The sequence below is a fragment of the Bos taurus genome, chromosome 2 (assembly GCF_002263795.3).
Source record: "Bos taurus isolate L1 Dominette 01449 registration number 42190680 breed Hereford chromosome 2, ARS-UCD2.0, whole genome shotgun sequence".
NCBI classification, from domain to species: Eukaryota; Metazoa; Chordata; class Mammalia; order Artiodactyla; family Bovidae; genus Bos; species Bos taurus.
Window position 1 is genome coordinate 4,296,161 of NC_037329.1, and position 144,179 is coordinate 4,440,339.

General features: G+C 39.4%; 1 protein-coding gene across 2 annotated transcripts; it reads right to left on the reverse strand.

Moving 5' to 3' along the window:
• Positions 1-1,311: 1,311 nt before the first annotated feature.
• Positions 1,312-112,303, reverse strand: UGGT1 (UDP-glucose glycoprotein glucosyltransferase 1). 2 transcript variants are annotated; one of them, XM_002685231.6, is made up of 41 exons: positions 112,060-112,303; positions 107,296-107,431; positions 102,752-102,834; positions 99,921-100,051; positions 95,913-96,025; positions 94,119-94,293; positions 92,680-92,776; positions 91,748-91,826; positions 89,687-89,787; positions 88,916-89,015; positions 87,570-87,630; positions 83,315-83,406; positions 81,978-82,128; positions 79,199-79,318; positions 77,881-77,966; positions 73,335-73,470; positions 70,798-70,929; positions 59,558-59,722; positions 47,513-47,633; positions 43,930-44,028; positions 42,630-42,653; positions 42,042-42,136; positions 39,830-40,036; positions 39,017-39,148; positions 38,098-38,228; positions 34,652-34,747; positions 31,745-31,847; positions 31,425-31,504; positions 30,772-30,961; positions 22,383-22,541; positions 21,768-21,853; positions 19,922-20,006; positions 18,466-18,554; positions 17,906-18,010; positions 16,588-16,672; positions 15,397-15,579; positions 13,832-13,992; positions 12,554-12,668; positions 7,882-7,998; positions 7,291-7,459; positions 1,312-5,412 (listed from the first exon to the last, which is right to left on the reverse strand). In XM_002685231.6, the coding sequence occupies exons 1-41, from the start codon at positions 112,115-112,117 to the stop codon at positions 5,387-5,389; spliced, it is 4,674 nt and encodes a 1,557-aa protein (XP_002685277.1). In that variant the 5' UTR covers positions 112,118-112,303; the 3' UTR covers positions 1,312-5,386. The 2 variants fall into 2 exon arrangements, with proteins under 2 accessions (XP_002685277.1, XP_005202291.1); XM_005202234.5 differs by lacking the exon at positions 42,630-42,653.
• Positions 112,304-144,179: the final 31,876 nt, after the last annotated feature.

The window sequence follows — 144,179 nt, forward strand, 5'->3', positions numbered from 1 at the left end:
CTTGTCCATCTGGAAGGTCTCAGTTCACATACTGTTGAAGCCTAGCTTGAAGAATTTTGAGCATTACCTTGCTAGTAATGTGAAATGAGTGCAATTGTGGGGTAGTTTAAACATTCTTTGGCATTGCCCTTCTTTGGAATTGAAATGAAAACTGACCTCTTCCAGTCCTGTGGCCACTGCTGAGTTTTCCAAATTTGCTGGCATATTGAATGCAGGACTTTCACAGCATCATCTTTTACAATTTGTGATTCCATGGACTGCAGCACGCCAGGCTTCCATGTCCTTTCCTATTTCCCAGAGTTTGCTGAAATTCACGTCCATTGAGTTGGTGATGCCATCCAACCATCACATCCTCTGTCATTGCCTTTTCCTCCTGCCTTCAATCTTTCCCAACGTCAGGCTCTTTCACCTGGTGGGACACAAATGCAAATGTTTTCCCCCCAGTACCAGACACCTGTAAGGCAAATTCAAATCTCTGTGGCTTCCTCCTTTCTGGGATTTTCCCCCTTTGAAAATCTACCAAGGTATATGTTTGTGTACTTGTACCTTCACATGCTATATACATCAGTGGTAATTTTTTTACAAGAAAAATGTGATTTCGTGTCGGCACCCAGATTTCTGATGGCCCCAGACCAACTCAGATCACCTCTCCAGCACCTCTCTCCTGTCCATGACACCAGCCACAGAGGTTCACACGTGACTCCCTAAATGAGACGACACCAGCTCTCACTCCTCCCTGTATCCCCATCTCCCTCATTCTCTGTGGGTAACGCTACTGTTCCTCAAGCTTCAGTTTAAGCGCCATCTCCTTGTATAGGCTTTTCCTGGCCACCGAACCCCTCCTCCACCTCAGGTGCTCTTCGCTGTTCTCACAGTCACAAGGGCCCCTCCCCAGCCTCCACTTCTGCAACAGCTCTCGTTACACCAGCCTGCAGTGCCCAGTGAGCACCTGAAAAGCGGGAACTGTATCTTCAACCTTAAATCCAGCCCCAGAGTAGTTCGGAGAATTTCCAAAATGAACAAAGGCCCTGACATCCTTCCTGTTATGGTTAGTGCTTCTGGGGTAGCTTGCCTGCCAGATCCTGCCTGAAGCAGTTCCCCGAAGTCTGGGACCTAGAAAAGGCCTAAACGTTCTCCTGAGAACCGAAAGAATCGGCTGCACCTGGACCCAGCTCCTCACTAGACAGGATGTTCAGGTAAAGTTCTTCCTCCTGTCCAGGCCTGCTGCATGTGTCAGATGAAGGCGTGGAACTCTGAGCTCTAACCATCTACTCTTCCTAGACCGAAGAACTGAATGACAGACCAGGGGGCTTTAAAGAAGAGAAGGAAAAGTTTATTGTGTTGACCTTATTTTCATTACAGTACCAGAAATTCATTCTCAGTTCATTTCCGGCGCAGAGGGCTCTGCAGACACTTAGCGCCCCAGTGCTTGCTCCAAAGCAAGGGGCAGCACCCAAACCTATGGTGCATTTCATAGAACATGATTACAGTAAAACACAAGAGTTGCAAAGGGTTTTTTTAAAGTACATAGTTTCTTTAAAAATTCTAATATTTTACTTTGTTTTTCCATGTTTACCTTATTATTACCAAAAACAAGTGACTGGAAAACATGGTACTTCATATTCTTGTCTCAAATTGTTGACCTTAGGTTACTGTATTTTGCTATTTTCATTTTAAAGAGGAATTATACCCATTTCTCTGAGGAAATCTAAAAGGTGACAAGTAAGGCGATGCATAAATTACAGGTGGGATGAAGGCCCTGGTTCATACCCTAACTCATGTCCTACTTAAATCTGCCACATTTGGCCTCTGTGCTGTGAGGTAACTGGAAAGGGCTCAGGAGATGGCCTCACTTCTGGACTACCTCGGAAGCTGATTTCCTGATTTGTTTTTTAAAAACTGTCAGCACTCATGACACCCTGACAGGGAGAGATCCTCCAGTCAGGGCACGGACTCATCGCCACCCAGAAAAGTCATTTCTGCATTAGGTTGAGAGCTCAAAGACCAAATAATAAAAGAGGAACTGGTATCCTCCAGATACTCTGAAATGGCAATGACAACCTGAGTTAACGATGTCTACATGTGGTGAACTCTGTCAGGTTAAAGGTCTTTCCTCACTATGTCAAGACTGAGAAAACAGAAATTTAAATTAAAAAGTTTATCCCACCAGACTAGACACTTAACAGCAATATTCAAGTTGATTAACCCACAAAAATGTCCCCATAAAATAAAGTATTTAAAAAACTATTAAAATTACACAATGGAATATAAATTTAAATAACTTTGCACACAATGCACCCTCCATTTGTTGTTACCAAGAGAAATCTTCCATTACATAGCTTTACAAAAACTTTAATAGTTCCATGAAATTTGATACTCCAGCACTAACATCATTTTATCCAGAAAAACACACTAGATGTTCCCTTGGAACTCTTGCGCTGAATCACTTCTTTTAACCATTCATGACAATCGTAGGGGGGAAAAAACTGCTTTCAAGTACCTAAATTTACTCATGAAGCAGGTGTGGGGGAAGGGGAATCGTACTCGTTTTGAGGGTGGTATCTGGCCAGCTCCAGGTCACAGTGGCAGTATGGTGTAACTCCCAGCCAAAGGGAATGGGTTTTCCTTCCTCCCAGTCTCTTCTGGAAGCTGCACTGCTGTCCCTGGCCATCAGGGACTCTGCAACCAGATAATCATTGTTTACTCCATCAGAATCTTAAGAAGGTTCGTAATAGGAAGTCGTGAGGACAGCAGAGGAAATTAAGCTCCATTCTTGGAACTGCTTCTTAATGTTTATAAAACCTTTGCTCTCTCCAGAGAGCTGAGTTCACAAAATACATGGGCTTACCAGATGCGTGTGCAATCTGAAATGCATTGTGAGAGATTCAACACTTTATCAATTGTATGGAAAACTAACACACCATCATCCTCAATGTGCTACGTACAGAGGACAATTTTAAAACAAAACACAGGCATGTCCCCACAGCCCCAACAGCAGATTGTGTTACATGCATTTTGACCTCAATCAAATATCACTGTTCACAGAACACAAAAAGTCACACTGTTGCATTTCATTCTGACATGTCACGTTATTTCATATCACTCTGGCACTGATTAAGACAAGTTTTCTATTATGGCATGATGAAAGAAAAAGATTCATTACATATACATGATGGTTAAAAACAACACACTGTGAACAGTTTCCAGAAGCTTCAACTTTTCAATGAAATCAATTCATGTTTCTTAGAAAAAAAATCTACCAATCTTTTCAGTCACAATTTGCTTTCACACAGTAGAAACAGCAGACAAAGCTGACCAAGACCAAATTTTTGTGGCAGCATCATTTCCTAGGGTGCTAGAGATTCGTTTTGGAAGATCTTATGCCACATGAACCAAGAATTCCTGGCATGAGGAGGAGGGTCTGAGGCCATCTCAGAAGCAGGCTGGGGCTTGCATATTTAGAGACTTAAATCCAGGGTGCTAAGGGGCAATGAGAATACACACTGAACAGAGAATAGATTTCACACTGCACCTTCCTCATACAGAATACGCATGAGAGACCAGGCATAAAGAGGTGGAAAGGTGCCCTATTCCATGACCCAGGGGAACCAGCATTTAGAAAGCATATCCCAGTGACTTTTTAGTTATTTCCTGCTCAATATCCCAGAAAATAAACTGGAAAAAAGCACCACTGTGCCCATGGTTTATAGACACAAGTGGTGGCGACAGCAGCTTCTCGGAAGACTTAATTAAACCTCAGATGAAGCTGAGCAAATGTCTTTCATCCTCATTGATTCTATCCCTTTAGCTGCTCTGACCAGTAGAGGAGCAGTGTTGGGGGGTGGGGGTGGGGGGATAGATCACACTACCGCCTTTGTCAACAGCAATAACTCTAAGGGACCTTTTTAAGTCTTGGATCAATTTATCTACAAGTCCCTCCTCCCCAGTTTTTACAAAAGCAAACTCAAAAGCTCCTTCAGACTTACAGACTCCTGAACTAATGCTTGCATATGAATATGGAAAAAAATTAATTATTTGATATTTGTCCTAAGACCCTGGAAGGAGTCTATGGAGTGCTCTGCAGCTGTAGCTTGCAGCCTGGGCAGACGGGGAGCAGGACCTGCAGTTTCACACAACCGGAAGACTCCTCTGGGTGCCTCCCAGCACTGCCCACCCAGTAGGAAAGGCTGCTGTGCAAGGGCTGTTCCGGGTTGCTAACGACACAAAAAGCCATGACTCATGAGTCCTTCTTACTTCAAGAAGCAACTCTGTAGAGGCAGAACGAGGGGAAGGCTGGCAACGTCTGCTGGCTTAAACTGAAAGAACTACAGAACGGTGTATTTATAAAAACATGAGTTACACAATCAAAATCTCTCCTGGTCTCAGATCTGGGAGTCTTTTGTAGAGAAAAGACAAAGCCAACTTCCCCTGGGTCTGAGAGACAAAAATTCTGCAGAGAAGCAGCGGGTAAATGATGTGGTGACCTTCCTGAGGGAGTTCTGAACCCCTCAAGGTGGATCACTAGAGAGGCTTACTATGGCTGTATCCAATAAGGAAATAACAGACTTCCTGTAAGAAAGTGGGAAGAGAAAGCAAAGACTTTTGCAAATACAAAAATTGCTTACAAAACAATTACTTAAAAAGTTCACTGGGGCTGGGTGCAGAATAAGAATAATGTCTTCATTTCATATTAGTCACAATGGTTCTGACGGTTTATAAAAGAGAAAGGCCAATTTCTGGTTTTCCTCATGACCCCTCCCCCAACATTCCAGAGCCCTCCTACTGCTGCTATTTTCCCTACCCTCACCCCAACCCACCCCCTCCTCCCCTCGTCCTCTCCCCAAATTAATTTGCCCCGAGCTTAGCCTGAAGACACATGATTGTTCATTGGGTTTCAATTTAACAATGAACCTGATGCTGGGGAAGGGCACAGGGGCCCACTGGCGCAAACCCGGAGAGGCTCGCATGGGCGCCGCCCCACCCACTATCCGCCCGGAAGGGTGGCCCCCGCTGCAAGGAGCTCCGCCGCCCCTCCCCGTGGACTGAGGTACGGAGGACCCGGCGGCTCCGGCTAGTGGCCTCTTAAGACACTGCAGCACATGTGCGCTTGTTTCTCTTCCAGTTGCTTTTGCCATCTTCTCTTCTGGTGAGAGGCCTGCTCTTCATAGAGTCCCCCAAAGATCAGTTTCTTGTCTTCCTTTGAGGTTCGAATCTAGTAGAAAGCCTTAACTCCAGAGATCCAGAGCTGCCAGCGTGCGGGAGTCAGGATGAACAGGGCGGCATGCCCAGTCGGTTCATCAGCAGTTGTATAGACAAATTGGAAAAAACTAGCATTTAATATAAAAAGTGTTTTTCAAATGGTATAATTTCCTATCCTCCGTGGAGATCATAATTCCTCATGTGTCTGAGGTCCTATGGAAAAGGAGAGCAAGTGGAGAAAAAACGGATCACTATCAAGTTATAAAGTACAGACTGGGCATATTCTGCTACTGAAACCTATTATTTGTGCCCCACCTCCACTGTATCTCTCTTTTTAAATTTTTAGGAGCTTTGGTTTAATGTGTTTGTGTCATATTTTGAAAGCAAAAACAAATAATACATTTTCATTTTCAAGAACACTGAAACTAACTGTATACCCCTACTCCCTCTAAATTGTTTTCACAAGTACAATATTTACTTCTAGTAAAAATGCACATATATTTAGTCAGGATTCTTCTTTTTTCACTTAATAACGTATACATTTTCCTCTATAGCAGTGTAATTTACCATTTTCTAGTCTTGGGTGTTTAAACTGTTTTCCAATGCCTTTAAAAAAATAAATGATATTAAATAAATTTCTCCATGTATATAACTTCTTTATTGTATTGAAGTATTTCTTCCAAGGTAAATTCTCAAGAGAGGAATTATTGAGGATATAAAATTTAAATGAATCCTGATGATTGATTTACTGCCTTTTAACAAGGATTTTTCTAATGCACACAGCTTCAACAAGATTCACCCAGTAGAGTTTCACCACCATCTTCCCCAACAAATGGAATAATCACCAAAAGTTAAAGTGTTAGTTGATCCATCATGTCCAACTCTTTATGACCCTATGGTCTGCAGCCTGCCCTGGTCCCTGGCATTCTCCAGGCAAGAACGGTGGAGTGGGCAGCCATTCCCTTCTCCAAGTTATCTTCCTGACCTAGGGATCAAACCTGGGTCTCCTACATTGCAGGTAGATTTTTTACCATCTGAGCCACCAGAGAAACCTGGCATTACAAGCATGTACACTCTTTTAGTAATGCTGCTGCTGCGTCACTTCAGTCGTGACCGACTCTGTGCGACCCCATAGACAGCAGCCCACCAGGCTCCCCCGTCCCTGGGATTCTCCAGGCAAGAACACTGGAGTGGGTTGCCATTTCCTTCTCTAATTCATGGAAGTGAAAAGTGAAAGTGAAGTCGCTCAGTTGTGTCCGACTCCTAGGGACCCCATGAACTGCAGCCCACCAGGCTCCTCCGTCCATGGGATTCTCCAGGCAAGAATACTGGAGTGGGGTGCCATTGCCTTCTCCGAATAGTAATGCTAGAGTCCTTTAATTTGATTACTGTTTCTTCAAATTCATTTATTATTTGTGTTTTCTATCTTATTTAAACAGCATGTCTACATTCTTTACACATTTATTTATGAAAATCTTTATGTTTTACTGATGAATTTAATTATTTTTATGGTGAATGTCCAACATTTCAGCTGTGATTTTAATATCATGGCATAGTCTTCAGGATATTTAGGTGAAACACTCAAGATCCATTTCTATAATTGCTTTTTTAGAATTAGTTTTGAGCTGAATAAATTAAAATCCAGAGTAAATCTTACTAAAGGTTTATATAAAGTCACTTTTTGTATTCTAACAATTTTTTAGACTGGCTACCACTCAAAATGTACACAAAGTAGAGAAACCAGTGTATGTCATGTATCACAAAACTCATAAACCTAAACAATAATAATCACAAAGCACTCTTTCTTCAAAAAAAGAAAGAAAACAAAAGAAGGAAGGATGGAAGGGAGGGAGGAAGAGAAGAAGAAGGATGGGAGAAAGAAAAAAAAAAGGAAGAAAGAAAGGCAGCAATTACATTAATAAATACTGTCTAGAAGTCCAACTGAATAAGCAAAGTGAAAAATATAGACTATCAGATGTCACGATGGAAGACTGAATAACTGATTCTTCCTGTTCTTACAAGATTCTGTTCCTGCAACAGAAATCAGACAGGCCAAGAAGCACCTACCTAAAGCCAAAGATCTGTACATACCTTCTCGGCTTGCCTCCTTTGCTGTCTTGTCTCTATACAGTGCTCCCATTTCCTTCTCCTCCTGAAAGCGGTGCTGTAGCTGTTTGATCTCCTGATCATAGTCCTGCCACTCTGGGACAATTCGAACAGCGGCCTCCAGCTTGGGCTCTTTGGTCATTGGATTATTACACTGTGAAAATCAAAATAACGTACTTCAACCGAGTTAAGGAAGGGTATACTACATAGCATTCAGAGGTGTTTCTATTCTTGGGTTGTCGGTCCTAACTGGACAAAAAGAACAATGACATGAGAAGCAATGTGGTCGGGGCTGTACAAAGCTTCTGCAAAGAAGTCGTGGAGCAGTACTGGAAGGCAGAAAGAGAAAGTCCATTCAGAAAAACAAGGCACAGAGTGATCTGGAAGACAAATGGTACCTTCATGGATTCTAAATAGTGAACACAGCCCCATTAGACAACAGAGGACTTGCCTTCCTGCTGAGGTTACTGTAAGAAGTCCTCCAACCCCTGAACTACACAATTACAGAGAAAGACCAAATTATCTAGCTATACATCAGACTGGACTGAATGCAGAAAAGAGCCACAGACAACTTACCAAATCAATTGTTTTTGCCCTTTTCTTAGAGGCATCATCACACCACGTTTCACACCAAAGCCATTCTTGAGGGAGTGATTTAATTGGCACCTGATGGATCATGTTATTGGGCAAATCCTATTCAGTAGAGAAGACAGAACACAACAATCTGAAGTTCTAGGAGAATAAACAACAAGGTCCTACTATAGAGCACAGGGAACTATATTCAATATCTTATTATAAAACATAATGGAAAAACATGAATAAGAACATATATTATATCTGAATCACCTTGCTGTATAGCAGAAATTAACACAACATTGTAAATCAACTATGCTTCAATAAAATACAAAACAGAATATTTAGAAATAAAGTGCTAGGGGAAATTTAAATGAACAGCAAATTAGCTGCTCATTACATATCACATGCCAATCACAAAATTTTAAAACAGAGAGAGTCCTTAGCAAAAACTGTAAAGTACCTACAGTATTTATTGATGGTGTTTTTAAAAACCAAAGTTTAGATGATCCATAAAACACCTACCCATAAGAAGCACCTGAAAAACTTTAGGCTAATACTCACAAATAGTCTGCTTTCTCCTTGGAAGGAAAGCTATGAAAAACCTAGACAGCAAATGAAAAAGCAGAGACACTGCTTTGCTGACAAAGAACCATATACATAGTTAAAGCTATGGTTTTTCCAGTAGTCATGTATGGATGTGAGAGTTGGACCATAAGGCTGAGCGTTGAAGAATTGATCCTTTCAAATTGTGGTACTGTAAAAGACTCCTGAGAATCCCCTGGACTGCAAGGAGATCAAACCAGTCAATCCTAAAGTAAGTCAACCCGGATTACTCATTAGAAAGACTAATGCTGAAGCTGAAGCTCCAATACTTTGGCCACCTGATTCAAAGAGCCAACTCATTAGAAAAGACCCTGATTCTGGGAAAGATTTAAAGGCAAAAGGAGAAGTGGCTGGTGGCAGATGAGATGATTAGATAACACCAACGGACATGAATTAGAGCAAACTCCAGGAGATAGTGAAGGACATAGTGAAGGACGGGGGAACCTGGCCTGCTGCAGTTGACAGGGTCAGGAGAGTTGGACATGACCTAGCAACTGAACAGCAACAACACACTTCCCTTCCTGAGGGCATTTCTAAGAAAAACAGCACTGCCTTCTAAAAGCCAATTAAGCACTGAATGTGGCTCTTGTAATGTCAAAGTTTTGCTTAAAGGAAGCTCTACATTCACCTTGTCAACTGAGGCTTGATCCCAGGGAGATGAAGCCCACATGTTTTCTGAAGCCAAAAAGGAAGCTCTACATTCACCTTGTCAACTGAGGCTTGATCCCAGGGAGATGAAGCCCACATGTTTTCTGAAGCCAACTGTACTCTATGCTTTGAAGCTTTTTTCTTAGTAAAACTTTTGAGTTTGACACATTAATAATAAAATGTTCTATTGTCCAAAGACACAAACAACCAATATGATCCAATAATTTCACTTATGGGTATACACACATAAGAACTGAAAGCAGGGACTCAAAGAGATACTTGCACACCAATGTTCATAGAGGCATTATTTACAACAGTCAAAAGATGGAAATAAGCCAAATGTCCACCAGCAGGTGAATAGCCAAACAAAATGTAGTATACACATACAATGAAATATTACTTGATCTGAACAATGGATAAACGGAGTTAATGAGGTCTAAGACAATGCTACTCAAAATGTAGTATGTGGACTTGGAGCACAGAGTTTGCTCAGAATGTAGATTCTTAGGTCCAACCCAATACCTACTAAATCAGCCTGTGGAGGATTGAGGCCCAAAGATTAGTGCTTTAGTAAGTTCTTCAGGTGATTTTTTTTTTTTATTATGCTAAAATTTGAGAAGAACTGTTCTAATGTCTTTGCACTGTCCAGTAGCTGGGTAAAACACTATTTAATATTAGCCTTTGCAAAGTCAGAAATGCATGCTGTTACCTCTAGGCTAATCATTAAAAAATTATTTAAAACTGTATAGAGGGAAATAGAATTATTAAAAACTCTCGATCATTTGGAAAGAAACTAAGGAAAAAAAAGACACACAGGACATATGGCATAAGCAAGGGGACTGTGGAAAAGCCAAACTTGTTGGTGATTACATTTACTATCAGCGTATTAATGTTCAAATTAAATGATGGTCACACCAAATGAAAAAACAAACCAATATAAGCTCTTTATAGGAAACAGAACTAAAACATAGGATTAAGAACTATTGAAAACAGAAGGATAAAAAATACACCATGAAACACTAACTAAAAGGAAAACCAGTGTAGCTATACTAATATTAGATGAAGCACGCTTCAAGCCCCTGCCCAAAAAGCGTCAACAGAAATAATAAAAAGTTAATTTGTCAGAAATATATATGACTTCTAAGTTTTTAGGCAATGAACAATATAGTCTCTAAGTACATCAAGCAAAATTTGACAAAACTAAAGATAAGATTTCACTTTATGGAAAGAGATTTTAACATAATTGCCTCTAATAGAAAAACAGACAAAACACACAGAATGTAACAGGAAAGAACAAAAGCTGACTCTGTTGGATCTGTTTCTCTACCTTATGCTTTCTGTTGCTTTTGTCATCACTAGAGGATGCTTTCTAAATCACTAAAAGGATGCTTTCTATAGTAACAAGCATACATAATGGCCTGCCTTGGGGAACCCTGTCCCTCGGCCTGAAAGGTAAACTCAAGGGGTTTTGTTCAGCTTAGAGAAACATGTTGATCTTGTCCACCTGTGAATGGCTGCAGGAAAGAAGAAATCAACACATCCCCTCCCAGAGGCTGGCCAAACCAGGAGATATTTTGCAAGACTTCCAGCCTCTTCACTTTACTTCCTCACCTCCAGCCTCTCTCTGTTTTATAAAAGAAACTAGCATCCCCAATAAGATAGTACTCTAGGACTCCTGTCCACCATCTTCTTGGACACCCAGGTCTCCAAATAAAGTTGCTATTCCTTGATTCAACACCTCATCTCTCAATTTATTGCCTTCTCATGCAGCAAGCAGACTGCGCTTGGACTCAGTAACAACATTATCACTAAACCTCACCTACTGGACATACAAAGAAAAGCATCACATCTAACATCTGCAGGGTATAAAACCAGATGAAATGTCTACCAAAACTGACCATATCTGGATCAAAAAGCAAAGCTCAACAGATTTTAAATGCCTAAAATCATACAGAATACTTTCTCAGACTAGAGCAACAGGGCTAGAACAAACAAACAAAAACCCAGAAAATCTCCACGTATACAGTGAAAGAAACAAGAGGGGAATTCAAACATCTATGAACGAAGGCAGTAATGTAGGAACTGAGAAACACAAAAGATACATAGAAAACAAGAAACTGGCAGATGTAAATCCCACCTCACTAATAATTACATTAAATATAAACAGATGAAACTCTCCAGTTGAAAGCCACATGGGATGCTAGCTCATATCTTATCAATTCGATTAACAATAAGTATTACTCAAAACACAGAGCATCAGGAATCCTTGCACTGCTGATGGGAGTATAAATCAGAACTACTTTGGAAACTGTTTGGGATTATCTAATAAAGATAAAGATCCACCCATCTGATGGTTCAGCAATTCAACTTGTAGTTGTATACACAACTGCAATATGTGTACATGTATTTGCATGTACATCAAATGTCTTGCATCAACCAAGACATGTATAACTGATCACAGCAGCAGTATCCATGGAAGACAACAATGGAAAACAATCCAAATTTATAATAAACAAAACAGTACCATTTCATACAGCAACATGGATGAATTTCATTAACATAATGTTAAGCAAAAGAAGTTAGACTCAAAAGAGTACACCTTGTATAATCCCACTGAGACAGGCAGGGGAAAAAAACAGGCAAAACTATAGTGTTTAAGGACACATGTGTAAGTAGTTACTCAACACAGAAAAGCCATGGAATGATTACCACAAAAGCTAGGATGCTGTTGCAGAAGAGGGTGGCTTTTGAGTTGGAAGAATGTTGAATTTCCTAAACTGGATGGCAGTACATGGGTGTGTGCTGTGTGGTACTTCATTGATGCATATGAATATGTATTTACATATTTTGTTTTGTACACTCTTATTTATAGGTGCTAAATATCATAATAAAGGTTGAAAAATGTTTAAAGCAGACTTAAGCAAAACAAAGTATGTGAAACTATGTACCAAAAGCACAAACTACAATCTCATCTCTAAAAAATGTTTAGCATTAATAAATAGTGATTCAGCTAAACTTCTTAAAAAAACACCATGGTTTTTGATATAGAAAAAAGAGAAATAATAATACTATATCCTGTGCTGTGATAGTTGGTTCCTAAAGAAGAGAAACAAACTGACCCTAGCAGGCAGAGAAACAAATTTATCAGCTTAGCTGGGCACAAAATGAGAAGATATGGCAGTGCCCTCCTTCCATCTCCCTCCCCAAACCGACATCAGGCCTATCATATTTTTTACCACTATGTCCTCTCTTAAGGGCAAATAAAAATCACACACCCCCCCAATAAACACAAATTCCTTTCCACAAAAAAACAAAACACTATCTCAACAGAGAGAAATGAGAAGCAAATACTATTTCATTTTCTGACACAACATTGTACACCCATCACCAAAACTGTTAACCAAAAAAAGTGGCCACTTACTTGATCAAGATTTGAAAGGCTGTTAGGATCCTGACTCAGACCTTGGTACTGGCCCCTGAGTCTGTCACCAGCTGCTATTTTCCTAAACTTCTTCAGATCCACAACATACAGTGCACTGGATAGAGAAAATCCACTTGTTATAACCATGGATTATGGCAGAAAAAGTAACCCCACTGATGAATGGAACAGATCACTAGGCTAACATTCTGGTTTCTCGTGGAAAAGGTAAGCTGAGGCTCTTCAGTAGAGCTCACAGTCAGTATGTACCACTTCAAAGATGCTCAGGAAGTGATTACAAAACCCATATTCTGGTACCACAAGCTCATTCTGTCACTGTTCCAAAGGAAATAATCTCTGGCAAAAGAAGTTTCTAGCAAATGTCAGCAGGTTTGATAATAAAAACTATAGTAATTGATAATCATTAGTCAAAGATATCCTGATGATATCTTAAATGTTACACAGGAAAAAACCAAGTGTTATAGTTCCTTCGGATCAAGGGCATACAGTACAATACTTAATCACCAACATCCCAATATTTCTCTCTATATATGTTGCTTCCCACAGGTTTCCCTACTGTCCAAATCACACTTTTCTCAGAGAAGATAATATACAGAAACAACAGATGTACAACAAATACACACACTGTTTCACCTAGGAGTTTCAGGAATCTATTCTATAGGTATATTTGAAATATAGGAAATTGTGTGTTTAACTGGTGGCTCAGTGGTAAAGAACCCGCCTGCCAACGCAGGAGATGAGCGTTCGATCCCTGGACTGGGAAGATCTGCCAGAGAAGGAAATGGCAACCCACCCCAGTATTCTGGCCTGGGAAATCCCATGGATAGAGGAGCAGGCTACAGTCCATGGGGTCTTAAGAGTCAGACACAACTTAGTGACTAAACAACAACAAATAACGTTGTGTGTCATAGCAAGACCACAGTGATACATGTACTGGAATAATATGTTGATACAAAAAGGAAAAAGGTCTCTCTCTACATGTTGATGTAAGGTCTACTAGAAACATCAAGTTAAAAAAGCAAAGCACAAACTGTAAATAAGGTAGGATATATTTTGTGTAAAAAAAGAAGTCATAGTTTTTTACCTAAAAATTAAAACACTCTAGGAGACACAGTAAGTAGACAGAATGGGGCAGCTTTTCACTATTTATTTTTTATAGTTCTTATTTTTGATCCACATTAACATATTACCTACTCACAATTTTAAATACACAAAATTAATTTTAAGGAAATGAAAATCAAACCATAACATTCTCATTACCTGATATGGTACTTTCGCCCAGCTAAGTGACTGGCCCAGTACCCTGACTTCCAGAACCTGTAGCCATCCATCTCTCTGCGGCTGTCACAGAAAGGAGTGTAACCATAAGGAGCACCATCCAAATTGAAATCTCTTAGCTCTTTCAAATCTGTTCGTACAATCTGAAGAAGAAAGGATCACAGTCACTTGCTTAACACCCATGCAGACAGCAGTTTCCTAAAAATACTGAGGGCAGCTCAGGGACTGATCAGTGGCACAGGCAGCAATCCCAGTTCAAGCCTGGCTGCTTCTTGACTGACTGTCCTCTCCAGCACGTAAGATGATTAGCCCAGTGCTTGGGACACAGTACTCTAAGTATTCAAAAAAAGGCAGGAGTAAAACAGACGCACACCGTGTTGCCTCTCTGTGACTCAGTTTCTGGGTCTAAACTGGACATCTCACAGGCTTGTTGGGAGGGTCACATGAACTCGTGTATGACAGATGGAAAACGATGCCTGGCACACAGTAAGTGCTCAGCAAGGATGAAATGTGATCCTAGAACTAGGAAAGCAGGCTTCATGTTGAGCCACCTGTGATATAAATGAGCCAGGTGGGGCAGAATTCCCAAGAGTTGGATGATTTTTGTCCAAATGACTTCTGCACACATTACATCACTTCCACTCAGATGAGGAACTCGGGTTTTAGATAGTTCAGGATAAAGGCAAAGGCTGTAGGGCAGAAGTATATTTACACTTTTTGAGTGTGTATGCTCTAAAATTTGTATGTTCCTTTTAATTAAGTCAGCTGTCTTCCTGATAGCAGGAAGACCATCTGAAGAGTTCTATATGGTCAAGGCCAGGCACCAACCCCCTCTCTTACCCACGTCAATAACTCCTAGCTTTGGGGCAAATGACTCGAGATGACAGCAAGCAGTGTTTTGTTAAACCGGCAAATTTTTCAATTTTAGCTTGTATATTACATGAGTAAAATTTAAGATACAAAACTACATAAATGATGTGATCACAACTACACAAAAGAGGCACAGGAGGAAAGATGAAAGGAGATACACTGAACGCAAACTCTAAAAGTGATCACATCTGGTGATACCTTTCCATATATTCTTTTTCTTTTTAATTGAAGGATAATTGCTTCACAATACTGCACTGGTTTCTACCAAACATCGACATAAATCAGCCATAGGTTTACCCATGTCTCCTCCTACCTGAACATCCCTCCCACCTCCCTCCCCATCCCAACCCTCTAGGTTATTATCAGCCCCAGTATGAGTTCCCTGAGTCAGACAGCAAATTCCCACAGGCTGTCTGTTTTGCATATGGTAATGTATGTTTCCCTGTTAATCTCTCCAATACCCCCCACCCTCTCCTCCCCGCTGCCCAGCCATGTCCATAAGTCTGTTCTCAGTGTCTGTGTTGCCACTGCTGTTCTACAAATAGACTCACATATTCTGAATAATGTAAAATAAGTGTGTATTTTTCCACAATTGGAAAGATAAAATCATTTAAAAAGGAAAAGGAACTCGAATGCCCTTAATTTGCACTGCTGAAACCCAGCCTTTGAGAGCTCACCTGATCCGCATCCACAAACAGGAACTTGTCAACAACCAGTGGAAACAGCACATCCAGGAAGAGGATCTTGTAACCCCAGATGATGCGCTGCTTCTCAGTCTGCTGGTGAAGCCACCGGGGCCACTTGTACTGGACAAGCTCATACTGAAAATTGTATTTGTCCGCCATATAAGGTATAAACTCCTATTTGCAGACACAGGGAACAACAAGCATTTACTTTAAGAAAAACAAGTCAGGCAACAAACCACAAATATGGCACAAATAAAACACATTTACTGTATCAGCAGTCTAATGAAGGAATGTGACCCTGACTAACTTGTGACTACGTAAAGAATACATATAAACTTTCTGTCAAATCTCCATTTTTTATGATTTCTAATCACACATGAGATGACCAGAAATCTTTAAGTGAAGGCTTTTATATAACTAATTTATGTGTGTGTGTTTAAGAGAAATGGACTTTGTCTAAACTTGATTTCAGTAAAACATTTTTTTGAGCTTGATTTTAAGCCTTTCTCACCACTAAGTCTAATCCAGGGAATGACATGGCAAACCCAAATACTCTGAACAAGTTTGCTGCCATCAAGTCTTTCAGATTCTAAATATAAGTACCCTAGGGGACCAGAAGTGAATTATTTATCTAGGAGAGATATTACTGAATATATTAAAAGTTGCTTAATAAATTCTACAGAACAACAAAGAAAAAGATGCAAATAAATCAATTTGCATGACAAATACTGATAAAAACAAAGCAGAAAACTTTCTAAACTTTCCATGTGTGTTTTTGCTTTGCACAGATGATATATTACTTCCACAGATCACTGGGTACAGTTGTTCAAAACAGAACAAACCATCCTTCTCACTGGAACCAGTACTGTGCTTTCTTATTAAATGAGGACATTCATGCTTGAGAAATGTTACTTCATCAAAACAGAAGAAACAGACTCTCCTCTTATGTTATCTAAGCTTCAACCAAGTCATAATTCTATGCTCGGTTTTATAACAACTATTCCCCCCGAACAGACAGGGGAAAGAATAATCAACATATAATTATGCAGGTGAATTACAGTAACCTAATAAAAGGAAAAAATTTTTAAATACACAGATAAAGTAGAAGTAGTAAACAGTATATTGCACTGTATATATCTCCTTAATAAGAATGTTTTCCTTTTCAAAGCCTAAGGAACAAACCTTAAACGTGGGGGACAAATAATTCTTCAAGAACCAGAATTTCACTGGAGTCTTGGTATTCTTCAGTACTGATAGCATCATTATGCTGTCAAACAAAAGCAAACAATAATAACAATCATTCAAATCTTTTTAATCTCAACAAAATCAATCACTAGACTCAATGTTCTTTATGGCAGAGCTAACTAATGGCTCAGTTAGGCAAAGAGAGACCCTGAATAGTGGAAATTGGAAACTTGCACTTATTCATTTTATAGAGTCATCACTGGATGAGAAAGAAGTACTTATCACCTATAAAAATACACCAGACTAATAAAGGCATGTGTTCTAATTACGTTACACCTTAAAATAAACTCCTTTATGAACTGACACATTAATTATGGTACAAATGAATCACGGAGGTTGTGTTTAATGACTACATCACTCTAAAAAGAAAGTCGGTGAAGCCTTAGCAGCTGTGTAATAGCACTGCCTCTCCCAGCCTACATCGGGGAGCCCAGCCAGGGAGGACACTAGGCAGAGGGAAGGGGATGGCAAATGATCATAGCTTCAGGATTCCCTACTTGGAAAACAGAAACAAATTTTGAGTCAAGGAATTTAATTAAATTCAGTGGTTGTTAACATCTGACATTACAATTCTAGGTCAGATATATTTCTTGGGAATATGACAGCTAAACATGAGTAAAATGACATCTTGATTATCTGCTATATTAGATTTGTAGTGGAAAATTACAAGTAAAAAAGAGCCTTGGCATTAGGAGAGTCACTGCCAGGCAAAGGTGCATATTCATAGCCAAGCCCCCCTGACCACTGACCACAAGGCGCCCCTGAGGGCTTTCCCCCTGGTGGCGGCTGCATTCACCAGCCAAGCCTGTGCCTCCCCTCCACTCTGGCTATGTGACCTCAGTCGAGTCCCGCTACCCTCCAAGTCTCAGCCTGTCTATAAAACACAACTAAGATCCCTCCTAGCTCTAAATTCCTACAAGTCATCAGAAGGCAGGTCCATGGCCCTGTTCCACCTCTATTCTCTATCCTTGGCAATGTTTGGTGGACAATGAAAAGCCACTCTTTATCATGTGCATACAGTAGTTTTAAAGGTTTATAACCTTATAATAGCTATACAGATTCATTTACTATATATTATATAGTCCATTTCATGAGGTTGGCCAAATCGAAACAATATATAATCATCTATACACAATCCTCAGACTGCCTCAAATCCAAAGAAGTATAATGGGCAGAATCCCATAAAACGTGTATTCCCTAATGAACAATATGACAAATTCATGCATATATACTAAAATAACCAAACATGACTAACCGAAGAAATCTTTCATAGAGATGACCAGATGCAACGGAGAAAATATTAATTATGTCATCTTTGTCTTGTTTCACTTCCTCGGTCTTCTGTCCTCCTGTAAAGCCCCTACAATAAAGAAGGTAAAAACAAGAATACTTGAAATGCTGGTACAGACATGTTGCCCTTTAAGGGGAGGGGAAGGAGATGGTACTTCCCACCAGGACAAAGAGAGGGAGGCTGCCCAGAGGGCCTTGTGGAGCTTCAGGAGAAGACTGGACTAGTCCACTAGAATGCAAAACAAACAATGGAAATTTAACTGAGCAGTTACCACTCAACTCTCCAAAGAGCAGGAAAGGTCCGACAGGAGTTAGGAAGTCAGGCACAGAAGGACTCCACTATGAGGGGACACTAACCTCTTTCAGTACTCAGTAGGGAACACTCATCTACTCTACACACAAGTGGATGCACAGAGCAGAATCTGAAAAGCCCAGACAGGATTACTATATTCAAAAGAAGGGAGGGATGGCATTTACATCTCAGTTTTTCCTTAAAAACATCACTTCTTTCTGATGCCAATTTACCATTTGAAGGAGTCCCAAAATCCAGATTCATTCTCATTAGTCCCATCGCTCAGCAAGTCCTCATTCACCATGTCTGCCTTCTTCTGAACCTGCAATCAGTCACATGTGATGAATCTCACTCTCCCTACTGGGTTGAGGAGGCACTGAACTGATCTTCACGGGATGCTCACTGAATACTGACCACACTAGAGAGTGAATTCTCCTGCGAGCAGATATAACATACTCTGAGTCCAGACACATTCAAAGGAACATGAATGCTGAATTCTGTTGAATGAGTCCAGACACATTCAACAGAACTATGCTCATCATACCACATTAAAATCTTGATGAGGAGATAGCAACCTCTTGTAACTAGATAATAACTGTCTCTAGTTTGAAAAACGGGCAAAGAACCTTACAGTTTAAGTAAAAACAGAAATGCATTCACCAAGCTAACTCTAGTTCTAGGCAAAGAGTACAGTGCGCACATGCTCCAGCTGCCAGAAGGAGTCATCTCACGTGACAGCCTTGTTTTAGGACTGACTAGTGCAAAGAGGGGTTAAAACTTCTCGAGAGCGTAGGGATCATTTTTCTGCTCAACCATGTGTGGCCTGCTTTAGATTTTAGAGTATAATGACTGTCTCATAATATCTTTTATTTGAATATAATGCACTAGGAATTTCAAAGTTCTAAGAACAGAAAGCAAAAGTGAGAAGAAATTAAATAAGGCTACCACCATTTATTATTGTTGCTGAAATTCTCATTGGCATTCTTCCCAGTTCTCAAAAAATAATGTGAACTGTGATTGTACAAACAAAGCGGTATCTATGAAAACATTTCATGTAAAATGAGACCTGCACTGCTCAATGAGATAACCCAAAAGGCGCAACCTCTCAGCTGAAGAAAGCCACAAACTTGTATTTACAAAATATGCTTTGCATTTCAAGCCGCATTGCTATAAGGCTACAGTAAAATCCCAAAGGTGAATTAGTCTTAGGTGGGTTTCTTTCCTTTCTCCTCAGCTTTACTGAGATATAACTGACAAGTAACACTGAGTAAATTCAAAGTGCAGGACATGATGGCCTGGTACAGCTCTATACTGTGAAATGATCGGGCTTCCCTAGTGGCTCAGTTGGTAAAAAATCTGCCTGCAATGCTGGATACTTGGGTTCGATCCCTGGGTCGGGAAGATCTCTTGGAGGAAATGGCAACCCACTACAGTACTCTTGCCTGGAGAATTCCATGGACAGAGGAGTGGGACAGGCTGCAGTCCATGGAATCACAAAGAGTAGGACACAGCTGTGCGACTTTTTCACCATAATAACAGCACTTTTTCTGGAGTTAACACATCCCATCACCTCATATAGTTTGGAGCTGGTTTAAAGATACATATTTTTATATAACAGCTACTAAAGACCAAGTTACTGCTGCTTTTATCAACTAAAATAGAGTGGCTGCCTTAATATACCAAACTTACCTTCACTTTAATAATTTTGCTCTTGAAGTTGTTGAGAACAACAACAACTTCATCAGCATCGGGTGGAGAATCTGTACCGTCGTGACTTAGAAAAGAAGAAAGGAAGCAGGTATCACAAATCATAATTCTCAAGTTGCAGTAAATGGACTTACATCAATCTGATGTATTTTTCCACCATCTTTCACCATAAAGGAGTTTTTTCTGAACAAATTATTTTCTCACAACCTGCAGAAAACCCCTTCAAGCAACACAGAGGCACTTGTCAAAATCTCTACCCTTACGTGTTGAACATGTGAACTGGTCACAGCCCAAATTTCCTTCTGGAGCCCCTCACTGAATGATCTTCCATACACTGAGAGGCTCCCAGTGCTGGCAAGAGTATGATGGCAACCCACTCCAATATTCTTGCCTAGGAACTCCATGGACACAGGGGCCTGGCAGGCTACAGTCCACTGGGTCGCAAAGAGTCGGACATGACTGAGTGCGGATGCACGCATTACTTTACGCATAGCAAGACACAGCTCTACTTCAGAGTTTGGTAAAGGCTTCAACTCTGTCCTTCCTGGAGGCACACAGCCAAGTCCAGGCCATGTACTCAATCTAGCGTCCATACTCTGCAGGAAGAACTAAAACAAGCTCTGTTTGCAAGCAGACAGAGCAGAGGAGAAAATTTAAAGAGAGTATTTCCTCCCTAATCAACGATAATGTCTAAAATTTCCAGTCACCAATTTTTAAGATGCTAATTATATAAAGCCATGATAAAATATGAATTCACTGAATTCACTTCCATCCAACAGAGAGCAGAGTTCATGGGCAAAGGTGAGATTCTGATAGGGAGCATGGAACATTCCAGAGCCCAGGAAGCACAGAAGGAAGAGAGCCCTCAACTGCTAGGTGGAAAGAGGCCCACACACCCTAGAGGGAAGAGTGGCTAAGAAAAGGGCATACAGATGGCACGGGGTTTAGAAAGACAACAGATAAGCTCTTAATGACAGTACTAAAATTCTTTAAAACCATATTTAGGGAAAACATTTATTGGAGAAAACCCTACCATGTACAATGAAGATATAATTATAATACAAAAATCTTCTATTTTCTTGGTAAGAAATATGCAGAAATTCACATTGCTTTCATGTGTGTCAGATCAGATTCTATGAAGCTAAGACGAGGACACAACATGATGTTGGTTTCAAATAACTAATGGAAATCATTCCCAAAATGAACTGGCATGACGTCTTCTCACATAGCTTAAGACTAATTTAAATTGTGTTAAACAGAATTTAGACCACACCTCTTTAGAAGGCAGTATAATTTTTTTAAACCAACAGTCACTTGTAGCAAACCTTAAAGCAAAACAGCAGGCTACTGACAGACATGCTGGGAGTACTTCCATGCTTTCTCAGACCTAAAAAGACAAGTGCTCCCACCAAGGTTCTAAGACCAAAGCCTACCTATGTCTGGCCAATCTGCAACCCACTCAGGGTACACAAATATACTACCCTGGGTTGAAAAGTCTGAACTGTTCTTCATTTCTTTTCTCCTTCCTAAAAATGACTCACTTTCTCATCTGCCTATGGTTTTCATCACAGCTGACAGAATGATTTGGTGCTGGGACAGTTAGCACAAAAGAGGGACTGAAGCCAGACTTGATTACATATATTGCTAATATTTATACTGCTTACTGTTCAATTATACCCCAACAGCTCTTCCACATTTCATTTTCTGGAAAAGCACATACAATTACAAATTAAATTCTAATTGCCTAACTGCCAGTGTACTATTCAATTCAAGCTGATTCATACTGCAGAATATTCTGAAAAAATGCACCTGTATCATTTAATCCTACCTGTAGATTCTGTAAATATCTTCAGAACGTCCCTTTCTTAGTCTGAGAATCCAAGCTCCTGGGTTGGCTTTTAACTGAAAATAGCCCTAGGACCAGAAGACAAGACAAATTTTAGTTCTCTTGGAAACATCAAAATGCTGTTTCTGAGGGACAGCTATTTCTTTTTTGAAATGTCAGTCAACTTTATTTTAAATAAGATGCTTAAACCAATGCAATTCTTAAAACCCACATATTAGAAACACTAGCGAAATACAGGCCTGTCAAGCCAAGAAGCCTGTCCTTTAGCTGTACTTCAGTGAAGAAGCAGTACGTAATATGTGAATATACTTCAAATTTCCAACAAAATTAAAAAAAGAAAAAGGCTATTGGCTCATAAGCAACACATTTTCAGGAGCCAGTCTGGTTAGAGCAAAATATTCTAGCATGCTTTCTTTTAAGATGCCATGTGATTCCAATCTACAAGTTTAACTAAACTGATGATTTTTAAATTGACCAAATTCAGTCCATCATGAACTTTAATCTCACTCATGTTCAGAATGCTAATCGCTCCGTCATAAAGTGTAGGGCCCAAATTAACGTGACTCAGTATCGCCACCTTGATGTACTGTTATTTACCAGGTTAGCCATAACAATGGTATCCACAATGACTGGCTTGGTTGAAGTTCCTAATGTAAACTGCAGTCCCCGGGGGGGCTGGCCGGTGGTGATGTCATAGCAGTGACCTTCTAGTAACAGGTACTCCAGCTCATACTCAGCAGCCACGACGCTATCCACCTGCAATACCAAATTAAATCACCACCTGGAGACTACTCAGCAATAAAAAGAAACGGTCTAGTGATACATGCAACAACACAGATGAATCTCAAATGCACTATGCAAAGTGAACGAAATCAGACATAAAGCTATATATCATATAATCATATTCATAAAAAATTCAAGAAAAGGTAAAACTATAGTGACGAAAAGATCAGCTGCTGCCTGTGGCCTGGGGGGAAGGAGAGGATTACCCGCAAAGGGGCATGAGAAAACTTTTTGGAGAGATGGAAATGCTCTGGTATCTTGATTGTGCTGGTAGTTAACAAGCATACACAATTTTAGAAACTCAGGTGGGTTGGAAGGAGAGGCAGGAAAAAGGACACAGAAAAACAGTAAGGAGGTTATTCCAAAAGTACAGAGGAGAGGATAAGATGTTAATCTAGGAAGGTAGTATTGGGGAAAAAATCACATAAAATAAAATTTCAGAAAAACATCTGACAAAAATGAAAATTCATCTTGGCCTTTAGAAGACAGCTGAAAATACTGCTGTTCTAAATGCAAATATCGCAGATATATTTAATGGTTCCATAGTGGCATAAAACTAACTGCCTAAATTATTGCTAATTCCTTGCAGAAAATATGGTATAATTACAAAATCTTAGGGCAGCTTGGCTTTAGCTATTAGGTTGGCACAAAAGTAATTGTAATTTTGCACTGTTGAAATCTGTTGCTTGATATTAGAATATATTCTAAATAAATGTAGTTATATTATACATTGTTTTAATGCATATTTCTCACCTTATTTTTTTGGTAATGACTTATTACTTCCTGTTTATTTTTAGATCAGGGAAATGATGTTAGACAAAAAGCAAATTCAAGCGATTTTCTTATTTGAGTTCAAAATGGGTTGTAAAGCAGTGGAGACAACTCATAACATCAACAACGCATTTGGCCCAGAACTGCTAAAGAATGTACAGTTCAGTGGTGGTTCAAGAAGTTTTACAAAGGAGACAAGAGACTTGAAGATGAGGAGCCTAGTGGCCAGCCGTTGGAAGTTGACAACGACCAACTGAGAGCCACCATAGAAGCTGATCCTCTTACAAACAATGAGAAGTTGTCAAAGAACTCAGTGTCAACTCTTCTACAGTCATTTGGCGTTTGAAGAAAATTGGAAAGGTGAAAAAGCTTAGTAAGTGGGTACCTCATGACTGCAAATCAAAAAACATCGTTTTGAAGTGTCCTCTTCTCTCACTCTACACAACAACAACAAACCATTTATCAATTGGATTGTGGCATGCAACAAAAAGTGGGCTGTATATGACAACTGGCGATGATTAGCTCAGTGAGTGGACCAAGAAGAAGCTCCAAAGTACTTCCCAAAGCCAAACTTGCACCAGAAAAGGTCATGATTACTGTTTGGTGGTCTGCTACTGGGCTGATCCACTACAGCTTCCTAAATCATGGCAAAAACAATATATCTGAGAAGTATGCACAGCAAATCAATGAGATAGACTGAAAACTGGTGTGGATGTGACTGCTGATAGAAGCAAGGTCTGATGCTGTAAAGAGCAATACTGCATAGGAACCTGGAATGTTAGGTCTATGAATCAAGGCAAATTGGAAGAGGTCAAACAGGAGATGACAAGAGTGAACGTTGACATTCTAGGAATCAGCGAACTAAGACGGACTGGAATGGGTGAATTTAACTCACATGACCATTATATCTACTACTGTGGGCAGGAATCCCTCATAAGAAATGGAGTAGCCATCATGGTCAACAAAAGAGTCCGAAATGGATGCAATCTCAAAAACGACAGAATGATCTCTGTTCATTTCCAAGGCAAATCATTGGATATCACGGTAATCCAAGTCTATGCCCTGACCAGTAACACTGAAGAGGCTGAACAGTTCTATGAAGACCTACAACACCTTTTACAACTAACGCCCAAAAAAGATGTCCTTTTCATTATAGGGGACTGGAATGCAAAAGTAGGAAGTCAAGAAACACCTGGAGTAATAGGCAAATTTGGCCTGGGAGTAAAGAATGAAGCAGGAAAAAGGCTAATAGAGTTTTGTCAAGAGAACGCACTGGTCATAGCAAATACCCTCTTTCAACAACACAAGAGAAGACTCTACACATGGACATCACCATATGGTCTACACCGAAATCAGATTGATCATATTCTTTGCAGCCAAAGATGGAGAAGCTCTATACAGTCAGCAAAAACAAGACCAGAAGCTGACTGTGGCTCAGATCATGAACTCCTATTGCCAAATTCAGACTTAAATTGAAGAAAGTGGGGAAAACCACTAGACCATTCAGGTATGACGTAAATCAAATTCCGTTATACAGTGGAAGTGAGAAATAGATTTAAGGGACTAGATTTGAGAGAGTGCCTGATGAACTATGGACAGAGGTTCATGACATTGTACAGGAGACAGGGATCAAGACCATCCTCAAGAAAAAGAAATGCAGAAAAGCAAAATGGCTGTCTGAGGAGGACTTACAAATAGCTGAGAAAAGAAGAGAAGCAAAAAGCAAAGGAGAAAAGTAAAGATATACCCAATTGAATGCAGAGTTCCAAAGAATAGCAAGTAGAGATCTTGCTATAATAGCCTTCCTCAGTGATCAATGCAAAGAAATAGAGGAAAACAACAGAATGGGAAAGACTAGAGATCTCTTCAAGAAAATCAGAGATACCAAAGGAACACTTCATGCAAAGATGGGCACAATAAAGGATAGAAATGGTAGGGACCTAACAGAAGCAGAAGAGATTAAGAAGAGGTGGCAAGAATACACAGAAGAACTGTACAAAAATGATCTTCATGACCCAGATAATCATGATGGTGTGATCACTGACCTAGAGCCAGACATCCTTGAATGTGAAGTCAAGTGGGCCTTAGGAAGCATCACTACGAACAAAGCTAGTGGAGGTGATGGAATTCCAGTTGAGCTATTTCAAATCCTGAAAGATGATGCTGTGAAAGTGCTACACTAAATATGTCAGCAAATTTGGGAAACTCATCAGTGGCCACAGGACTGGAAAAGGTCAGTTTTCATTCCAATCCCAAAGAAAGGCAATGCCAAAGAATGCTCAAACTACTGCACAATTGCACTCATCTCACACGCTAGTAAAAGTAATGCTCAAAATTCTCCAAGCCAGGCTTCAGCAGTATGTGAACCGTGAACTTCCAGATGTTCAAGCTGGTTTTAGGAAAGGCAAAGGAACCAGAGGTCAAATTGCCAACATCCGCTGGATCATTGAAAAGCAAGAGAATTCCAGAAAAAACATCTATTTCTGCTTTATTGACTATGCCAAAGCCTTTGACTCTGTGGATCACAATAAACCATGGAAAATTCTGAAAGAGATGGGAATACCAGACCACCTGACCTGCCTCTTGAAAAACCTGTATGCAGGTCAGGAAGCAACAGTTAGAACTGGACATGCAGCAACAGACTGGTTCCAAATAGGAAAAGGAGTACATCAAGGTTGTATATTGTCACCCTGCTTATTTAACATATATGCAGAGTACATCATGAGAAACGCTGGGCTGGATGAAGCTCAGGCTGGAATCAAGATTGCCGGGAGAAATATCAATAACCTCAGACATGCAGATGACACCACCCTTATCACAGAAAGTGAAGAAAAACTAAAGAGCCTCTTGATGAAAGTGAAAGAGGAGAGTTGAAAGAGAAAGAGAGAAAAAGTTGGCTTAAAGCTCAACATTCAGAAAACGAAGATCATGGCATCCAGTCCCATCACTTCATGGTAAACAGATGGGGAAACAGTGGAAACAGTGTCAGACTTTATTTTTTTGGGCTCCAAAATCACTGCAGATGGTGACTACAGCCATGAAATTAAAAGATGCTTACTCCTTGGAAGGAAACTTATGACCAACCTAGACAGCATATTAAAACGCAGAGACATTACTTTGTCAACAAAGGTTCGTCTAGTCAAAGCTATGGTTTCTCCAATAGTCATGTATGGATGTGAGAGTTGGACCATAAAGAAGCTGAGTGCCAAAGAATTGATGCTTTTGAACTGTGGTGTTGGAGAAGACTCTTGAGAGTCCCTTGGACTGCAAGGAGATCCAACCATTCTATCCGAAAGGAGATCAGTCCTGGGTGTTCATTGGAAGGACTGATGTTGAAGCTGAAACTCCAATACTTTGTCCACCTGATGCAAAGAGCTGCCTCATTTGAAAAGACCCTGCCTGATGCTGGGAAAGATTGAGGGCGGGAGGAGAAGGACGACAGAGGATGATATCGTTGGATGGCATCACAGACTCGATGGATATGAGTTTGGGTATACTCCGGCAGTTGGTGATGGACAGGGAGGCATGCTGCAGTTCATGGGGTCGCAAAGAGTCAGACACAACTGAGCAACTGAACTGAACACTGAAAACTACAATGTCTGCAGCCAGCACCGGTCAACAGAAAGGGCCTAATTCTTCTTTACAACAACACCCAACAATGTTTCAAGAGTTGAACAAATTGGGTTATAAGGTTTTGCCTCATCTATCAAATTCACTAGATCTCTTGCCAACCAACTACCACTTCTGCAAACATACTGACAACTTCATGCCTGGAAAAAGCTTCCACACCAGCAGGAGGCAGAAAACGCTTTCCACGAGTTCATCAAATCTCAAATCATGAATTTGTATGCTACAAGATTAAACAAACTTATTTCTCATTGGCAAAAGCATGTTAATTGTAATGGTTCTTACTCTGATTAATAAAGATGTGTTTGAGCCTCGTTATAATGATTTAAAATTCATGGCCCCAAATCATAATTACGCTTGCACCAAACTAACAATTAAAGAGTTTCTATCCCAGGCTAGTTCAGGCTTGGTTTTATAGCCTTATCTAATGCTGATAATGGAACTATTTGGAGCTTAACATGTTACTGCAATACTAAATTCCAAAAGTATAATATTAAGAGCTAAGAGGGAAACCCCCACATGCTCACAAGTCTCAGGCTCTATATTTTCAGTGGAATGTAGAGAAACTGGAGGAAGCCTAAAAAAGAGCAGCAAAAACCCTGGGAAATATGAAAGAAACTTGCTTTGCATTTGATTCTATACTTCTGTGCAATATTCCTTAGTGCTTTTTTGTGGCCATTCTATAATTTCTTCAACAAAAGTTAGTTCCTCAAGGGCAAGAACTGTATTCTTTATTTTTTAAAAATATGGTGGATAGGATTGGGAAAGGGCAAGTGTGTACCTACGTGTACACACACACACACACACACACACAGTCTCTTTCTGCTTCAATCAGCTTAGTACCTAAAGGATTCTTCTTCCAGTTTTAGTGTATGTGCCACTGAAGTGAGCACAGGGATTCGTCTTTAAGAAACTGAGTTATTCAGCCTCACGAAAAGAAGTCTGCAAAGTCCTTTGGTAACTATGCTCAAGTTTCCAGTCTCCCAATTCCCAAGAAGACAGAACCAGAAAATAGGGTTCAACCGTGATAGGAGATATTAAGGGCAGACACAATGACAAATGTTTTAAAAGGGAAGGAGGCTCTGAGGCACTGTAAGTTCCTGGAGGTAAAGACCATGTCTTTCAGTTCCTTTGTTAATACACTCTAAGCTAGGTATAGAGTGAGGGCTGGTAAGAGACATAAGTGAAATGAAATTGAACTATCTTTGAAAATGGGTTAGGGGAAAAGGACCAATTACCTTAGGGACTCCCTACACAGTTATACGGAAAGAAAAGAAAAAAAAGGCAATGAAACCAAAGGCTTGTTTTTCGCAAATATCAACAAATGTCAAACTTTTAGCTAGACTGACCAAGAGAAAAAGAGAAGAGCCAACTTACTGAAATAAGCAAGGATAAAGGAAACGCAGCTGTTAAATTTAAATTTTAGAAAATCCTATGAAAAACTGTATGCCAACAAATTAGATAACCTAGATAGAATGGATACACTCCTAAGATACACAAACTTTGAAAACTGACTCAAGACAAAACAGAAAATCTAAACAGACCTACAGCAAGAGACTGAATCAGTAATTTAAAATTTTTCCAATACATTAAGAAAATTATATAAAAGGCATCACATTGGAAAGAAAGAATTAAAACTCTATTGGCAGATGGCATGGTCTTGTATAGGCTTGTATACTAAGAACTACAAAACACTGTTGAAAGAAATTAAAGACCTATATAATTGGAAAGATATCCCATATTCATGGTTCAGAACACTTAATACTGTTAAGAAGGCAATACTCTCTAAACTCATTTAGTGATTTAATGAAATTCTTATTAAAATCACAGCAGCTTTTTCTAAAGATATTAATAAGCTGATTTCAAAATGCAAAGAACCCAGAATAGCCATAATTACCTTGGGAAAAAAAAACACACAACTGGAAAATTCACACTTCCTAATTTGAAAACTTACTACAAAGCTTCAGTAAAAAAGACAATGTGGTACTAGCCTAAGGACAGACATGCAGATCAATGGACTAGAACTGACAGCCCAAAATTAAGCCTTCACATTAGGGTTTAACTGATTCCTGACAAAGGCACAAAGACCATCTAATGCGGAAAGAATAGGTTTTTAAAACAAATGGTGCTTGGACAACTGTATAGCCACATATGAAGACTAAAGCTGGAACTCTACCTGGCACCATATACAAAGAATTAACTCCAAATGTATCCAGGAAGTAAGAGTTTTCAAAAATGTAAGAGTTTTAAATTGTGAAAGTTCTAAAATCAAACACTGGCGTAAACCCTTGTGATCTGGGACTAAACAATGGTTTCTTAGATGTAACTCCAGAAGCATAAGTGACAAATGAAAAAATAGGAAAATTAGACTTTATGACGATTAGAAACTTATATGCTTCAAAGGACACCATCAAAAAAGTGAAAAGACAACATATAAAATGGGAGAAAACATATATGTGAGGCATATATGTGATAAGGGACTTGTATCCAGAATATAAAAAGAACTCCTACAATTCAACAATTATAAGATGAGTCAATTTTTAAAGGATTTGAATAAAGCAAAGGATTTGAATAAACATTTCTCCAAAGGAGATACACAAATGGCCAATAAACACATGAAAAAATGCTCAATGTCATTTGTTATTAGGGCAAATCACTCTGGAAAGCAGTTTGGCAATCCCATAAAAAGTTAAACATAAAATTACCATCTGATCCAGCAATCCCACTCCTATGTATATACCCAAGAGAAAGAAAAGCAGATCTACAAAAACGTATGTACAAATGCTCCTAGCAGCATTATTCATAATGGTCTAAAAGCAGAAACAACCCAAATGTCTATAAGTGATACAGCCACACGGTGGATATAATAAATAATAAATAAAACGTAGTATATCTATACAATGGAATACTATCTGGCAATAAAAATGAATAAAGTACTAATAAATGCCAAAATATGAAGGAACCTTGAAAATAATTTAAGTGAAGGAAGCCAGTCACAAAAAAGTGACAGAAAATAGGTTAGTGGTTGTCAGAGGGCACGGGGAATTGGGGGTGATTACTCATGGGTATGGAGTTAGTCCAGTCAAGGCTATGGTTTTTCCAGTAGTCTTGGATGGATGTGAGAGTTGGACTATAAAGAAAGCTGAGCACCGAAGAATTGATGCTTTTGAACCGTGGTGTTGGAGAAGACTCTTGAGAGTTCCTTGGACTGCAAGGAGATCCAACCAGTCCATTCTGAAGGAAACCAGTCCTGAATATTCAATGGAAGGACTGATGCTGAAGCTGAAGCTCCAATACTTCGGCCACCTGATGCAAAGAACTGACTCACTGGAAAAGACCCTGATGCTGGGAAAGATTGAAAGCAAGAGGAGAAGCAGGCAACAGAGGATGAGATGGTTGGATTGCATCATTGACTCGATGGACATGAGTTTGAGTAAACTCCGGGAGTTGGTGATGGACAGGGAGGCCTGGTGTGCTGTGGTTCATGGGGTCGCCGAGTTGGACGCAACTGAGTGACTGAACTGAACTGAACTGAATGGAGTTAGTTTTAGGGGTGTTGAAAATTTTCTGAAGTTAGATAGTGGTGATGGCTGCACAACTCTGTGAACATACTAAAATTACTGAGCTGTATACTTTAAAAGGGTGAATTTTATGGTGTGTGATATAGATCTCAATGAGGCTGTTACTTGAACACTACTGTTTCAGAAGCACTCCTAGACTGTAGGGAGATTATCAGAGACTACCATAACAACATCTTCAACAGAGTTATGTGGGATTAGATACTGGGAAGCAATGATACTCTTACCTCTTCTAAATAAATATTATCAAGGTCATATGGTGTTCTGACAGACTCTACCATCCAACTCTCAGGTGTGTTCAAGTTCAGAGTGAACAGAGGAGACTGTGGCATATCCAAAAATTTTGCTATTGGCCCCTTAGTAAAACTATTGTCTGAAGTAAAAGAAATCTCTGGTTCCAAGACATAACGGTAAAAGCTGAAATGGAAAAGGAAAGATGTTAAACTTTTTTTATAATGCAACCACAACCTTTGAGCTTATACATATCTACACAGATAAACAACTGACTTAAGACAAACTAGATTTGGAAGACCTTCCTTCCACAGTAAGAAAGTGTTTCCAAAACCATCTTTTGCCCTAACTGTATGCCCTGTGGTTGTTGAAGATGCAAGGAGAGCAGGGGAGGTGGGGTTGGGGGGGACGTCATTCCTTCCTGCATTTTGTGGGGAGGGGAAATGCTTGTGCCCCCAGGTCCCACACTCATACTAAGTTCTTCAAACTCTTGATTAGTTCTTAGAAATTTAGCAAAACTTCAGTAAGTGATTTTTTTCTAAACATGATGTCCATATATAAATCCCTTTGATCTTTTACATTCAATTTTTAGCTTTCAGACTGAGTGCAATTTTTTCCAAGGGTTGATTTCTTAGCCAGTTGGTTTTACCTTTTTAACGGCATGTCGGAAAGTTTAGATTGGCAGTTCATGAATACTCTTAGATTCATGTTGATCAGCTGAGTTAAAACCTAAAAGAGGAAATCAGATGACAAAACAAAAATTTTTCCTACAAAGTGACTGATACTCGAGACAAAATGTTTATATTTTCTCTTCAGAAATGTGTATCTCAAGAAAAAAACAAAGATAATAAATCCTATAAATTCTGCACTGGGTAAATCCCTAGAAATCACAGCTCTAGTGCACAATCAAAATCACACTTACCTATCATGGGGACAAAACATGGGCATTGCCTCTGCAGTTGTACCTACCAAAAGCAATGGGGCAAGTCTCTGTGCTTCTCTGGTGACAGGGTCAATGACAGCCACGACATCAAAGTATGTCTCCCCTTCCTTGGGTTTCAGTTTAATTGCACTACAGAGATCAAAAAGATAAAACATTACTCTGGGGGAAAATAGGAAACAGTTGATTTCTTGGCGGGGTGGGGGCAGGAAGACAACACATCCAATACAGCTAATCAACTCTCTTAGCATTTTCTAAAAAACAGTAAGTTACATGGTGGTCAACTACATGATTATGTCCACCTCAAAGTTTGCAAAACCCTCTCAAAGTTTCTAATGCTTGTTTTTAACAGTTAAGGAACATTATGCCAATTTTTATTTCTTGGCAAGAAGGTTGTAAGGAGAGAAGAAATTGATGTTTTCAAATAGTAAAAGAAATATAAGAATATTACAAGAAATTTGCAAAAGAGAGAAACAGGAAATAATCATAAAATCTCACCATCCCAACTCAACCACTATATGACATTTCTATACAGTCCTCCTTATATGCCTATATAAAGATCAGATACACCTACAAGATATCAGCAACCTTATAATGACTTCATTCCTTCCCCCAGAAATTGTAAATACTATAAAGATTTTTCCACACTGTTATACATTAATATCCTGAAAAAAAAATAATCTTCAATTTGCTAAGTGAACATGCTGTAGTTTACTTAAGCTATTCCTTATTGCTAGACTTTTAGATGGCTTTCAAGCTGTAAAAAACTTCTCACAACCACTTTGTATCACTGTTGGAAATTTCTTGAGAATTAACGCACTCCTAGACATGAGAGTCATAATTAAACAAATATTTTTATGGCAAATAGTCTGTTCAAATTTTATCCCCACCAGGACTGACTGTGAGAAAGCACAGGTCAATTAAACCAAAGTCCAATCTACTCTAAACTAATTAAATCAAAATCATAGAAGAGTAGCATGCAGGCTTCTGCATCTAAAGCCTTTGTGGTGATTCTGAGGTGCAAAAAGATATACACTTGACTGGTAAAGTAAGGGCTGCATACATCAACTGTAGGAGTCCTTCCTAAAGACAATTTAATCTTAAATCTAATCATGAGAAAACAACCCAGATTGTGGGACATTCCACAAGACAACTGGCCTGGACTCCTAAGAGTCAATGTCATAAAAGACTGAAAAAACAAATAAACAAAAAAACCCTCAAACTGTTCTACCTCAGAAGAGACTAAAGAGACACAATAACTAACTTCAGTGTGTGAGCTGGACCAAAACGACAAACAGTTATAAGAGGTCATTACTGGGCTTCGGAGAAATCGGAAAATGGACTGATATTACATAATATTGCTTTATCAAGGTTAAATTGCTGAGGTATGCCAGCAATTTAAATTGCTGGAGATACTGTCAGTACTCAGGAGACAGATGCCAAAGAATATATCCATGATATATAACAATGTCTACAAGCACAAGCTGGAATCAAGATTGCTGGGATAAATATCAATAACCTCAGATATGCAGATGACACCACCCTTATCACAGAAAGTGAAGAAAAACTAAAGAGCTTCTTGATGAAAGTGAAAGAGGAGAGTGAAAAAGTTGGCTTAAAGCTCAACATTCAGAAAACTAAAATCATGGTATCCGGTCCCATCACTTTACGGCAAATAGATGGGGAAACAGTGGCAACAGTGGCAGACTTTATTTTGGGGGGCTCCAAAATCACTGCAGATGGTGACTGCAGCCATGAAATTAAAAGACGCTTACTCTTTGGAAGAAAAGTTATGACCAACCTAGACAGCCTATTAAAAAGCAGAGACATTACTTTGCCAGCAAAGGCCCTTCTGGTCAAAGCTATGGTTTTTCCAGTAGTCATGTATGTGAGACTCTCATGGATGTGAGAGTTGGACTATAAAGAAAGCTGAGTGCCGAAGAACTAATGCTTTTGAACTATGGTGTTGGAGAAGACTCTTGAGAGCCCCTTGGACTGCAAGGAGATCCAACCAGTCTATCCTAAAGGAGATCAGTCCTGAGTATTCATTGGAAGGACTGATGTTGAAGCTGAAACCCCAACACTTTGGCCACCTGATGCGAAGAGCTGACTCATTTGAAAAGACCTTGATGCTGGGGAAGATTGAAGGCGGGAGGAAAAGGGTTCGACAGAGGATGATATCGTTGGATGGCATCACTGACTTAATGAACATAAGTTTGGGTAAACTCTGGGAGTTGATGATGGACAGAGAGGCCTGGCGTGCTGCTGTCCATGGGGTCACAAGAGTTGGGACATGACTGAGTGACTGAACTGAACAACATACTTTCAAATGGTTGCCAAAAATGTGAATGCACATTACATTTGTATGCAATACAAATTTTGTATGTATACTATATGTATGTATCTATATTGTATGTATACTATACATACACACACATATGGATAAATGTGGCACAGTGTCAACAGTTGGTGAATCTAGGTTAAAGATATTTGGGTGTTCACTGTAATAGTCTTTCAACTATTCTCCAAGTTTGAAACTTTTCAAAATAAAAAACTGGAAAACAAGAGACAAAAAGACAAAAGACAAAAGAGTTCCTTATAATGCTACACTTATTTTTATTTTATTGAAAACAAGACAGGTTTCAAAAAAAGATGAAGAGACGAGTGGTTTAACAACTGTTTATTCTTTAATATCATAAAATTAAGCTGATCTGCTTTATTAAAAGCTCTGTTTTCTTAAAGGGTGTACTCAGAACTACTTTAAATTGATCTAGAAATAAATGTCAACTTTTATGCAACTGAGCTCTGTTATGAGTTCTACATATGAATATAAACATATATAAAAACCACATCACACTTACAAATACACTTTAAATGGAAGAATAAAGGAGCTGAGGAAAACAAAAATATGCATAAATTCAACACTGATTCTATACCTGTGTCTGTCTTCGAAAAACTGGTATTCGATTCTTGCATCTCCCTTTGGTTGAGCTGACAGGAGAGCATCCACCTTCATTACCAAGTCACTGGCCCTGAAAGATGTGGTTGGTGAAAATTTAGCAATCAACCTAAGTACTGAATGCCAACGACATGGTTTGAAGAAATAAACTTTGTACCAACAGGCATGAGAAAAAAAACAACAATCTGTGTCACTGATTAGTTTTATAGCCCTGCAGTTAGTGTTGATTTTTCCATATGTGAAATGGAGGCAGCAACTACTTGGAGCAGCTCTTATAAAACCAGCACTGGCCTAACATACAAAATAAAGCACCTAGCTCAGAGCCTGGCCCAGAGCAGGCAGCCAGTGTCATTTATGTCTCCCTCACCCTCTTCTAAATAACTTTATTATTTTTTATGATCATTAGAGTAACAATTTACAAAAAAAAACATTCAGGAAAAAAATACATAAGGAGAAAATGGAGATACACACAATAATAGCATATTTAAGAAATAAGTGTTGAAAACACTTCAGTTCATAATTCTTCTATATTGTAAAATATATATATATCTATACACACAAAAGTGGTACTACATTATTTGGTAACCTGATTTTTCATTTAATAATATATTACAAACATTATTTTGTTGGGGTACATCAATATTTTCAATAACTGCATAGTATTATATTTATGGATATATCATTATCTATTACACTATTACAATCAACATTACAGTAAACAACTTTGAAAAGCACTTCCACATTCCCCACCCCTCCTAACTTGATTTCTAACCAAGGAAGATTTTACACTAAATCGTGAGACTCAAAAAAAATGCTCTAGTCTGCTGAACCAAGGATTGAATTCTAAGAATGCTAAAATATATTTGAGAATATTTGTGAATATATTTGAACTAGAATCAAGCCCATCCATTCTCTCACTGAACCAAACAACTATATTAAATTATATACCCTGGTACTTCTCAATATAACTCTGAAAACAGAATAAAATAGGTCATCTGTTTCCTCTGATGTGTCAACATTGTCACAAAATATGTCAAGGGACACTAACGGGGCCTGGGATGAGTACCTCGATTAAAGAGGTCACAACTGGGGTTTAGGGAGCTGAGGACGGCCTCTTAGCTGCAGGTCTGGGTCAGGCATGAAAGCTGTGGCTGTCATAAGGGGCCACTCCCAGGTGGAGCAGTCCTGTCACTAAGGAAAACCCTAGGCAAGCAAGGGCACTCTGAGAACCCTAAAAGTTTTAGCATCAATCTTTTGGTAGCCCCATAACTACCTTGAAAGTGAAAACGAAAGAGAAAGTTGCTCAGTTGTGTCCAACTATTTGCCAACCCATGGACTTATATAGTCCATGGAATTCTCTAGACAAGAATATTGGAGTGGGTACCCTTTCCCTTCTCCAGGTGATCTTCCCAACCCAGGGATCAAACCCAGGTCTCCCACATCGCAGGTGGATTCTTTACCAGCTGAGCCACAAGGCAAGTCCAAGAATATTGGAACAGGTAGCCTATCCCTTCTCCAGTGGATCTTCCGACCCAGGTATCAAATCAGGGTCTCCTGCATCGCAGGTGGATTCTTTACCAACTGAGCTACCAAGGAAGCCCAAAGCTACCTTATATGTCTATATCCACCCAGGACCCACCTAATACATCTCTAGTTGGTTAAAGACAAGTCTTTTGTGCATAGTCTGGCAATTATACAGTCCACAAGGACTCCAAGGGACCCCTCCACAGGCTCCAGAGACAGAGAGGGAGTGCTCCAAGGAACACAGCAAGCCTATGCCTGTGACACATGGCTTCAAGTCATAGGTCAGCTCCTGGCCTGTATCCAGGAGGTGTTTCATAGGCTAAAACAAGGAGCACTAAATGAGGTAGAACAAAACCTCTTTATCTGTGACCCCAGTTTGGCTGAGATAAAAAAAGATTCCTTCTCATATCACATAAAACTTGGCAAAGAGACTACTCTGGTAGCTATCAAAGTCAACACTAAGACATGCATCTCGAACTCTGCAACATCATGCTATGATGAAACAGAGGAAGAAAAGAAGAAAACAGAAAAACTTTAAAATCCTATATCCTCAAACTATGCATCAAAGAACACTATCAAGAGTGTGAAAAGTCAATCCATGGAATGGGGAAAAAACATCCACATATCACACAGCTATACGGGATTGATATCCAGAATATAAACGAATTCCTACAACTCAACAACAAAATACTTAAAAATGAGCAAAGGACTTGGACAGATGTTTTCCCAGATAGACAAATGGTCTATTAAGCACATGAAAAGATGTTCAAGATCACTAATTATTAGGGGAGTATGACAAACCACAAGGAGATACCACAGTCATTTAGAATGGGTATTATAAAAAAAATAAAAAATAACAAACGTTGATGAGGACGTGGAGAAATTAGAACCCTTATGCATTACTGATGGGAAAGTAAAATGCTATAGCCTCTGTGGAAAAAGGTATCATGGTTCATCAACATTAAACATAAACATACATCCTCCAATTATACATGCATTTGATATTTAATGCCAAAAACCATGTGAATATGAATATGAGCTTCAGTTACACTGCAGGTACATAGACCAATCAAATAATTACTTTTCTTCCTTTGAGAAATAACTTATTAAAATACATAAGCTAGTAATAACACTGAAAAGGATTAAAATAACAGTAAAGAACCAATAATAATCAACTCATCATCATCACCTTTGGACTACATAACAAAAAACTCATTATTCAATAATTAGTAAATAAAGAAAAAGAAACACTTAATTTGCCTTTTTTTCCTGAAAATAAAACTGAAGGGTAATTAAAGAAATAATTAGGAATAAGTATGTCTTTCCATAAGTATTCCAAAGAAATAAAATCACCCCTCTACTTTTGCATATGTTTGAAATTTTTACAATCAAAACCTTTTAAAAAATCAAAATGGAGAGAATTCAGTTCTTTAAACAGCTTGCTGCAAAATTAACTCATTTAGTGGAAGCAAAAATAAGTAAACCTGAAATGAAGACAATTATTATATTTTAAAGCTAGAGATAAAACATCTTGGAATAGATGTTTAACATTTTTTTTTTTAAAGAATGCTGCTGCTACTGCTGCTAAGTCACTTCAGTTGTGTCCGACTCTGTGTGATCTCGTAGATGGCAGCCCACCAGGCTCCACCGTCCCTGGGATTCTCCAGGCAAGAACATTGGAGTGGGTTGCCATTTCCTTCTCCAATGCGTGAAAGTGAAGTCACTCAGCCGTGTCCGACTCTTAGTGACCCCATGGACTGCAGCCTACCAGGCTCCTCCGTCCATGGGATTTTCCAGGCAAGAGTACTGGAGTGGGGTGCCATTTAAAGAATGAGGAAGGTCCAATTAAGATAGCCCCTATGACTTGAACTGATTAATTTCTTCTATGGCAAAACTTACACATCTTCTTCTACCCGAAGCTGCTGAATATGAGATTTGATTTTCTGTCCTGAAGTTTTTAAGATGATATTTTCCAGGAGGTGGAAATCGTCTTGATTAAAGAATTCACTGTCCTCAAGTGGCCCAATGATCTGTGAAAGAGAGCAGGGCAGTCAGTGCTGGAATCAGCAGGCTGCAAAGAAGCCCTGGGTTGTCCTCAGGCCACCTTACAAACCAAATCACTTTACAGACCCAAAGCATGTTTATGTCTAAGTTAAATCAATGAAAAAGTGAAAATAAAAGCCAAATCAACTCATATGGCTATCCACTTATCAATTCCTCCACACTCAACAGAGTGTAGACTCGAATATTTTACACTATTTTTACAGTAAACAAACTCTGATATAAAACAGCAATATCATTTTCATTAATTCTCACTGAATATAATAAAAAAGCCAAAATAGAAATGCAGTGGTAGATACCAGAGATTTCACCCTAAGTGCTAAGAGTTTCAAGTTTAGTATGTCTGCCTAGTCTCATTTTCACATGTGCAGATATTTATGAAGTATTCTAAGCATAAACCAATTAAGTTCATATAAACTGCACAAACCATAAACTTAATCCCCACATGATACAAATACTTTATGTATCAAAGGTCTTAGGAATTTATGTTCTGAGAGCAACCACACTCTCACCATCTTACACACTCACAGGGCAAAACTAAACAGGAGGAAGGTTTCATGTAAGGACATTTGTGTCCAAATGAGCAAACTTCCTTTGAAACAAGGGGGCAGTAATGATCACCAGCACTGCATAAGCCCTAATCACCTTCAGAAAAAGTGGCTCTGTTGAAGAGTTTACTAGCTTCAGAGAAGAATGCTGCCAAGACTGTTCACTAATCTAATTTGAAGGCAACCTTGTCTCAGGACAAAATCCTTACCCTTCCATTGCTGATCACTGCCCTCTGTCCTTTCTTCAGCTTTAGAACATCCCTGCAGTACATGGCATGAGACAAAATGAAATCCATTTTGGAAGACTCAAAGACCTCTTTAAAAAGACTGAAATCCATGCCCTAGGAAAGTAATTGTTATTAAGGAAAAGTAATTGTTATTATGAAAACCACAAAAATTAATAATCACATGAATAAATCATAAAATGCTCTAGAGGAAAGTTATGACTAATTTTAATAATTAACATTATGATGTCTCCATTTTCCACATTTCCTCCCGTTTTTTCCCAACCTCTCACTTAACAAGTAATTGCTTATTTCCTTTTCCTGGTCCTTTATGTGATAGTTTAATTGGTAAACTATAATTCATGGTATCTTTATTATGCATTTTTAAATCTTGTTAATTTCAAGAGAGAACCTTTTTTCTAACTGAAACATCAAATACACTCATCATTTTATAAAAAGTTTTAAAATTACACAACAATCAAAAGTACGTAGTATATAAATTAACTTGGACTTTTAAATTAACTCTGCCTTTTAAAAACTTACAAAACCAATGGCTTTGTGCTTAAAAGCATACATAAACTCATGTATACACATGAAACCTAGTAAGTTTCAAGTGAAGTAAAGGGAAAATCACAGAATTGTTATTTATTGGAAAGGCTCTTCCAACTTAAAAAATATTCTCTGAGCTCAGAACTACAATCACAAATCCTGACATCAACAGGAACAGGACAAATCAGCCCACAGGAATGAACTTCTAAATAACAGAACAAGGCAGCTTCGTGCAATACACAGACTTACCCCAACAGAGAACTCCCTGATGTCAGTTCCTGCGGCCAGGGCCTCTGCAGTCTCCTCCTTGGCCATTTTTGTGATGAAGTTCTTAGCAGAGTTGGAGGTCTGGGTTTGGAGAGCAGCCCAGATTGCTCTGGAGATCTGAGTTTTCTCATAACTTATATCTTCACTAGGATTATTGATCATGCTTACTCTAACATTGTTACTGGATTTCTATTTACAAAATGGGAAATTAAGAGTTATATGGTAGATGTCTTGAACTTAAAAAGCAGCATTAACATCAGTCATATTCCATAAGTAGCAAATAACACTTAAGTCTTCAGTCGTTCTCCTCTGCATACCAAATAAAATTAAAATGCTGTAACTAGGCATTCAAACCCTTATATGAATTGGCCCCCAACCTACCTTTCCAATTCATTTCTTGCCATCTCTGTAAATATGGAATACATTACAGATTGTCAGAGTCCTGTATTTTCCCAACACACTTTGCATTCTTCTTATGCATGTTATGCCTCACTTGGGCATGTGAATCCCAACTACACCCATCTTTACTACCACAAGTCACAACCCTCTTGAAGGGCTCTGCGCAAACCCTTTACAGATTTACAGATTTCTAGCAAAAATTAATCTCTCCTTGGGTAAAAAGTCAAGAATTCATGTGGAAGAAGATATCTAGGACCAAAAAAAACAAAAAAGGGCCATAGCAACAGAAATTCATACTTATGTGTATCATTCATACTGATGTGTATCTAAAAACATGTACCTGAGTATTCACTGCAGCATTCTTCTAGCCCCAAACTAGAAACAAACCAACTGTCCATCAAACAGACTAAACAAACAAAACTCTGTGGTACAGCGACTGCACAATGAAAAAGAACTAATTACCACTACTTGTAAAGCCATGGATAAATTTCAAAAATGTTGAGCAAAGAAATCAAATGCAAACAAACACATGTTAATATTGTAAGAGTCTATTTAAACAAAGTAAGTAACAGGCAAGCCTAGGCTGTGAGGAGAGGGACCGGAGAGGGATAGTGATGAGGCCGCAGGCAGGGCCATACTTTGAGGTGACTACTTCTGTACCTGGGGGGTGGTCACACGTTGACAATGTACATCCTGTTAATGTGTGCTTGTCTTCTGAACCTATGTGTCACCTCAGTTACTCCCTCCCCGTTCTCCCACTTTACCACCACACAAGCTTTATCAATTTAAGAATGCATTATACATATATCATCCTTCCAGGACTGCTCACAAATACAACTCTGAACTGACCACACCATCTAGTCTGTTCCTTTGGACAATAAAGGCACTCAGTACATCAGTATTTCAGTGAGCCTCCTTAGGACACAGGGTGGTAAAGGGACACAGGTCGGAGGGGTGTGAAACCTGGATGAAGATCCAATCTGAAACTACTCAGGAAATGTAACAACTCTCTCTCTGACAATGAGGATCTCTAGAAGAGGTGATATTTTTTCAACTGTTCACCACTGCTATTCAGTCCACTTCTACAGGTGATACCCTGCCTAGCTTTCAGGCCACCTGTATGTGCATCCCTCTGCGTGCCTACACCAACTTCTATTACATAGGCGCTGATGTGCCTGGTTAATATTTTTCCCATATCTGGACCTCTGTCAAGGTAAGGACTCTGTCTCTTCCACACAATATACAAAATGAACTTTGCAGCATCTCTTCAGCAAGGGCATGAACAGTAGTACAATTAAAAACTTGTCTATGATGAAGATCTCGTTATTTTTCCCTCTAAAAGAATCTATTCCCAGACTTCCCTGATGGTCCAGTGGTTAAGATTCTGCCTGCCAGTGCAGCGGACGTGGGTTCGATTCCTGCTCCAGGAAGATCCCACATTGCTGTGGAGCAACTAAGCCAGTTTGCCAAAACTACTGAGCTGCAGCCTAGAGCCCATGATCTGCAACAAGAGAAGCCACTGCAATGAGAAGCCTGTGCACTGTAAGGAAGAGGAGCCCGAAAGACCCAACAGAGCCATAAATAAATAAATAAATTTTTTAAAGAAAAAAAAGAATGTTGCAGTCTTCTCGGCTTTCTCAATAGTTGCCAGACCTCTGAGAAAACAATGCTTCTTCTCCCCAAGCACTAAAAATGCAGGATTCAGCCTCCCCACCAGAATATTATCAGCACACAGGTGCTCATGAAGATACTGCAGCCTCAAACAAAGACACAGACTGAAGTAGGAGATACTTGCCTGATGTTTAATAGCATCATACAACAACTGCCTTCCAGAAGGGCTATCAAAATCCCCAACAATCCAAAAAGTTACTGGTCTAATAAAAGAATCATCTGTAGAAAAACAAACACAACATACTGAGTGGGAGGAGGGGAGAAAGCACATCCTATGTTTCAGTATTGCTATTAAGTCAAGTAATTTCTGCAAACCATGCAAAAAATAAAGATACAAAGCAAAAGCAGCGAAACTTTGATACTAGAATGAAAGCATGATAACCTTCCATGTGGCTTAATTAGAAATTAGAAACATGCATTTATTAATTCTGTTTTGGTTTGGGCATCTGTTAGCATGTAAAATGAAAAAGTCTTTGAGAGTGTGGGTAAAATATGATAGTCTCTAATCATATTCATTTGTAACTTTCTATAATATAACTCTTTACAAACACACAGAACTTATCTGCATTGATAATATATCTGTTACCCACAGGTTCCAGAAACATTCCAATAAAGTAGCGATAAATTCTGAATTATAACAGTGCCTGAACCACATAAGATAATTAATAAAAAATAAATAAAAGGAATAGAACACTCTGAAGTTTAAAGTTACCATAGATTTCCTTGGAGGACATTCCTGGACAAAAGTAAAGGAAAAAGAGTAGAAAAAAAGAAAATGTCATTTCTCTAATTAATGTCAACTTAAGAGACAAATTTTAAATAATGCCCAACATCCTCTATGCTTTTTTTCTGGTTCTTCGTCCCATTTGTGTTACAGAACTATACAAGGACTCCTCGGAATCAATTTCTTAGAGGAACCAAATGGAGCAATGGACTGTATTTAAATATACATTTGAAAAGCCAGAACTTCTCTCTGGGAGAAAACTACAATGGTAATAAAAATAGCTACCTTAAATGACAGTTGGTGCTTTAAAAGGGTAATAAATGTAACCAGAGAGGGAAAACATCTGTCTTTCATTAAAAGGGTATCATTTTACATAATTTTGATCTGCATAAAGAACTCTGTATCAAAATCAGCTTAAAAACAGTCACAAGGATTTCTTGAACCAAGTTTCCCTTGCGGCTCAGCTAGTAAAGAATCCACCTGCAATGTGGGAGACAATCCCTGGTTGGGAAGATCCCCTGGAAAAGGGAAAGACCTCCCACTCCAGTATTCTGGCCTAGAGAATTCCATGGACTGTATAGTCCATGGGGTCACAAAGAGTTGGACACAACTGAGCGACTTTGACTTCACTTATCTATAAATCCCAAAAATTTAATCCAATGTTGTCATTGAAGAGGTGAGTCAAACCAATCTGCAATGCATTAAACCATTTTTACATAATTCTTTTTCTATTCTGAACCATGAAAAAATTTTTCTTTTTGCCTTTTATGTCTATTATGGTAGCTCAACCGGTAAAGAATCTTCCTGCAATGCAGGAGACCCTGGTTCAATTCCTAGGTCAGGAAGATCCCCTGGAGAAGGGTTAGGCTACCCACTCCAGTATTCTTGGGCTTCCCTGGTAGCTCAGACAGTAATGAATCCACCTGCAATGCAAGAGACCTGGGTTGGGAAGATCCTCTGGAGGAGGGCATGGCAACCCACTGCAGTATTCTTGCCTGGAGAATCCCATGAACAGAGGAGCCTGATGGGCTACAGTCCATGTGGTCACAAAGAGTTGGACATGACTGAGCGACTAAGCACAGCACACACAGCACATAAAATTTATAGACAACATCTGAATTTTCAAATATATATAAAAATTAAATTTAAATAGGTAATTTCTAGACTCAAATAATTATACAAAAAAATAAAAGAAATTATGGTATCTCTTTCTCAACAGACACTAAATTTTTGTAGATACTAAGAAAAAAAAAAAGTTGAATCCAAGGTTAAGCGTAAAATGAATTACCTTTCTTAGTCAGATAATTCATACTGTTGGCTATAGCAGCAGTCTTGCCTTGGGAATCCAAGACGGTAAATCTAGCATAATCATCCACAAAAAAGTTATCTGAAAAAAAAAATTAGATTTATAATTAATATGCCTAAATTCAAGCTAATGTTAACATTCAACTGATAACCTTATTTGACCATATGTTTTAACAAAATGCATGAGCAAAATATATTGTTCCAAGTTCATTGAACAAGTTAACAACATGACCCCTACCTCATTAATCATATTTTAAGACACAAAGGGAAAATGTACCCATCTGACATATAACTCTCATATATGTGTTGATTATTTAAATTAATTTTATTCCTATTTTTTCACTTTATACCTAGAGGATGATCTTTTAAAGAGACTTTAACTTCACCTCCCCTTTCCATAGTCCATCCCTATAGTAAACACTTCCCTATTCTATTTGGGGATAAGAGGAGATAAATGGGAGAGAAAATATAAGAAAACGCATATTTTAGTTATTTCATCTCTATCATAATAACATTTCTAACCTTAAAAGAAATAAGAGGTCATTTTTAGATATATATTTTTCCTATTAGTACCTATGTGCAATTGCTCTTATTAATCATTTCCCCTCAGATTACTCTTACCAAAATTCCAGCTTCATCAAGTCACTCTCTTGCTCTAAATACTTCATAATTTCTTCCTACCTACAAAGTGGTCTCCAGCCTGGTATCATAAACCCTCTATCTCTAGCAATCATCCCAGGTCTTTGCATTACTCACATCCCAATACAAACGCCCTGCTTTCTGCCCTACCCTCCAAGCACAGCTTGCTTGCCCACCCTCACCCATCTATCTTTTCATTAAAGAAAGCACACCGAAGGCCTACAATCTGCTCAATCAATGTTCTAGTAATGGTAAGCGATTATGACAGACATAATCCATTCATACTGTTGGCTATATGCAGGGGAGGGGAGGAAGTACCATGGCCTTAAAACTTGGTTGCAGGACAGCAAAGGCCAAGAGCAGTGTAGATAATGGAGCTATAACCACTGGGTTAGGAGGATGCCAGTTACTCCTTCACCAACAGCTTCACAACGCTCACCAAGCGACTACGTCCTTGCCACTGGGGACTGGCATCATGTCACAGGTGAGGGTGTTAACACTCAGTGGAGAAAGATATCCCAAAACACAGAGCTGTTTTTACGTTCCTTATTCATCAGTACTCCAAAGATAACTCTTTACAGCTTAATTTAAAATGATGGAAACAACAAACAGGATGAAGATTCATAACACTGCCTGCCTTGCACTACTAATTCTTCTGGTAAAAAAGCATTTTCTTAACTACCTTTTTTTTTCAAATATAAGCATACATATGAATTTTTCCTCTGCCTATATTTAACCATTTTATTCTGCCTGAAAGAAAAGGAATTTAGTTTCAAGTAGAACAGAGATAGCCGCAATCAAGTACCAATCACAAATAGATTTATATATTTATCGTACTCAACTACCACAACGAATACACTTGGTTCTGACTTCACCGTTAACATATCCTTTCTTCCCCGTGAGATTTCCTGAGCAAATAATGATAGCTCCATGTCATTTCCTGCAGTTCGTCACAGTGGCCTCCACAGTCTCCAGCAAAGGCAAAGAACAAGCTGCAGCTGGGGTTAACTTCTAAACAAGGCATTGTTTCAGTTTGTTCATTTTCCAAACTTACTTATTTTTAACTGAAGGAAAACTGCTTCACAATACTGAGCTGGCCTCTGCCATACATCAACAAGAGTCAGCCATGGGTGCGCACGTGTCCCCTCCATCTCTAACCACCCCCCTCTTCCCGCCCTTCCAGGTTGTTCCAGAGCCCCAGTCTGAGCCCCTGAGTCACAGGGCAAATCCCCACTGGTTGTCGATTTCACACGTGGTAGCGTGTGTGCGCCCCCATGCCTCTCTCCATGCATCTCACCCTCTCCTTCCCCCATCCATGTCCCCACGTCTGCTCTCTGCATCTGTGCCCTCAGACACTGGTGCCCTCAGACAGGTTCATCAGCACCATCTTTCTAGATTCCAGATATATGCATTAATATGTAATATTTGTGTTTCTCTTTCTGACTTACTTCACTCTGTATAATAGGCTCTAGGTTCATCCACTTCATTAGAACTGACTCAAACGTGACCCTTTATATGGTTGAGTAACATTCCATTTTTATATATATATATATATATGTACTACAGTTTCTTTATCCATTCATCTGTCGATGGACATCTAGGTTGCTTCCATGCTGTAGCTATTGTAAGCAGTGCTGCAGTGAACATTGGGGTGCATGTGCCTTTTTCAATTTTGGTTTCCTCAGGGTATATACCAAGTAGTGAAATGGTGGGGTCATATGGTAGTTCTACTCCCAGTTTTTTGAGGAATCTCCATACGGTCTTCCACAGTGGCTGTATCAATTTACAGTCCCATCAACAGTGCAAAACGGATGCCTTTTCTCCACACCCTTTCCAGCATTTATTGCTTGTGGATCTTTGATGATGACCATTCTGACTTGTACGAGGTAATATCTCATTGTAGTTTTGATTTGCATTTCTCTAATAATGAGTGATGTTAAGCATCTTTTCATGTGTTTATTAGCCATCTGTATGTCTTCTTTGAAGAAATATCTGTTTATGTATTTTGCCCGCTTTTTGACTAGGTTGTTTGTTTTTCCGGTATTCAGTTTCATGAGCTACAAAAAGGTATTCTTGTGGAAACAACCTAAACATTAATCAACTGAGGAACAGGTAAGCAAAGTATGGCCTGTCTATACAATGGAAAAGGAATCAGTCGTAAAAAGGAAGTTCTGAGACAGGCTACAACGTGGATGAACCTTAAAAACCTTTATGCTTAGTGAAAGAAGCCAGTCACAAAAAACTTCCAATTATATAAAATATCCAGAACAGAAAAATCCATAGAAAGAGAAACTAAATTAGGTAGTTGCTGAAGGACAGGAGAAGTGGGAAATGGACTACTACTAGAAGAGGGACTACTAACGGGGTACATCATTTCCTTCGGAGGAGTCTAAAATTAGACAGTGTGATGATCACACAACTTTGAGAATATACTAAAAACAGTACACATTATAACTGTACAATTTGAAAGGTTGACTTTTATGGCAAGTACGGTATTTCTCAGTGAAGCTTTATTTGTTAAAAAGGCATTCTTAAGTCCACACAGTAAAGCTCTCTGAGATATTTGTCAACATTATTGCTGAAACTGACACCAGACCTAGGAAGAAAACAGCTGCTTAAGAGCTTTAGGACTGTAAGAAAGCCAATAATCCAGGACCATTCCTACCATCTACTGCCTATGTTTAGCTGGCATTTAAAAGACATTGAATAACTTTCAGAGTTTACAAAGATTTATCCAGGAAGAATTTCTCTCCTCTGGAGGAAACTCTTGTAAATTTAGAGGCTCATATAATGAAATCAAGGTACAAAGAGTTTAAACAAAATCGTGTCACAATCTTGGATTATCTTCTGAACATTACAATCCAATAAATACAGGATTTTGAAAGACAAATCAAAAAAGCCTAAAGTGTTCCTGAAATGTTACTTACTGGTTGCTGTTAGGTCCAGGTATTCTCGCTCAGCTGTCAAAATCCTAGAGTTGATTCGTGGAACAACATTTGGCTGATTCATGATATACTCTACCACATCTTGATCATGGGACAGTTCACCCTACAGGAAAAAAAGAGACAGGATGCAGGCAAGAAGCACATTAAACAAATCTGAGTAGTGCTCAGCCACTCGGTCATGTCAGACTCTTTGTGGTCCCATGGACTGCAGCCCACCAGGCTCCTCTGTCCAAGGAATTTTCCAGGCAAGAATACTGGAGTGGGTTGCCATTTCCTTCTCCAGAGGATCTTCCCCACCTAGTGATCAAACCTGTGTCTCCTGCATCTCCTGCATTGCAGGTGGATTCTTTACCCACTGAGCCACTGATCAATAGATTTATTAGGAGCTAAAAAATCATTTTTATATTATCTTCTGACAAACTAGTAACAGCTAAAAATAGAAGTTATCCCAAGTTATAGGGAGATATATATATATATATATATATATAACCAAGTTATAGGTTCTTGTCGTTGCCAAGCAGGCTCTTTATGTACAGTATTTCTAATCTGTTCGACAATGTGAGCAAGATGTGGTACAGTAAGGTTAAATAACTTACTCAAAGCCACAAAGCTAATGAGAAGTGCATATGAAATGCAAACCCATGTTTATTCGATCTTGCCACAGAAACAAGCAAGCTTGAGAAACTGGAGTTAACACAAGCAAAAACCCACCTTGAGATCTACTCACAGTAAGCTTCTCTCTAAAGAACAAAGCCAAATGACTTCACTAAAGCAGTTAATATTCTCTGAAAAAAAAAAAATTACCCCAAGCCTTTTTCAATCTCAGGCATCCAAATAATCCTGTATTTCTAGGGTCACAATTACATTGGGGAAAAAGAAATCATTTATCATTAACTCTTCCCTTTCATGCTTCTCATATTATAGAAATACTTGTACTTCATGAAGGTGATCTAGTATATGTGGCTGTGTAAACTTATAAACTTTCACACTGAAAATATTTCACACAAAACCATACTTCAACATGATTTTCAGGGGAAACAGATGTGAATGAAATATACACAGTCAAGTCTTTAAAAAATCCATTCAGGCATCTTCTGTGGCTACTTACCTCAAGAGCAATAACTCACATACAAAATCTCAAACTATAAGCCAATAATGAGCATACAAACCAACTACCAGAGAAGGCAATGGCACCCCACTCCAGTGCTCTTGCCTGGAAAATCCCATGGATGGAGGAGCCTGGTGGGCTGCAGTCCATGGGGTCGCTGGGGGTCGGACACGACTGAGCGACTTCACTTTCCCTTTTCACTTCCATGCATTGGAAAAGGAAATGGCAACCCACTCCAGCGTTCTTGCCTGGAGAATCCCAGGGATAGGGGAGCCTGGCTGGCTTCCATCTATAGGGTCACACAGAGTTGGACACGACTGAAGTGGCTTAGCAGCAGCAGCAGCAAACCAACTACACAATTCAAAAGACTTACAAAGGTACTCAATGACTCAGTATAGATGCAAGCCCATGTATATAACTTTGGTCTCTATGATAAAAGCCTAACTGAAGGAAGGAAATTTGGCAACATCTATGAAAATTATACATACCTTTAAATGGAGTCCACCTACAAACACACACACAGGGATTGTTTGCAGAAAGAAAAATGAACAGTGAGGAACAGGAATGTTTAAGTGACAATTTTGCTTCATTTATATCTCTATACACACTTTGAATCTCACACATCTGCACATCCCAGAATGCAAAGATTCTTCAATATATGCAAATCAAGCAATGTGATACATCATATTAACAGAGTAAAAATCATATGATCATCTCAAAGGTGTAGAAAAAGCTTTTGACAAAGTTCAACACCCATTTATTTAAAAAAAAAAAAAACTCTCCAGAAAATGAGCATAGAGAGAGCCTACCTCAATATAATGAAGACCAGATATGACAAACCCACAGCAAACACCATTCTCAATGGTGAAAAGCTGAAAGCATTTCCCCTAAGATCAGGAACAAGACAACAATGGCCACTCTCACCACTCTTACTCAACATAGTTTTGGAAGTCCTCGTCATGGCAACCAAAGAAGAAAAATAAAAGGACGACAAACTGGAGAAGAAGTAAAACTGTCACTGTTTGCAGTACTATACACAGAAAATCCTTTAAGATTCCACCAGAAAACCACTGGAACTAATCGGTGAATATGGTGAGGCTGCTGTTGTTGTTCAGTCACTGAGTGATATCCAACTCTGGACTGCAGCTCCATGGACTGCAGCACACCAGGCTTCCCTGTCCTTCACTATCTCCCAGAGTTTGCTCAAACTCATGTCCATTGAGTCAGTGATGCTATCCAACCATCTCATCCTCTGTTGCCCCTTTCTCCTTTTGCCCTCAATCTTTCCCACCATGAGGGTATTTTCCAATGAGACAGCTCTTCGCATCAAGAGGCCAAAGTACTGGAGCTTTAGCTTTAGCATCAGTCCTTCCAACAAATATTCAGGACTGGTTTTCTTGAGGATTGACTGGTTTGATCTCCTTGTGTCCAAGGGATTCTCAGGAAGTCATCCCCAGCACCACAGTTCAAAAGCATCAATTCTTCAGCACTCAGCATTCTTTATGGTCCAATTCTCATACCCATACATGCTACTACAAAAACCATAGCTTTGACTAGATGGATCTTGTGTCAGCAAAGTGATGCCTCTGCTTTCTAATATGCTATCTAGGTTTGTCATAGTTTTTCTTTGTATAAGCAGGTATCTTTTAATTTCATGGCTTCAGTCACCATCTGCAGTGATTTTGCAGCTCAAGAAAATAAAGTCTGTCACTATTTCCATTGTTTCCCTATTTCCCATGAAGCGATGGGACTGAATGCCATGATCTTCATTTTTAGAATGCTGAGTTTTAAGCCAGCTTTTTCACTCTCCTCTTTCACTCTCATCAAGAGGCTCTTAAGTTCCTCTTCACTTTCTGTCATTAGTGTGGCATATCTAAGGTTGTTGATATTTCGCCTGGCAATCTTGATTCCAGCTTGTGATTCATCCAGCCCAGTATTTCACATGATGTATTCTGTATATAAGTTAAATAAGCAGAGTGACAATATACAGCCTTGATGTACTCCTCTTCCAATCTGGAATCAGTCTGTTCCATATCCAGTTCCAACTGCTGCTTCTTGACCTGCATATGGGTTTCTTAGGAGGCAGGTAAGGTGGTCTGGCATTCCCATCTCTTTAAGAATTTTCCAGTTTGTTGTGATCCACACAGTCAAAGGCTTTAGCATAGTCAATGAAACAGAAGTAAAGTTGCAAGGTACAAAATTAGTGCACAGAAATTACGTGCATAGAAAATGCAGTGCACAGAAATTAGATTCCGAACAACAAAAGACTAGAGATTAAGGAAACAATCCTATTTACCATCGCAATAAAAAGAATAAAATACTAAGAAATAAATCTACCTAAAGAAGCAGAAGACCTGAACTCAGAGAACTATAAAACACTGATGAAATAAATCAAAAGAGGACACAAACAGAAGGAAAAATATATGATGTTCTTGGATTGGAAGACTCAATGTAGTGCAAATGAATATACTACCCAAAGCAATCTACAGATTCAATGCAATTCCTATCAAATTACCAATGGTATTCATCACAGAGTTACAACAAAGAACTCCACAAATTGTGTGGAAACACAAAAGATTCTGGACAGCCAAAGTAATCTTGAGAAAGAAAAATGGAGGAGGAAGAATCAGATTCCTTGACTTCAAATGATACTACAAAGTTACAGTAATCAAAACAATATGGTACTGGCACAAAAACAGAACCATAGACCAATGGTACAGAATAGAAAGTGCAAAGATAAACCCACAAGCCTATGTTACCTAGTCTGTGACAAAAGAGGCAGGAACAGTGCAGAAAAGACAGCCTCTTCGATCAGTGGTGCTGGGAAATCTGGACAGCAATATGTAAAAGAATGAAATTAGAATGCTACCTAACACCATACACAAAAATAAACTCAAAATGGATTAAAGACCTAAATGTATAGACCAGACACTACAGGAAAACACATGAAAAAGACTCTTTGACATAAATGACAGCAAGATCTTTTTTGACCCTAAAATAATGAAAATAAAAACAAAAAACAACTGGGGACCTAATTAAACCTAAAAGCTTTTGATCAGCAGCTACATAAGGAAGCCCCAGTAAAAAATCTGGACGCCAAAACTTAACTGAACTTCCCTGGATGGAAATACCCAACATGTTCAGTCATTCAGTTGCTCAGTCGTGTCCTACTCTTTGCAACCGTTTGGACTGTAACGCCAGGCTTACTTGTCCATCACCAACTCCCAGAGTTTACCCAAACTCATGTTCATTGAGTCAATGATGCCATCCAATCATCTCATCCTGTCATCCCCTTACCTTCCTGCCTTCAGTCTTTCCCAGTATCAGGGTCTTTTCCAAGCAGTCAGTTCTTCGTAGCAGGTAGTCAAAGTATTGGAGCTTCAGCTTCAGTATCAGTCCTTCTGATTTCCTTTAGGGTTGACTGGTTGGATCTCCTTGCAGTCCAAGGGACTCTCAAGAGTCTTCTCCAACACCACAGTTCAAAAGCATCAATTCTTCAGCACTCAGCTTTCTTTATAGTCCAAATCTCACATCCATACATGACTGCTGGAAAAACCATAACTTTGACTAGATGAACCTTTGTCGGCAAAGTAATCTCTCTGATTTTTAATACGCTGTCTAGGTTGGTCATAACTTTTCTTCCAAAGAGCAAGCATCTTTTAATTTTATGGCGGCAGTCACCATCTGCAATGATTTTGGAGCCCAAAAAAATAGTCTGTCACTGTTTCCTTGTTTCCCCATCTACTTGTGATGAAGTGATGGGACTGGAAGCCATGACCTTCATTTTTTGAATTTTCAGTTTTAAGCCAGCTTTTTAACACTCCTCTTTCACTTTCATCAAGAGGCACTTTAGTTCTTCTTCACTTTCTGCCATAAGGGTGGTGTCATCTGTGTTTCTGAGATTATTGATATTTCTCCCAGCAATCTTGATTCCAGCTTGTGCTTCTTCCAGCCCAGCATTTCACATGATGTATTCTGCATATAAGTTAAATAAGCAGGGTGACAATATACAGTCTTGATGTACTCCTTTCCCATTCTGGAACCAGTCTGTTTTTCCATGTCCGGTTCTAACTGTTGCTTCTTGACCTGCATACAGAATTCTCAGGAGGCAGGTCAGGTGGTCTAGTATTCCCATCTCTTTAAGAATTTTCCATAGTTTGTTGTGATCTACACAATCAAAGGCTTTGGCATAGTCAATAAAGCAGAAATAGATGTTTTTCTGGAACTCTCTTGCTTTTTTGATGATCCAATGGATGTTGGCAATTTGATCTCTGGTTCCTCTGCCTTTTCTAAATCCCAGCTTGAACATCTGGAAGTTCATGTACTGCTGAAGCCTGGCTTGAAGAATGTTAAGCATTACTTTGCTAGCATGTGAAATGAGTGCAATTGTGCAGTAGTTTGAGCATTCTTTGGCATTGCCTTTCTTTGGGATTGGAATGAAAAACTGACCTTTTCCAGTCCTGTGGCCACTGCTGAGTTTTCAAATTTGCTGGCATATTGAGTGTAGCACTTTCACAGCATCATCTTTTAGGATATGAAAGAGTTCAACTGGAATTCCATCACCTCCACTAGCTTTGTTCGTAGTGATGCTTCCTAAGGCCCACTTGACTTCACATTCCAGGATGTCTGACTCTAGGTGAGTGATCACACCATCGTGATTATCTGGGTTACGAAGATCATTTTTATACAGTTCTTCTGTGTATTCTTGCCACCTCTTCTTAATATCTTCTGCTTCTGTTAGGTCCATACCATTTCTGTCCTTTATTGTGCCCATCTTTGCATGAAAAGTTCCCTTGATATCTCTAATTTTCTTGAAGAGATCTCTAGTCTTTCCCTTTCTATTGTTTTCCTCTATTTCTTTGCATTAATTACTAAGGAAGACTTTCTTATCTCTCCTTGCTATTCTTTGGAGCTCTGTATTCAAATGGGTGTATCTTTCCTTTTCTCCTTTGCCTTTAGCTTCTCTTCTTTTCTCAGCTATTTGTAAGTCCTCCTCAAATAACTATTTTGCCTTTTGCATTTTTTTTTTTTTTTTTACAGCTCACTGCTAAACCACCATTGACAGGAGAAATGTTGGATCCCAGCAAAAACAGATAGCCCGTGTCCAGGGGCAAATGAGAAGCCCCAGCAAGGCAGCAGGACAGGTGAAATCACGTTTAGAATCAAACCCCATACCCACCAGAGATGCTTGGAGGGCTCAAACAAAACCTTGTGCATACCAGGACCCAGAGACCCCACAGAGACTGAGCCAGACCTGTGTTTCAGAGTCTCCTGTGAAGATGCAGGTCAGCAGGGGCCTGTCGAAGAGGCAGGGGCTCTGCGTGTGGCAGATCTGAGTCACACAGCCTGTGGCATAAGCCCTCTTGGAGGAGGTCCCCAGTAACCCCACCGTAGAACCACCAAGCAGACGACCCACACACTGCAGAACAATTGTATCCCACATCAAAGAGCTGGAAGGATAATATAACCTGGCATCACAGGGAAAAGACATAGAATGTTTACATTTGGAACCTTCCAAAGCTTTGCTGTGTGCTCCTCAGTCTTCGGCTGCTTCTGATACATATTCTATTACTTTAATAATGCTAACTGTAAAAACCACACTATCCTGAGTTCTGTAAGCCATTCTAGCAAATTATCATAACTAAGGGGATACCTGCATTTGTAGCTATTTGATCATAAGTAAGGGTGGCCTGAGGATCTCTGAACTTGTGTCTAGTGTCTAAAATAAAGACAATCTTGTGAAGAACTATGTCCTTAATATGTTAGGACTATGTCCTAACTCTGGGCCGTGTTGTGTCAGAAGTCATCACAAACCAAAAGACTAATAGAAGAAATAAAGGGTAAAAAGTTCCCAGTTTTGATGGAAAATGTTAATTTATATATCTGAGAAATGCAGTGAGGGTATATCCACAAAATGGTTTTTCAATCTCAGCACTATTGACATTTTGGACTAGATAACTCTTTGGAAAGGGAGGTGATGTCCTGCTGTTTTGGAAGGGAAGGGACGTCCTGAGCACTGCACGAGGTTTAGCAGCATGCCTGATTCACTCCCACTAGAAGCCAGCAGCACCTCTTTCCTCCCCAAACTATGACAACAAAAAATATCTCTATATATTGCCAAATGTGCTGCCAAGTGGGGCAAAGTTGCTTACTAATGAAACACTACATGGCTATCTTAAAAAAACTGAGAATACTCTATACACCAAATTAGAAAGACTTATGTATTTTGTTAAGTGAAAAAAACCAAGGTGTAGTATAGTTATGCATTAATAATTTGTTACCACTTTGAATAAAGGTTAGGAAGGAGTAAATTTTCATTGTTAGCATATAGATACAAAAATGTTTTGGAACAACTCAGAAGAAACTTAAAACAGCAATTACCTATTATTGGAAGGTGGGTAGATGGATGACTAGATACAGAGGGAGATTTTTTTTTTTACTCTTATGACAATAACCAGGGGAATTTGTAGTAAATAATTAAATACACAGTTCAAAACTGACAAATCATTTGAGTCTTTCCATTTGATCAGTCTTAATAATCATCATTTATAAGAATGCCAGACCTTGATTTCCCTCTCAAGCTACTGAGAATCCCTAAGTATACTGAGATTTTTTTTCTGTCTATACATTGCTTTGGGGTCCTGAAATATCTGTACAGTAAGTCATACTTTGATGTCTTGAAAAGCAGAAAACTAAGAGAGTAGAAATACTGTAATTTGTTGCAAAAAAAAAAAAAATGTAACATATTATAAGTAGGAAAAACTCAAGAGTTTCACTCTAGGCATGCTGTTGTCATTTGAAAGATGACAATGATTTCTGTACAGAAAATGTTAAGAAATCTACACGCACCCACACAAAAGACTAACAGAGCTAATAAACAAGTTCAAGTTCACAAATAAACTACCCCAAAATTAAAGAAACAATGCATTTACAACAGCACCAAAAAGAGTAAAATATAAAATACTAAGGAATAAGTTTAACAAAAGTCTAAGACTTCTTCACTGAAAACTATGAAACATCATTAAAAGACAGTAAATGGAAATGCGTCCTACATTCATGGGTTGGAAGATTCACTACAGTTAAGACATCAATAGTCCCCAAATTGAACTACAGATTCAACACAATTACTATTAAAATCCCAATGGCCTCTCTCTGGTAGAAACTGACAAGCTTATTTTAAGATACATAGGGAATTAAAGGGACACAGAAAAGCCAAACCTTCTTTTTTTTTTAAGGAATACTAACAGTCCAATCCAAAGTTTTATTTACATAAAAATCATTTCCCCGACAGATTAAGGGCACAGTCAGGCTAAAGAATAGCCTTGTTCCCATTAGTAGCCACATCACAGAATACAACAACAGTTATATTTATGGTGACCTTGACATTTTCTCTCGGTATATGAGCCAAGTCCTTTATATTTGGGAACTAAACAGCCCAGACTGGGACTTTTTCTAGAAACATTAGAAGTCTACTCCAAAGGAGAAATGATGCCTCCATCTCCAGAAACTTAAAATTGTCGGTACATTTCAAATATTAATACTCCAGGTACAAACTTTCAGGAGGAAGCGACCACCCCCAGCCATCATCTTCCTCCCAGATATATGAGTATATATACACATGGGCATGCATCTATTTTGTGTATGCATTAAAGACTGGTAATATGGTGGCTAAATCAGAGATTTGGGGCTATGTTAATTTTCTTTCAGCTGCTTTTTCGGGTTTCTTTGTGTTTGGAATTTTAAGATTCATCTGAACATGGAACAAGCACAAAGCATACGTGTAAAGCTGAGTTTCAGGGGCTTTTTGTCGGCTTGAAGTCTCTAATATTTTATTTCCTCTTTCTTTGATCTTTCTCCTAAAAAACAAAGACCTACATGACTGATTAATTAAGGTTTTAGTTAATCAAATTTCACTAGGGATTTTACAAATTTTATAGACAACTGTCTTGTAAGCTGGCCTGATGCAAAATGGCAGATGGGGCATGTCTGACCATAGACAGGAGCCCAGTGAAAAGAGTAGATTGAAAACCAAAGGTGTTCATGTAAATCAATGTGATTAGGAAAAGTTCCTTTCTAAAAATATTCATTTTAGCAAATAGTGAGCTGAAATTTGTAATGTTTACTCAAAACCACACAATGAGTTTTAAAACCACAAGTGTAGCAAAGCCGCTCAGTTGCGTCCGACTCTTTGCCACCCCATGAACGGTAGCCTACCAGGCTCCTCTGTCCATGGGATTTTCCAGGCAAGAGTACAGAAGTGGGTTGTCATTTCTTTCTCCAGGGGATCTTCCTGACACAGGGATCGAATCAGGTCTCCTGCATTGTACCTAGACGCTTTTACCGTCTGAGCCACCAGGGAAGTGGGCACATAATTATCTTGTCTGAAGCTCACTTTGAACTCAAATCTGATTTTTTTTAATATAATTTCAATTTTAAAACTATAAAGCAATTGGTTTTCTCTGTGCTTGAGTAGTTTTCCTGTCAGGCGGTAAACAGGCTAAGGCTTTTTTAAAAACTTCTTTACTTCAAATTAGCACCATAGTACATATTCATTGATGAAAATATGATAAATACAGAAGAGTTCAAAGAAAAACAATCATCTGTGATCTCGCCATGCTGTCCATGAAAAAGCTGCTCATCTGAGTTATTTATTTCCAGCCTGGGCTTCCCTGGTGGCTCAGATGGTAAAGAATCTGCCTGCAATGTGGGAGACCTGGGTTCAGTCCCTGGGTTGGGAAGATCCCCTGGAGGAGAGCACTACAACCCACTCCAGTATGCTTGCCTGGAGAATCCCCATGGACAGAGGAGCCTGGCAGGCTACAGTCCACAGGGTCACAAAGAGTTGGACATGACTGGGTGACTAAGCACATTTCCAGCCTAACACACACACACACACATATACTTATGTCACCTACTCAGACACATTCACATATACACAGTAATAAGATCAGCCTAGCCACACTACCTTATATAATCCATTTGCTGGTCCGTGGCAACATGTTGTAGACATGTCTTTAGATGGTCTTAGTTAACGTCTTTCTAACGGCTGCATTGTGTTCCACCATATTGTTGGATATTTAAATCATTTCTCATTCTTTGCTGTTATAGAGACTGCTTCAGTATACATTTATATATTTCACATTCATATGTTTATACATTTAATACTCACAAAAGAGCCAAACATTCTTAAAAACAGAAAAACACTAAGTTGGAAAACTCAAACTTGATTATGATTATAATCAAGACTGTGAGGTACTTACATAGGAAAAGTAGGTTAACTGAAACAACAGACGGTCTAAAAATAGACCTATACATTAGTGGGCAATTTATTTTTGACAAGGGTACCATGACAATTTAACAGCGAAAGGCTATTCTTTTCAAAAATGGTACTGGGGCAGCTAACTGAATAGTTCAAAGATATCCAGCTGCATGTCTCAAATTGGACATGGAAAAAGAGATAGACTCCTACCTCACTCCACATACAAAAATTAACTGAGGATGGATCAAAGAACTAAACATTAAGAGAAATAACTATAAAATACTCAGAAGAAAACAGAAATCTTCATTACCTAGGATTAAGTAAAGATTTCTTACATATGATACAAATAGTACAAGCAACAACAAAAAAAGTAAACGGACACTACCAAGAAAGTAAAAAGACAAACCAGAAAATGAGAGAAAATATTTGACAATTATATACATATAATAAGTAATTCATATCCAGAATACATAAATAACTCTTATAACTCAACAGTAATAAAACAAATAACCCAATTAAAAACAGGCAAATAATCTGAATAGACATTTCTCCAAAGAGGAAATAAATGGTGAATAAGCACAGGCAACAACACTCAACATCATTCATGTTTGAATAATGCAGATCAAAACCACCATGAGATACCACTTCACACCCACTAGCCTATAACCAAAGAGACAGATAATACCAAGTATAAAAAATGGAACCTGTATACATGTTTAAGTGTGCAGCTGCTTTGGAAAACAGTCTGGCAGCTCTCTTAAAAACAGAATTACTGTTAAAAATAGAACTAAACTGACACACAATTCCACTCCGAGGTATATATCCAAGACAACTGAGAACATGTCTACAGTAAAAGTTTTACACGATCGCTTATAGCAAGCAGCAGCATTATTCACAGTAGCCTCAAAGTGGCAATAACCCAAATATGCATCAACTGATAAATGCACAAAACGCGGCCTGTCCATTGGAGGAACTATTATTTGGTGATAAAAGGAATGAAGTATTGACATATGCTCCAACAAGGATGAATCTTGAAAACATTATGCTAAGTAAAAGAAATCAATCACAAAAGACCAGATATTACCTGAACCCCTTTATATAAACTATCCAAACAGGAAATCCACACAGACTGAAAACAGACTGATGGTTGTCAGGGGGTAGGGTAGGGGATAATGGGAAGCAATTGCTGCTGGGTGTCAGGTTTATTCTAGGGGTAATAATGCTCTGAAATTAGACAAAGGTGACAGCTGCATAATTCTGTGTATATACTAAAACCTACCGCATGTCCACCTTAAAAGGCTGACTTTTATGGCATGTAAGTTAGATGTCAATAATAACTACACACACACACATATGGCATATTTGAATTTCTCTATGTCAAAATTCCTTAGAAGTAGAATAAATGTTTCTAAGAATGGCTAAGTTCTTAGGAATTTTTAGTATAAAATTTAATCTTAAAGCCAATAAAATTAGTTATTTCAAAAACAATGTACAGAAGTCTCACGAATATTTCCACTCCCAGAATTTGCTGGGAGTCTACAAATCAGTTGAGAGTGGTACAGAAAACAGTGATACTTCAAGAACTTTAATGCCTAATACAGAGACTACAAAAATGTAAGCAAACCATTCTCTTTCAAAATCTACCCAAAACACTACTTACCAAGTACACTGCTCTTTGAAAGAAAGTTGTGGTCTCTAGGATTTTGTGCATTGTAATGGTTTCCAATTCATCAGGGTCTAGCTGCTCCCTTTCCAAGGGCACTCCATTGAACAGGACAACTGGCAGTGGGCCAACTCCAGTCTGCTCATAGTAACTTCTTGCTTCCTGAAACACATGGGACCACAAACAGGATATTTTTGTCATTCCTGAGAAAAATGGAACAAAGCATATTTTTGACATATACATGTTCTAATAAGAAAAAAAAATCAACAGAAATATAGAATCCAAGAGATAACTGTAGAAAACTTATTTTCAAAATATATAAAAAACTAACAACATTATAAATCACCTATACTCCAATAAAAATTAATTTAAATATATATATAAAGAACATCATAGTTAATATCCTACTAGGTAAATTTGAGTTTAAACTACTGAGGTTTAATAAAACCACAAAACCTTATAAATCAAGAAGTAGTTGAAGGTGGGGATGAGGGTAATTTTAAGCAGCCCAGGCTAACAGATCTGAATTATACATATTACAGCCCAAACTACGCAACAGACCTTTCTGCAATGATGGAGATATTCTATCTTCACTGTTCAATGCAGTAGCCACTAGCCACATGTAGCTATTGAGCACAGGAAACTAATTAATTTCCATTTTAAAAGCCCACGTGACCAGAGACTACCATAATGGGTGGCACTACTATAGACTGTCATAAACTATTAGTGCTCCTGGGCAGATAACCTGAGATGAAATATTTACATCCAATTCTCAATTTAAAAGGGTCCATATCACCAAAAAAGAAATTACACCTGCAGAAACCAAAACAAGGCTGGTGAAAAGACAGTGCTCAAAAAATCACTCTATAATGTACTAAGCTCAATCTTTCTTTTCTTCTCAAGGACAGAAGAAGTTCCTCGGCAGGGAAATACCAGGTGAAAAAATACATCTGAGACTTTTCCAAAAATCTATATAGGTACATTCCTCCAGATACCAACCACAGACTCAAGACTAAGTTTTTAGAGTAAAAACTATGTCATTACCCAAGACATAAAAAGTTTATAAGACATCCTTGTTAAACACCTTATAACTGATATTTTCTGAAAATAGCAGAAATTTAAAGTATATAACTTTTTGAGATAGCACGAATAGAAAAATGTGGTAACTGATACTAGTCATAAGCTTAGTTTCAGATCTAGCCACAGTGGTAAATGATACTACAGACTTCGATGATGGACTATAACAGGGCACGGCGAGAAAGACTGTGAGCGCACCATTTCTCTATACCATTCTAGGTTGATCTCTGCCACGTCTCTATGCCAGTGTTAGAACCTTTCAAAGGTACACCCCCAAAACTTATATTAATTCTGTTCTTTGACATCTCACCTATTTCAAAGAAGTTCCTAGACACCCAATTTTAATATACTTTGAGCTCTGAAAATTTACTGATGGATTCCCCAAGAAAACAAAACAAAACCCACACTATAACTCTCAGTAACAATAGGAAGTAAGTAACATTGGCTTTCTCTGAAAGTGGTAATTGAGTAAAAGTCAAGAGTGGGAGGGAGATGTTTTGACTTTCCATTTTCACAACCTGCAAAAAGATTATCAGACTAAACAATAGAATGCAGGCCAATAATCCGAGTCACACTTAAAACTTTTATGTGAGAATTTCTAGAAACCGATCACTAAAAATGCTAATTATACACAATTTTGAAACACTGATTACAAAGTCACAAATGAGTCATTCATAAAAAGATAACTGAGATTAATAAAGACCCAGAGATAATATGCCAGCAGTAAAATGTTGGCATGAATAATTTAGAACTTTTCTTACTTTGGCTTTAAAAGATACAAATATGCACCTATCAGACTATATGCTCTTCAGTTCAAAAGATCTACTTTAATTGTACTCCTTAGTTATAGAAACAATTACTTCTTTCAGATATCAAACACAGAAGATAACAACGTTTCAAATTTATAACAAAAGACTCAGATATCTGTAAATATAATCACATTTGCCAATTGTACTCATTTCTCCTTTAAAAAAACATGCACTTATTCTTTCTTTTCAAAAAAATCTATTTTCCTTGGGCTTTTTCATATGAAGGGTACATGTCCTGCAAAAATCTTAAAAAATTAAAGAATCTTATTGATCATTAGATTCTTAGGACTTCTGAGAATCTCACAATAATCTTCTCTTGAAAGTATGCGATTACTTAGCTAGGAAATTATGACCTGTTTATATGAGAAGGCCCACTAACCAGTACAGATGAGGCAAATGGCCAAATGGGAGAAATGACTGAGGAGCTGGGTTTGTGATACTCTCACTTGATTCTTCAGCAAAATCAAGATTTCAGTGCATAAAAGACAACACATGAAAATACCACTTTCTGTGAACCTTATTTAGGGACAGTTAGATACAGATTGGGCTTCCCTGGTGGCTCAGACAGTAAAGAATCTGCTGTAATGCAGGAAACCTAGGTTTGATCCCTGGATCAGGAAGAATCCCTGGAGAAGGGAATGGCTATCCACTCCAGTATTCTTGTCTGGAGAATCCTATGGACAGAGGAGCCTGGCAGGCTATAGTCCAAAAAGAGCTGGACACAACTGAAGCAACTTAGCACCCACACATGCAGATACAGATTATACAACTTATTTAGATGAAACTGTTTTATAAATGTAAAGAGCTAAATGTTAAATTCTTAACAATATCTATCTCTTTCATTGATCAATCTCTATATCAATAGACGTAAAAGAATGATCACCTCAAATTTATTGCAGTGGAGACTGCTTCTTGAAACATTTTTCACACATATACACAAACCCAATATTGGTTGTGAGAGAGTTTCATTTTTCAATCAAATGTATAATCTGCTAAATGAAATCAGAACTTTAGATTTAATATATTTTTCTTCAGAAGTAGGTATTTCTTTAACAGTGCTTGCTAATTATGCACTATATGAAAGAAACATGACAGCAAAATAGTATGCTATTTTCTTATCACTTTTGTATCTATGTATTTATATAAGCTATCACTGAAAGCCTGTATTTCAAGAGTGAATTATTCATTTGGATATAAATGAAAATTCAAGAAGATGTAATAACTGATTCTCTGTTGCACAAGATAAATTGATCATAAGAGGTAAATTTTAGAATGTTATCATTTCTTTTAACGTAACAATTATGTTTCCAGCATTGTTTTAGCAGTCTATTAACATAAGCCTTTTCAAGTTTAAAAAGGCAAGTTGGGAGGCTTTACCATACAGGACAAGTATTAAGGTATTAAGGTAATCCATGCCCTAGAAGCTTAATACTCCTTCTCACATTATTATGCTTTAAAACCATTACTATTATAGAATATGTCCTTCATCTCTAATACATCCAACTCTGCATATGTATCATTAAAGAATATGTTATTAATAAAATATATTATAAATATTAAAACACACCCTTTCCTCCAATTTGTCCATTGTATTCAATGTTTTTAAGCAATTCCTTTTGATATAGCAATCACCCACAATTAAAAAGGCAACACATACTTTTTCTTCAACAGAATGATAGAAAATCAAAGTTAAACATTTTCCAAATGTGAAATACGAGAAAATTCCATTAATTTCCTCAAATATTCTCAAGTGGCCCTCCTTTCCTTTTATTTCACTTTTCCTTTTTCTACAGAGTACACCTCACGTTGGTTGTGAAAAAAATCACCAGCACGTGCCCATATCAATATTATTTTATTAAAAAAAAAAAAGGAAAGTGACTGAACAAAAGGTTGCAATACAATAACGGAAACATGTTCACTCTAAACTGCGAAGACCTCATGACCAGCTTCAACTTCAAACCCAATTGGATATTTCTGAAAACAAGGAGATTTAACACTGAGGCAGGAGTGATTTGGGGGTTTCCCAGGTGGCTCAGCTGTAAAGAATCCACCTGCCAATACAGGAGATGCAGGAGATGTGGGCTCAATCCCTAGGTCAGGAAGATCCCCTGGAGGAGGAAATGAAAACTCCAGTATTCTTGCCAGGATAACCCCATGGACAGAGGAGCCTGGCGGGCTACAGTCCATGGGGTGGCAAAGAGTTGGACACAAGCAAGTGACTGAGCATGCACGCAAAGGAGTGATATCAGTTTCATGGCTAAATAAGACATCCCTCATTAGTGCCTCCCTCACACAAAAGCAACGATTCGGCATCCATCCACAGGCAAAAGTGTCTCTGTGGGAGCTCTGGAATCCAGCACCAAACGCCAAGTGGCCCAGGAGAAGTGTTGCCCACCCATGCAGCAGGGAACAGGCAGACAGACTTTGACAACGGCTGTGGCCTCTGCACTGGCCTTTGAGCTGGCTCCAGGGAACTCCTGGGAACAACTATCTTAAGCAATCACCCATGGATATGATGCCAAAGAAGGTCTAGGTTTCCAGCAGAGAAGTTCCAGGACTTTGTCCACTGGACACATTGGTGAGACTAAGAGAAACAGTCTGACTTTATTCATATCACTCTCCTCCCAAGTCAGCAGAGCTCAGGGACACAAGAGAGATTCTGAGCCTATGATTTCTTCCACAGGGGAAGTAAGAGCAAGGGAATGAGCACTCAGCTTCCCCAGCTATGTGAGATGCTGGCAAAGAGGCTCATTTCTGTTCTGCCCCATCCAGAATACAGAACTGTGAGCAGCTTCACCAAGTGGGAAGGCTGGGAGAGCAGCAGACAGTGCTCTTCAGGCATTTAAGGAAGGCAGATCCTACTTACTGCATCAAGAAGCCCACCTAAGAGCCACCCAGGACATCTCATTCACAGATCTCCCCCAGATGGCTCATGGGCACCCTACAGTGCTCTATACACCTTAACCCACATAAACCTGCACACAGAGGCTGGCTCCCAGTGTACAATCCTGATAACGGCAGCAAGAGTGAACTTTGCCAATGGCTAATGAGGACATACAGAAAGCCAGTCCAAACCCGTGGGCCAGAAACAGACAAAATTTGAACTGTAGTGCCACTTTGGGAAAAACAAAAAACGGGCCTGTCAGCACCCAGCCTGGGGCACTGTAGAATCAAGAAGAGTTAAACAAGCTTCAGAAATCTGCACAAGAGGGAACAACAGCATGGAGTACATGTACCCACAGATGTTCTGAGAAAGCCTCAGAATTCCTAACAAGGCTGGAATGAAAGGTATTTTTCTCCGAAAGCAGAGAGCAAAGACTGGGAGAAGTGACTGCTACCAGTCACTTCTGGTAACAACATAAAAATGCAACGAATATGCAAAAAATTCAAGAAACTATAACATTACCTAAGGATCACAGTAATCTTCCAGTAATCAATCTTGAAGACATGGAAATCTGCAATTTACACAATAAGGAACTCAAAATAGCTGTCATAGGGAAACTCAGTGAGCTACAAGACACAGAAAGACATTCAGTAAGATCAAGAAAACAATACACAAACAAAATTGGAATTCTGACAGAGAGAGAGAGCATAAAAAAGAACCAAACAGAAATTCTGGAGCTGAAGAATATAATGAATGAAATAAAAAACAATATAACATTACCATCAGAGTGAAATCAAGTAAAAGAAAAAAATCTACAAGTTAAAAGACAGAAACTTTGCAATTATCCAGTCAGAAGGCATCAAAGAAAAAAGAAATTAAAGAAACTTAACTCTACAAATGACAAGAGTATTCAGATGAAGCATGAGAGAGCCCTCAACCACAAACTTTGTAGCAATGACCTCCACGCTCAAAGAGAACATAGAGTCACTTGAATTCCCCTCTAAAGATGATGCAGTTCACACATGAAACTCCATCTGTTTTTCGATATAAAGAATATGCTAATGAAAAGCAAAAAAAAAAAAAAAATAGAGTTTTAAAAGTAACTAAGGCTATAATAATTTGCTATTAAATATACATGGTAAAGAATCTGCATGCAATGCAGCAGACCGGGTTTGATCTCTGGGTTGGGAAGATCCCTGGAGGAGGGCAGGGCAACCCACTCCAGTATTCTTGCCTGGAGAACCCCCATGGACAGAGGAGCCTGGCGGGTCCATGGAGTCGCAAAGAGTCAAATACAACTGAACGCCTAAGCACAGCACAGCACAGCACATACAATACAGAATTAAATTGTGATGTCCAAAATAAAAAGGAGGAGGGAATAAAAGAGTAGTTTTTATAAGTGATCAAAGTTAGAGCATCAACATAAAAGAGACCGTTAATATCTACAAAATATTTTATGTAAGACTCATAGTAACCACAAAACAAAAATCTACAGTAGGTTCACAAATGATAAAGAGAAAGTAACCAAAGCATACCATTATGGAAAATCATCAGTTCACAAAGGGAGGCAGCAAGAGAGGAAGAAAAAAACAAGAAATACAAATCAGCCTCAAATAACTAATGAAATGGTATTATATGTCCCTTACCTATCAATAATCACTGTTACTGTATTAAATTCTCCAATCAAAAGGTATAGAATGGCTGGATAGATTAAAAAATAAGACCCAACTACATAAGCCTACAATTCATTGCTGCTTTAAGAACACAAAAAGACTCAAAAGTGAAAGAAAGGATAAAAAAGATACACTATTCAAGTGGAAACCAGAAGAGAGCAGAGGTAGCTATAGTAGTGTTCAGTTGTCTTAACTTTCTTTGAAACAATTTTAATAGACCATATTGTGACAGCTGTCCCATCAGCAAGGATTTTTTTTAAAAACTTATTAATATTGGTGAATTTTTGCATAGCCACTTTAATACTGAAGATGGGAGGAAAAAAGCAACCTTTCTGACATAATTATGCTTTATTCAGAAAGGTAAAAACACAACTGAAATTCAAAAGAAGATTTGCGCAGCGTAAGGAGAATGTGGAATGTGCTATGACTCTGTCAAAAGTGGTTTGCAAAATTTTGTGCTGGAGATTTCTCACCAGACAATTCTCCATAGTTGGGTAGACCAGTTGAAGCTGACAGCAATCAAATCAGGACATGAATTGAGAAAGGGAAATAGCTGACATACTAAAAATATCCAAATCAAGCACTGAAAATTATTTTGCACCAGCTTGGTTACATTAATTGCTTTGATGTTTGGGTTCCACACAAGTGAATAAAACCTTCTTGACTATATTTCTGCATGTGATTCTCTACTTGTAATGAAAACATTCCGCTCTTAAAACAAATTGTGACAGGTGATGAAAAGTGGATACTATACAATAATGTGGAATGGAACAGATCATGGAACCACCACCAACTACACCAAAGGCCAGTCTCCATCCAAAAAAGGTGATATTGTATATATGGTGGGATTAGAAGGGAGTCCTCTACTATGAGCTCCTTCCACCAAACCAAAAGATTAATTCCAACAAGTACTATTCCCAATTAGACCAACTGAAAGCAGCACTCAACAAAAAGCACCCAAAATTAGTCAAGAGAAAATGCATAATCTTCCACTAGGATAATGCAAGGCCACAAGTTTCTTTAATGACCAGGCAAAAACTATTATAGTTTGACTGGGAAGTTCTGGTTCATCTGCTGTATTCTCCAGACATTGCACCTTCGGATTTCCATTTATTTCAGTCTTTACAAGATTCTCTTAATGAAAAAAGTTTCCATTTCCTGAAAGGCTATAAAAGGCACCTGGAACAGTTCTTTGCTCAAAACGATAAAAAGTTTTGGGAAGATGGAATTATGAAGTTGCCTCGAAAATGGCAGAAGGTAGTGGAACAAAATGGTGAATATGCTGTTCAATAAAGTTCTACGGGAAAATGAAAACATGCCTTTTATTTTTACTTAAAAACCAAAGGAACACCCTGGCCAGCCCAATAACAATTACAATTTGCAAATGACATGATTTTATGTGTAAAAAACTATAAAGAAGATTGCACTAAAAATTATTAAAAATAATAAACAAATGCAGTAAAACTATAAGATACAAAATCAACATATAAAATATGTTGCATTTCTATATACTAAGCACAAAGAGAAATTAATGTTTATAATCACAACAAAAACAACAGAACACCTAGGAACAAATTTAACCAGGTGGGTGAAAGACCTGAAACACACTGAAAACTGTAAGACTGTTGAAAAAACTGAACACACAAATAAATGGAAAAATATTTCATGCTCACAGATTGGAAAAATTAACACTGTTAAAACATTTGTATTACCTAAGGCAATTTATATTACAGATGCAATGCAGTCCCTATTGAAATCTCAAGAACATTTTTCATAGATATAGAACAAAAATTCTGAATTTATACAAAAATATAAAAGACCTAAATAGCCAAAACAATCCTGAGAAAAACAACAAAGCTGGAGGTTTCATACTTCCTGACTTCCTTATATTACAAAGCCATGGTAACCGAAACAACATGGCACTGGCAGGAAAATAGATACATAGATCAATGGAACAAGAAATAACAGCCCAAAAACAAAACCAAATATATAGGGACAATTTATGGCAAAGGGGCAAAGAACGTACAACAGAGCAATGATAGTTTATTCAACAAATGGTGTTGGGAAAAATGGACAGCCACATGCAAAAAAACAAAAAAGAAAGAAAGAAACTAGACCACTGTCTCATACCATATACAAAAATTAATTCAAAATGAATCAAAACTTTAATGTAAAACCTGAAACCACAAAGCTCCAAGAAAAAAGAAAGGCAATATGCTCATTAACATTGGTCTTAGCAATATTTTTCTAGATATGCCTACTCAGGCAAGGAAAACAGAAGTAAAAATAAACAAATGGAATTACATCAAATGAAAAAAGCTTCTGCATAGCAAAAGAAAAATCACTAAAATGAAAAAAAAAACTACAAAATGAGAGATATTTGCAAATAATATCCAATAAGAGATTAATATGCAAAATACATATAAAGATCTCAAACCACTCAAAACACCACCACCACCAACAAAAACAACCTGATTAAAAAATAAGCAGAGACCTGAATAGACATTTTCCAAAGACATACAGATGGCCAACAGGCGCATGAAAAGATGTTCAATATCACTAATCATTATGGAATACAAATCAAAAGCACAGTGAGCTATCACTTCACACTTGCCAAAATGACTACTGTAAAAAAGACAGACAACAAAAAATGCTGGTAAGTATGTGAGATGGTTGGATGGTATCACTGACTCAATGGAGATGAGTTTGGGTAAACTCCAGGAGTTGGTGATGGACAGGGATGCCTGGTGTGCTACAGTCCATGGGGTGGCAAAGAGTCAGACACGACTGAGCAACTGAACTGAACTGAACTGATGTGGAGGAAAGGGAATCCTCCTGCACTGTCGGAATGTAAATTGGGGCAGCCACTATGAAAAACAGTATGGAGATTCCTCAGAAAAGTTAAGAATAGAACTACCATATGATTCAATAATTCTACTCCTGGTAATTTATCCAAAGAAAATGAAAATACTAACGTAAAACAATATATGCACTTCTATGTTCATCATGACACTGTTTACAACAGCCAAGATACAGAAACAACCCAAGTGTCCACCAACAGATGAATGGATAAAGATATGAGATATATACACACATACTATAGACTGCTGCTGCTGCTGCTAAGTCGCTTCAGTCGTGTCCGACTCTGTACGACCCCACAGACGGCAGCCCACCAGGCTCCCCCGTCCCTGGGATTCTCCAGGCAAGAACACTGGAGCAGGCTGCCATTTCCTTCTCCAATGCATGAAAGTGAAAGTGAAGTCGCTCAGTCTGCTACTCAACCATACAAAGATGAAATCTTGCCATCTGTGACCACATGGATGGACCCTGAAGTTAATAAGCTAAGTGAAATAAATCAGATGGAAAAGGACAAATACCACAGGATTTCACTTATATGTGAAATATAAAAAGCTAATAAACAAGCAAAACAAAATAAATGAACAAACCAAACAAAACAAACATGTAACAAAGTAGTGGATACTGGAGAGGAAGAAATGACTAAATAGGCTCAACTAACTGTATAGTGATGGACAGAACCTAGATTTTTGGTGAGCAAGTTGTAGGGGATACAAAAGTAGAAATTAAATGTTGTACACAAGAAACTTCTATAATGTTATAAATCGATGTTAAGCTAAAGGAGAGGAAGGGAGGAAATGAAAATAAACCGAATGATGAGAAAAACAAAAAAGCGAAAGGCTAAAAACAACTGGTGCTGAATTTGGTGTGCATAAGACTTGAGAGGGAAATTATAGAATCTAGGATTCTGTACTCAGACAAAAGACCAATTATAAACAATGCATTCAGTATCAGTATGGTTTCTAATGAAATGATAGCTCAGATCTCAAGCAGATGAATCAAATGTCTTGTCTTTCATTCAAAGAAATGAAAAAAGTTGGTAAATAAATATACTCTTACTGTTTTAAATTGTTTCAGAAATGTATTTCGATTCCTTGCCTCAACACTTATTTTCAATAAACCACCATGTTACTGTTTGCAATAAAGGTCCTTCACTGTATTTACTTGTCTCATTATTATCTTTAAATAAAGATTTTAAAATATTTCCCTACATCTTTATTATCAGACTTTGCCATTCTGTTGATTATATTTCTTACTGCATTTCCACCTTTAGCCTAAACAATTAATACATGACGCATTAGGCTATACATCATACCATCACAAGCATACATCATATACTTCCAACAGCTTTTATCTGGAACACACATCACATAAGTACTACCACTGCATAATAAAGATAAATTATTTTTCAATTTAATAGCTAATAGACCAGTTAAAGATCAGTGATACCTTCACAAAATTGACAAATAAACTATACTTGCTAAGATAAAAGAGTGATCTAGTTTCTAAATTTTTTAAATGCTAAGTATCTAAATATTTCACCACCACCACCTATATTAATAGAAATCCTGATAGCTCAATTGGTAAACAATCCGCCTGCAATGCAGGAGATCCTGGTTCAATGCCTAGGTCGGGAAGATCCACTGGAGAAGGGATAGGCTACCCACTCCAGTATTCTTGGGCTTCCCTGGTGGCTCAGCTGGTAAAGAATCCACCTGCAATGCAGGAGACCTGGGTTCGATCCCTGGGTTGGGAAGACACCCTGGAGAAGGGAAAGGCTACCCACTCCAGTATTCTGGCCTAGAGAATTCCATGGACTGTATACTCCATGGGGTCGCAAAGAGTCAGAGAGATTGAGTGACTTTCACTTTCAATAATAAGGGGAGGTAAGGAAAGCATAGTGTTGCAGTCAGATGAGAAACACCAGAGAACATTTACCTTTCGATTCTGATCATATGCAGAGTCAATTCCCAAAATGCTATTCACTTCCACATATGGATATTTCTTCTCCAGGACAGTGACCACGTGTTCAACTTTCACTCTTTCTCCAGTCCTTACTTTGTTATACATCTAAAGAAAGAAAAACCAAGTAACCAACTACACTTTCAAATCCAAATTTCAGAGTACTTATTAAAAAAGATTCCAGAATGCAGAGGAAAAAAAGGCCTCTCTGTGGAGGCATCCCCCAATAGATCGTAAGGTGTCAGAGGACAGGGGAAAGCCTGTCTTTGTACACGTCTTTGTAAAGGGTGCATCTTTAATAAAGGCTGGCCAAATAAATAAAGGAACACTCAATTAATTAAAAAAAAAGCCTCTGACTGAATCTCTAAACTATAAACAAAACAAGCATAATAAACAGCAGGCTGCCACCATGATTACAGGTAAAACAGAAGTGGTGAAAACCAACTGCTTTAAAGTAGCTATTTCTCTTAAAGGGCAAATGGGACATATTAGCAATTCTCCCTTTTCTGTATTACTTCCTTATGCCTTCTTATGTTAGAAACTATATATTCGTAAAATAGTCAGTTCATACTCACACATTAAAAGTCCAAAACACAAAAATCTGTTAATTTTTTTTAAATCTGAATACTTATAAGTAATCCTTGAAATAAGAATTCATGTCCATGATGTTTAAGGGGAAAAGAGTTTCAAAATATGTACGGCATAATCCCTGTTTGTAAAAGGCAGACACAAAACAAACAACAAAACTGTGTCTGTGCATACACAGTTAAGCACAGGAAGGATATACTAAGCAAGCTTTTAACAGTGGCTGCCTTTAGGGAGCAGAATTAAGGAGAGGGGAGAAGAGATTTTTAACTGACACATCAATACTGTTTTTAAAAAATTTTAATAACAAACATAATTTTTTTCCTTTTGTGACTAAAAAGAAAAAGAAAACTCACTATCCTTTCCCTCATACACATAGCTATAAGAGGAAAAAACTTTAAAAAGCAGACTTTAAAACCCTCATCCTCAGTAACTTCACATGAACCTGTTTCACTCTCCACAGCCTGCTGCTAATCCTGAGTCCACCCTTGTTTCTTACAGAGGTCACAGCAACAGCTCATCAACTAGTACCCGTGCCACTTTCTCAGCCTTCATCAGATCCACCTCCATATACGCATCACAATGAGGTTTTTCAGTTGGACTGGAGTTTAACTCTAGAAGGCAGTGGCACCCCACTCCAGTACTCTTGCCTGGAAAATCCCATGGGTGGAGGAGCCTAGTAGGCTGCAGTCCATGGGGTCGCGAAGAGTCGGACACGACTGAGTGACTTCACTTTCACTTTTCACTTTCATGCATTGGAGAGGGCCATGGCAACCCACTCCAGTGTTCTTGCCTGGAGAATCCCAGGGACAGCAGAGCCTGGTGGGCTGCCGTCCATGGGGTCACACAGAGTCGGACACCACTGAAGCGACTTAGCAGATACCCGTTACGCAGCCCAGGCTCTTTGACCAGGTTCCCTGCTCCACTCTGTGCTCACAATATTCTGTTCAAGTCACACTAACAACTTGGAGTCACTACCTCTGATCTGCAGTCACTGTTCACTGACTCCTTGTTTGTTCAACTATGCAGAGCTGAGACAACTCGACACTCCACAAGAACACCCTCACTCCACGTAGAGTGAGGTCCTCATGCTGCTGTAGCCAGTGGTGCTACACAGAACCACATCATCTCTGTGGAGGTGTCCCCCAGTAGATGGTAAGGAGTCGGAGGATGGGGGAAAGCTTACACTTCTTTGTAAAGAGTGCATCTTTAATAAAGGCTGGCCAAATAAATAAAGGAACACTCAATTAATAAAAAAAAAAAAGCCTATGACTGAATCTCTAAACAATAAACAAGACAAGGATAATAAACAGCAGGCTGCCACCATGATTACAGGTAAAACAGAAGTTTTTTAAATAATTAACACTAATTTGTAAACAAAACAACTACTACTTATAAGCTTTTAATACTCAAAAATAGAAAAAAAAAAACAAGGAGAATTCTCTGTTTGAACTTGAGCAAGTATCTCAAAATACATATATATAATTCAGAACATTTGAGAATTTCCAGTTAAAAATAGAGAAAACAGATAATAAGAATTTTATGACTTGAATATTAAATGTATCCCTAATGAAAATATCATGATGGTCTTAAAAAAGAGTAAAGTTTTTTAAACAAGTAGAGAACATCACAGTTACCAAAAGGCATTAATCAGTGATTTCAAATTGTCAAAAGGCAGAAGACTAAGATATATTAATGTATTTAGTATCTAAGGAATTAGTATCTAAGGAATCTTAGCTGAAATCTCAACAATCTATTATTAACATTAGTGTATCAATAAAGGCAATTCCTAACATATAAAATGCATAAAGTTTGTGAATACTTTACCTGGTTCTCTTTCCAGAAATATAGAATCCCCTTACCACATACTGTTTCTGACAGTAACTTAGATTTTTAGAAATTATTCACCATTTTGAACAAAAACATACATGTGTCAGAATTTGGAAGGCATGATAATCATCCACTTCTTGTGCAACATAGTTATATGCTCTCAGAATAGCCACTCCAGCATCTTGCATCCCATCAACATCTTCAGAGTCGTTAACCACAAAGATTAAACCAAGTCTGGGGGGAGAAAGGGGTGAGCAAAAAGAAGCAAATGAAACATCTCAAAGAATGCAACCAGTCAAAAAAGCAAAGGCTTTGTCTTACAAAACACAGTTCACGTCACCGTCATTCTCTAACATGGTTGGCAAAGGTATTCATCACTTAAGTATAAAAAAAGCAAGTTCCCAAAGGTGGCTTAGACTATAACTATTGAAGCAAGTTTCATTCCAAGATCTCATTTCAAGATCATGAAATGAGACCATCACTGACATATAAGGTATTGCTATAGTTTTAGATAGAGATTTCGTTCTGTTTTTAAATCAAAATTAGGAGAAGTGAAAATTCTCAGAACGTGAAAATATACACAGGTGTGGTGGATTTCGAGATTTCACCCCAGCGATATGAGTATTATAGGCAAATGGAAAGCATTAAAATTTTTACTACTGTCCTTAAGTAAAAAGCTATACCCAAAGTTAATTACATTTTAAAACTTAAAGGAACAAACCACAAAGAAACACCATCACACATTTACAGACTGGCCAAAAAAATGTGCACTGGCGATAGGCCGCTAGACTCCATCTCAGAGCAAAAGCAATGAAGAACAGCCAGTCTTTAACTAAAATGGATTACAGACATAAATGTAAAACACAAAAAATTGTAAAACTCGTGGAAAATAACACAGGATAAAATGAGGTGATCCTGGGTTTGGCAATAACTTCTTGGGTCTAACCCCAAAAGCATGACCCACAACAAAAAGAACTGGGTATGCTGGACTTCATTTAAATTAAAAATTTCTGTTCTGCAAAAGACACTGCTAGGAGACTGAAGACAAGCCACAGACTAGCTGAAAATCTGTGCGGAACACATATCTGATAAAGGACTGATATGCAGAATATGCTAAGAGCTCTTAAAACTAATAATTTTTAAAAAGTTAAACTGGGCAAAAGATCTGAACAAGCACCTCACCAAACAAGACATACAGTCAGCAAAAAAGCATATTACAAGACATTCAAGGATTTCCGTGGTGGCCCAGCAGTTAGGAATTCACCTGTCAGTGCAGGGGACAGAGGTTTGATCCCTGGGGAGGGAAGATGCCACGTGCCACAGGACAACCAAGCCCTCGCACCACAGCTACTGAGCCCATGCACCAGAGCCAGTGTCCCACAGCAAGACAGCCCACCGCACGGACAAACCCACGCACCACAGCTACAAAGTGGCCCCCGCTTGCCACAGCTAAAGAAAGACGGGAAAAAAAATAAAGAAAGAGAGAGAGACAGGGTGCAGCAACAAAGACCCAGTGCGGGCAACACTAAATAAATCATTTATTTAAGAATTGTTTTTTTAAAAAAAAGATGCTCAAAATCACCGTCATTAGGGAATTTCACATTGAAACCATAATGAAATACCACCACACACCTATGAGAAAGGGTACAACCCAAAACACAAAATTTTGGAAAGGATGTGGAGCAATAGGAACCCTCATCTGTTGCTGGTGAGAATGTGAAATGATACGACCACTTCAAACATAATGTGGCAGTTTCTCAAAACACTAAACACACTTTTACCGTAAGATAAAGCAATCACACTTAGTATTTACTAAAATGCAATGAAAACTTATATCCATACAAAAACCTGCACACAGATACTTGTAGCAGTTTTATTCATAACTGCCCTAACCTGGAAACAACAAAGATGTTTGTTAACATGCAAATGGACCGAAAAACTATAAGACATCCATATAATGGAATATTACTCAGTGATAAAAAGAAATGAGGTATCAAGTCACAAAAAGGCGTGGATAAAACTTAAAAGCAAACCGCACTGCTAAGTGAAAGAAGCCAATCTGAAAATGTTACACACATTATGATTCGGGAAAAGACAAAAACTACAGAGACAGTAACAAGACCGTGTGTGGGCAGGGGCTGGGAGAGAGGTAGGGAGGAACGAATAGGTGACACACAAGAGATTTTTAGGGCAGTGAAACTAATCTATGATACTGCTGCAAAATAATGGCGGAAAATGTCATTATACATTTGTCAAAATTCCCAACATGCACAACACAAACAGTGAACCCGGATGTAAACTATGGACTTCTGTTAATAAGAATGCAGCAGCATCAGTTCAATAATCAACACTGCTCTAAAAAATACAAAGTCTATTCATTTTTTTTAAGTATAGCTTAAACAGAAGAAAATATGAACATATTTCAAACATCATACTCTCAGAATATACATGGAAAATTTGTGTATCCAAAGATAAGGTGGTTGAGAGGGTTTGTTTTCAGATTAAAAATTGTCTTTGTTTTTTTTTTTAAATCTCTTTTATGACAGAAATCACATGAGTGAGCTCCACGCAGAAATGACCTAAATATTATTTTTATGAAAATAAAAATAAGGGAGAGAACCTAATTATCTCCTCACAAAGTATCAATACTTCCCTTTCCCAGGTATTCAATTTCTAAAAAGGGCATCAGAGTCGTTCTGTTAACTAACTTCCAAAATTCAGACTTCAGGTTCTTCCAGGCCCGGTCCCTCATCAAGGACCAGCAAGAAGGCTCTCAGTATGTTCTCTCCTCTCCTCATTAAACTGCCAACAACCCAGCCACCACATCAAAGCAACAAAGGAAAACAACTGCTGGTCTGCCTTTCCCCCAGTTGTTCACAACATGCCTATGAGGCCAGTGCCTTCTTCTTATCTACCCTTGCAATCCGAAGGCCACATTTCTTGCTCCTATCTCTCAAAACAATTCAGTAAATGTTTAACTAGTGCCTACTCATTGGAAAAGACTCTGATGCTGGGAGGGATTGGGGGCAGGAGGAGAAGGGGACGACAGAGGATGAGATGGCTGGATGGCATCACCGACTCGATGGACGTGAGTCTGAGTGAACTCCAAGAGTTGGTGATGGACAGGGAGGTCTGGCATGCTGCAATTCATGGGGTCGCAAAGAGTTGGATACAACTGAGCGACTGAACTGAACTGTGTGCCATGAGCCAACTTCTTTTTGCTCTTATCAGTCAGTTCAGTCACTCAGCTGTGTCCAACTCTGCAACCCCATAACTGCAGCACACCAGGCCTCCCTGTCCATCACCAACTCCCAGAGTTTACTCAAACTCATGTCCATTGAGTCAGTGATGCCATCCAACCATCTCATCCTCTGATGTTCCCTTCTCCTCCCACCCTCAATCTTTCCTAGCATCAGGGTCTTTAATGAGTCAGTTCTTCACATCAGGTGGCCAAAGTACTGGAGTTTCAGCTTCAGCATCAGTCCTTCCAATGAATATTCAGGATTGATTTCCTTTAGGATGGACTGGTTGGATCTCCCTGCTATCCAAGGGACTCTCAAGAGTCTTCTCCAACACCACAGTTCAAAAGCATCAATTCTTTGGTGCTCAGCTTTCTTTATACTCCAACTCTCACATCCATACATGACTACTCTTATATTTCCCTTTTAATCAAACATAGCTCTGGCTGTAATCCGCCCCTGAGGCAGATAGTATTCATGTTTACATTAAAAATTGCATTAAACTCAAAACCTCTGCTTTTCCGTCAATGAAAACCCACCTTTTTCTTCAAAGTCTACTTAAATCCAACTTTGCCATGAAACCTTTGTCCTTCCCAAATATCCATCTATAGTCTTTTGTTTCCCTGAAATTCCAAAGAACTTATAACTAGTAAGGATATCACTCAGCACTTAACCAATTATCTTACAGGAAGTAGGCGCTGTACTTTTTCCAAGAGGGTAGAAATGTGCCTTATATACCACTCACAGCACTTAGCTCAGTGCTAAGTATGGAATACACAATAACATTTGTTAACTGAAGAGCTCTTTTCTTCTTAATTTTCTTGTTTTCTAAGAATTCAAATTTTATCAACTCATAAAACTATCAGATATTATCTAGAATGTGAGTGAAAATACCTTAACCTTTATATGTAAAGTCTTAAAACATTGTTCTTAAAAGGCATAGTGGAAACTCAGCCATTTAAATACTCTGTTGGTAGATTTGGTAAAATCTATTTAGTGAAATAAATGTGTCTGTTTGCATCTACAAAAAGCTATGTATACATTTAGTTCTGAGTCTAACAAAAGTTCTTGGCAAAGCTTCTTATCTCTGCCAAAAGTGGAAGTAGGCTTTGTGATGTGGACACTTGTGTAGGAAAATTCCCTTCAATTGGAAAATAAACTGAGATCACATGCTAATTTTACATGGGCTATTTACTAATAACTCAATGACAGTAAGATTCTATTCATTAAGAATCAAGTTCTCTACCCCAAAATACACTGGCTTCATACTGAGCTAAAGATAAAACTGTAATTAATGATCCCCACAATTAATTATCCTAAAGTTCAGTAGTACCAGATTTGCATTTAAGAATGACAAACAAAACCTCAACTAAATGTTATATTATCAAATCAACAATGATGTTACCTTAGTGGTATATGATTACTGAGGAACATCTCAGCTGTGTTAATCAACTCTGCAGTGCTTTCGTGAGCAGGATCAACTATGAAAACCTATAGGAAGAGGGAAAGGAAAACATGAAATGACATTCATTCAAATGCCATTGGGTCAGTAAAAATGCCTTACGTCTTTTTATTGGGTTGGCCATTTTCCTCCAGCTACTTTTGAACCTTATAAAAAAGAAATTATACAAATAGCAGTTACCCTCCCTCTGTATTCAAAGAACATGGTACTCAAAGACTAAATGATTTTGTCATGATCTTATGCTAACATGAAAACTACATCCAGATACCTTATTCCTATCCTTCACTACTTAACAATACATATTTTATTAATTCTTCCACTTTAGAAAACAGAGATTAGCTTCTTGGGTATTCATTTCAAAGGATAGAACCCAATTTTTAGACCACAGTAATAGGTATCATGTATTAAGCTCTCATGGTGTGCTTTATGGGGAGGGAGGAGGGTTCAGGATGGGGAACACAGGTATACCTGTGGTGGATTCATTTCGATATTTGGCAAAACGAATACAATATTGTAAAGTTTAAAAATAAAATAAAATTTAAAAAAATAATAAAATAAAATAAAATTGAATAAAAAAAATAATAGCCATCTCATTGAATCAAATAAAGTTCTCATTTAATAAATTATTTCATATGCCAAGAAAAAAAAAGAGACTGAAATTTTGACTAGGAAGGGAAAAAGGGGGGTTTCAAAAGAGTGACCGAAGTGTAAAAGATCGTTTCCCAGAAAAGTTCTCAGGAAGCCAACTTCAGCCCTCACCTGCCCCATCTCTGCAGGAGCTACATGAGGGAAGAGAAAGACATGAGATGGGGAAAGAGGGCCAACTAAGAACCTCTGTCTTTCTAAAGCAGTGGAATAAGGATAAAAAGTAGGAGCTGGCAAAGATTTATTTAAGAGAATAAACTGAACTATCAAATTTTAGGGATTAAGCTATTCAAGAAAAACAGAAGATATATTTATCTTCTGAGTGAAAAAGGAAAACTATCTTAAAACTCAAGACAATCTAAACCTTCAGGTTAAAGATGAGGAGCATCCCTTATACACAGACATTTCACAGCCCTACAATGAATACATTTCCAAACCCTTTCAATTTGAACACAGAGCTAGAAAAAAAACATATTTAGTGGTATTAGTGCAGGGCGGAAGCGAGGCAGAGAAGCAACTAGTAAAGGAGAGACTCGAACACTATAGATACGAGAGAAAAGGAAGAATGCAAGGAAGAAATAGAGATCATGGTCCAGCAACAAGAAGCTTCACTTACCATGTTGTGCAAGTTCTTCCTGATCTGTCGGATTACACCAGGAAAGGTGGGGCGAAGCAATTCTTGTAGGCTAGAAGGCCACGAATTGTATCTGCTATCAACTTCCAGGTTGTTGATCCACTACAAAAAAAAGAACACAACATGGTGTATATACTTTAGTTACCACCAGTGAAATTTGCAAAAATAACAGTAAGACTTTATTTCAAGAATAATCACGTCGTGAAAAGACCATTTTCAAAGTAGACAAATGAGTAACTAGGACTTCCCTGTGGTCCAGCGGTAATGTCCCCAGTGCAGAGAGCACAGGTTCGATCTCTGGTCCAGGAAGATCCCACATGCTGTGAGCCAACTAAGCCTATGTGCCACAACTGCTGAAGCCCACAAGCGTACAGCCTGTGCCCCGCAACAAGAGAAGCCGCTGCAAGGAGACGCCCACACACGGCAACTAGGAGGCAGCCCTGCTCTCGGCAGAAAGACCACATGCAGCAATGAAGACTCAGCACAGCCAAAAATAAATCAATGAATATTTTTTTTTTTAAAAAGTGACTAAAACACAAGCCACAAAATATAAGAAGGTATTTGCAACTTACAAAATGAATAAAGGACTAGTGTCAAGAATATCTACAGAAATCTAACATATCAATTTAAAAAGGCAAAGAACATATGAGAAATAGAAATGAGTCAAAAATATGAATAAGGAATTTATAGAGGAATTTTAAATGGGCAATTAACACAAGCAAAGATACACACCTTCACTAGTAATCCAAGAAATATAAACTAAGCACAATGTAATTTCACTCATATTGTCAATATCCGAGAATAGGCAAAAATATAGAACAGTGGGCATTTTCATCCAATTCTGAAGTCTGCAACAGTCACTTTGGAGAAAATGACCTACTAAAGATGAAACTTTTGTTACTATTCTACCACGAAGTACTGCAGCTCCAGGTATTTACCCCACAAGGCTACCCACTCCGGTATTCTGGCTTGGAGAGAGTCCATGGGGTCGCAAGAAGTTGGACATGACTGAGCAACTTTCACCTCACTCCACTTCAAAGATGAAACTTTTGCTACTATCCTACCGCTAAGTACTGCAGCTCTAGGTATCGATCCCGAATATTAAATTCTCAAATGTACAAAGAGAGGTACAAAAGGGCCATAACAATACTGCTCAAAACAGCAAAGAATTAGAAACAACTAAATATTCATAAAAAATGAATGAATTAAATGGTACATAATATCTGAACAAATAGCAGGGTGGGAAAGTATGTGAATAATATTTTGTTCATGTACATAAAGAGTATTTCTGGAAGGATATACAATGAATTGATAAAGCCTGTTGCTTCTAGGCCCACTCCAGTACTCTTGCCTGGAAAATCCCATGGACGGAGGAGCCTGGTAGGCTGCAGTCCATGGGGTCGCTAAGAGTCGGATACGACTGAGCGACTTCACTTTCACTTTTCACTTTGATGCACTGGAGAAGGAAATGGCAATCCACTCCAGTGTTCTTGCCTGGAGAATCCCAGGGACGGGGAAGCCTGGTGGGCTGCCGTCTATGGGGTCACATAGAGTCGGACACGACTGAAGCAACTTAGCAGCAGCAGCAGCAGCAGTTGCTTCTAGGAAGAAAAACTGGACAGCTCGGTTAAGAGTTTTTTCAATACACAATCTTTTGTATGTCTTAAATTCCACATTGTGAATTTATAAAAGGTATTTTTTAAAAATTAGAAGAATATAAAACATGATATGATAAACTAGACCTTTATGTATCAAGTAGGTAAGTCTTGAAAAAATTGTTGAGTAACTCATTTTTTAAAAATTTGATGAAGGATACTGAGATATGGCATTTTAAAAAATTTTAAAAACATATGACAGGGAAGAAAATGATCAAATAAGTGACAGGAGGGATACATGCCCACTTCAAAAGATGAATTACCCGCAGGGAGGAGAGGGGTGGAACTAGGAAGAGATATAAAGAGGGCTTTCACCGAAACGTTTTTTTCTTCCAAGAAAACATGAAATGATTAAACTAACATTTAGCAAGTATGGCAATGGGTCCTATGATTGTTAATTATGTCAAAGCTTTACTCTGTAATGAAAAAAATTCTACAGAGAAACAAATCACATAACAGTATTCATCCACATAACAGTTGTAACACCAAGTGAGAATTCAAGTAGGAAACATCTACATTCTGTATTACTCCCCTTTCCAAAAAATTTCCCTAAAATAAATGCAGGACAGACACCGAGAGAAAGGGCCTGGAGAGCGAAAGGTGCAGGTGCATCTCACCACCTGTGTCACTGTCACCACAACTACCCAGGCAGCTCCGAGCCCTCTAGTCTCTCATATCTGAGGAGACAAAGGCCCAGAGACATCATATAGCAGGTATTCATCTCTATAAGTCATTCAGTATAAAATATCAGTCTTTTCTTAAAGAGGCTTGGTAGCTAAAATAATATTTTTAAACAAAATCACACAAGAGTATCACACAACTAAAAAAACTAAACACTTTCCAAAGAGGTGCTCAGCTGATTCCTAAGGAGATATAAAATTCGAAAAATCACTGTCTTAACCACATTAAACCAAATGACTCAACTTTCTGGAGCATTTAAGAGCCTACTTTATTATATACACATATGCCATATAAGCAGTTGTTGCAAATCTTTGATGCCAATGAAAGAGATGACAGGAATAACTTATCTTTCATAGAAGACAAATGCGAATTCCATAATAAAATAATTGGCCAGATCACCCCCTGGACACTCACGGAATACCTACCGAAATAGCAGGGCTCCTGATGTCTACTCCATAGTCGGCCTCAGAGGGCTGTATATTCAGTTTCAAGACATTATGCAGAGAAAGGCCTTCTATTCCCAGTCTATGTAGACCCTCCATCACCCGAGCTTCATTCCTCAATATATCAAACAGACTGGGGGAAAAAAACAGTATTTAGGAAAAAGGGCCCTAAAAAAAATTTCTCACCATGAAAAAATTCATCAGTTCAAACTCTATGCCCCTTCACAGTAGTTGAGAAGTCAAAAGAGGAGGTTCTTCCCTTGGTTCATTTTGTCCAAATATGCAGAACAGAGTGGGTAAGACTTGCTTCTTGGTTGATATTTATTTATACTTACCAATGTATACATTGTGTAGAGATTAACTACACACACACACAATTTGAGGATGAAATAATCCTAAATCTGGATTTTACACTGTATGTTTTTAAAAACACTAAAGTAATCTTCCTGTGATATTTCTTATAATTGCACATGAATCTATAACTATCTGAAAATAATTTAGTAACACCAAAAAATACACTAAATAATATGTGTTTCAATATCAGTATCAATTCCCAAAAGGCCCACACACATATGATCATAGAAAAAGGTGTGGAGGAATTCACATCCAACTTAAAAGGTTTGCAGGGTAAGGAAGATTAAATAAGATGAAACACAATGAGACTTCACTGTTTAGTTCCTTTATCTCTGCATTATTGAAAACTGTTTACAAAAAGCTAGTACACAGTTTGTAATAGTATGGAAAATTAAAGGTTTTTTTAATATGAAGTAAAAATGAGGGCAGCTTTTAATGTGTTCTTTACCAATTTTTTACTAGGTCTGAAAGCAGTGTGTGCACATAAAAGCTAAATTAAATTAATGTGAAAAGTATCTTACTGTGGAAGCTGTTTCTTCTGAAGCATTAACCAACCATAGCTTTTGTTTTCACTATTATAAAGCCTTAGTGTCAACTATGTCACTTTTAATTTCAAAGAAAAAATCAGAATTCCACTTGTCTTCCACATCCACCCACCCCAAAATTCATGGGGACAATTTAGAGAAATTTAATCCTAAACCACATTTTAACAAAAAGATAGCTATTCAAATAATAGACACTTGGACCTTAAATGTCCAAGGTATCAGATGTACATTATGATAAAAAATGGCCAAGTATCATTCTGCCCATCCCAGCCAGAATATGGACTACCTAAACGCACTCACTGGGCTGATGAGTCATCAGGTTTTGCAGCATGTCACATCAAGGAGGAACAACAGTCTGGACATATCACAAGGAGCCACACATTATGAAAACTTATCAGAGTGAAAAATATTTATCCATACCTGAATATATCTTGTGTCTCTAAATCAATATGAAGTCCATTGATGAATAGTGCTGAATCTCCAGGCTGTAACCCTAAAGTTCCCTTGAAATACTGAAATATGAAAAATTGATTAAGGAGTAGGAAGAGAATGTTTAACAAAAATTTCCACGTTTCTGGCTTTATGTACAAATATTGACAATGATCATTACAGTGTTTCCTACAATGTTGGGGTAGGGAGGGTATTCAATAAGCCAAGTGCTGAGATTTACCTTTCTGATACCCTTGCCTGTCTGTGATGCTAGTCAAGGTTGAGCCAGCAGTCACTAACAGCTGGCCTTCTGGATGAAGTCCAGGGATCTGATTCAAAAGGGTTTCAAAACCCTATACCTCCCTTAAACCTCCAAACCAAGGCATACCAAGAAACTGAGTCGCTGAGCTAAGGGTGGCACCTATATGCACCCACGCTCTCTAAGGCCTGGCCTTTAAGGGGCCCTCCAACTGATGCCCACAGTCATGGTGGAACACACACGACCCCACAGCCCCTGCAGCCTTCAGAACTGCCTAACCCACCGGAAACACTGCTTTGATGCCGTATCATAGCTTCTATTGACTTCTATCTTTTCCATTCAATTCTTTCTCTCCAAGGAAACCAGCACTGTTAATCGTATATTAGACACCACACAATAGAGAAGGAAAGAAACAAATCAGATGCTAGGGACAGAACTTGGATCCCTAAGCTCTCCCAGGGCTGGGAGTGAGCAGCAGGGACCACTGAGCTCCCTTCATGACCCCGCAGTCAGTGGACCAAGAGAAATGAACTCTAAGATCTAGCACTATGTGGGAAAAACATAAAACAAAACAATGCAGAAGCCACAGCTTTTGCTTCTTTGCCCTCAGAAGATAAATAATAAGCAAGAGAAGGGTAGATAATAGAAAACTCCATCAATGAGAATCAGAAATTTTTACATGGGAAAGGAAAACTCCACATCTGCTCACTCCAAGGCTGTGAACACAGCACCCTGTGACTGTGGGAAAGACTGACTGGGATCTATGAGAAATGAAACACAACATGGGGATCCCATGCTGAAAACAGGTGACCGAGTGGAAGCTATCAAATGCTCTGCTCTACTGGGCTTCAACAACCCTGCCAGGCAGAAGATGAGAAGATCCTTTTCTGGAGACTACCCAGCTTAAGACGAAAAGTTTAAAGATCTGTCACGGGAGTGCCCTAAGAAATGGCCATATCAGCTTAGCCTACAGTCACAGAGCTGCATTCTCAGGGCTTTCAATCGGTTTTTTATTGCCTTGCTCTCCAATACAAGCAGTTAGTGAGAGATCACCAGGTATCTCAGGAAAGCCTCCAACATTTAAGACAAGAGGCTAAGACAAACAGAAAGGCAACTTAAAAGGAAACAGACTATGAAAAGAGAAGAAAACACACACATGAACCACGGATATCTTCAGAAAAGTAACACCATAAAAAGAAGAATCCAATAACCCTTGTAAGTTAAAAATCTGTCAACTAAAGAAAAGAATCTCAACAAATGGTCTGAAAATCCATCCCAGAAAGTTTAAAAATAAAAGCAAATGAACTAGAAAACAAGAAATAAAAGATTTTTAATTAGGTCAAACAAGTCAAGAAGGTATAACATATTAAGAGTAAACAGGAGTTCTAGAAAAACAGAAAAGAGAAACCAAAAAGACCAAATGCAAAGAAATAAGTCCAGAAAATTTCCCAAAACTAAAGGAAATGATTTTCCAGATTTAAAGGGTTCACCAACCACTAAAAAGTACAGACTTTTTTAAAAGGCCTTGTTGTCGTTCAGTTGCTAATTCATGTCCAACTCTTTGCACCTCCATGGACTGCAGCACATTAGGCTCCTCCATCCTCTACTATTTCAGAGTTTGCTCAGAATAATGTTCATTGAGTCAATGATGTCATCTAACCATCTCATCCTCTGCCACCCTCTTCTCCTTTTGCCTTCAATCTTTCCCAGCATCAGGGTCTTTTCCAATGTCCTTTGCATTAGGGGGCCAAAGTACTGGAGCTTCAGCTTTACCATCAGTCCTTCCAATGAATATTCAAGGTTAATTTCCTTTAGGATGGACTGGTTTGATCTCCTTTCTGTCCAAGGGACTCTCAAGAGGCTTCTCTAGGACCACAGTTCCAAAGCATCAATTCTTCAGCACTCAGCCTTCTTTATGGTCCAACTCTCACATCTGTACATGACTACTGGAAAAACCATAGCTTTGACTATACGGACCCTTGTTGGCAAAGTGATGTTTCTGCTTTTGAATATGCTATCTACGTTTGTTATAGCTTTCCTTCCAAGGAATAAGCATCTTTTAATTCCATGCCTGCAATCACCATCCACAGTGACTTTGGAGTCCAAGAAAATAAAATCTGTCACTGTTCCAGTTTTCCCCCTTCTATTTGCCATGAAGTGATGGGACTTGACGCCATGACCTTAGATTTTTGAATGTTGAGTTTCAAGCCAGCTTTTTCCCTCTCCTCTTTCACCCTTTGCATGGGGCTCTTTAGTTTCTCTTCACTTTCTTCCATCAGACTGGTACCATCTGCCTATCTAAGGACCCTGATATTTCTCCCAGAAATCTTAACTCCCAGCTTGGGATTCATCCAGCCCAGCGTTTCCCATGGTGTACTCTGCATACAACTTAAATAAGCCGGGTGACAATATGTACTCCTTTCCCAATTTTTAACCAGTCAGTTGTTGCACATCTGGTTCTGCTGCTTATTGACCTGCATACAGGTTTCTCAGGAGACAGGTCAGGTGACCTGGTATTCTCATCTAAGAACTTTGCAGTTTTTTTGTGACCTACACAGTCAAAGGCTTTAATGCAGCCAATAAAGCAGATGTTTTTCTGGAATTCCCCTGCTTTCTCCATGATTAAACAATGTTAGCAAATTGATCTCTTGTTCCTCTGCCTTTTCTAAACCCAGCATGTACATCTGAAAGTTATCAATTCATGTACTGCTGAAGCCTAGCTTGAAGGATTTTGATCATAACCTTGCTAGCATGTGAAATGAGTGCAGTTTTATGGTAGTTTAAACATTCTTTGGCATTGCCCTTCTTGGCATTATCACTGTGAAATTTCAGATTACTAGGGTCAAAGAAAAGATCCTATGATTCAAAAAAAAACAAAAACACAACAGCATATAAAGGCTTCAGACTTCTCAAAAGCCATAATGGAAACCAAAATTCCTTCAAACTTCTAAATAATTTCCAACCTAGAATTCTATACCCAGCCAAGCTCCTGATAAAAACAGAAACAGAAGGGACTTCCCTGGCGGTCCAGTGATTAAGACTCTGCCCTTTCATTGCAGGAGGTGCGGGTTCGATCCCTTGTCAGGGTACTGAGATCCATGCAACACAGCATGGTCAAGGAAAAAAAAAAAAGGAAAACCGATTTCTTAGAATTTACCTCACACACAACCCTTCTCATGAAGAATGATTTGCTGCACCGAAATAAGGGAGTAAACCAAAATCAAAGAAGACATGGATAGATATCCAAGAGATAGGAGATCCAACAAAAGAGGTTAAAGGAAGGTCCCAGGATAATTGATATGTACTAGACATAGAGAGAGGAGGGCATGGCAACCCACTCCAGTATTCTTGCTTGAAGAATCCCCATGGAGAGAGGAGCCTGGTGGGCTACAATCAATGGGGTGGCAAAGAGTCGAGCATTACTGAGCGACTAAGCACAGCACAACACTAGACACAAAGAACCACCAGTCCACAGTGAAGCGGATCAAAACCGATATAATCATGACAAAACTAAAGGGACAGTAGAGAGACGGGGACAGTGCCAGTATGAAGTACTGGTAGACAGTGGGAGGAGAGGCAGCGCAGTGAAAGAAAGTTAAACCTCACCATTGTAACAGAAGCCAATACATGAGACTGGAAAATGAGAAAGTACCAATTTAAGCTTGCTAGAATCTGGAGATAAATATCAAAACAAATCAGGATTTGAAAGCAGATGCTTCTGGGAAGGGGGATACACAGGGAGTGGGACATGTTAGGGGGGATGTTATTTTTCTAAAGAAACTGATAACATTATTTGATGCTTTGAGTTACATTCATATTTAACTGTGATTAAAAACGGAAAGTATAAAAAAGATTCTACAAATGAATCAAAATATCATCTTTAATAAAACAGTAAAACCATTAAACGTCACTGATTTAACTCACATTTGTGCATCTTTAAAGATATAATACAAAATAGAAAGGCTACTATTTTCCATTGGTTAGTACCTTCTGATTCTCTTCCACTTCAGCTCTAAGTTCTGAAGTCACAGCTGTTTTTGTTATTGCTCTAAGGAAAGAAAAACATTATCAGTGATTGGTTTAGTATTTGATATACATGACTTCAATTTCCCTATATGAAACAACACACTGTTCAATAAATTACAAAAAAAACTAAATGGAAAAAACTCTAAACCTTTACAACTGATAAAATAAATTTCTCCTCTCAGACGTGTATATTTGTTCATTATCATAAGATAGAAAACCAAGGGAAAGTAATAGTAATAGCTGATTTAAATGGAAGTGCAGTTATTTCCAGGAACTTAGTTAAATATATGCAACTCTATTCCTATATATCATCTCTACAGCTCATAGAATAAAAGGATAATGTTAAATAAGTTAAGGCTACAGACTCCTCAACCTTTTTAAGCATATGTATGTCTTCAACAGGGCTTCCCGGGTGCCGCTAGTAGTAAAGAACCCACCTCCTAATACAGGATACATAAGAGATCAGGTTCAATCCCTTGGAGGAGGGCATGGCAACCCACTCCAGTATTCTTGCCTGGAAAATCCCCATGGACAGAGAAGCCTGGTGGGCTACAGTCCACAAGGTCACAAAGAATCAGACACAACTGAAGCGACTTCGCACACACATGTCAACAGCACACACGACTAAATAAGGATGTACTACATGATTTTTAAGTCCTGTCTAAGTGTTTTCCAAGACTAAACAAGTAAACAAATTTACTTACAAAAGCATTTCAGTTAAAACACCTCATTCAATTACTCAAGTAAAGGACTGACAATCATTTAAGTTTCTGAAAATGTGGCTTTTAAAACAAGTTTGCCTCATATTTATGAGAAGTAGAGGACCTTTATACAACTGAAAGCAATGCAGAAAAGCTGCATTCAAAACCTTAATCAGTCACTATATCAGTGACTGACAAACCTTTATCAGTCAGCCTCTATAATTCATTTCCTTCATCAAGACTGATTAAAACGATATATATGAAACTGTTTAGGAAGAAAAGCACTAGAGTCCACACCAGACCCTAGATTAGTTACGTCTGCATACGTTAAATTTTGTTAACTCATCTAATCCTGAAAGGCAGGTACTGTTACTTCTGTTTTATTGCTGAGGAACGTGATTATTTGCAGTTACTCTCCTCAACCACACAATGCAAGGGTGCCTTCCTGAAAAGATGGTACCATTAGTAGTACAGCACTAGTAGCAACAGAACTTTAATTTTCTAAGCATTTTCATAATTTAGTGGCTTCAACATGGCGTAAGCATGGACATAATTAGACATGTGTTAAAAAGAAGACTGCCTCAAAACTGTATTACTCTGTGTTACCTGGCTTTGGTGGGAAAGTTTTGACTGAGATCCTTCATAATCACGAGAGCTAACTCAACAGGTGCAGCCAAGATCCGTGCAGCAGTCTGAAAACTTAGATCTGCAACAACGTCAAACAGAAGTTGAAGTGTATTAATCTAACACAATGAGAAATAGGAAAAAACATTGATTTCCCATTATTTTCTTGGTAATTAAGAATGCCTTAGAATGCCACCATTTCAGAGCGTGTCCAGGTTTTACTCAATTCACAGGCCCCTAGTGTTTACTGTAGCCGTTCCTCAATCTGCCGGCATAAACACTAGGGTACATACAAACACATTCAGCACAGGATTAATCCATCCCAAATCCTTTTCCTTCTTCTGAATTTACAACATATCACAAAGTATAGCAAAAGATTTTAGTAAATTATCTTGCGAAAAAAACTTTGACATACAGTTCTTTGGACCAAGAGCACATCCTGCCATACTGAGATGCCTTCAGCATCCAACTGTTTAATAAATGTGTACATATAGAAACACAAAGATTCTGACAAGCTTGTTTCTAGTTTTACAAACTAACACATCTGGGCAAAGACAGAAAGATCTGGTACTCTTCCATACATATATATTATTCTGCTAAGTGTTATCTGTCTACAAAAGGACTTCCTTCCATTTCTGATAAATCATAATAAATCACACAACCCTTAAAATCTGTGAATAAATATGAACAAATACAAATTCTAACTTTTTTAACACCGTAAAATTTAGAACGATTCTTCTACATTTTTATTACCTTGCAACTGCCAGACTTTTAAAGGTGCCATTTCATTGGTGCTCTCAACGAGATGCTTTCTGAGTTCTTTCAACTGTCCCTTCAGGTCAGGGTGCAGGTCTCTGAAAGAAACACAAAATCAATTCCTTTCATGTGTCTTTTCTTTCCCAAAGCATTTAGAAGTTGACCTCAAATTTATCTTCACGACTTTTCCCTCTACGTAATAGAAAAAATCCTACAATATAGGAAAAATATTAAAGTATAACTACTTTTCTTAAAAAAAATCAATAAGTTCATTTAAAAACTAACACAGTTTTAAAAATGCATCACTACAATAGTGCTTCTCTCTCTGAGGGGATGGAGAGGAGTGGGACTGAGAGTATGGAAGAGAGAGGACCTCAACGCTATTCACTGTGTTTTACTCAACTTGTTTCTTCTTTTCTTTCTTTAAGGAAAAGAAGGCATTATGTTGAAGGGAAAAAAACTCAATTCACAGTTTTTTCATATAGAAAAGCAAGTATGATAGCAACAATCAATTTTGAGTGGTGAGTACGTGGGTATATTATTCTCCTTTCCTGAATCTTTTTAATTTCTCAAAATAAAACTGGAAATACCTTGCTGCCGGTCCCAAAATGAATTTCTTTCAATACCTGCCCATAAATCCTTTACTCACATGAATATAATTCAAGCTTTCCAAAATAATTGGACTTTTCTTAGTTCTATCTCAAAATATAGTGCATTCTATTTAAAGTTAGTAAAACAAATTTTCAAAGTCAGACATACATCATTTAGATTAGAAACACAGATGGAATAGACTAATTGTTTTTAAATATTATAACTCAAAATTTCTTAAATACAACATGCCAAAAGTAAAACATTTACTCAGATCACTCACCATCCAACCAATACATTCGAGTTATTACAAACTTTTCTTCATGATAGAAGTGTCTTAAAATGGGTCAATTACTTTAAATAGCTAAATAACTATTCTGAATGTCCATAAAGGAAAATGTCTTCAATATTCTACACAATACTGTGCTGTAAATACATGAAATCATAATGCTATCCAAAAAACAAACATAAAACGTGACTATGAAAAGGAATTATGGAAATCTGGATGCAATAAAAATGGACCCTGACTGCATACTAATGAGGCCATAATTGGCGTTCAGCACAAAGAAACGTACATACGCACAGGATGAACTCAGTCTGTGCAGTCACTCCACACGAAATCATCTCTGCTAAACTTTAGTTACACCATTTTACTCAACCAAATGTTAAAGCTAAAGTGTATGAAACTACATCTACATATACTATTTCTATTTTTTTAAAAAGCACACCATAGATGTCCTAATTAAGATTTCCCTGAGCCCTGAGCAGAATTCAGGGCTCAGAACAATGAGAAGTCATATCAGAAATAGCTACAACATTTAAAATAAGAGCTAAGAAGATTTTTCAGGTAAAAAATTCTAAGATGCTTTCATAAAACGGTTAATGAAAAAAAAAGTTAATGAAATTTTCTTCAAAAAGCCATTTTCTATCTTCTTTCATATAAATCAAATTGCAATAAAATGTATTTCAACTGAACATATAAAATCCTCCATACCTATTATAACTCTTTTGCAATTTTTCAAGCTATGCTGAGCATAAGTAAATAGCTATAAACACAACATTGTAAATCAACTATACTTCAATAATTTTTTTAAAGAGACAAAAAACAAGCAAAAAAAAAATAGCTATAACCTCTTTAAGTTAAAATACACTTGATTTTCTCAGGAAAAGATTACATAAAATTATTAGATTTCTCCTACTATGTGAATCAAAAAGTGGAATGTAACTTTAATACTGTCAACTACAAGGTCCAAAAAGGGAAATCAACTTAAGCCATAGGAGGCAGTCATAGTATCATGTAAGAATAATGTGCTTCAGAATTACTAAAAATCATAAACATACTAGAAACTAAATGGTCATCTTCTCATATCAGAATACATATATAAAGTACTCTTGAGAAACAGGAGATATAGTAATGAGAAAGATGATACTTACAATGTTAAGCCTAAAGAGTTAAAAGAATATACATACCTTAACTTTCCAAAGAGAAACCCTTGAACTTCATCAATAGGATCACTTTCACCGATCACTGTGGTGTTAACTTCAGTTCCTACAAAAGCACAGCAATTACATGTCTAATCATTCAGAATATAAAAATAATAACTTCATAAAATTTGAAAAATATAAGAAAACATTTTAAAATACCTGAAACTAAAATAGCATTTATAAATGTGTTTTTGATATATCCTGTGTTCCTGGATAAAGTAAGAATGTATTTTTCCTTGAACTTTGAAAATTTTTACATTTAAATACCTCAAAATTAAGAATAACAGGTATTTCAATATCAAAATTCTGAGGAATTTGTAACTAGGCAACTTAATCCTAGATATAATTATTGAGAACAAAATGATGAAGTACTAGGCTACCTTCCATGTACCAAAATCAATCATTTTTACCTTTAAAATAAAGCAAAAGACATAAAAAGAGTACACATAAACCTTGCTGAAATTCAAAACCCTAGCATATTACAACAAGAAGTAGCCATAATAAACTGTTTCAAGTCAGAAAATAACAACAACAAAAAATTAAACTGTTAATTACATAATAGTTTAAGATTTCATATTGGATCACAAGTTAATTACTATTTGTGAGCTACTTATTATCAATAACAGTAGCTACTACTTACTGAACTGTATTTTATCAAAAACTTTGTAAAATTTTTTTACCTATACATCTTATTTTCTCCTTACAAATACTTAAAAAGGCATATATCATTAACCACGCTCTACAGAGTAAAAAATTAGGACCTACAGAATTTGTCACCCAACTCGAATATAACAGAACCAAGATTTAAACACAGCTTCATCATTCTCCTAAATGTATTCTTTTTCATTAAAGAAAAAAATTCCCCTTTAACTTGTCGTATCTAAAGAAAACGCGTTGGTCTTAATTTACAAATTCACCTTTCACCTGAGTATCATCCTTGGCCTTGTACTCGGTGCTCTTAATGGCCAACTCCACACCGTAGCCAGAGAGGTAAACAGGCTCCTTCCTGGGGTTCTGCAGACAGAGCAAGCATTCCATCACCACCGAGCTCCCACGCCATCATGACCACCTAGCTCTTAATGCACCATGGCATACAGAGTGCAACCACATTAATGTCATGCAGTCATCACCTAGGATTAGGCACTCATGATACGCTTTAACTTCTATGGGAATCCTTAGATTGTGGATCCCGCCACAAGTGTGAGAACCGAAATTCCAAGGGAGAAACAAAACTGGATGAAGGCATAGTGGAAAGCGTAATGGTCACCAAACCATACGAAGAAATGGAGAAAATAACAAAGAAGTTCTGTACCTACATAGGGTTGAAAACTGGTAAGGTTTCAAACCTTGAAGTGCTTTGTTGAGACCATGTGTGTAAATGTGTGTGTACATTTTTTAATGAATTTAAATGTCTTCAGGTAGGGTTTGGGCTGACCAAATGTCACAGGCTTACCATCATCCTAAATGAGGATGGCCTTTTAATACCAGCAATAGAGCATAGTGGGACAGGGTCAAAAACTGGATACTGACAAATCTGCTTCTGCTCATGTAAGTTTTCCTTTAAAATTTTTATTCCACATGGACTTAACAGTATTTACTGAGCTCAATATGACAAAGAGACTTTAAAGGCTAATGATCTTTACATATAAATATTTTAAATGCTAAAAGCTACACAAAGTTTGAAAACCTTAATTTCAAACCCATTCAGCTAGATTTTATCTCTTTAGACATTCTCCTCCTTCTATCAAATGAAAAATTCCAAAAAGGAGGGGAAAAAAAAAGGGTTTAGAAAGGAGCTGAATTCAAGAATCAGTTTCATGGTATGATGCCCATATTAAATCTGGATGAAATTAAATATAATTCGCATGGTTCATTTTGAAATAGAACGTAAATTTTATACTGGTGTTGTTTAATTGCTAAGTTGTGTCTGACTCTTTGTGACCCCGTGGACTGTAGCCCACCAGGCTTCTCTGCCCATAGGATTTTCCAGGGAAGAATACTGGAGTGGGTTGCCATTTGCTTCTCCGGGGGATCTTCCTGATCCAGGGATCAAACCTGCATCTCCTGCTTGGCAAACGGATTCTTTAGCACTGAACCACCTGGGAAGCTATTTTTAAAGCATAATTTTATTTTAAAATTTTAAAGCATAACTTTATATAGTCATTTTTAAAGCATAATTATTTATACTTCTTCAGTAAGGCAAGCAAAGTATAAATAACAGATCTGATGAAAGTACCACAGTTTCCAAAGAAGTAGTTCAAGTCATTTTATAAAGGGGAAAATTATTAGCTTAAGGGCTAAGGTTTTCATGGGCAAATTAACATTTAAAACAGTTATAAAACAAGTCAATACTTACTGATACATAATGTCTGAATATGTAATTTATTTTGCCTGCATTGCTTTTTGAAATAAGTTGTCGGTGGAAAGTATAAAACTCCTCAGAGCCAATCTCAGAGTAGAAAATAACCACTGAGCTTTCAGGATTAGATGACGGGTATCTGTGATCTCCTTTGAACAATAAAGGTTTTGGTCTGAAAATAAATATTAAAAACTTAAGACTGTTAACTTTAAAAAAGTTTTTAAACGTTAAAAACAGTACAAAATGAAGCTACAGCAAGGATAATTTAAGTAAAGATTATACGCATCTTAATAGAAAATTGAGTATCACAATCTTAAATAGCTTTTAGTTAGTAAGAATACTGTCAGGTGTAAGTCTTATTGGTCCATAATTAAAAATAACAAATGTAAATTATATAAATTATAAAATGTAGACTTTGACTAGAAATTGTTATCAATTCCTACAGGAGGGGGGAGCCAGGAAACAAATACATATCCAGACCTCATAGTACTAAAACTTTAGTAAATTATTCTACTATATAAATAGCATATAATTATCTTTTTATCTGAAAACCTAAGTGTGAGTAATGCAAAAGAGCGGGGATCATTTTAAGCATATAACTGCCCCATCACAGCATCTCCCTTCTCTATCATTTTTACCATTATGATCATCCTACTACTGGATCTAACATTTATTTAGGTTTTCGTCATAAATTTTGAAACTCTGCCCTCAAGAAAACTCCTTTAAGAATGGCATCAAGGTATTAAAAGATCATAATGCACAGACGTTATGACCGACCAACCCCTCTCAAGGAGGTACACTTACATGTACTAAGTGGAAGATGCCTCTTATAAAAATAAACCCACCTACCTGCATAAATGTATAACCACAGGAAAAAAGTATAAGAGGATATATGCCAATCCATTAAAAAGTTACCACATCTCAGAAGAGGAAACATTATCACTCTTTTCTTTATAAAGGTGTGCATTATTCTAACAAATGAAACACAGAATTTTTCAAGTCAGTCAACTTGCTTTCCCCAGTGAACAGCACTGTGCCATGCAGCCAATTTCAAAAGTGCACACCTCCCCACTGAGATGGCTGAATGCTGCTCACTGTTTCTGGTTATCACCCTGAGGAAAAGCACTCATGTCATCTGGTGGGCACAGGACAGATGCTGAGTAGGTAATTTCACTAAAGAAGAATTTCCTCACCTAAAACACCCTTGGCACTTCTGGCACAGAGCAACATCAAAGAGAGAGATCGCTATTATCCTATTTACAAAAGTATGAGAGGATATACAGAGGGGTTACTGCCCTAGCCAGATAGCAAGAAGGACCTATTATTTGTCCATCACAGGAAACCTACCTTTAAGTAAAAAAGTCAGCCATTACCAACTTAATATTCAAACTAAGCTTGCAATTATCTTAAATAATCTCCTTTGTCTGAAAGTAATATTATCCCTAGAGATCATTACCATTAATATCATTACTCCAGGTACTGGTTTAAATACACAGAATATTCTTTACTAAGCTGATGAAAAAGCCTATGTAAGCTCTTTGATATAGTCATTACTAAATAACAGTAAGTTCTCTTATTATCTCTATTTCAAAACAAGATGAGGAAAGAAAGGTTATATAATTTGCTTAAGTAGGCAAAACTATCTTAAGTGATGGAGTTGGGATTTAAATCTAGTCAGTCTGGTTCCAGAATCCATATTCTAAACCACTATATTTACGAACTACAAAACCCAGAAGAAAAATCAGAAGAAAGCACAATGAATGCATGACACTTAAATAAACACAGATGTACCTTTCAGAGGCTGTTAGTAGAAGAGTCTCAAGGGTATCAAAATCACAAGTCTTCTTTCCATGCACTGAAAAAAATGAATTACATCCTTCTGGTGGCGGTTCATCAGCTGCTATCTGTCATTTAAGATACAAGACATTTTTAAAAATAATTTCTAACCAAAGACAAGAGAAAAAATAAATATTGTAAATAGGTAATAAAATGATAATAAGACATCAGTGAAAACAAAGGCAACACCTACTGCACATTCATTATGTGACAGGAGTAAGAGCTCTCTGCTTCACTACCTTCCTTATTTCACCAGTTCACCTAGCTCCTCCCAGTATCACTCCATGAAGTAGATGTTATTATTATTCCGAAAAAAGAACTTTAAAAATCTATCTTAGAAGACATCAAAAGCTATCCAGGGAATAGAATATGTACCTTGCAGAAAACTAAGCTTACAAATGGCAGCCGTAGGTGTCAAAGTGCAACAATGCAGTCTTGAGTGTAATATGCAGATTAATGCAAAGCCCCTCCCTGAAACAGGAAGAATGACACTGCATCTAAAAAACCAACAGGACCGAAAAGAAGAGTATATATGGAAAGGCAAAATCACCCAAGGAGCGCAGTAAGATATTTAAAAGAAAGGCTGAATGAGTTATGGGGTATGTTCAGAGGAAAATGTACTAACGCCCAGGCATGACAACGCAAGTCCACCCGCAACCTTAATGAGAGGCTCACCGACATGCACGAGTGTGAAGAAAGGAAAAAGAAAGGACATGATGACAAGCACTGCTATACGCACTGATGTCATTTATGTAATATATTCATACTAAATGTTCTTTTCTATGGCTGGAATACAAATAATTAAGAAAAGAGGGGAAGAAATGGAAAGCTTGCTATGAAAAATTAACATTAAAACTTTTCATTACATTCTTTGTCTCTTTTTTAAGTCACTACAAAACTTCCAAACTTCTATTTATAAAAAGAAAGAATAGTACAATAAAATCCCATGTACCCATGATGAGTATTTCGGTAATTATCAATTTATGGCCAAATCTTATTTCCTCCATTTTCCTACCACACTTTATTGGATCATTTTGATATGCACTCCAAATAACATTTCATGCATGTTTCAGTACCTTTCAATAAAACATAAAAATTATTCATTTAGTTTTTTTGGCCACACCACGTGGCTTGCAGAATCTCAGTTCACGTAACAGAGATTAAACCTGGGCCATGGCAGTGAAAGCCCGAAGACCTAACCTCTAGACCATCAAGGAACTCCCAAAACACAGAGATTTCTTTTAAAAACATACCACCATTATCACTTTTAACAAGTAATCCAGGGTTTCTCTGGTGGTCCAGTGGTTAAGAATCTGCCTTGCAATGCAAGGGACACCAGTTCAATCCCTGGTCCAGGACAATCCCACATGCCACGGAGCAACTAAGCCCAGGCACCACAACTACTCATCCAGTGCTCTAGAGCCCGTGAGCCGCAACTACGTTAGCCCACGCACCCTAGAGGCCGTGCTCCACAAAAGAGGCCACCGTAGTGAGAAGCCCAGGCTCTGCAGCTAACAGCAGCCCCTGCTTGCCACAACTAGAGAAAGCTGTCATGCAGCAAGGAAGACCCACCACAGCCAAAACTAAAAATAAATAAACAAATAAAATCTCAAGCTTTAAAATAAACAACTAAAAAAAAAAGTCACACAGTTCCATGTTGATGGCCATTGGCAGCATAGTTTTTCTGTCTTCTCAAATGCCCTCATTAGAGCAAAAATAAAAACAGAAACCAATGGACCACAACTATGACAAAACCAGGGGGAAGGAAATCTCCATGATATAAAATGCAAAAAGACCTGCAGTTATCAGAGGTCATGGAAGCAGAGGGAAACTGCAGAGATTCTAATGATTCTGAGAATAAGAAAACCCCAGAATCTGAGATGATGTATGGCCAAGTATGATGGACCAACTGGTTTTGTTCAGCCTAATATTAGGTAAGCACACGGCAGTCTGACCTCTGAGAATGTGGAACTCACAAGCTAGGACTCCCTTCCAGGGAAGGGCCCCACGCAAAGGAGAAACTTTTGAGGGCAGAATAATACTTGAGTAGGACAGAAATAGACAATAAAAGAAAAAGTCCAAATAAAATCTGAAGAAGGGAACAGAGTCAGGAAATTTCAAAAAGCAAGCTACCTTTTTTTTTAAGTCACCATATTTTAACAAAACATAAAATCAACAGGATAGGGAACCAGGGAAGTTAAAGAAAACAAATTTCACATCAAATTGAGCAGAGAAAGTCTCAGTGTCAAATGCCATACAGAGCTGCTTTAAGAAAAGAGGAGGGGAAAGAACAGAATAACACTCTTAGCCTTACAGAAAAATTCTGCAGTGATAACGATATACTGGGAATTCCATGGGAGTCCAGTGGTTAGGACTCAACACTTTCACTGCTAGGGCCCAGGTACAATCCCTGGTTGGGGAACAAAGATCCCCTGTAAGCCACCTGGTGTGGCCAAAAAGAAATGTACAGGGCAAACTGCGTAAGTTACTCAACAGAAAAGAAAGGGACGGAGGGAGACCTATAAACTAAGAGAACACACTCCCACCAAAAATTAATAAATTTGTAAAAAAACCGAGAAAACTAAACTATTGTATGGAGAGGCACTCTTGGGCAATGAAATGGTTTTTTTTAAAAGAAAACAGCAAATTATTCCAAAAGAAGAAAGAGACTCCTTTTGAAGGGCAAAAGTCAGCTGTGGTGGGCACACAGCACATGCAGGGCTTCCATGGTGCCAAGCCAAGTTCAATTTCTTGACCTGGGTGAAAATCACAAAAGTGTTCCCTTCATCATAATGCATCACACTATACATTTCTTGTGAGTTGCTGTCTATACCAGTTTCACTTCAGAATTAAAAAATGGTTTTGAAATTAGCATTTCTTTTATATCAAACATACAACCAGTGTACAAACAGCTTTGATTCTCTTGCTCTCTATTTTTTTTACAAGTTTGTTCAACTCAAAATCCAGTAAGATCCACACATTACATTAAGGTGACACATTTTTAAGTTTCTCTTGAAATTCCTCCTTCCCTCTTTTCTTTTCTTTTTAATGTATTTGTTGATAAAATCAGATCATTTTGCCATAAAGTCTTTCACATTCTAGCTTTTCCTGACTATAGCCCTGTAATATTTCTTCACATTTCCTATCTGCTGTTCTCCTGTGATCTACAGACTGTGATCACCCTTGGGGTTAACTGGTTTAGCAAAACTGTATCTCTCTCTTCAGCTGTGCTATATAAATGAAGTCTGTAGTTTCAGGGTTTTTGCACAGGCATTTTTTTTTCCTTAAATGACAATAAGTGCACATTCAGTTCAGTTCAGTTCAGTCGCTCAGTCGTGTCCGACTCTTTGCGACCCCATGAACCGCAGCACGCCAGGCCTCCCTGTCCATCACCAACTCCTGGAATCCACCCAAACTCATATCCATCAAGTTGGTGATGCCATCCAACCATTTCATCCTCTGTCATCCCCTTCTCCTCCCGCCCTCAATCTTTCCCAGCGTCAGGGTCGTTTCAAATGAGTCAGCTCTTTACATCAGGTGGCCAAAGTATTGGAGTTTCAGCTTCAACATCAGTCCTTCCAATGAACACCCAGGACTGATCTCCTTTAGGATAGACTGGTTGGATCTCCGTGCTGTCCAAGGAACTCTCAAGAGTCTTCTCCAACCCCACAGTTCAAAAGCATCAATTCCTCGGCGCTCAGCTTTCTTTATAGTCCAACTCTCACATCCATACATGACCACTGGGAAAACCACAGCCTTGACTAGATGGACCTTTTTTATATGTTATTTGAAGGTTGAACATAATCAGTTTTGCTCATTATTTACAAACAAATCATAAATTCTAGAAAATTTCAGGTAGAAAAGGTACAGTGCTGTAACACAATGACAGGACAGCTGCAATATATCCAATCATGTTATACAACCCCTAAAAAAAGTACTGTCACAGGGAAGCACTGAACTCACCTGCTGGAAGGCTTGTATTGTAGCTGAGTAGGAGCGAAGAGACAGACAAAATTTCAACAGATTCTGCTGTAGTGGTGACAGAAACTGAAATGCAGCTTTCAATATTGCATGATAATAGGAGTAATCAGTACCTGTCAGGAAGAATATCAACCAAAATAGTTCTATATAACTACAGGTATCCAAATAAGTTAGCTCATAAAGTATAAAGCTATGTGTTACAAAAGCAAATGTTTGCAAAATGTTTACAAAAGCAAATAATTGCAAAATGTTACCACTATACTGTCTTGCAAAGTGAAAGTGTTAGTTGCTCAGTCCTGTCTGACTCTTTTGCAACCCCATGGACTGCAGTCCTTGAGGTTCCTCTATCCATGGAATTCTCCAGGCAAGAATACTGGAGTGGGTAACCATCCCCTTCTCCAGGGAATCTTTCCGACCCAGGGATCAAACTCAGGTCTACTACACTGCAGGGGAACTCTTTAACCTCCTGAGCCACCAGGGAAGCAAAGCATACTGTCTTGAGCTGTTGTCAAATGCTTAGAATTATTTAGAGTATGCTGTGCAATTGGACTCTTCCTCTCTTCAATCCTTTCTTCACTATTCCCTCTCCCTGGACTGAGATTTTCCCACTTACCTGGATGACTAACTCCCACCTTCTTCCTCAGGAAGAACTCAGTTTATGAGAGCACCTATCCTACGGAGGCATTCCCAGCCCCTACTCCCACACCTCAATCAATCATGTTCCTCTCTTCTTTGCTCACCTCTCTCACTTAGCATATTGTTCACTCGTTTACTTAATCACTAACTACCCCCCCGCAATAGTCTTTGAGCCCCTGCACACAGAAACTATGATGTGTCTTTGTGTCCCCTGGCACATGTTATCTATTCAAATAACACAACAAGACTGAGCAATGTAATGAGGAAGTACAAGATATTAAAAGATGCTAATGAAACTATGGTTTGGGGAGAGGCATTGAAACAAATTATCTGGGGGAAAAATACATGTAGCAGTATAAAAAAATCCCAAGGATATATTAAATGAAAATCACAAGGTACAAAACAATATATTTAGTACACTATTTTTTCTTACTGTTAGAAAGAATAAGAAATAAGAATACATACTTATGTATTGGATTGGCCAAAAAGTTTATTCAGGTTTTTCTGTAAAATAGAATGGAAAAACCTGAACAAATTTTTGGTCAACTCAATAGTTGTAAAAAAAAAAAAAAGAAGAAGAATGAAAAAAATACTGAAGGCTAAACAAATTAATTTTAAATAGTTATTAAAAAGCCAAGAGAAACAGAAGGAACAAGATTTTTCTGTGTACAGCCTTTTATATAGCTTTGGTTTTTCTTCTAAAATTTTACTTTATAATGAAGTATAGTTGATTAACAATATTATGATAGTTTCAGGTATGTGAAGCTTTGACTTTTAAACTATTATATATTTTTGAAAAATTCAAGAAAAATATTTAACATTTTAAAAAGCAAAATGTAAAAGGTTCTGTATGACATTAGCACCTTCAAAGTAGAAAAAGAGATCAGAAAGAAATGGCTTAAAATGTTTTGTGAAGTCACTCAGTCGTGTCTGACTCTTTGTGACCCCATGGACTGTAGCCTACCAGGCTCCTCTGTCCATGGGATTTTCCAAGCAAGAATACTGGAGTGGATTGCCATTTCCTTCTCCAGGAGATCTTCCCAACCCAGGGATTGAACCCAGGTCTTCTGCATTGTAGGCAGATGCTTTATCGTCTGAGCCACAAGGGAATGTTGCCAGAGTGTTAAAAGTGACTATCTTTGGGTAGTAGGAGTATGAATATTTCAAATAAAGTGTTTAATATACTTTTATGGTCACTTTCAAGAATTCATACTCTCCTAACTTCAACCAAAAACACACTAGCATTTATACTGAAGAAATTTCATTTTAAATGTCAGAGTTAAAATTTCACTATAAAAACCACTTTGATAAGTTTGTTTTATGAAACTGTAAACTAAAATGATTTTTTTGGTTACCTGAACAATTCTAGTTGACCCTAAATTACTTAACTAAAACTTACAGAAGCTTGTTCAAAACTTTTACATATTTAAACTGCAAAAAAGATTTAGACTTCACTTTTTAAATATGCTCTAATTTTTTAAATCATAAAGTTAAAAATCAATTCAAACATTAACAGCAGTCACATATTTATAATTTTTACACACTTTCACTTCCACAAGGACTTATGCCTGTCAATGCAATATTCAAGGTTTTAACTACTCATGTATCAGCATCTTTGACTATTAATGTCCATATTCTATATAGTTTACATTGAATTAGAAAACGTTTGTGAAAGCTCATCAAAAACTAAACAAGTATACAGTTTACATTAATTTGACACCTGACACTCTAGTTGTCAGTGGTTGGCATGCGTAATGGAAAACATTTTGGATGGCACTCAGTGAGAAGAAACTCAACAGATAACAGATCAGTTGAGTAATAAGTTCATAACAAAAGAAAGCGAATCAAATCTGATGGTTATTATGTCGATGCTAAATGATTCTAAATGAATTTGACTTCTGCAAAATATTCACATAGCACTTTCAATAAAAGAACATAAAAGAACAAAACACAAAGCGGGGGGGTGGGAATCAAAGGCAATTCTTATTGCCAAAGTTGTAAACTTTTTCAAAAATAATTACTAGTTTGTGTTGGCTCTGCTGGCTGCCATGACAATTCTACTCACTAAAGATAAAAATGTTTTTCATTAATTGCCATGCCACCATACTCTGAAAGAGACCAAATTTCTAATACATTCCCAGACACCAAAGTCAAAGAAGCATCTGCTTCTATTTTACCGTGATGATCTGATGATCCGATATTTTGACTGGCTTCTACAAAATCCCAAAATTTCTCTTGACTGTCTTCTGCTAAAAACTCACTGAGAGAAAAGGGGGAAATATCAGAAATAAAACAACTTAATAAAAATCTTCCAATATAAGTTATATTACTAAGGAGAGTAAAAATAAGCTTTAAGTTTCCAAATGTCCAAAGCTTAGTTGTGATAATATATATTATATATGAATATATGTAATATATTTCAATAAAATATTTTCTAATTTAGGCACATCTTACTAATTAGCTATTAATAATTAGCTTCATAGTTTATTCACTTAATAACTTCATAGGTATTCCTTAAGAAGCCTAGAATAATAGAAATGTTGTAACAACAGAGAAGTCCCAATATAAAGAAAGGTTATGAAATCTCATTTGTGAAAATGCTGTCAGTAGTAGAAGCAGAATTAGGAATTTCTAATTCTAGTACTAGTTCTGCTCACTCATTTTCTGAAAGACTTACAAAGAACAAAACAACATGTTTCGCCTAAGGTTCTCCTGAGGAAAACATGAATCCTAGAAACATCTCTAGGAGACTGAAGGCAGCATGCTGTAATCTTTTTACATCCATAAATCCAAACTTTAAAGGCCATCAAATTTTAAAGTTAGCACTGATTTAATAAAATCAGGTCTCAGAACTTAATGCCATCTTAATTTTTTCCTTGACTTTACTCTACCGACCTAAAATAAAATAAAGGTTATTCTACACTTCCCTTCATTCAGGGCCTTTAAAATCCCGAGAAGCAGCAGCAGGTACTCATTGATGATTCATGTAAATCGGTTATCTTCTCCTCCAAGCCATACCAATGTAGTGGTGGTCTTTCCCTGTCTTAGAGCAAACTACAGATCTGGATCTCAGCTTACCTAGCCAAAGGAAGACTTTCCCATTACTTGTCAACACTGGGGTGTACAACTCTCACTCTACTCCACAGCTAGACACAGAAATATGGGAAAAATAAGAAACATTTCCTGGTAATGCACAGCTTCTCTAAAAATAGGTTTCTGAAAATACCCATTATAATCATGTATTAAATTATTTAGTGCCTCCTTGAGTGTGGCATTTTTCTAGGCTTTCGAGCAACTGACACAGACATCACACACATCTTATAATAGCTTACAGTCTATTAATGTCTTACAGGTATTAAGACAGATTATGATGTGTAAATAAATGCTAAATTCATGAATTAAAGCAGCATTCACAAGATAAGTGAGCAGAAGGGGGAAAAGTAATACACATTAGTTCTGAGACAAGGGTTCACTTAAGCTAAGACCCTCCTTCAAAGGCCATATGCACATAAATATATAATTTTCATATAATTACAGGAAAACATAAACATCCATTCTTTCTCACCCCAATGTATAAATAAGTCTTACAATGTCTAAGTGTCAAACAGTCTCAAGAAAATTAATTACCAGATCCACTGAACTAAGCCATGGAAGATAAGAACAGTACAAGACACTATTAAAAGGAATGCTGCCATTTGCTTACAGTGTGCTTCAATTTGTTTGCTTTTTGCTCTAAATTGTTTTTTAGCTTCTGATATCTATTCCACTGAGTAAAAAATCAAGTTTCACAGATGAAATTCTACGGTGTCTGTGACTTGCTTTACAATGTCTTAGTGGGAGAAGGCAGGAGGGTGGTGACAGTGACGGCTATTGGACTTGAGCTGACAGTTGCTAAAACTGGGCGACAGGCAGAGAGAGAGCATATCATATAGAACATTTTCTCCATTTATAAATATATTAACTTTCTTAAGGGCATAGAGGTAGTAAAAGAAAAATCTGGAATTTACATTCCAGTCTCTATCACTCAAATCTTTCAAGCTGCATTCTCAGGCCATTGTAATATTTATGCATTCAATAAATGATTGCTTCAATTTTAATAACAGAACTTTATTTATACAACGTTTTTGTTAGTAACTATAGCTGCGCAAAACATATTCAGGGCTCTACTTCAATTAAGTATTGATGGACAAACAGAAGCTACAAACCCTTCATTAGCATCAGTTCCAATCTAAGAATACACATGGGAATATTTTCAGTCCCTAAGGGCCAGAAGCAAAGAAAGCAAAATGTCTGTGTTAACTGCATGCCTCGATGTGTGGAGAAGTATCTGACCCTTCAGCCTCCCACCACAGACGTGCTGTGACCCACCATCAGTGTCTGCCGTGGATGCGGGAGGGAAGGATGGTGGCCTCAGCCAGCTCTGAGGTGAATATGGAGTGGTTTCAAACAAGCACAGCATGTTTTTGAGTTGTCTACCCAACCCTTTACCCTAGCAAACTATCTGTAAATAGCCACAAAGGAAAACTAAAATAGTGAACCCAAATGGCAAATGGCCAGGATATCATGAAAAGGGGCTATGTTTGTTATGGGTAAACTGGGGTGAAAGAAATAGTTTATAATACTCACTTCACTGAGATCAAAGAACTGAAAAAAATTGATCAATTAAGGCTGACAACTTGAGCATACTTTCTCAAAAGTCCATAAGTATATGCCATAAGACTCTTCTAAGAAAATATCCAAACGCCAGTAAGTTTGTTAGTATAAGTGAGAGTAATGGGATGTAACCTAGTTATGAATATTAAGCAGAATATCTTAAAACATCTATTACAGACAGCTGCACAAACTTATTTGTAAAGTAGTAGTAAATCTCAGTGACTTAGACTGACACCAGGCAAATCATCCAAAATAAGATGAGCAGAAAGGAAGAAAAAAACATTCAGTTAGTTGTAAGAGTGCTAGCCCAGGCAGTCGCGGACCTCACATGCCTGCACACTTCACTGCTACAAACACCCAAGATCTAACAAGGGGCTTGGCCTATTTATCTAACTAGTTATTGTAACATCACCATGACATATAAGCAGTGGGGTCTGGTAGGGCGGGCAGGGGTTTGTCAGGGCCTGGGGTTTGTTTCTGCTGCCCTTTAATTGCTGAGGAGAGGGAGGCACGGAGAAGTGACGGCAGAAAGCCTGTTCGGCAGAAAGTTGGAAGGCTCCTCAGCAAGTCAAGACCAGCTCCCGCATGTCCCATGTTCCTACCGGCCTCTCCTCAATACAAAGGAGGCTCTTCCTTAGGAGGTACACCATCAACACAACAAACACTTTGCTCCCATCTTTCTAGAGATTAAGGAAAGATGTGAGAAGATGAAATTCTAAGTTGAAGGTCACAAAGATAGACCACAAAGTTAACTGATGAACAGTTCAAATTTCCAGCTCTATCAAATTCTGAAATTACTAAATGTTTATCGTTCATCTACCTAAGTGTATGCTTTAGAAAGATTCGCTATAGGTCCTAGCTATATGTTATTTGAGATACAATAAAAATAAGCTTCCCTCTATAAACAAAAAAACTGACTAAAAGACAGGTATCTGATTATACTTATATAACAACCATTTACTAAAAAGTATATTTGGTTTATAAAATCTTCCAAGAAATCATTGACTATATTTTACTTTATCAATTTTAAGACATTCCCCTCCCCCCCAAGTTTGGGCAATCTTCTTTACTGAGAAATTGAGATGCATGTTTTCTTTTTTCCCCTAAAAACACACGTCTGGTTTCTACAATCTGTCTACTAACTCCTTCTTGCGGTTCATTGAAGGGTTGTCAAGTTTCCTTCAACTTTCATTTTCTTCCATAATCCCCAGACCAGAGAATCTCTTCTCGTTTGAGAGGTAACAGTGGGAAACTTGGTGTGGCTTACTGCATATTCACTACACTCTAAATCCCTTCGAAGCCTAGGCCTTTGAAACTCATTTTCTGCACCAAGACCCCGGAACACAGCAGAAGTAGAAATGGCTGCATGGGGCAGAAGGCAAACAGGCAAGAACCAGTCTTGCAGAGTTTCTTGAAGCCCCAGATGGTACTGAGGTAGATGGGGTAGGAGACTAGGGTCCAGTATGTTTCAGGAAATGCTGCCCAAAGACAACTGTCGATTTTAAGACACATCATTGTTTTAGAAAATGCTAAGAGTGAAAGATGCTACCAATTTTAATTGTGAGATAACAACTTGGCTGCATTCGGATTTTGGAGAAGCTAACATCAGATAAAATGTGGACACTTTCTCAGCTTCCCCCTGCACTCTTTTATCTGGGGTCTGTCTCCTTCTGAGTTCTCAGGAGGGGTATGTCCTCCATCTGCATCTCAACAAGATCTCTTCTCTTTCTTGTATTAAACACCCCTTAGCACCCTGTTCAAATAAACAGAAATTTTCCTTTAAGTACAACACTCTCTTCCCTTATTAGCATATTTACACTCTTCCTGGAAGACACCATAATAACTTAACCAATTCAGTATACCTGTCTAAAGAAGTCCCTCAGGATCTGCCATCAGTGCAGTCCTAGCCTGCAGCATAATCTGTGAAGGGACTCAGCACGGTGCACAGTGAGTGGGGCTCCTACTAAATGCATAATGAGAATCCCACTCCCTAAAAGCTCCCAAATATTCACTGGCAGAGCCCACATTTTCAATTAAACACGTGAAAGGAAAAAACATGTCTTCTTACCTGGCTTCTAATAACAACGGAGTGGAAAACCATTTTGTTGTAAGAGAGGTCGTAATGGCTTTTGAATCTGCCTTAACCGAGGAAAACAGCCATAGTCCAGTAAGCACAGTCAGAAGGCCCATTTTACAGCAAAGTCCTAGAAAGGGAAAAAAAAAGATTTTTCTACAAGGCAATGTTTAAACCTGAATCTTAATACTTAGAGACACAAAAGAACATGATTGTGACAGAAATAAAAATGTTTCCAAAATATAACAGCACATACTATCTATAGATAGTCGATAGATGTTAGTTGATTACTGACACACAACTAAAGGTGTGTCGTTCATTACACTCTTTTCTACAAAGGCTGCACTTCATCTCCTGGGTGCCTATACCATACAGAGATGTTAGCCTCTCATTTCATAGGCTTCTCTTGCTGTGGAACAAGGGCTCGAGGGTGTGTGGGCCTCAGCAGTTGCAGCATGGGGGCTCTGTGGCTGTGGTTCCCAGGCTCTAAAGCACAGACTCAACAGCTGTGGTGCGCCAGCTAAGTTGCTCCATGGCACGTGGGATCCTCCAGACCAGGGATCAAACCCATGTCTTCTACAATGGCAGGTGAATTCTTCACCACTGAGCAACCAGGGAAGCCCAAAAAGTTGCTTTTAAAAGAGTGTGAAGTTCAGATACTGTTGGCTTCTTGGGAAACAAAAAAATTAATATGAACGTTCCATTTATAAATGTGTAGTTGTTCAATCGCTAAGTTGTGTCTGTCTCTTGCGACCCCGTGGAGTCCGCCAGGCTCTCTATCCATAGTATTTCCCAGGCAAGAATATTGAAGTGGGTTGCTATTTCCTTCTCCAGAGAATCTTCCTGACCCACGGATTAAACCCCCGTCTTCTGCATTATAGGTGGATTCTTTACCCTCAGCCACTAGGGAAGCCTCTTTATAAACAGATATTTTTTAAAAATCAACATTAATGAAGACTAGGACTAACCAAACCAGACCTCTGACAATGAAACCTGCTAGCAGGTAAGTCCTAGCTTGGGAGGGTGTGGGGGGTGGAGGGGTGGGGGGCACGGACAGGAAACTGGAAATGATGTAGGCTCCTCTCCCGAAGTAGCAAAAGTTATTGACATTTCCTGCAGAGGGGCAAGCAAGGACCCAAACTGTTACATACAATTTAAGACCACTTAAGAACTCTCTCAGACACCCTCCCCTGGAGGTTCATGGACTGCAGCCTCAGAAACCTGCTCCTCGTGATAGAACATCAGTTAGTAATAGAGACCTATGATCAATTCCTGAGTTTGCTAGTTACCAACAGTTTAACCCCAAGCATGTTACCTAATAACTCCTCCGCCCTTACCTTTAGTCTCCCACTCTCTAAAATAAGAATAACAGTAACTGCCATGGGGGAGAATGAGAAGGCAACATGAAATCACTTTGTAACAAAAGTCACTTTGTAGTGAAAGTTACTTTTTGTACTGTGCCAAGCATGTGCCAAGTACTACACGAAAGCTAAACTGCTCTAGCAAAATACGTCATAAGGAAGAGAAGCTAGAAACTATGTTCTAAACTATAGAATAACAGCTCATCACTATCACAAGGCCCCAAAAACATTCCTTGGAAACATATCCTCTGTGGCTGGGGGGGAAAAACACTTTGCTGTACAGCAACGACTAACACAACATTGTAGATCAGCCATAGTGCCTGCCTGCTCAGTTGTGTCCATCTCCGTGACCCCATGGACTGTAGCCCACCAGGCTCCTCTGTCCATGGAATTTTCCAGGCAAGAATACTGGAGCAGGTTGCCATTTCCTCCTCAAGGGGATCTTCGCAACCCAGGGACTGAACCCGTGTCTCCTGCATGCGCAAGCAGGTTCTTTACCACTGCGCCAACAAAAATTTTTTAAAATCCTACCCCAAAATCAGTAAGTTTCTAAACCAGAGGCAGCGCATATGAACTATGTTCAAGCAGTAATAATGCTCCAGCTGTGTTCACAATTTTTCCTGCAGGGACCTAGACATGTTACCCCCAGCAGTGATGATTCCAGATGAGAAACTGGATGCCACTTAACAGTACTCCCAGATGGACCGCATGCAGAGAGTGAGGAGGAGGCTCCTCCCCACTCACCCGAGCAGACACCCACATTTACTGAGCAATTACTAGAGGCGGGATCACTCTGACTGCGCCACTGCCAAGAGCTCTGCAAACAGCACGTTCCCCAGCTCACCTCAGTAAACAGCAGTGCCTGGCAAATGGCAGAGAGTCCATAAATACGCTGCATGATGGGTGAAACACTATCACCCCCACTTTAAAAATAAGAAAATGGGAATTCAGAGAGGCTAAGTAACTTGCCTAATAAATAGCAATACTTAGAACCTACACATGCCTGTTTTTAGAAGTTCTACAATACCATGCTCTCTGCCCTGGCTTTAAGAAGGGGTTCTTAACGTCCAGACCTAGACTGAGCATACGGCTTTATTACGAGACCCAAGACAAGTTCAAGGATTTCTAGGGCAGAGTCTTTGGGTCCCAAATGGCCAAGAGAGGTATAGTTTCACCTTGAAACCAAGGAACCAAGGGTGCAATCAAGCAACCAGCCTGACAGGTCCATACTGGGACTGACTTTGGGAACAGAATGTGAGCTCCTCAAGAGCAGGGAGTTTTGTTTGTCACAATCACACGCCTAGCATAATGCCTGGAACACAGGAGGCCCTCAACATAAACAAACAGACTCTGTTCATTAACAGATGAATGAAAAGAACTGGGAGAAAAAGGGATGTGGCACCAAACGCAAAGGCGCTCAGAAAGCCTAGGACTTAAGGGTGAAAATGAAAACTACGCATCATGACTCACCCCGAGATCCCCTAGACCTGTTTTAAAGACACAGAGAGAGTTCTTGGGGTGCCGCAGAGCATCATTAGAGATGGAAAAGGGAGGAAAGCCATACATTAATGAACAGCTTTCCCATACCCAAACCCCACATCCTTCATACCACAGGTAACACCAGAGGAAAAGACTGTTCACAGAAGTCAAAATAAGAACCTTTCTGAGTGGTCATTTATTTGAGGATACCTTCATTTGCCGAGATCCCATATCACTCTGACCCTAGTAGTCCTTCAGGGTTGCTTATTAAGAGGAATAGTCTGCAAACTAACAGTTGGCAGAATCTTCAGTGTGGCACTGCATGATTACAGGCATCACGCTTATGGCATGATGCATAAATTAAAAAGTCTTTAGTAAGTTCCAGGCCCAAATGATTCATCTATAAGATCTAACGTGTGGCCTGGCTTCTTTAAATTAAAGACACTATCTCTTGCTCATTTATTTAAAGTATTCATCAGTTATATTCTGGCAAGTGTTTATCACTTTTGACAAATAGAAAAGGCATAAAGTTCTAAGTCATCACCAACTTTTTCCATTTTTAAACTGAAGAAAATAGCTAATGAACTCAAAAAAACACTTAAAGGGTTCAGGTTAATAGATGAGTTTCAACATATATGACAATAGCAAGGAAAAATATTAGGAAGTTACCCTTCTTGAGAAATAAATTTACTTCTGAAATAATTAAATTAATATACATTTATACCTAGAATTTTCTCCATAGTTCAATCTAGTCCCCTCAAGTTGAACACACACTGTGAAGGGAGTTATAGTACTGTAGAAAGCAATGTTTATTTCCCTTATTAAAAATAAGTTCCAGCTAAGTATATCAAAAGCAAGTCAAACGGAAAAGCTACAATCAACCCAACTTTTATGCTGCTGCTGCTGCTAAGTAACTTCAGTCGTGTCCGACTCTGCGACCCCATAGAGGGCAGCCCACCAGACTCCCCCGTCCCTGGGATTCTCCAGGCAAGAACACTGGAGTGGGTTGCCATTTCCCTGTCCAATGCATGAAAGTGAAAAGTGAAAGAGAGGTCGCTCAGTCGTGCCCCACTCTCAGCGACCCCATGGACTACAGCCTACCAGGGAAAATCCACGGGATTTTCCAGGTAAGAGTACTGGAGTGGGGTGCCATTGCCTTTTCCTTTATGTTGCTATCATATAGCTATTTAAAACGTCTTCAAATATCACACTAAAATTGTCTGGCCAAGTGTATGATGAATGTTTTCAAAATAGTTAGCACACAGTAAGGCATAAGACCCCAAGACTTCAAATGAACAAACTATGCTAGTTTTCAAATCTGGCAAAAAATGCAAAACAATCTAGATTCTGGCCAAGGAACACTGAAGAGCTCACGCCCATAACTCATTGGCGATGTACGCGGATCTTATTCTTCTGGCAGGTCCCAGGCTAAAAGTGAAACCGGATCATCCAATTTCCAGTCAACAGATCCTTGAAACAAACGAAAACGGTAAACAAAATTCACCACCCGAATTCATTTTAGGGAAAACAGAAATCCATAAAAAGATCCATCTTTTTCCCACAGGAGTCCTGCAAACCGCTGGCTCTCAACCTCCTTGGGGTCAAGCTTGGTCTGAATTCGTGTTAGGACACGTCCCCCACCTCCGTCTGCACTTGGGCACACGGGTTTCAAAGCTCTCCAATGAAGGCGCAAAACCGATGAAGACAGTCCGCGGCCAACCTCGCAGAAACCGGCTTTGCCCAGAAAACACTGAAGGACTTCTAAAGGGACTCGAACGGAGAGGAAGGGCTGAGACACAGGAGGGGAAACTGAGTGAGGAAAGAATTGGAAGATCAAGGTGACCGAGACACACGGTGGCCTCGCTCCCCAGACCCTCTCTCCGCCGGCGAGACCTCCCCACTCCAACCCCAGGGGTACCTGTCACTGGTCTTGCAGCTGCAGCACACGCGCCGCTCTCATCCCCTTGCCAGCCCATGCCAGGGGCCGCGCTCTGTCCGCGACGGCACCTGCGACAACGCCGGGGCGGGGCAGGACAGCGGCGCAGGCGGCAGCAGCTGCGCCAGTGAGCGGCCGACACGCGCCTTTCCCGCGGCTCTACTCACAAGCCGGCCTCGCAAAAGAGAGACCAGCTGCCGACCGCCCTTTACTTCCGCTTCCTACTGGCTAGCGCCGGAGGACTTCCGGCTACAGAGTCGTGGCCAGGGCCGCCCAGAGCGCCACGCTACTGCCATCTTACTTCCGAAGAGGTTCCGCCTCTCTCCTTGCTTCCGGAGGTTCCGTTTGGTTTGGGAGGCGCTGTTCTTTGAGGTTGTGTGAACATGTAAGGGAACTGGGAGAAGGCAATGGCAACCCACTCCAGTGCTCTTGCCTGGAAAATCCCATGGACGGAGGAGCCTGGTAGGCTGCGGTCCATGGGGTCACTAAGAGTCGGACACGACTGAGCGACTTCACTTGCAGTTTTCACTTTCATGCATTGGAGATGGAAATGGCAGCCCACTCCAGTGTTCTTGCCTGGAGAATCCCAGGGACGGGGGAGCCTGGTGGGCTGCCGTCTATGGGGTCGCACCGAGTCGGACACGACTGAAAAGACTTAGCGGCAGCAGCAGCAAGGGGACAACTGAGACACAAAAGCTTTACCACATGAAGAGACTGGATAGAATCCACTTCCTTAAACTCGTCCGTTAAAAGCACTGTTGCACCGTAAAGAACCAAACGACTTAATGTTTCTGAGTTTCTTAGACTTTATCTCAAACTATCTTGGATAGCTTCCGTTCCAGGGAGCAGAGAAAAGAATTTTTTTTTTTAATTTCATGAGACGTTTTTGCTTATTTTGTATAGGAAGTGGCAGCTTAATCTGCAAGGGTTACTTTGTCCTTTGAATTACTTTTTGGCAAATATAAATTACTATGTAAAATATTTTTAGAATTATGACACTGGGCAGGTCATTTTAGCCACCCAGAAATGAGTAAGTCTTTGGGCGATATATTGTAACTAATAAAGTGAGCTAAAAAGCCAAACATATTTTTGTAAGTACCTAAATAAAAACTGTAAAATATTAACTGACTTATGGTTATATGGTGCAAACAGTCCGTCCCTTGAGAGTGGCAGAACAAGTAGTAAAAAACACTTGTCTTAGTCTGATACCTATATGTCTGTACTGTGCTTAAGAACTGTAGCTGACTGTTGGGTTTTCTGTTCCTTGCTAGACTAAATTTCAAAAAAATTTAAGGAATGAAAATGATTGTTTCAAAATATATTTCTTCAGAAAGATTTTGTTAGAAGTTTTCCATTGTGTGTTTTGTATGCCTTTTAAAGTCACTTCAAGTGATAATTTAATTAAAAATGAATTGTTTAACCACAATACAGAGTTAGTTTTTCACTCTGTTTTAACTTGGTTGTCTGCTATTGATGCATGAATAACACCAATACTTGCTTAGTTATAGCATACAACTAACTGATTGTTAGTATTATTTGTGGAAATAATACAAATGCATTATTACTAAAGTACATAGTTTACATCACAGTTCACTCTTGTTGTACTATCTTATGTGTTTTCACAAATGTGCACATAATAATCATTACAGTTTCACGCAAAATAGTTTCATCCCTCTAATAATCCCCTGTGCTTCACCTATTCACCTCTCCCCTGAAATCCTGGCAAACACTGATCTTATCAGCATCTACTATAACTGAACAATATGAAAAGGCAAAAATATAGGACACTGAAAGATGAACTCCCCAAGTCGGTAGGTGCCCTATATGCTACTAGAGATCAGTGGAGAACTAACTCCAGAAAGAATGAAGAGATGGAGCCAAAGCAAAAACAACACCCAGTTGTGGATGTGACTGCTGATGGAGGTAAAGTCTGATGCTGTAAAGAGGAATATTGCATAGGAACCTGAAATGTTAGGTCCATGAATCAAGCCAAAGTGGAAGTGGTCAAACAGGAGATGGCAAGAGTGAAGATCGACATTTTAGGAATCAGCAACTAAAATGGACTAGAATGGGTGAATTTAACTTAGATGACCGTTATATCTACTACTGTGGGCAAGAATCCCTTAGAAGAAATGGAGGAGCCATCATAGTCAACAAGAGTCCAAAATGCAGTACATGGATGCAATCTCAAAAATGACAGAATGATCTCTGTTTGTTTCCAATGCAAACCATTCAATATCACAGTAATCCAAGTCTATGCCCCGATCAATAATACTGAAGAAGCTGAAGTAAAACGGTTCTATGAGCACCTACAATACCTTCTAGAACTTAAACCAAAAAAAGATGTCCTTTTCATTATAGGGGACTGGAATACGAAAGTAGGAAGTCAAGGCATACCTGGAGTAACAGGCAAATTTGGCCTTGGAGTAAAGAATGAAGCAGGGCAAAGGCTAAGAGAGTTTTGCCAAGAGAATGCACTGGTCATAGCAAACACCCTCTTCCAACAACACAAGAGACAACTCTACACATGGAGATCACCAGATAGTCAAAATCAGATTAATTATATTCTTTGTAACCAAAGATGGAGAAGCTCTATACAGTCAGCAAAAACAAGACCAGGAGCTGACTGTGGCTCAGACCATGAACTCCTATTGCCAAATTCAGACTTACATTGAAGAAAGTAGGGACAATAACTAGACCATTCAGGTATGACCTAACTCAAATCCCTTAAGACTATACAGTGGAAGTGACAAATAGATCCAAGGGATTAGATCTGAAAAACAGAGTGCCTGAAGAACTACGAATGGAGATTTGTGACATTGTACAGGAGTCAGTGATCAAGACCATCCCTAAGAAAAAGAAATGCAAAAAGACAAAATAATTGTCTGAGAAGTCCTAACAAATAGCTGAGAAAAGAAGAGAAGTGAAAGACAAAGGAGAAAAGGAAAGAGATACCTATTTGAATGCAGAGTTCCAAAGAATAGCAAGATGAGAAAACAAAGCCTTCCTCAGTGACCAATGCAAAGAAATAAAGGAAAACAATAGAATGGGAAAGACTAGAGATCTCTTCAAGAAAATTAGAGATACCAAGGGAACATTTCATGCAAAGATGGGCACAATAAAGGACAGAAATAGTATGGACCTAACAGAAGCAGACGAGATTAAGAAGAGGTAGTGGGAATACACAGAAGAACTATACAAAAAAGATCTTCATGACCCAGATAATCACGATGGTGTGATAACTCACCTAGAGCCAGACATCCTGGAATGCAAAGTCAAGTGGGCCTTAGGAAGCATCACTACAAACAAAGCTAGGGGAGGTGATGGAATTCCAGTTGAGCTCTTTCAAATCCTGAAAGATGATGCTGTGAAAGTGCTGGACTCAGTATGCCAGCAAATTTGGGAAACTCAGCAGTGGCCACAGGACTGGAAAAGGTCAGTTAGTTTTCATTCCAATCCCAAAGAAAGGCAATGAAGAACGTTCAAACTACCGCACAATTGCATTCATCTCACACGCTAGTAAAGTAATACTCAAGATTCTCCAAGCCAGGCTTCAGCAATACGTGAACTGCGAACTTCCAGATGTTCAAGCTGGATTTAGAAAAGGCAAAAGAACCAGAGATCAAATTGCCAACATCCATTGGATCATGGAAAAAGCAAGAGAGTTCCAGAAAAACATCTATTTCTGCTTTACTGACTACACCAAAGCCTTTGACTGTGTGGATCACAATAAACTGTGGAAAATTCTTCAAGAGATGGGAATACCAGACCACCTGACCTGCCTCCTGAGAAATCTGTATGCTGGTCAAGAAGCAACAGTCGTAACTGGACATGGAACAACAGACTGGTTCTAAACCAGGATGGAGTGTGTCAAGGCTGTATATTGTCACCCTACTGATTTAACTTATATGCAGAGTATATAATGAGGAATGATGGACTGGGTGAAGCACAAGATTGCCAGGAGAAATAACAATAACCTCAGATATGCAGATGACACCACCCTTATGGCAGAAAGCAAAGAACTAAAGAGCCACTTGATGAAAGTAAAAGAAGAGAGTGAAAAAGTTGGCTTCAAGCTCAACATTCAGAAAAATAAGATCATGGCATCCGGTCCCATCACTTCATGGCAAATAGATGGGGAAACATTGGAAACAACGACAGACTTTATTTTGGAGGGCTCCAAAATCACTGCAGATGGTGACTGCAGCCATGAAATTAAAAGACGCTTGCTCCTTGGAAGAAAAGTTATGACCAACCTAGATAGCTTATTAAAAAGCAGAGACTTTAATTTGCCATCAAAAGTCTGTCTAGTTAAGGCTATGGTTTTTCCAGTGGTCATGTATGGATGTGAGAGTTGGATTGTAAAGAAAGCTGAGTGCTAAAGAATTGATGCCTTTGAACTGTGATGTTGGAGAAGACTCTTGAGAGTCCCTTGGACACCAAGGAGATCCAACCAGTCTATCCTAAAGGAACTCAGTCCTGAATATTCATTGGAGGACTGATGCTGAAGCTGAAACTCCAATACTTTTGCCACCTGATGGGAGGAACTGACTTATTTGAAAAGACTGATGCAGCAAAAGACTGAAGGCAGGAGCAGAAGGGGTGACAGAGAATGAGATAGTTGAATAGCATCACCAACTCAATGGACATGAGTTTGAGTAAACTCTGGGAGTTGGTGATGGACAGGGAGTCTTGGCATGCTGCAGTCCATGGTGTCACAAAGAGTCAGACACGACTGAGCGACTGAGAACTATAACTGAATGTTTGTGTCACACCCCTAAATTCTCATAGCTTAGTTGGTAAAGAATCTGCCTGCAATGCAGGAGACTCAGATTCTATTCCTGGGTTGGGAAGATCCCCTGGAAAAGGAACTGGCAACCCAATCCAGTATCCTTGCCTGGAAAATCCTATGGAACCTGGCAAGCTACAGTTTATGGGGGCACAAGAGCCAGACAAGACTTCGCGACCAAACCACCACCACCACCTAAATTCATATGTTGAAACCTTACGTGGTAATATTTGTAGACAGGGTCTTTGGAAGGGGCTAGATCATGAGGGTGGAACCCTCATGCATGGGGTTAGTTCCCTTAAAAAAAAAAAGGCTCCCTTGCCTTTTTGTCATCTGAAGACACAAAGAGAAATTCTTGCATGTTGCCCACATTTTTCACTTAAGCTTTTAGCGTGTTACACAAAGTTACTCAAATTCTAGTCTGATAATTCCAAAATCTCTCCGTATCAGAGCCTGATCTGATGCTTTATCTTGTCAGACTATATTTTTTGTTGACTTTAAGGACTTTGTTGCCTGTAATTTTTGCTTGAAGCCCAGACATGATGTACTAGGTAAGAGGAACTGAGATAAATAGACCTTGGTGTGAGCCTTTATATTTTTCCGTCTAGGAGTTGGGCTGTGTTTACTGTTGCTGAAGCTGTATATATCAGAGACCTACATTTACTCTGTTGTCCTCTTGTTTTTCTTTCCTTTCTTATATTTGGGTTTCCCTAGAAACGACTTCTTAAGTAGAGCCTGGGCACTGTTAGTCCTTTCAGCTGTATACCCCACCTTATCACAAGAGTCCTGTTGATGTGGTGGTAAGGTTGATGGGAGGGAAAACTGAGCAATTCTATGACTAGGTCTTAGTTTCTGTAGGCCTGTCTCCCAGGGCTGTGACCTCCACAAGTGCTTTTCACATTGTATGAGACAGGATATCCAGAGGGGGCTGGACTTCAGGGATTTCCTTCCCTCCAAGTCAGAAAGCTGCAGTAATGGCTTTCTCCTCACTGGGTAAGTCTTTGTTCTGGGAATTCTCCGGGCTTGTTTCAAAATCATTGCGTTTCCCTTCCACCAGGCCAAACATGAACGGATTTTTCTAAGGTACTCACTGTGTATCTGGGAAGGCTCCTGGAGACAGACCCCACAAAACTGTAGGGCCCATCTCACCTTACTCTGGGCCCTCAGGGGTATCTCTCAAACTAGTGTAGACTCAGCCTCTAGAAAATTGTCCAAATTACCTGTTCAGCGTTCCTATCACTTAGTAGTTCCAGCAGCTTCTACTTCAGGTAGGATGATCTTTATTCTCTGTGTTTACCCATCTCTCCAGTTTTGGGGTTGGCAGTTTGTCTTCTGACTCAATTCTCTGTTGACTTTCAGTTCACTCAGTTTTTTCTTGTTGTGAGGATAGGAAAGATGACTTCCAAACACTACTCATAGAGTAGAAACCAGAAGTTCAGACACCCTGCCTAAGAGGAGCTGTTGACAGAGCCCAGATCTCTAGATCAATGGTGTCTGATAGAAATAAAATGTGAACCACATATGTAATTTTAAATTTTCTAGTAGCCACATTAAAAAAGTACAAAGACACAGGGAACTATATTCAATATTCTGAGATAAAGCATAAAGGAAGAGAATATTAAAAAGAATATATACATATATATGCATAGCTGAGTGACTTTTCTGTGCAGCAGAAATTAAACACAACATTGCACATCAACTATACTTCAATAAAAAGTGTTTAAAATGTACAGAGAATAAGTGAGATTAGTTTAACAACATATTCTACTTAACCAGTATATTTAATACATTGTCATTTAAATGTGCAGTTATTTTAAGAGTTATTAAGACACTTTACTCTTTTTCTGTAATAGTGTTTGAAATCTAGTATACATTTTGCATTTACAACATATCTCAATTCAGTCATGTTAAGGGCTCAATAGCCATAGACTCTGCTAACCACCCTATCTGTCATTAAAAAAATTCTTAAGAGTAAACTGAATGCACTCCTCACCAGGACTGCTCCTTGAACGCACAGACACCCTGCTGTGTTGTCCCCTCTGCCTGAATTGTCTTCCTCTTTCTCCACAAGGTCTGCTCATACTCTTGACTTAGGTCACTGTCAACATCAACTCTTCAGAGGGATTTCCCTCACTTCCCCACCTAAAATAGATCCCCCAAACTGTTACCTTCTCTCTCATTTACCCATTTTATTTTTTCCATTCTATATTTGTTTATGGTCTACTATACCCTATTAGATGTCACCACACAAGCACAGGGTTTGTTACCAAATCCATACTCAGTCTGCTCTCTGCACCACAGACCAATAATTGAGAGACGCAGCATTGAGGCAAGGAATAATGACTTTATTCAGAAAGCCGGGTGTCAGAGAAGGTGACAGACTAGAGTCCTAGAGTACCATTTTATCATGATCTGGATACCAGTTTCTTTTATAGAAGAGAGAGAGGGAAGGAGAGGAGGAAGTAAAATAAAACCACCGAAAGTCTTGCAAAATATCTCCTGGTGTGGTCAGCCTGTGGAGAGGGCTTGTTAGTTTCTTCTTTTCTGCAGCCATTCACAGGTGGGCAGGGTCAGCGTGTCTCCCTGTGAGCTGAACAAAGGTACTTCAACATCAAGGCAGAAGGACAGGGTTCCACAAGGCAGGCCACTGTGTATGCTTGTAGCATACACATAGAATCCATGGCATTCTTCCAGTGATTATAGTAGCAAAAGCAAGGGAAAGCAAAGGCTAAAGTAAAAGAAACAGACCCAGCACAGAGTCAGATTTTGTTCTTCCCTGTTACAGGACGTTACTTAGTTCCATGCAATGTCCTCACCCCAGGACTGAATTGTCTTCTTCCCCTTTCTCCACAAGGTCTGCTCATACTCTTAGGTCACAGTCAACATCAACTCTTCAGAGGGACTTTCCTCACTTCCCCACCTAAAGTAGATCCCCCAATCTTTACCTTCTCTCTCATTTACCCGCTTTATTTACCCCCAGAACAGTATCACGCAACATCTGATGATGAACTCCAGCCACATCACCCTCCTCTGTCTATGTGAACATACTCAACCAAGGAGATGTTCTGCCCTTGCTACTGCTCTTACCCTGTCAGCTTGTGGGCAAAGGACCTGCCATGAGATCAGTGAGTCTCCTTGAACTATTTAAGAGACAGAGCATAGACTCTACCAACTTTTAAGCTCTGTTTGTAATTCCAGAAACGAAAGCCCACTGTTGACTCTGTGTGCTTTTTCTCTTAACACAGGACTCAAGAGTAGGCAGACCCAATGGGAGAGTTATGTCCTCAGGGGTGCTGGCCCTGCAGACCCAGGCCACCTGGTCCTTGTAAGGCAACAAGGGCCTTTAAATGTGCAGTTATTTTTAATGTCATTAAGATATTTTACTATTTTTGTACTGTTTGAACTAGTATATATTTTGCATTTACAGAGTTGTTTTACTAGAGTTCCCAACAAAGAACGACCTGTCGTGGTGCGTACACAGGTTGGAAATGAATTTCCAAACATGAGGCAGAACGAGAGGAGAATAAAGTTTATTAAAGTGGGAGATACTGTTAGAATAGTGGGCTAACTCAAGGGAGAACTGAGCCCTTCCACAGCCTTGCACCCAGTTTTTATAGCCTCAAAACAGAGAAAATTCCTACTGAAATGGTGGCATTAGGTGATTGGTGAGGATGCTATAGGGTGGACAGTAGGGTGGATAGTTTACCTAATATGGGATCAGGGAACTGGCTGGTTTAGATCCCAGAGGCACATGGCAACAGTTGCTATGCTATCGGGGTTGGTCAATTCCAGAGATTTTTATCCTGTGACCTTGGTATAGGGCTCCACATCATCTGGCAAAAGAAATTGCCCAAAAGTAAGTTAATAAACACAATAAAGACAGAATATCTAAAAATGGTCATATATAGCGAAAGTGAAGTCATTCAGTCGTGTCCGACTCTTTGCGACCCCATGGACTGTAACCTATCAGGACGGAGGAGTCATATATAAGTTAACTGTAAATGCCTACCTTTTAAGTATTTTTACACTGATGCTAAAGCTGAAACTCCAGTACTTTGGCCACCTCATGCGAAGAGTTGACTCATTGGAAAAGACTCTGATGCTGGGAGGGATTGGGGGCAGGAGGAGAAGGGGACGACAGAGGATGAGATGGCTGGATGGCGTCACTGACTCAATGGACTTGAGTCTGAGTGAACTCCGGGAGTTGGTGATGGACAGGGAGGCCTGGCGTGCTGTGATTCATGGAGTCGCAGAGTCGGACACGACTGAGCGACTGAACTGAACTGACACTGCTTTATCTTTAATTACATTTACATCTTTCTTCTACTTGTATTTCTGTCAAATCAGTTCTTATTTTACATCTTTGATCCAGCATCTTGTTCTCTCTTTATTGACTGGCCCCACAATGGCATCCCTAATTTATAAAAAGGAACTGAAGCTCCTGGGGGACTTTTCAGTTGTTAATTTTATCACTTCAGAGAACTTGATGGGCAGTGTCTGGTCTGCATCACTGGTCCCCATTCTGCTTCACGAAAGGCCTTTTTGGGCCCTTGTGTCTCCCCATTTCCTAACCTGTGATTCCTTGTCTGAATGTATGTGTCCACTTATGTGATGTTCACATGCTCCTGCATTGAAGTGCCTATTTAGCGTAAGGAAATCTGGTCCACATTTGTCCTTGGAACTCTTAGCACTTAAAGTCTCTGCCACTTATTTAGCTACTTCTATACAGTGTCACGTATCTGTTTGAGCTTCCCTAGTAGATCAGCTGGTAAACAATCCGCCTGCAAAGCAGGAGACCCTGGTTTGATTCCTGGGTTGGGAAGATCTGGAGGGCATGGCAACACACTGAGTCCCTTGGACTTCAAGGAGATCAAACCAGTCATCCTAAAGGAAATCAGTCCTGAATATTCATTGGAAGGCCTGATACTGAAGCTGAAGCTCCAGTATTTTGGCCACCTGATGTGAAGAACTGACTTCTTAGAAAAGACCCTGATGCTGGGATTGAAGGCAGGAGGAGAAGGCGATGACAAAGGATGAGATGGTTGGATGGCCATGACTTTTAGCAAGCTCCAGGAGTTGATGATGGACAAGGAAGCCTGATGTGCTATAGTCCATGGGGTTGCAAAGAGTCAGACATGACTGAGTGACTGAACCTGATACAGTGTCATATAGCTCCTCTGTCTTACTAAGTTGTTGGAGGAGGATGCAAGACTAGATTAAAAAGAGGAAGGAATTAAACTTTGAATTGCCCAACGAAAAGGGAGGTGTCTGGGGGCAGGAGGATATACTCAGAGAGAGTGAGGGGAACAACGTTCAGAGAATATCTTATGGCCAGAAACCAGGTTCTAAAATTTGTGGTTGCCAAATGGCTGGGGGAAGGGGGGAAGGGAGGAGGAGGAAGCTTGAGAATTTGGGATTAGCAGATGCAAACAATTACATAGAATAGATAAACAAGGTCTTACTGTATAGTCCTGAGAACTACATTCAATATCCTGGGATAAACAATAATGGAGGGACTTCCCTGGTGGTCCAGTGGTTAAGACTTCACCAATGTGCAGGGCATGGGTTTGATCCCTGGTTGGGGAGCCAAGATCCCATATGCCTTGAGGCCAGAAAACCAAAACATAAAACAGAAACAATATTATAATAAATTCAATAAAGACTTTTAAAAAAAATCATGGAAAACAATATGAATATATATGTAGATAACTGTATCACTTTGTTGTACAGTAGAAATTAACACTGTGAAAATTAACATTGTAACTCAAGTACATGTCAATAAAATAAATGTGAAAAAATCAGTTCCAATCTATACCAATTAGAGACAGCTTTTATAAAGTTGGCAGTGGGAGTTACACAGAACCCACAATGCAAATCTGCAGGAAACTGAAATCACTGTTAAGGGGGCTCTATGTATACCTTTGGCTAAATTTAAATGTATCATACAAAACTGGCTAGGAACTTTAAGAATCTAAGGTCAACAAAGAAACTGGTTGCAGAAAACAAAGTCGGTTTTTTCACAAATTTAGGAGTCTACATTTTTTCAAACCAAAAATCTTGGCATGCATGCACAATCTCCTTGTTGTTGTTTAGTCAATAAGTGGTGTCGAACTCTTTTGCAACTCCCTGGACCACAGCCCACCAGACTATTCTGTCCATGGGATTTCCCAGGCAAGAATACTGGAATGTGTTGCCATTTCCTTCTCCAGGGGATCTTCCCGACCCAGGGATCAAACCTGTGTCTCCTGAATTGGCAGTCAGATTCTTTATTGCTGAGCCATCCTTGTATGGTCAGATCAGATCAGATCAGTCACTCAGTCATGTCCGAATCTTTGCGACCCCATGAATCGCAGCACGCCAGGCTGCGATTTTTTTTTTTTTTTTTTTTTTTTTGCCTATGAAGAGACCCGTTTATTACTGATAACACTTCATTTGGCTAAAACCACGCACACAAATACTTAAAGTGCAAATTCTCAGAGGGAGTATTTATGATACACCCTGGTAGTCTGTAAGGAAAAATGAGAAGATGTTGACAGAAACTATTGAAACAAGGGTACAATTTTGAACTACTGGTATACAGACAAATAATTAACTCTTAACTGCATATATTTTATCTGGCATATTCAATGACGTATACAAAGAGTTTGTTTCAGCCTATAACACAACTGTCCATCACCTGTCCATCACCAACTCCCAGAGTTCACTCAGACTCACATCCATCGAGTCAGTGATGCCATCCAACCATCTCATCCTCTGTCGTTCCCTTCTCCTCCTGCCCCCAATCCCTCCCAGCATCAGAGTCTTTTCCAATGAGTCAACTCTTTGCATGAGGTGGCCAAAGGACTGGAGTTTCAGCTTTAGTATCATTCCTTCCAAAGAAATCCCAGGGCTGATCTCCTTCAGAATGGACTGGTTGGATCTCCTTGCAGTCCAAGGGACTCTCAAGAGTCTTCTCCAACACCACAGTTCAAAAGCATCAATTCTTCGGCCCTCAGCCTTCTTCACAGTCCAACTTTCACATCCATACATGACCACAGGAAAAACCATAGCCTTGACTAGACGAACCTTTGTTGGCAAAGTAATGTCTCTGCTTTTGAATATGCTATCTAGGTTGGTCATAACTTTCCTTCCAAGGAGTAAGCGTCTTTTAATTTCATGGCTGCAGTCACCATCTGCAGTGATTTTGGAGCCCAGAAAAATAAAGTCTGACACTGTTTCCACTGTTTCCCCATCTATTTTTTCATGAAGTGGTGGGACTGGATGCCATGATCTTCGTTTTCTGAATGTTGAGCTTTAAGCCAACTTTTTCACTCTCCTCTTTCACTTTCATCAAGAGGCTTTTGAGTTCCTCTTCACTTTCTGCCATAAGGGTGGTGTCATCTGCATATCTGAGGTTATTGATATTTCTCCTGGCAATCTTAATTCCAGCTTGTGTTTCTTCCAGTCCAGTGTTTCTCATGATGTACTCTGCATATAAGTTAAATAAACAGGGTGACAATATACAGCCTTGACGTTCTCCTTTTCCTATTTGGAACCAGTCTGTTGTTCCATGTCCACTTCTAACTGTTGCTTCCTGACCTGCATACAGATTTCTCAAGAGGCAGATCAGGTGGTCTGGTATTCCCATCTTTTTCAGAATTTTCCACAGTTTATTGTGATCCACACAGTCAAAGGCTTTGGCACAGTCAGTAAGTGCAAAGTCTTACACGGTTTTGTGAGGTTTTTTGTTGTTATTTTTGTTGTTTGGGGGTTTTTTTGGACACATGGCCTATAGGATCTCCCAGGGCCATGGCAGTGAAGGCCCAGAATCCTAACCACTAGGACACCAGAGAACTCCACTATAGTTTTAGAGGTCAAACATTCACAATGGATCAGCAGGGCCCCATTCCTTCTGGAGGCTCTACTGTTGCTGCTACTGCTAAGTCGCTTAAGTCGTGTCTGACTCTGTGTGACCCCGTAGATGGCAGCCAACCAGGCTTCCCCGTCCCTGGGATTCTCCAGGCAAGAATAGTGGAGTGGGTTGCCGTTTCCTTCTCCAACGCATGAAAGTGAAAAGTGAAAGTGAAGTCGCTCAGTCATGTCTGACCCTCAGCGACCCCATGGACTGCAGCCCACCAGGCTCCTCCATCCATGGGATTCTCCAGGCAAGAGTACTGGAGTGGGGTGCCATTGCCTTCTCCGCTGGAGGCTCTAAGGGAGAATCAGTTTCTTGCCTTTCTCAGCCCCTAGAAGCCTCCCACTCTCTCTGGATCATGGCTCTGCACACTCTGACCTCTGCTTTTGTCATCATATCTCCTCTCTCTCTGACCCTTTGTCTCCTTCTTATAAGACCGTTAAGAGTCCATTGGATAATTCAGGATAATCTCCCCATCTCAAGATCTTTAAGGACATCAGCAAAGTCATCTATTCACAGGTTCCATTTTGGGGCTTAGGAAGTGAAATACTTAGGGAGGATCACTATTCAGCCTACCATTCAAAGGTTCATCAGAAAATAAGCATCGTTTGGGACTTTCTGGGTGGTCCACTGGTTAAGATTCTGTCTGCCAATGCAGGGGATGAGGGTTCAAACCCTGGTCCCAGAAGATCCCACATGCTGAGAGACAACTAAACCCATTACCATAGCTACTGAGCCCATGCTCCTCACTAAGAGAAGCCACCGAAATGAGAAGCCCACACACCGCAACAGAGTAGCCCCTGCTCACCACGACTACAGATGGCTCTCACACAGCAACAAAGTTCCAGCTCAACATAAATACATAATTTTTTAAATAATTTTTTTAAAAAAAAGAAAATAACATCAGTTAAGTGACAGCATCCAGTAATCCTTGAAACTTCTGAGCATTTTCCTTCCTACAATATGCAATCACTCTGGTAAGTGGCCACAGGTGCATGTGGAAAGCAAGGAAGAAGAGTAGCCACAATGCAGGGTCTTTTTATTTTCTTTAATTCATTCATTTGGCTGCACAGGGTCTTAGTTGCAGCAGCTGGGATCTTCTATCTTTGATGCATCATGCGGGATCTATAGCAATGGTGTCCTAACTCTTAGTTGAGTCATGTGGGATCTAGTTACCTGTTCAGTTCAGTTCAGTTCAGTCGCTCAGTCGTGTCCGACTCTTTGCGACCCCATGAATCGCAGCACACCAGGCTTCCATTTCCATCACCAACTCCCGGAGTTCATTCAAACTCACGTCCATCGAGTCAGTGATGCCATCCAGCCATCTCATCCTCTGTCGTCCCCTTCTCCTCCTGCCCCCAATCCCTCCCAGCATCAGGGTCTTTTCCAATGACTCAACTCTTCGCATGAGGTGGCCAAAGTACTGGAGTTTCAGCTTTAGCATCAGTCCTTCCAACGAACACCCAGGAATGATCTCCTTTAGAAAGGACCGGTTGGATCCCCTTGCAGTCCAAGGGACTCTCAAGAGTCTTCTCCAACACCACAGTTCAAAAGCATCAATTCTTCGGCACTGAGCTTTCTTCACAGTCCAAATCTCACACCCATACATGACTACTGGAAAAACCATAGCCTTGACTAAACGGACCTTTGTTGGCAAAGTAATGTCTCTGCTTTTTAATATGCTATCTAGGTTGGTCATAACTTTCCTTCCAAGGAGTAAGCATCTTTTAATTTCATGGCTGCAGTCATCATCTGCAGTGATTTTGGAGCCAAAAAAAAAAAAGAGTCTGATGCTGTTTCCACTGTTTCCCCATCTATTTGCCATGAAGTGATGGGACCAGATGCCATGATCCTAGTTTTCTGAATGTTGAGCTTTAGGCCAACTTTTTCACTTTCTTCTTTCTTTCACTTTCGTCAAGAGGCTCTTTAATTTCTCTTCACTTTCTGCCATAAGGGTGGTGTCATTTGCATATCTGAGGTTATTGATATTTCTCCTGGCAATCTTGATTCCAGCTGTGCTTCTTCCAGCCCAGCGTTTCTCATGATGTACTCTGCATAGAAGTTAAATAAGCAGGGTGATAATATACAGCCTTGATGTACTCCTTTTCCTATTTTGAACCAGTCTGCTGTTCCATGTCCAGTTCTAACTGTTGCTTCCTGACCTGCATATAGGTTTCTCAAGAGGCAGGTCAGGTGGTCTGGTATTCCCATCTCTTGAAGAATTTTCCAGTTTATTGTGATTCACACAGTCAAAGGCTTTGGCATAGTCAATAAAGCAGAAATAGATGTTTTTCTGGAACTCTCTTCTTTTTCCTATGATCCAGCAGATGTTGGCAATTTGATCTCTGGTTCCTCTGCCTTTTCTAAAACCAGCTTGAACATCTGGAACTTCATGGTTCATGAATTGCTGAAGCATGGCTTGGAGAATTTTGAGCATTACTTCACTAGCGTGTGAGATGAGTGCAATTGTGGGGTAGTTTGAGCATTCTTTGGCATTGCCTTTCTTTGGGATTGGAATGAAAACTGACCTTTTCCAGTCCTGTAGCCACTGCTGAATTTTTCAAATTTGCTGGCATATTGAGTGCAGCACTTTCACAGCATCATCTTTCAGGATTTGAAACAGCTCAACTGGAATTCCATCACCTCCACTAGCTTTGTTCATAGTGATGCTTTCTAAGGCCCACTTGACTTCACATTCCAGGATGTCTGGCTCTAGGTCAGTGATCACACCATCGTGATTATCTGGGTCGTGAAGATCTTTTTTGTACAGTTCTTCTGTGTATTCCCACCACCTCTTCTTAATCTCCTCTGCTTCTGTTAGGTCCATACCATTTCTGTCTTTTATCGAGCCCATCTTTGCATGAAATATTCCCTTGGTCTCTCTAATTTTCTTGAAGAGATCTCTAGTCTTTCTCATTCTGTTGTTTTCCTCTATTTCTTTGCATTGATCACTGAGGAAGGAAGGCTTTCTTATCTCTTCTTGCTATTCTTTGGAACTCTGCATTCAGATGCTTATATCTTTCCTTTTCTCCTTTGCTTTTTGTTTCTCTTCTTCTCACAGCTATTTGTAAGGCCTCCTCAGACAGCCATTTTGCTTTTTGCATTTCTTTTTCTTGGGGATGGTTTTGATCCCTATCTCCTGTACAATGTCGTGAACCTCCGTCCATAGTTCATCAGGCACTCTGTCTATCAGATCTAGTCCCTTAAATCTATTTTTCACTTCTACTGTATAATCATAAGGGATTTGATTTAGGTCATACCTGAGTGGTCTAGTGGTTACCTGACCAGGGATCAAATCCAGGCCCTGCTGCATAGGGAGTGTGAAGTCTTAGCCACTGGACTACCAGGGAAGTCTCGCAAGATTTTTCCTCAGAGAGATTTCCTCCCCCTTCAATTTAAGAGGCCCTGGGGCTGTAAACTGCCTCAGTGTGAGAATCGGGTGATGGAAAATCACCCTACAATGTTTGGCTCAAATCAGGTCTGTGGAGGCCACAAGTAAAACATTTTTGCTTCTTCATAGCAACTACAACTTTAGTGGAGTTTTCATATATTTTATTCCGTATTATATCACGTTCTGTAACCCATCAGCAAGGATTTCTTGAGTGAAACCGTTCTGGTTGCTGCTCCGTCCATGCACACTGTCCTGCAATTCTATTTATAACGGTCTTTGGCCTGTGCTTGACCTCTGCCCCTTGGAAACTAGCAACAGGGAGAACCACAGTCGCCATTAAAAAAAGTAATTGGGGGGAATTCTTTGGCAGCCCAGTGGTCAGGACTTCAAGCTTTCACTGTTGTAAGGTGTGAGGCCAAAAAAAAAAAAGTAATTTTGGCTTGTGAGCACAGATAGTTATGAGAAATGGAGTAGTTGCAAGCCACATGGCCCCCTCATCTTTCCGCGTGAGGCGTGGGTCTCCGAGCTCTACCAACTTCTCTTTTGTTCTTTCTGTCTAGCCCAGGATTCTGGGTGATATGTGATTGAGCCTCGGCCAACTTACAGAGGCTAATTCAGGCTTGGCTGAAGTTTTTCTCACTTGTGTTCTTCTCACTTCAACTGTGAAGCAGTGTAGTCTAGACAGAGCACTGTAGGCTGCACCACTTCCCATGTCCGCCTGATTCCTCTGAGACTCCTCCCCAAAGGCAGTTGTCCCAGCAAACGGCATGGAATGAAGGACACAGGAGGCTGCGGGAACTGAGAATTGTCCCCTCACTACTTTTAATCCTGCTCATATAGTACTATTCATTGGGCCACTTTATCTCTATGAAAGGAATTTCTGATATGCCTTCTGTAATAGACAGGCAAGCTTGGAGGAAATTACTGATTGACTAGGACATAAGCCAAGAGCCTAATTTGGTACTACATAGTTAGAGAATTGATGGGGGGTTGCAAAATCTTCAAAATAAGACAGTCATAACTCTGTGAATATGTCCTGATGTCTTAATGCCTTTCTGGAGAGGGGAGTGATGCCTAACATCTCCAAAAATAAGAGAAGTACCCAGTTCACTCCAGGTTTATCAACAGAGCAGGAGAGCAGACCAATCATGAGCTGAAGGGAAATGGAAAGTCAATTTCTCGTCATTTAGTGAGGGTTCAATAAAGGCTCAGCCTTCTTTAAGGTCCAACTCTCACATTCGTACATGACTATTGGAAAAACTATAGCTTTGACTAAACAGAAATTTATCAGCAAAGTGATGTCTTTGCTTTTTAATACACTAAGTTTGTTATAGCTTTCCTTCCAAGGAGCAGCGTCTTTTAATTTCATGGCTGCAGTCACCATCCACAGTGATTTTGGAGCCCAAGAAATAAAAAATCTGTCATTGCTTCTGCTTTTTCCCTCTTTTTTTGCCACGAAGTGATGGAACTGGATGCCATGATCTTCATTTTTCTGAATGTTGAGTTTTAAGCCAGCTTTTTTCACTCTCCTCTTTCACCCTCATCAAGAGGCTCTTTAGCGCCTCTTCACTTTCTGCCATTACAGTGGTGTCATCTGCATATCTGAGGTTGTTAATATTTCTCCCAGTGATCTTGATTCCAGGTTGTGATTCACCCAGCCTGGCATTTCACATGATGTACTCTCTGCATGGAAGTTAAATAAGCAGGGTGACAGTATACAGCCTCCTTGCCCAATTTTGAACCAGTCCATTGTTCCTTGTTTGGTTCTAACTGTTGCTTCTGGATCTGCATACAGTTTCTCAGGAGACAGGTAAAGTGGCCTGGTATTCCCATCTCTTTAAGAATTTTCCAGTGTGTTGTGATCCACACAGTCAAAGGCTTTCACGTAGTCAATGAAGCAGATTTTTTTTTTTAATTCCCCTGCTTTTTCTATGATCCAACAGATGTTGGCAATTTGATCTCTGGTTCCTCTGCCTTTTCTGAATCTCATTTGTACATCTAGAATTTCTCGGTTCACGTACCATTGAAGCCTAACTTGAAGAATTTTTAAATATATTTATTTATTTATTTGGCTGTGACATGTCTTAATTGCAGCATGTGGCATCTTTGTTGACTTATGCAGGATCTTCAGCTGTGACATGGGCTTAGTTGTTCCACGGCATGTGGGATCTTAGTTCCCTGACCAGGGACTGAGCCTGTGTCCCCTGCATTGCAAGGCAGATTCTTAACCACTGGACCACCAGGGAAGTCCCTAACTTGAAGGATTTTGAGAGTTATCTTGCTAACATGTGAAATGAGTTCAATTGTATGGTAGTTTGAACATTCTTTGGCATTGCCTTTCTTTGGAATTGGAATGAAAACTGACTTTTTCCAGTCCTGTGGCCACTGCTGAATTTCCCAAATCTGCTTGCATACTGAGTGCACACTTCAACAGCATAATCTTTTAGGATTTGAAATAGTTCAGCTGAAGTTCCATCACCTCCACTAGCTTTGTTCATAGTGATGCTTCCTAAGACCCACTTCAGCTTGGTTAAGTCCCACTTAACTCTGGGACGCCCAGCAATTTTCCCCCATCTGCATGTCCTCCATCCCTTCACCCACTGACACCCCTGTACCTCATAGGTATTGAACTCATATGTATGCTCCCTTTTCGGTGGCACCTGTGAGAGCTTTTTAGGATCCAGATCCAGCCAGTCAGGGAAGAATTTGTGCAAAATGTAACCCAGCCCTAATTAACGCATAAATAGCTTTGCTTCTGTAACCTGGCTGCCCTCCCATGACCCTGTCATCACCTGCCTCCAGCTGATGAAGCCCCTTCTCCTTTGACAGTCCCCACTGGTGGAAGCATTAATAAAGGTTTATCTTTCATGCTTGTTGTTAGCACATTATTAGCACAGCCATCCAGGAAGCTCCTAGATGGTGGGTTACCTAGGGGAGCCCTTTTGGGAGGTCAACACATATGGGAAATAGGAGCAATATGTTGAGACAGACAGTTCTCCATGTGTCTCTCATTTCTTGCTGGGTATGCCAAAAACACTGGAGAAGGAAATGGCAAACCACTCCAGTATCCTTGCCTGGAAAATCCCATGGACAGAGGAGCCTGGCGGGCTGCAGTCTGTGAGGTCGCAAAGAGTCTAGCACAACTGAGTCACTAACACTATAACACTATGCCAAGAACACAAGTCCCTGACTACCCTGACTAATCCCAGGCCATTTCTTAGGATTGTGTTTGCAGCAAGCAGCCCTAAGAGATGTGAGACTGTTTCTCTCTGGGGCAGAGAGCAGGCTTGCATACTGCTTGCTACAAAATAGTGAGTTCTCCAAGCTCCGTGTTTCTCAACTGTCATGAAAACTCACCGTGTGCACAAAAGCTATCAGGCCCACACTGCGTCATCCCCATGGGACTTGTGGAGGCGGTGGTGAGAAAAAAAAATCATGCCATATAATGCTGATGCTGCTTGCTATGCTGTCTGCATAAATCCATGCAATGATGCTTGATCCAAGAGTCTGGTAATTTCTGCCAGCACCCATGAAGTAGGAACAGGCTAGCATATTAGCTTAGAGAGAGAATGAAATGAAATCTCAGAGCCAAGAAATTGGAAAAAGGCAACACAGAACCACGGAAAAAAGCCCAGAAGAATGTAGTCAAGGGCAAAGCTATTGGTGTTTAGGCCTCTTTCTCTTTCTTTCAGAAGTATAGCCTTTTTACAGATAAATACCTGCCTGAAAAATCCTAGACTCTTTGAAAGGGGCCTAAGAATCACTACTATACTTGCTTCATAAAAAGAATGAGCACCAACATCACAGAGTGAGGGCAAATCCTGAAAAACGAAAAGATAAAGAAAAACAGGCAACCTAGATCACAAGTGCAAAGAGGTACAGCAAGTTTCCTGGAAGAACTCTGCAGCAAATATAGAGAAATTCAAGGACATTCTAACAGCCAATATTCCTGTCTTAGGCTTTCCTTCTCCAGAACTTCCTTCTCCTGTACCTCTCAGAAGACGGTTTAAACTTTTTTATCATTTTATTTATTTATTTGGTTTTGGCTGTGCTGGTTCTTTGTTTCTGAGCAGGCTTTTCTCTTGCCGTGCGGTGTGGGCTTCTCATGGTGGTGGCTTCTCTTGTCGCAGACCATGGGCCCCAGAGCATGCGCGCTTCTGTGGTTGCACATGGGCTCAGTAGCTTCAGTTCTGGGCTCTGGAACACAGGCTCAGTGGTTGTGGCACGTGGGCTTAGCTGTCCTGCAGCATGCGGGATCCTCCCAGATCAGGATCGAACCTGTGTCTCCAGCACTGGTAGGCAGATTCTTTACCACTGCGCCACGAGGGAAGCCCAGAAGATGGTTTAAATTTAACATAGACACCTATAATAATGAGAGAAAGACAATTAATACAGACAAAAATGGGAAAACACCAGAGGAAGTAAACCTGCCTAGTATTCTAAGTGAAGAGGCCCGCCTGGGGCATGGGAGATGGTACCTGGGTTTTGGTTGCCTTTGTGCTGTACTGAGCTGTGCTGATGGATTTACACTAGGCAGCTCTACAAAGTTCAGTTTTGCAGAATAAAAACTAAATGGCCACTGTGGATAACTTTCTACAAGCAACTTTTTTTTGCAGGTTTTTTTTTTTAACTATAATAGATTTTTTAAAAATTTAACTGATGTATAGTTGATTTACAATGTGTTAATTACTGCTATGGAGAAGGCAATGGCACCCCACTCCAGTACTCTTGCCTGGAAAATCCCATTGATGGAGGACCCTGGTAGGCTGCAGTCCATGGGGTCACTAAGAGTCGGACGCGACTGAGCGATTTCACTTTAACTTTTCACTTTCATGCATTGGAGAAGGAAATGGCAACCCACTCCAGTGTTCTTACCTGGAGAATCCCAGGGACGGGGGAGCCTGGTGGGCTGCCGTCTATGGGGTTGCACAGAGTCAGACACAACTGAAGTGATTTAGCAGCAGTAGCAATTACTGCTATACAGCAAAGTGACTCAGTTATACATAAATATACATTCTTTTTCATATTCTTTTCCATTATGGTTTATCACAGGATATTAAGTATAGCTCCCTGGGCTGTACAGAAAGACCTTGCCTACCCATTTTATATATACCAGTTTGCATCTGCTGATCCCAAACTCCCAGTCCGTCTCACTCCCATGCCGCATCCCCTTGGCAACCACAGTCTGCTCTCTGTCTGTGAGTGTGTTTCGTACAGAAAGACCTTGCCTACCCATTTTATATATACCAGTTTGCATCTGCTGATCCCAAACTCCTAGTCCGTCTCACTCCCATGCCGCATCCCCTTGGCAACCACAGTCTGCTCTCTGTCTGTGAGTGTGTTTCTGTTTCATGGACAGGTTCATATGTCTCATATTTTAGATTACACATGTAAGTAACAATATCATATACTATTTGTCTTTCTCTTTCTGACTTATTTCACTTATTATGATAATCTCCCAAGCAACTATTACTATTTTCCTAACTACAAGATAATAAAGTAAAATAGTATGTTATGTGTAATAACCTATTATGTCTAAAATATAATGGGAAATAATACAGAAACTTAAAGGCTACCTTGAATTTGAAATATTCTTTCTATCATGAAATGGAAATGGTTCGCTTTGGTGTGAATATATCTTTCATGCATCTAAGATAAGTAAGCTACACACTTTTAAAATAGCTTTGCTGTTTTTGTTAAGAAGCTAAGTCGTGTCCAACTCTGTGACCCCACGAAATGCAGCATGCCAGGCTTCCCTGTCCTCTGCTATCTCCCAGAGTTTACTCAGGCTCATGTTCATTGTGTCAGTGATCCCACCCAACCATCTCATCCTCTGTCGTCCCCTTCTACTCCTGCCCTCAATCTTCCCCAGCATCAGCGTTTTTTCCAGTGAGTCAGTCCTTCGAATCAGGTGGCCAGAGTATTGGAGCTTCTGCTTCAGCATCAGTCCTTCCAATGAATATTCAGGATTGATTTCCTTTAGGATTGGCTGGGGAGAAGACAGTTGGGATTTTGATACAGATTACGTTGAACCTGTAAGTGACATGCATTTCTGAATGGAACTAGCTGCCATATTCTGTACTGGTCTTCACAGAAAGAAAATCTGTTAAGATTTAACTGTTAAATTTCCTTTTATGAGTAAAGAAATCAAATGATTAGCTCTGTTTTTTATCTTTTAAATGATCGGTTTACCTGAGAAATCCACATGTTATAGTCATTGACTTCGAATCTCAGTTTGCCATTTGGTCTTGAGAGGAATTTAACTGAATTCATCTAGTATTGGATAACCCATTGCAATTCTCCCTAAATTCACTTACACAGATGTGCAACTTCTAGGTTTAACTTCACCCGCAGTGTTACCATGTTGCTGTTCAGTCACTAAGTCAGGTCTGACTCTCTTTGACCCCATGGACTACAGCATGCCAGGCTCCTCTGCCCTCCACTGTCTCCCGGAGTTTGCTCAGATACATATTCCTACCATGCTGCTGCTGCTGTTAAGTTGCTTCAGTCGTGTCTGACTCTCTGCATTCCAATGGACTGTAGCCTGCCAGGCGCCTCTGGCCATGGAATTCTCCAGGCAAGAATACTGGAGTGGGTTGCCATGCCCTCCTCCAGTGAATCTCCCCAACCCAGGAATTGAACCCGGGTCTCCTGCATTGCAGACAGATTCTTTACCACTGAGTCACCAGGGGAGGACTTATGTTACCATCAGTTCAGTTCAGTCGCTCAGTCATGTCCGACTCTTTGTGACCCCATGAATCGCAGCACGCCAGGCCTCCCTGTCCATCACCAACTCCCAGAGTTCACTCAGACTCACGTCCATCGAGTCAGTGATGCCATCCAGCCATCTCATCCTCTGTCGTCCCCTTCCCCTCCTGCCCTCAATCTTTCCCAGCATCAGGGTCTTTTCAAATGAGTCAACTCTTCGCATGAGGTGGCCAAAGGACTGGAGTTTCAGCTTCTGCATCATTCCTTCCAAAGAAATCCCAGGGCTGATCTCCTTCAGAATGGACTGGTTGGATCTCCTTGCAGTCCAAGGGACTCTCAAGAGTCTTCTCCAACACCACAGTTCAAAAGCATCAATTCTTGGGCACTCAGCCTTCTTCACAGTCCAACTTTCACATCCATACATGACCACAGGAAAAACCATAGCCTTGACCAGACGGACCTTTGTTGGCAAAGTAATGTCTCTGCTTTTGAATATGCTATCTAGGTTGCACATAACTTTCCTTCCAAAGAGTAAGCATCTTTTAATTTCATGGCTGCAGTCACCATCTGCAGTGATTTTGAGGCCCAGAAAAATAAAGTCTGACACTGTTTCCACTGTTTCCACATCTATTTCCCATGAAGTGATGGGACCGGATGCCATGATCTTCGTTTTCTGAATGTTGAGCTTTAAGCCAACTTTTTCACTCTCCTCTTTCACTTTCATCAAGAGGCTTTTAGTTCCTCTTCACTTTCTGCCATAAGGGTGGTGTCATCTGCATATCTGAGGTTATTGATACTTCTCCCGGCAATCTTGATTCCAGCTTGTGTTTCTTCCAGCCCAGCGTGTCTCATGATGTACTCTGCATATAAGTTAAATAAGCAGGATGACAATATACAGCCTTGACATACTCCTTTTCCTATTTTAAACCAGTCTGTTGTTCCATGTCCAGTTCTAATTGTTGCTTCCTGACCTGCATATAGGTTTCTCAAGAGGCAGATCAGATGGTCTGGTATTCCCATCTCTTTCAGAATTTCGCACAGTTTATTGTGATCCACACAGTCAAAGGCTTTGGCATAGTCAATAAAGCAGAAATAGATGTTTTTCTGGAACTCTCTTGCTTTTTCCATGATCCAGCAAATGTTGGCAATTTGATCTTTGGTTCTTCTACCTTTTCTAAAACCAGCTTGAACATCAGGAAGTTCATGGTTCATGTATTGCTGAAGCCTGGCTTGGAGAATTTTGAGCATTACTTCACTAGCGTGTGAGATGAGTGCAATTGTGCAGTAGTTTGAGCATTCTTTGGCATTGCCTTTCTTTGGGATTGGAATACTGACCTTTTCCAGTCCTGTGGCCACTGCTGAGTTTTCCAAATTTGCTGGCATATTGAGTGCAGCACTTTCACAGCATCATCTTTCAGGATTTGAAATAGCTCAACTGGAATTCCATCACCTCCCCTAGCTTTGTTCATAGTGATGCTTTCTAAGGCCCACTTGACTTCACATTCCAGGATGTCTGGCTCTAGGTCAGTGATCACACCATCGTGATTATCTGGATCGTGAAGGTCTTTGTTGTACAGTTCTTCTGTGTATTCTTGCTGTACCTCTTCTTGATGTCTTCTGCTTCTGTTAGGTGCATACCATTTCTGTCGTTTATCGAGCCCATCTTTACATGAAATGTTCCCTTGGTATCTCTACTTTTCTTGAAGAGATCTCTAGTCTTTCCCATTCTGTTGTTTTCCTCTATTTCTTTGCATTGATCGCTGAAGAAGGCTTTCTTATCTCTTCTTACTATTCTTTGAAACTCTGCATTCAGATGCTTATATCTTTCCTTTTCTCCTTTGCTTTTCACTTCTTTTCTTTTCACAGCTATTTGTAAGGCCTCCCCAGACAGCCATTTTGCTTTTTTGCATTTCTTTTCCATGGGGATGGTCTTGATCCCTGTCCCCTGTAGAATGTCACGAACCTCATTCCATAGTTCATCAGACACTCTATCTATCAGATCTAGGCCCTTAAATCTATTTCTCACTTCCACTGTATAGTCATAAGGGATTTGATATAGGTTGTACCTGAATTATCCAGTGGTTTTCCCTACTTTCTTCAATTTTAGTCTGAATTTGGTAATAAAGAGTTCATGATCTGAGCCACAGTTAGCTCCTGGTCTTGTTTTTGTTGTTACCATACCTTTCCTCAATTATAACTGCAAAATTGTTTTCAAATGTAGGTTTAAATATCACTCAGGTATGGTGAAACCAATAGGTCAGGAAATAGTTGCTACTGAAGAGATGGTCTCTCAGTTCCCAGGTGAGAGGACATGCTGCAGCAAGCGGGGCCACATGGGAAGCCCCAGGGTCAGCCAGGAGGCAGAGAGAGCAAGGGGAAACGTGAGCAGAGCTCTTACTGCCATTCCCAGGGGAAGGAATTGGTGAAGCAGGGTCAGCAGGCTAAGCACATTTAGGATTGCACGTGTGCATAATTTCAGCAGGCTCTGTGGGATAGAGGCTGTTTCAGTTTAGTTCAGTTCAGTCGCTCAGTCATGTCTGACTCCTTGCGACCCCATGGACTGCAGCACGCCAGGCCTCCCTGTCCATCGCCAACTCCCGGAGTCCACACAAACCCATGTCCATTTAGTCAGTGATGCCATCCAACCATCTTATCCTCTGTCGTCCCCTTCTCCTCCTGCCCTCAATCTTTCCCAGCATCAGGGTCTTTTCAAATGAATCAGCTCTTCACATCAGGTGGGCAAAGTATTGGAGTTTCAAATTCAACATCAGTCCTTCCAATGAACACCCAGGACTGATTTCCTTTAGGATGGAATTGTTGGATCTCCTTGCAGTCCAAGGGAATCTCAAGATTCTTCTCTGACACCACAGTTCAAAGGCATCAATTCTTCGGCGCTCAGCTTTCTTTATAGTCCAGCTCTCACATCCATACATGACCACAGGAAAAACCATAGCCTTAACTAGACAGACCTGTGTTGGCAAAGTAATGTCTCTGCTTTTGAATATGCTGTCTAGGTTGGTCATAACTTTTCTTCCTTGGAGTAAGCATCTTTTAATTTCATAGCTGCAGTAACCACCTGCAGTGATGTTGGAGCCCAAAAAAATAAAGTCTGCCACTATTTCCACTGTTTACCCATCTATTTGCCATGAAGCGATGGGACTGGATGCCATGATCTTAGTTTTCTGAATGTTGAGCTTTAAGCCAACTTTTTCACTCTCCTCTTTCACTTTCATCAAGAGGCTCTTTAGTTCTTCTTCACTTTCTGCCATAAAGGTGGTGTCATCTGCATATCAGAGGTTATTGATTTTCTCCCAGAGATCTTGCTTCCAGCTTGTGTTTCATCCAGACCAGCGTTTCTGATGATGTACTCTGCATATAAGTTAAATAAACAGGGTGACAATATACAGCCTTGACATACTCCTTTTTCTATTTGGAGCCAGTCTGTTGTTCCATGTTCAGTTCTAACTGTTGCATCCTGACCTGCATACAAATTTCTCAAAAGGCAGGTCAGGTGGTCTGGTATTCCCATCTCTTTCAGAATTTTCCAGAGTTTATTGTGATCCACACAGTCAAAGGCTTTGGAATAGTTAATAAAGCAGAAGTAGATGTTTTTCTGGAACTCTCTTGCTTTTTCGATAATTCAGTGGACTTTGGCAATTTGATCTCTGGTTCCTCTGCCCTTTTGAAAACCAGCTTGAACATCTGGAAGTTCACGGTTCACGTATTGCTGAAGCATGGCTTGGAGAATTTTGAGCATTGCTTTACTAGCGTGTGAGATGAGTGCAATTGTGCGGTAGTTTGAGCATTCTTTGGCATTACCTTTCTTTGGGATTGGAATGAAAACTGACCTTTTCCAGTCCTGTGGCCACTGCTGAGTTTTCCAAATTTGCTGACATACTGAGTGCAGCACTTTCACAGCACCATCTTTTAGGATTTGGAATAGCTCAACTGGAATTCCATCACCTCCACTAGCTTTGTTCATAGTGATGCTTCCTAAGGCCCACTTGACTTCACATTCCAGGATGTCTGGCTCTAGGTGAGTGATCACACCATTGTGGTTATCTTGGTCATGAAGAGCTTTTTTGTATAGTTCTTCTGTGTATTCCCACCACCTCTTCTTAATCTCATCTGCTTCTGTTAGGTCCATACTATTTCTATCCTTTATTAAGCCCATCTTTACATGAAATGTTCCCTTGGTATCTTTAATTTTCTTGAAGAGATCTCTAGTCTTTCCCATTCTATTGTTTTCCTCTATTTCTTTGCACTGGTCACTGAGGAAGGCTTTCTTACCTCTCTTTGCTATTCTTTGGAACTCTGCATTCAAATGGGTATATCTTTCTTTTTCTCCTTTGCCTTTAGCTTCTCTTCTTTTCTTAGCTATTTGTAAGGCCTTCTCAGACAGTCATTTAGCTTTTTTGAATTTATTTTTCTTGGGGATGGTCTTGATCCCTGTCTCCTGTACAATGTCACGAACCTCCATCCACAGTTCATCAGGCACTCTTGTCTATCAGATCTAGTGTCTTAAATCTATTTCTCATTTCTGCTGAATAACTGTTAGGGATTTAATTTAGTTCATACCTGAATGGTCTAGTGGTTTTCCCTTCTTTCTTCAATTAAAGTCTGAATTTGGCAATAAGGAGTTCATGATCTGAGCCACAAGTCAGCTCCCAGTCTTGTTTTTGCTGACTGTATAGAGCTTCTCCATCTTTGGCTGCAAAGAATATAATCAATCTGATTTCGGTGTTGACCATCTGGTGATGTCCATGTGTAGAGTCTTCTCTCGTGTTGTTGGATGAGGGTGTTTGCTGTGACCAGTGCGTCCTCTTGGCAAAATTCTATTAGCCTTTGCCCTGTGCTGTTTACTACTTCTAAGTGAAGTCGCTCAGTTGTGTCCGACTCCTTGTGACCCATGGACTGTAGCCTATGAGGCTTCGCTGTCCATGGGATTTTTCCAGGCAAGAGTACTGGAGTGGGTTGACATTTCCTTCTCCAGAGGATCGTCCCGACCCAGGGATTGAACCCAGGTCTCCCACATTGTAGGCAGCAGGGGTGGCAGGGGGATCCTGCTGGGGTTTTGACCAGGATGGTAGTCAGTCTGTATCACTTTGGGCAGAATAGATATTTTCACCCAGCATCTTCCAGTCCATGGAGATGGCATGTACCTCCTTTAAGTCTGCCTTAATTTCTCTCAACATTGTATTATAATGCTGCTGCTGCTGCTAAATCACTTCAGTCGTATCCAACTCTGTGCAACCCCATAGACGGCAGTCCACCAGGCTCCCCAGTCCCTGGGATTCTCTAGGCAAGAACACTGGCGTGGGTTGCCATTTCCTTCTCCAATGCATGAAAGTGAAAAGTGAAAGTGAAGTCGTTCAGTCATGTCTGACTCTTCACGACCCCATGGACTGTAGCCCACCAGGCTCCTCCATCAATGGGATTCTCCAGGCAAGAGTACTGGAGTGGGTTGTCATTGCCTTCTCCATGTATTTGGTGTATAATTATACTATTTGGTGTATAAACCTTGCCATCTAATCATATCTGATTTTAAAATGTTGTAAAACGTGATACCTTCCTATTTCATTTTCTTCATTTATTTTATTTTTTATTTTTTTTACAGTAGGTCCCTTGTTGGTTATCCATTTTAAATAGAGCAGTGTGTACATGTCGATCCCAAACTCCCAGTCTATCCTTCCTCCCCACCCTTCCCCCATTCCTAGTAACGATAAGTTCATCCTCTAAGTCTGTAAGTCTGTTTCTGTTTTATAAACAAGTTCATCTGTATCTTTTTTTTATTCTGCATATAAGGGCTATCAGATGATATTTGATATTTCTCTGAATTTCTTCACTTAGTATGATAATCTCAGGCCCATCCATGTTGCTACAAATGGCATTTCATTCTTTTTAATGATTCAGTAATACTCCATTATATATAGATGAAAATGAAATGAAAGTCACTAAGTCATATCCAACTCTTTGTGACCCCGTGGACTGTAGTCCACCAGGCTCCTCTTCCATGGGATTTTCCAGGTGAGAATACTGGAGTGGGTTGCCGTTCCCTTCTCCAGGGGATCTTCCTGACCCAGGGATCGAACCCAGGTCTCCTGTGTTGCAGGCAGACTCTCCACCCTCTGAGCCACCAGGGAAGCCATATATAGATTTAGATATAGATATAGATACCACATAGAAACAGACTGGTCCCAAATTGGGAAAGGAGTACGTCAAGGCTGTATATTATCACCCTGCTTATTTAACTTATATGCAGAGTCCACCATGTGAAATGCTGGGCTGGACGAAGCACAAGCTGGAATCAAGATAGCTGGGAGAGATATCAATAACCTCAGATATGCAGATGACACCACCCTTATGGCAGAAAGTGAAGAAGAACTAAAGACCCTCTTGATGAAAGTGAAAGAGGAGAGTGAAAAAGTTGGCCTAAAGCTCAACATTCAAAAAACTAAGACTGTGGCATTTGGTCCCATGGCAAATAGATGGAGAAACAATGGAAACAGTGACAGACTTTATTTTCTTGGGCTCCAAAATCACTGCAGATGGTGAGTGCAGCCATGAACTTAAAAGACGCTTGCTCCTTGGAAGAAAAGCTATGACCAACCTAGACAGCATATTAAAAAGCAGAAACATTACTTTGCCAACAAAGGTCCGTCTAGTCAAGGCTATGGTTTTTCCAGTGGTCATGTATGGATTTGAGAGTTGCACTAAAGAGAAAGCTGAGCACCAAAGAACTGATGCTTTTGAACTGTGGTGCTGGAAAAGTGAAAATTGCACAGTCGTGTCCGACTCTGTGATCTCATGGACTATAGCCTGCCCAGCTCCTCTGTTCAAGGAATTTTCCAGGCCAAAGTGCTGGAGTGTGTTGCGATTTCCTTCTCCAGGAGATCTTCCCAATCTGGGAATCAAACCCAGGTCTCCTGCATTGCAGGCAGATTCTTTACCAACTGAGCCACTAGAGAAGACCTAGTACTTGGAATGCAAGATCCAACCAGTCCATCCTAAAGGAAGTCAGTCCTGAATATTCACTGGAAGTACTGAAGGATGAGTTGGTTTGATGGCATCACTGACTCGATGGACAGGAGTTTGAGCAAGCTCCAGAAGTTGGTGATGGACAGGGAAGCCTGGCGTGCTGCAGTCCATGGGGGTCACAAAGAGTCAGACACGACTCAGCGACTGAACTGACAGATACCACATGTTTATCCAGTCCTCTGTCAACAGACATTTAGTTTAGATTGCTTCTGTATCCTGGCTACTGCAATGAACATCAGGGTGCAAGCACCCTTTCACATTATGGTTTTCTCCAGATGTATGCCTTATGAGTGAGATTGCTGGGTCATATGGTTGCTCTGTTTTTGGCTTTTTAAGAAACTTCCAAACTGTTCTCCATAGTGGCTGTACCAATTTACATTCCCACCTACAGTGTAGGATGATTCTCTTTTCTCCACACTCTCTCCGCATTTATTGTTTGTAGATACCTTCCCATTTTAGTTCCTAATTGTTTACTAGTGGTAAATAAAAATAAAAGGGATTTTAAAAAACCGATCTGGATCATGATCTCCACATAGATAAACATTGGGCTGTGGGCAGGGACTGGTGGGAAGCCAGACCAGACAGAGTAAAATAAACCGGGTATTCCTGCCCAAAGGACACTAAAGGATATCCATGAACTTAGGGTATGTGGCCCAGATGAGCCCCATTCCCCAGGACAGGTGGAATTCAAGGTTTCCATCCCCCCATTCCCTAAATGCTCAGAGCTGTGGCTCCTCTTCCTCATCGTTCATGGGGCTCCCTCTAGAGGCCAGCCTGTGCTACTGACACAATGGCCCAGCAGGGACCAACTGCTCATGATGATCCATCCCTCTCAAGAAGAGGGTGAGAGGAGGAGATTTAGCGTGGTCCTTGCTCACCCCTGGAGGACGTCATTCTGTTCCCTGTGGGAGTATGGAATGCCCCGAGTGTTGGCCAGGTGGGTGAGCCCAGATAAGAGTGTTGTGTGCTTGGGGAATCCACAGGGAGTGAAAGCCCCAATTACTGTGAACTGACAGATTCCACACGGTGGGGAGTGAAGCTTCATGTGGCCATGGATGGTGGGCACTGGCAATGTGGGCCTCCTGGGTCTGGATGGCCTTTGGAGCTACAAATTCAGGTCATGAGCTGGAAGTCTTCATAGGGAATGAAGTGATGAAGGAAGCCACAAATGTAAGCCAGACACCCTCAGGGGGTTGGAACAGGTCTACAGGGCCTGGATTGAAGGGGTCCCATTCTGTGCTGCTTATGTTATTACCTGGTTTTCTAGAGGTCATAAACTCTTTGGGTGGCCTTGTGACCTTGGGTGGAGAAGACACCTTCTCCCTGGTCCTCAGCAATCTGGAAATCATTGCCATCTAGGTCAGTTTCCTGGGCCAGGTATCAGGACAGAGCCAATGCCCTTGAGCTGCAGAGCAGTAAGCGAAGAGGCAGCCTTTGGGAAGATGTCAGGTCAAAGTTAGAATCAAAGAAGTCCTCAGTTAAAAGAAACTAGTCACAATGAGAGTCTGGGTCATAACCAAAAGGATGGAAGTGGAAAGAAACAGGTAAGAAAGGCCTCAGATGAAATGTAGCAAAGGCAGGACCTGAGTCTATTAAAAGTAGAGATTTTCTTAACCAGTTATCTGCCACAGACCACCTGTGGCAGTCTTATGAAACCTATGGACTCTTCTCAGAAAAATGTTCTTAAACACATAAGATAAAGTACCTAGGGTCTCAGGGGAAACATTATATACAAACATGATTATTATCAAAATATTTTTTTTATTTCTACCTACTTTATTTTTTTTAATTTATTTATTTTAATTGGAGGCTAATTACTTTACAATATTGTATTGGTTTTGCCATACATCAACATGAATCTGCCACGGGTGTACACGTGTTCCCAATCCTGAACCCCCCTCCCACCTCCCTCCCCATACCATCCCTCTGGGTCATCCCAGTGCACCAGCCCCAAGCATCCTGTATCCTGCATCAAACCTGGACTGGTGATTCATTTTCTTATATGATATTATACATGTTTCAATGCCATTCTCCCATATCATCCCACCCTCTCCCTCTCCCATGGAGTCCAAAAGACTGTTCTATACATCTGTGTCTTTTTTGCTGTCTTGCATACAGAGTTATCGTTACCGTCTTTCTAAATTCCATATATATGCGTTAGTATACTGTATCTGTGTTTTTCTTTCTGGATTACTTTACTCTGTATAATTGTATCCACCTCATTAGAACTGATTCAAATGTATTCTTTTTAATGGATGAGTAATACTCCATTGTGTATATGT

Excerpts from the sequence above, each read along its gene's own strand:
- UGGT1 (XM_002685231.6), bottom strand. The coding sequence starts at position 112,117 with ATGGGCTGGCAAGGGGATGAGAGCGGCGCGTGTGCTGCAGCTGCAAGA. Across the intron at positions 92,777-94,118 it reads TATTCAGACATTATGTATCA|AACCCCAGGAAGGAGCCTGT; the intron begins GTAAGTATTGAC and ends CTCTGTCTGCAG. Across the intron at positions 44,029-47,512 it reads CCTGGACCTAACAGCAACCA|ATAACTTTTTTGTGGATGAT; the intron begins GTAAGTAACATT and ends TTTTTTTTTCAG.